Source organism: Coregonus lavaretus (genome assembly GCF_964263955.1).
Source record: "Coregonus lavaretus genome assembly, chromosome: 15".
Classification (NCBI taxonomy): Eukaryota; Metazoa; Chordata; class Actinopteri; order Salmoniformes; family Salmonidae; genus Coregonus; species Coregonus lavaretus.
This window is the reverse complement of record NC_140002.1, coordinates 41563481-41707659: the sequence shown is the minus strand read 5'-3', so window position 1 is coordinate 41707659 and position 144179 is coordinate 41563481. Positions and strand designations below refer to the sequence as shown.

At 42.2% G+C, this 144179-nt stretch overlaps 2 protein-coding genes and 2 pseudogenes across 5 annotated transcripts in view; 1 reads left to right on the top strand and 3 right to left on the bottom strand.

Moving 5' to 3' along the window:
* Positions 1–17691: 17691 nt before the first annotated feature.
* On the top strand, positions 17692–35100 carry LOC311142839 (ADP/ATP translocase 2-like; annotated as a pseudogene). Its single transcript has 4 exons — positions 17692–17802; positions 29140–29623; positions 29721–29856; positions 34943–35100. The product of its transcript is annotated as an ADP/ATP translocase 2-like (transcript).
* A 9713-nt stretch (positions 35101–44813) lies between these two features.
* LOC311143156 (U3 small nucleolar RNA-associated protein 14 homolog A-like) lies at positions 44814–59864 on the bottom strand (annotated as a pseudogene). Its single transcript, XR_014615544.1, has 14 exons — positions 59807–59864; positions 59508–59550; positions 50773–50837; positions 50435–50584; positions 50193–50348; positions 49991–50110; positions 49654–49746; positions 47217–47340; positions 47002–47079; positions 46402–46795; positions 45796–46236; positions 45415–45599; positions 45187–45286; positions 44814–45098 (listed from the first exon to the last, which is right to left on the bottom strand). The product of XR_014615544.1 is annotated as a U3 small nucleolar RNA-associated protein 14 homolog A-like (transcript).
* Positions 59865–85734: 25870 nt separating this feature from the next.
* On the bottom strand, positions 85735–119719 carry LOC311142787 (zinc finger and BTB domain-containing protein 20-like). Its single transcript, XM_084178462.1, has 5 exons — positions 119530–119719; positions 116175–116281; positions 92262–92441; positions 88695–90233; positions 85735–87422 (listed from the first exon to the last, which is right to left on the bottom strand). The coding sequence occupies exons 4-5, from the start codon at positions 90211–90213 to the stop codon at positions 86893–86895; spliced, it is 2049 nt and encodes a 682-aa protein (XP_084034588.1). The 5' UTR covers positions 90214–90233; positions 92262–92441; positions 116175–116281; positions 119530–119719; the 3' UTR covers positions 85735–86892.
* A 20712-nt stretch (positions 119720–140431) lies between these two features.
* LOC311142759 (rho GTPase-activating protein 31-like) overlaps positions 140432–144179 on the bottom strand; it is an 18990-nt gene continuing 15242 nt past the window's right edge. For both annotated transcript variants that reach the window (XM_084178430.1, XM_084178431.1), the window contains exons 11-12: positions 144051–144179; positions 140432–143938 (exon numbers count right to left, since the gene is read on the bottom strand). The exon at positions 144051–144179 is cut by the window's right edge and continues 47 nt beyond it. In XM_084178430.1, the coding sequence (XP_084034556.1) occupies positions 141809–143938; positions 144051–144179 (2259 nt within the window). In that variant the 3' untranslated portion in view covers positions 140432–141808. The remainder of the gene's footprint in view (positions 143939–144050) is intronic.

The following is a 144179-nucleotide window of genomic DNA, read 5'->3' as shown; positions in this document are numbered from 1 at the left end:
ATAACAGGCGTCTGCTTACCTTTAAGTAATTAGTTGCGTAGCACAGTAGGTCGATGCTCACTCCAATGACGGGTAGTCACTCACTCCTGGCAAGCTCGCCAAAATGTAGAGGGTTCATGCACAGTGCTGATTTTCTCTTATTCTTAAACAAACTAAACTTTAGAAAATGACACAGACAGCGGCTTCTGAGTATATGTAAAATATCTTAAGTTATGCAATTGCAGCTATTTTCAGATCTCTCCAGAGATGTTCGATCGGGTTCAAGTCTGGGCTCTGGCTGGGCCACTCAAGGACATTCAGAGCCTTGTCCCGAAGCCACTCCTGCGCTGTCTTGGCTGTGTGCTTAGGGTCATTGTCCTGTTGGAAGGTGAACCTTCGCCCCAGTCTGTCCTGAGCGCTCTGGAGCAGGTTTTCATCAATGATCTCTCTGTACTTTGCTCCGTTCATATTTTCCTCGATCCTGACTAGTCTCCTAGTCCCTGCCGCTGAAAAACATCCCTACAGCATGTTGCTGCCACCACCTTGCTTCACCGTAGGGATGTCATGTGCCTTTTACTGAGGAGTGGCTTCTGTCTGGCCACTCTACCATAAAGGCCTAATTAGTCTGCTGCAGAGATGGTTGTCCTTCTAGGAGATTCTCCCATCTCCACAGAGGAACTCTAGAGCTCTATCAGAGTGACCATCAGGTTCTTGGTCACCTCCCTGGCCAAGGCCCTTCTCCCCCGATTGCTCTGTTTAGCCGGGCAGCCAGCTCTAGGAAGAGTCTTGGTGGTTACAAACTTCTTAAGTGTAAAGGGGAATGGAAACACTACGATATAGAACGCCAGCTAACTGTAACTGTAAATCGCCATATTGGCATTGTTGCATCACTGGCGGGAGAGAAAACGTTGGAACTCCCATAAATGGCTGAATTTACAGAGTGGCTCCAAGTCTGAGAATGAGTTTATTACAGAGAATTAAATAATGTTAGTTAGGGAGCCAATAAACCTACTGAAGCCGTTCATGTTTGAGCCAATCGTTGCCCCAGATCAGTGAGTTCGTTCTCGTAGCAGTAACAACACAGATATGCTGCCTGAAACACCTCAGCTAGAGGGTCGGCGTAGCGGTGACACAAACTGGTGTGAGTCCGGATGCTGCCAGATAATTGCTAGAGTATGAGTGTGTGTGTTGTAGAGAGATGGTGGCAATACAGCACAAAATCCCAGCAGATTGTGGCTGTATTACATCCAGTTAGAAGTTCCTGTCAAGTCTGTCTGGATGGCGATGTATTTATTGGACGTGTCACTAATCCTTATGAAGGACTTCCTGGCAGAAGAGGTTACTCGACCAGTCAGCAGCCGATATGCCAGTGAAATGATTGCTGAAATTTTGCTTGATTATGAATTGTTTAAAGTTAATATCAGTAGTGGGTAGGTGCTCAATATATACAGTGAGGGAAAAAGTATTTGATCCCCTGCTGATTTTGTATGCTTGCCCACTGACAAAGACATGATCAGTCTATAATTTTAATGGTAGGTTTATTTGAACTGTGAGAGACAGAATAACAACAAAAAAATCCAGAAAAACGCATGTAAAAAAAGGTTATAAATTGATTTGCATTTTAATGAGGGAAATAAGTATTTGACCCCTCTGCAAAACATGACTTAGTACTTAGGGAAAAACCCTTGTTGGCAATCACAGAGGTCAGACGTTTCTTGTAGTTGGCCACCAGGCTTGCACACATCTCAGGAGGGATTTTGTCCCACTCCTCTTTGTAGATCTTCTCCAAGTCATTAAGGTTTCGAGCCTGACGTTTGGCAACTCGAACCTTCAGCTCCCTCCACAGATTTTCTATGGGATTAAGGTCTGGAGACTGGCTAGGCCACTCCAGGACCTTAATGTGCTTCTTCTTAAGCCACTCATTTGTTGCCTTGGCCGTGTGTTTTGGGTCATTGTCATGCTGGAATACCCATCCACGACCCATTTTCAATGCCATGGCTGAGGGAAGGAGGTTCTCACCCAAGATTTGACTGTACATGGCGCCGTCCATCGTCCCTTTGATGCGGTGAAGTTGTCCTGTCCCCTTAGCAGAAAAACACCCCCAAAGCATAATGTTTTCACCTCCATGTTTGACGGTGGGGATGGTGTTCTTGGGGTCATAGGCAGCATTCCTCCTCCTCCAAACACGGCGAGTTGAGTTGATGCCAAAGAGCTCCATTTTGGTCTCATCTGACCACAACACTTTCACCCAGTTCTCCTCTGAATCATTCAGATGTTCATTGGCAAACTTCAGACGGGCCTGTATATGTGCTTTCTTGAGCAGGGGGACCTTGCAGGCACTGCAGGATTTCAGTCCTTCACGGCGTAGTGTGTTACCAATTGTTTTCTTGGTGACTATGGTCCCAGCTGCCTTGAGATCATTGACAAGATCCTCCTGTGTAGTTCTGGGCTGATTCCTCACCGTTCTCATGATCATTGCAACTCCACGAGGTGAGATCTTGCATGGAGCCCCAGGCCGAGGGAGATTGACAGTTATTTTGTGTTTCTTCCATTTGCGAATAATCGCACCAACTGTTGTCACCTTCTCACCAAGCTGCTTGGCGATGGTCTTGTAGCCCATTCCAGCCTTGTGTAGGTCTACAATCTTGTCCCTGACATCCCTGGAGTGCTCTTTGGTCTTGGCCATGGTGGAGAGTTTGGAATCTGATTGATTGATTGCTCCCTTTAAGAGTGTGCTCCTAATCTCAGTTACCTGTATAAAAATCTTTCTGATTGAGGGGGTCAAATACTTATTTCCCTCATTAAAATGCAAATCAATTTATAACTTTTTTGACATGCGTTTTTCTGGATTTTGTTGTTGTTATTCTGTCTCTCACTGTTCAAATAAACCTACCATTAAAATTATAGACTGATCATTTCTTTGTCAGTGGGCAAACGTACAAAATCAGCAGGGGATCAAATACTTTTTTCCCCTCACTGTACCTAATAACAGGGGTACAAGGAGAAACTGTGTTGCAATTTTAGTTGCAGTTAAGTTGCTTGGTAATGTTACTTGCTGGGGGGTGTTACACAAAACACTTCAGACGCAATTAGCTAGTTACCTTCAACTGGAGTTGCAACAAAGTTGTCCAGTGTCTAATGCTAGCCTAGTCAACAACAGTCATGACCGGTTAACGTTACCGCTCAGGCTCCATTGCATTGACTCGTGTCACATCCTCCGTTCAGTCTGGCTTTTGCTCGACTCCGAACTCAGCGATGTTGATGATGGGCGGTCGGTAACCCCTAGACTATAACCCTCGAAATCTAAAATGTAGGCGCAAGCAGAGGGCTTCAATGTAGGCCTATGACTCCTTTCCATTTGGAAACTCCCGGTTGCCGCATCGAAAGTGCCCTTCATCGCGAAGTCTGCCTCCGCGAAGTGCTGTCTGCAGAACCTGCTAGCTCGAGCTGGCACGTTCTTCCTCTTCAGGACATGGAGCCACTTCTTCAAAAGTTGTGGGTCCTTGGGCAGCCGATGGTAGCTTACTGAGTGATGTTTTGGGAGCCAATTCATACAGCCTGTCGCTATACAGTTCATGTTTTAATTACTACTTGTTGTTACCATCTTCGTTGTCCGCACCTAACCTCAGTCTTCGATTCACTCTCCGCGCGAAAACTCAATACCACAGACAATTTGATGATTGCTGCCAGTGACGCACTGGCGTCAGTCGTTACTATAGCAATTTAAAAAGGCGCTGACCATGGCTCAAATAAACCTTGTCGACGATCCAAATACTAAATATAGAGATGTTTTTATGTTAAATGTACGTTTAGTATTAGTGGATTGAATCTCTCTTTGCTTAGATTTACTTCCTAAAGTGTTTCCATTCCCCTTTAAGAATCATGGAGGCCACTGTGTTCTTGGGGACCTTCAATGCTGCAGAAATTTTTTGGTACCCTTCCCCAGATCTGTGCCTCGACACAATGCTGTCTCGGAGCTCTACAGACAATTCCTTCGACCTCATGGCTTGCTCTGATATGCACTGTCAACTGTGAGTCACTTAGAAATGTCCTTGTTTTCCATGAAAATATATATTAAATGAGTTTTAATAGGAAATATATCAAAATGCATAGGAAATGTAGTCATTGACAAGGTTAGAAATAATGATTTTTAATTGAAATTATAATTGTATCCTGCAAACTTTGCTTTTGTCAAAGAATCCTCAATTTGCAGCAATTACAGCCTTGCAGACCTTTGGCATTCTAGTTGTCAATTTGTTGAGGTAATCTGAAGAGATTTGACCCCATGCTTCCTGAAGCACCTCCCACAAGTTGGATTGGCTTGATGGGCACTTCTTACGTACCATACGGTCAAGCTGCTCCCACAACAGCTCAATAGGGTTGAGATCCAGTGACTGTGCTGGCCACTCCATTAAAGACAGAATACCAGCTGACTGCTTCTTCTCTAAATAGTTCTTGCATAGTTTGGAGCTGTGCTTTGGGTCATTGTCCTGTTGTAGGAGGAAATTGGCTCCAATCAAGCGCCGTCCACAGGGTATGGCATGGCATTGCAAAATGGAGTGATAGCCTTCCTTCTTCAAGATCCCTTTTACCCTGTACAAATATCACACTTTACCACCAAAGCACCCCCAGACCATCACATTGCCTCCACCAAGTTTGACAGATGGCATCAAGCACTCCTCCAACATCTTTTCAGTTGGTCTGCGTCTCACAAATGTTCTTCTTTGTGATCCGAACACCTCAAACTTCGATTTGTCTGTCCATAACACTTTTTTCTAATCTTCATATGTCCAGTGTCTGTGTTCTTTTGCCCATCTTAATCTTTTATTTTTATTGGACAGTCTGAGATATGGCTTTTTCTTTGCAACTCTGCCTAGAAGGTCAGCATCCCAGAGTCGCCTCTTCACTGTTGACGTTGAGACTGGTGTTTTGCGGGTACTATTTAATGAAGCTGCCAGTTGAGGACCTGTGAGTCCTTTGTTTCTCAAACTAGACACTAATGTATTTGTCCTCTTGCTCAGTTGTGCACCGGGGCCTCCCACTCCTCTTTCTATTCTGGTAAGAGCCAGTTTGTGCTGTTCTTTGAAGGGAGTTGTACACAGCGTTGTACGAGATCTTCAGTTTCTTGGCAATTTCTCGCATGGAATAGTCTTCATTTCTCAGAACAAGAATAGACTGACGAGTTTCAGATGAAAGTTATTTGTTTCTGGCCATTTTGATCCTGTAATCGAACCCACAATTGCTGATGCTCCAGATACTCAACTAGTCTCAAGAAGGCCAGTTTTATTGCTTATTTAATCAGCACAACAGTTTTCAGCTGCGCTAACATAATTGCAAAAGGGTTTTCTAATGATCAATTAGCCTTTTAAAATGATAAACTTGGATTAGCAAACACAACGTGCTGATGGACTGATGGTTGCTGATAATGGGCCTCTGTACGCCTATGTAGATATTCCGTTAAAAATCAGCTGTTTCCAGCTACATTAGCCATTTACAACATTAACAATGTCTACACTGTATTTCTGATCAATTTGATGTTATTTTAATGGACAAAAAAATTGCTTTTCTTTTGAAAACAAGGAGATTTCTAAGTGACCCCAAACTTTTGAACGGTAGTGTATATAGACAGGTGTATACCTTTCCAAATCATGTCCAATCAATTGAATTTACCACAGGTGGACTCAAATCAAATCACATTTTATTTGCCACATGCGCCGAATACAACAGGTACAACAGGACCTTACAGTGAAATGCTTACAAGCCCTTAACCAACAAAGCAGTTTTAAGAAAAATAAGTGTTAAGTAAAAAAATTGAGAAGTAAAAAATAATTAAAGAGCAGCAGTAAAATAAAATAACAGTAGGGAGGCTATATACAGGGGGTACATGTACAGAGTCAATCAAGTTTTAGAAACATCTCAAGGATTATCAATGGAAACAGGATGCACCTGAGCTCAATTTCGAATCTCATAGAAAAGGGTCTGAATACTTATGTAAATAAGGTATTTCTGTTTAGCAAAAATGTCTAAAAAACTATTTTCGCTTCATAATTATGGGTTATTGTGTGTAGATTGCTGAGGAAAAAAATTATATTTTATTAATTTTAGAATAAGGCTGTTAACATAACAATATTTGGAAAAATCAAGGGGTCTGAATACTATCCGAAGGCACTGTAAACAAAAGATATGAGCAACACATGGAATCTAACCTGGAATGCTGTCTAGCAGCACCATCAACTCCTCCTTTACCTCAGTTTCCTCCTTCAGGACTTTCTGCCAGTGCTAAAACATGAAAGTGAACATACATTACATGTAGTCCCCTGTAGCTCAGTTGGTAGAGCATGGCGCTTGCAACGCCAGGGTTGTGGGTTCGTTTCCAACGGGGGGCCAGTATGAAAATGTATGCACTCACTAACTGTAAGTCGCTCTGGATAAGAGCGTCTGCTAAATGACTAATTATATATTTTTTTAATTCAAAGATAGTTTAAAATACATTGCCGTTTCATTGTGTGCAAAATGATGGGATATCAACACAATCCTGAACAATGGGCCATCTCAATAACTGATTTCCAGTTATAAATTCCTACCTTGCCTTGACCCTGGCTGCGTAATAGAGGAGGGCATCAGTGAGGGTGTCAACACGACGAGATGTGTCATCAGCAAGCCCGCTACCAGTCACATACCTGGTACCATCGGTGACCTGAAATGTAAAGTACAATCAGAAACCATAATGAGCTTTACAATGGGCAATGATGATTCATTAAGGAACTAGGACAGATTACAACTAGCTGTTTTTGAATACTGTTAAGGCAACAGTCTGCAACTATACAAAGAAGCAGTGTTTAACAGAAGAAATTATGAAGAAAAAAGTATTCATTATCTGCCAGTCAGCATCATGAGCATAAACATGAAAGGCTGGCACTGCAAATGTAGTGTCCACCATCAGATCGGGACTGTTTTTGCAAATGTCAAAACAATTCAGTGTAAAGAGCAGTTATTTTGTACATTGTTGTGTAAAACATTACTTCAAAGTGGGTATGGAGAAATCTGTATCAAGCCATTCATAAATCTGTATCAAGCCATTCATGAATGTCTCACTAAAGGGTGGTTAAATATTCTATAAATGATCTAATGTATCATTATAGCTAACATACAGTGAGCTCCAAAAGTATTGGGACAGTGACACATGTTTTGTTGTTTTGGCTCTGTACTCCAGTACTTCATTTGAAATGATACAATTCAAGTGCAGACTGTCAGCTTTCATTTGAGGGTATTTTCATCCATATCGGGTGAACTGTTTAGAAATTACATCACTTTTTTTATATAGTCCCCCCATTTTAGAGGACTAAAAGTATTGGGACAAATTCACCTACAGTGGGGAGAACAAGTATTTGATACACTGCCAATTTTGCAGGTTTTCCTACTTACAAAGCATGTAGAGGTCTGTCATTTTTATTATAGGTACACTTCAACTGTGAGAGACGGAATATAAAACAAAAATCCAGAAGATCACATTGTATGATTTTTAAGTAATTCATTTGCATTTTATTGCATGACATAAGTATTTGATCACCTACCAACCAGTAAGAATTCCAGCTCTCACAGACCTGTTAGTTTTTCTTTAAGAAGCCCTCCTGTTCTCCACTCATTACCTGTATTAACTGCACCTGTTTGAACTCGTTACCTGTATAAAAGACACCTGTCCACACACTCAATCAAACAGACTCCAACCTCTCCACAATAGCCAAGACTAGAGAGCTGTGTAAGGACATCAGGGTTAAAATTGTAGACCTGCACAAGGATGGGATGGGCTACAGGACAATAGGGAAGCAGCTTGGTGAGAAGGCAACAACTGTTGGCGCAATTATTAGAAAATGGAAGAAGTTCAAGATGACGGTCAATCACCCTCGGTCTGGGGCTCCATGCAAGATCTCACCTCGTGGGGCATCAATGATCATGAGGAAGGTGAGGGATCAGCCCAGAACTACACGGCAGGACCTGGTCAATGACCTGAAGAGAGCTGGGACCACAGTCTCAAAGAAAACCATCAGTAACACACTACGGCGTCATGGATTAAAATCCTGCAGCGCACGCATGGTCCCCCTGCTCAAGCCAGCGCATGTCCAGGCCCATCTGAAGTTTGCCAATGACCATCTGGATCATCCAGAGGAGGAATGGGAGAAGGTCATGTGGTCTGATGAGACAAAAATAGAGCTTTTTGGTCTAAACTCCACTCGCCGTGTTTGGAGGAAGAAGAAGGATGACTACAACCCCAAGAACACCATCCCAACCGTGAAGCATGGAGGTGGAAACATCATTCTTTGGGGATGCTTTTCTGCAAAAGGGACAGGACGACTGCACCGTATTGCGGGGAGGATGGATGGGGTCATGTATCGCCAGATCTTGGCCAACAACCTCCTTCCCTCAGTAAGAGCATTGAAGATGGGTCGTGGCTGGGTCTTCCAGCATGACAACGACCGAAAACACACAGCCAGGGCAACTAAGGAGTGGCTCCGTAAGAAGCATCTCAAGGTCCTGGAGTGGCCTAGCCAGTCTCCAGACCTGAACCCAATAGAACATACTTGGAGGAAGCTGAAAGTCTGTATTGCCCAGCGACAACCCCGAAACCTGAAGGATCTGGAGAAGGTCTGTATGGAGGAGTGGGCCAAAATCCCTGCTGCAGTGTGTGCAAACCTGGTCAAGACCTACAGGAAACGTATGATCTCTGTAATTGCAAACAAAGGTTTCTGTACCAAATATTAAGTTCTGCTTTTCTGATGTATCAAATACTTATGTCATGCAATAAAATGCAAATGAATTAATTAAAAATCATACAATGTGATTTTCTGGATTTTTGTTTTAGATTCCGTCTCTCACAGTTGAAGTGTACCTATGATAACAATTACAGACCTCTACATGCTTTGTAAGTAGGAAAACCTGCAAAATCGGCAGTGTGTCAAATACTTGTTCTCCCCACTGTATATGTGTATTAAAGTGTTTAAAAACATATATTCTTATTTACAATAAAAGTGACTCCAAAATTATACAATACATTATCTACAATAAATTTATATTGGGCACAAATCTGAAACAACCAAAGCAAATGGAAAATGCATCCAACAAGTTTGTCGAGTCGCAAGCTTGATGTAATCATTGCGTGCAAGGAATATGGGACCAAATACTAAACTTGACTACTTTAATACACAAGTGAATTTGTGCCAATACTTTTGGTCTCCTAAAATGGGGTGACTATGTACAAAAAGTGCTGTAATTTCTCAACGGTTCACCTGATATGGATGAAAATACACTCAAATTAAAGCTGAGAGTCTGCACTTTAACTTCATAGTCATTGTACCATTTCAAATACAAAGTGCTGAAGTACAGAGACAAAACAACAAAACATTTGTGACTGTCCCAATACTTTTGGAACTCACTGTAGATTGACGTATCAATTTTTCCTGTAAATGAGGCTTCAGCTTGCAAGCATTGTCATAATGAAGAAACATTGTGATGTTTAGTCATTGTTTTTAGGTCCCCCAGCAGGAACACAGCATTTGCAAGCCTGGAATGACAGTTCAACATCAGTCATCGTAGCCAATGTTATATACACTGCTCAAAAAAATAAAGGGAACACTTAAACAACACAATGTAACTCCAAGTCAATCACACTTCTGTGAAATCAAACTGTCCACTTAGGAAGCAACACTGATTGACAATACATTTCACATGCTTTTGTGCAAATGGAATAGACAACAGGTGGAAATTATAGGCAATTAGCAAGACACCCCCAATAAAGCACTGGTTCTGCAGGTGGTGACCACAGACCACTTCTCAGTTCCAATGCTTCCTGGCTGATGTTTTGGTCACTTTTGAATGCTGGCAGTGCTTTCACTCTAGTGGTAGCATGAAACGGAGTCTACAACCCACACAATTGGCTCAGGTAGTGCAGCTCATCCAGGATGGCACATCAATGCGAGCTGTGGCAAGAAGGTTTGCTGTGTCTGTCAGCGTAGTGTCCAGAGCATTGAGGCGCTACCAGGAGACAGGCCAGTACATCAGGAGACGTGGAGGAGGCCGTAGGAGGGCAACAACCCAGCAGCAGGACCGCTACCTCCGCCTTTGTGCAAGGAGGAGCAGGAGGAGCACTGCCAGAGCCCTGCAAAATGACCTCCAGCAGGCCACAAATGTGCATGTGTCTGCTCAAACGGTCAGAAACAGACTCCATGAGGGTGGTATGAGGGCCCGACGTCCACAGGTGGGGGTTGTGCTTACAGCCCAACACCGTGCAGGACGTTTGGCATTTGCCAGAGAACACCAAGATTAGCAAATTCGCCACTGGCGCCCTGTGCTCTTCACAGATGAAAGCAGGTTCACACTGAGCACGTGACAGACGTGACAGAGTCTGGAGACGCTGTGGAGAACGCTCTGCTGCCTGCAACATCCTCCAGCATGACCGGTTTGGCGGTGGGTCAGTCATGGTGTGGGGCGGCATTTCTTTGTGGGGCCGCACAGCCCTCCATGTGCTCGCCAGAGGTAGCCTGACTGCCATTACGTACCGAGATGAGATCCTCAGACTCCTTGTGAGACCATATGCTGGTGCGGTTGGCCCTGGATTCCTCCTAATGCAAGACAATGCTAGACCTCATGTGGCTGGAGTGTGTCAGCAGTTCCTGCAAGAGGAAGGCATTGATGCTATGGACTGGCCTGCCCGTTCCCCAGACCTGAATCCAATTGAGCACATCTGGGACATCATGTCTCGCTCCATCCACCAACGCCATGTTGCACCACAGACTGTCCAGGAGTTGGCGGATGCTTTAGTCCAGGTCTGGGAGGAGATCCCTCAGGAGACCATCCGCCACCTCATCAGGAGCATGCCCAGGCATTGTAGGGAGGTCATACAGGCACGTGGAGGCCACACACACTACTGAGCCTCATTTTGACTTGTTTTAAGGACATTACATCAAAGTTGGATCAGCCTGTAGTGTGGTTTTCCACTTTAATTTTGAGTGTGACTCCAAATCCAGACCTCCATGGGTTGATACATTTGATTTCCATTGATAATTTTTGTGTGATTTTGTTGTCAGCACATTCAACTATGTAAAGAAAAAATTATTTAATAAGATTATTTAATTCATTCAGATCTAGGATGTGTTATTTTAGTGTTCCCTTAATTTTTTTTAGCAGTGTATAACTAAAATGGCCTGCACGCCATTCCAAACACACAAGTTAAGTCCAGTTACTGAGTTTGGACCACAGCGCATCCCCAGCATGGAACATCTGGCACCCCTGTAAAATGAAGTGAATACGCATGAGTGAAAAGTCCTCCATATTCACAAAAGTGTTTAAGGACAGGATGGTCCAATGCTACAGTCCCATCATCAAGGATAAATGGCTTTTCCTTAATTCAATCAAATCGTTTTACTTCTCCAGCATAAGCCAGCTGTTGGTTATACACAAAAACAGATGTCACACAGAAGTAGGTCAGTGAAACAAACAGATTATGAGATACATCCCATTGTTCAAAATTCAGTATACCTCAGTTGGTGCCTGGTGCTCCTCCTACAAAGCAGTTGACTTTGTCCTGGTCACAAAAGAACCGCCCACATGTTTGGGAACCTCAATGCTGGTCCCAGACAATCTTTTCCTGGCGAGCCCAACAGCTGCAATAATTTGATGACCGTTTTCCTTTCAAACAAAAATGCAAATAATTAATTATACAAAATAATGTGTGATACAGTGTCTGGCAATCCAGTACATGACCTGTTTCCGCCTCCCAGGTCATGGACGAGGGGTTGGATTTTTGAGCGGCTTGTATTGAAGCATAAAATTACAACTGTTTGGCAAGGCAATGATATAAGATAGATAAAAAAGCCAACAAACTACTTTGAGGGAAAATGACTACGACTTACTATGACTGTGATATGTGGTTGTCTCACCTGGCTATCTTAAAGGGACATCATCAGTGTGCATCGTGTGATTTTGACCAATTGTGAGTAGGCATTGCCTACTAATTGGTTGATGATGTCATTGGAAAAGCTTATCTTTATATTTTTAACTACAAAACATAGAAACACATCATTTTCACATACGCTGATGTTGGGGTGGTGCTGGAGATGATGAATATGAAGTAGACCTTTTTTGAAATGTCCATTTAAGATGAAAGCACTAATTGTAAGTCGCACTGGATGAGAGACTGTCGCTAAATGACTAAATATTTTCCCTTATCAATTGTGAACAACATTGAATTCATAATATTTTAGGACAAATAAGAATCTTAGCTTACTGAGACTTTATACACTGACTGTACAAAACATTAGGAACACCTGCTCTTTCCATGACATCAACTGACCAGGTGAAAGCTATGATCCCTTATTGATGTCACTTGTTCAATCCACTTCAATCAGTGTAGATGAAGGGGAGCAGACAGGTTAAAGAGGATGCAATTGTGATTCTCCCTTTATTCCATCAGAGGTCTGTGGTACCAACTTCCTGACAGTCTCTCGTTCAAACTGCAAGTGTTTGAACTCCTCAAATGAATCATTTGTGAGCTTCCTGTAGAGCTCAACTGTCTGGAGAATGAAAAACTACTCCTCATAGAAAACACTTACATTGTATATGGTTTGATTTCCAATTTAAAATACAAGAACTGCCTTCCAGCATGAATTGGCTTTGTGGAAAGCTACGGTAATCCCCCTGAAAGACACCCCACACTCCATCTGCAGGGCTGCAAACTGGCGCAGGAGGTCCACTGAAACTTCCGTTTGCAGCTGATGGGGGGTGGCAGGCCAGAGTCTGTGGCGGATCAGGGTGACAGGTTCCAGCTCAAAGCTGCAGAACTGCAGCCCGACGTCCTGAGCTCTTCCTGAAATGAGGACATTCCATTTCTTATCTTGCATTGCTAAACAATACATCCAATGTTAGTGAGATGCATGTCTCATCATAACAAAGTGAACAGGTTTACAGTAAACTAGATCAAATGAAATCAAAATCAAAAGTTGTCATTTGTGCAGGAATACAGTGTAGTGTGCAATAAGAAATAAGTAGATAACTACACTATATTAAGTACAGTGCAGTAAGTACCATAGCAGCATAGAGTCATGTGTAATCTATTCAACAGTCTAAACGCAAATGTATGCTTGATCTGAAAATGTGATCGGAGGCTACGTATGGAGGGTGTGACACAGTTGCAGAGCCTCCGGAGGCGTGCAGAGGCCAAATCATGCTCCATACCGCATTGGCGTGTGACTCTCAAATTTTGCAACAATGCAGAGGGCGCCGTATAGTTCCGCATTGACATGATTGGTTGACGGTAGGATGGGGCGGTACGTCTTGTATAAACACAAACTCACTTCCTTGACAACTTCCTTCACAATAGCTCTGCTAAGCGCAAGAAGTATGAAAGCCCTGACGTCTGTAGAGGCTGCATCGCAGTAAATGCTGTACGGCCACTTCAGACGTCCGATTGACCATGTAGAACCTTTCATGGCTTGACAGTAGAAACTGTCTCTGAGCATGGTGGTGCTACAGTTGAGTCTCCTATAAAGGAGCAGGCATCTTATGCCGCGTTCACATCATGTCCGGAACTCATAAATACGACCTTCCTACTGGGAAAAATGCATGTGAACACCCCAACTCGTAATTACAACTAGGAAACTCGGGTATGATCTCTGGACCCACATTCTGAACTCTGACGTTACGCACCACTGCAAATGGCAACAAACATGGCCGCGATTTCGGCTGTCAATGGTGAGAATGGTGCTTGTATTCCTTCCGAGCACTCCAAGTTGTTCCTCAGATCAATCCGACATGACGTGAACGCGGCATTAGTTTCCAATTGTAATATAAGGCCTACTTCTAAAGCCAGGCGGACACTACACATTTCTAACCCGATCTATGGGCTCTTGATCAGCTCCTGGCGTATTTCAGAGGAAGTCAGAGGAAATTGGAGCAAACCCGGAGTAAAATGCAACGCCGCAGCTCGTAAAGTGTAAGCACATACTGATTTTCGGTTGATGGCTTTCAAGGGCACTTGCGGTGTCCTGATCATTTTCAAACAGGTTGACTAGAGTCAGTTCCACCTCACAGCTGCAGAACTGCAGCCACCCTAATCTAGCACACCTGATTCTAATAATTAGCTGGTTGATAAGCTGAATCAGGTTAGTTACAACTGGGGTTGGAGCGAAGACCTACAGAAGGGTACCGCTCCAGGAACAAGTTTGGAGAGCCCTGTCCTAGAGAGTAGTGACAACTGTTACTGAGTGGACTATAGAGTACCACAGTATGAGTCATAATACCCATAAAACCTAGAGGTCAAACAGGGAAATGGTTCCAATAATCGTTTTTCCACCATTCATTTTTCCCATAGGGGATTTTAGAAACACTTAAAATAAGGGCAGTGTTTCGTGTAGGCTTACCCTAGCGTGACGTTTTGATAACTGTGTAAATCTCTCTAGGACAAGCTGACTTATCAATATATTCGCCTGTATTTACCCCCCCCCCCCCCCCCAAATGAAATGCTAATTAGCTGCTAATTTGGCTATCATAAAGAACTACAAATGCCGTGATGATCTGGAAGAGACTGCTGAATCGAGGCAAAGGTAAGAATCTCTGGATTACCTATCTAATGTTAGCTAAATGTAGTAATGAATAAATAGGATACATTTCTTTAAATGGACAATGAACTGTCTTGTGCAAGTTTTAAATGGACACAATACCTGTTAGCAAAGGTATCAGCTAGAGATGATATGCAGGAGCTTGCAGGAATTTGTAGTTTTGCATGATGTCTACTTTGATACCAATTAGCATTTTTGAATCTGAGAGTAAATAGAGCCGAATATATTGATAAAAGTCACCTTGTCCGAGAGAGATTTACATGGTTATCAAAACGTCAGGCCAGGGTAAGCCTACATGAAACACAGCCCTTATTTTAAAGCTACAACATGTAACTTTTTGGGCGACCCCACCAAATTCACATAGAAATGTGAGTTATAGATCTTTCATTCCTGTTGAAAGCAAGTCTAAGAAGCGGTAGATCCGTTCTGTGTGTGCTATTTCTATGCTTCCCGTTTTGAAGTTTCGTTTTTGCGTCTTTTACTTTCGTTTTTTTACACCAGCTTCAAACAGCTGAATAAACAATCTTTTTGGTTATGGAAAATATATTTCACAGCAGTTTAGATTGTGTGACAAAACAAGCAGTCATTGTACAAACTGAAATTAGACGAACTATTAGAATTTTAGCAACCAGGAAATGGTGGAGCGATTTCTGCATAGTGCATCTTTAAGTGTCTCTAAAATCCCCTATGGGAAAAATGAATGGTGGAAAAACGATTGGAACGATTTCCTTGTTTGACAGCTGGGTTTTATGAAACCTCCACTGTAGAACTCGATTCTGGTTAAATTAAGTTGAACAGAATTGAAATGAGCAACTTTTTCACAGATCCAAGTTGATGGCAGGGGTGTACGCGCTTTCACAACTCTAGTCAGGTCTCTGTAAACCAGCGTGGCTTGTTTTCTTCTAAAAGAGGGCATCTGTAAAGGAAAAACAAGACAATGACAACTAAATTTGACTTATTCTTAATGCAGATAATATTAATTACATTTAAATTAACTGATACATAGGACACAATTATCCATCATAATGCGTGACTAGCGGAGGTACATTGCTTACACTCTCAAATGTTTTCTTATAGGGAATCTGTTATGGGTAGATGGTTGTGCTTCACATAGACATAAGTAGTCTGATATGGCTTCAGAGACAGGTGATGACATCTTTGGCCTTCAAGTATTGGACAGGAATATATTAGGCAATGGCTTTGTTTGTGTTCCTTTCATCTGAACTGTCATTTAATTTGATTGGTGTAAACAAGGGATGGGGGATTTTCCACCATAATGCGCATACCAGTCATTTTATTTAAGATTAATTAAGATGAGTGCTCAAGAGACATAAGCTGCATCCTGATTCAGAAGTGTGCATATGCACACTCCTTGTCATGGATTTAAAAAGTATAGAAATGGTGTAAGCGTTGACTAGAGTGAGTTTAAATCCATGGGAGAAGGTGTACTAGTGCACACTTTGGGAGAAGCATGGATAATTAAGATGCAGCCAGAGAATGGAGAAAGACAGAGAAAGAGAAATGAGATGCTGCCTAGCACCCAAAACAGGAAATGACAAAATGCCAAAAATATCGACTGACTAGTTCTGTATGGGATGACCTGAAGAGATACTTTGAGGCAAGCTCACTGTGTTGATGCTTTGCCTCCAGTCATTGCTGACGTCCCTACTAGAGGTCTCCACGGACCCCGATGGGGCTTTCCCACCCAGACCCGACTAATTTTTAAAATATAGAGGCCTGTTCCAAACGGATCCAAGAACCACTAGACCCGTTCCGTATAGAGCGAGTGACACAGTGAGCAGGGAGGAAAGGGGATGAACAGGGAGGAGGGAGAGACGGCAAACAACCAAGCCGACTCGCGCTATAGTAGACTGTCTGCAATAGTACCTTTCGAGTGCATCAAACCAGGAGAAGCTAGTCAGCGTTAGGTAGCTAGGGTAATTGAGGTTGCAGTGCATGCGCTTTCTCATCCTACAGTTTCAAAAAACAACTCTATTCAGAATATTAAGTAGCAGCCTACCTGTTAGCTCTTGGTCGTTGTAGCCTATCTTTCTCCTTGAACTTTTAATTCTGTCATTTTTAATCCCATCTACCATTTATTAGATACGGAAGCTCTGACTGTAACTGCTTTGACGATTTATGATTGGCCAACAACAACAAGCTAGCTCTTGAGAAAAACGAGCAGCAGCACAAATGATAAAATGTCTCTCCCTCTCTCTTTACTGCAGCAGTTGCGTTCGGATCTGTACAGGCCCTTCCGGAAAAGTCAGTGAAAATGAAACATACCCATGACAATCATATCAGATCTGACCCAGACCCGTGACATTATTTAGAATTCTGGATTTGGACCCTCTCGGGTACAGGTGGATCCATGAAGCGCTCTAGTCCCTAACCTTAACCCCTACCCTAACCTTAACCCTTACCTTAACCCTTACCTAACCGGATAGCCCGGACCTTTAATTTACCCGCAGCCATGACAAATGGCCTTCTTTGTTGGACATGCGCAAGCAGATTGTCGTGTAACAATAACAAAACATAATATCCACCCCTATTTCGATAAAAATCTGAGGGATGGGGCTGGAAAAATGTAATGCTCTCAAATTTACACACAAAGTAATGGATGCAAGGACTGACCATCCATGACATCAAAAGTATAGTTCTAACCATGTTCTGAGGCTATATAGTGTTTGTTTACATTTACTTTGTTTACAAACATTGGAGTAAAACAAGCTTATATTTTGGGTTATGATGGGGTAGGCCTACGACAGTTGAACTAAGCTCATGTGGCATTTATAAGTTATCAGTGGGTGCATATCATTCAATTATGTTATAAAAATTGATGTAGCAACTGCAGATTACCCCTTTAACAGGTTGTGTCTGCAGATTGCCCCTTTAACAGGTTGTGCCAGGAAAGTCGGCGCATGTTATACCTGCCATCCGCTGTTGGAGGGCAGTTGGGATAACTGGGTGTTCCGTCTGCAAGTCAACTTACATTTACATGTTTTACATTTTAGTCATTTAGCAGACGCTCTTATCCAGAGCGACTTACAGTTAGTGAGTGCATACATTTTTCATACTCACAACATAATTACAACATCTCACAATGAATGAGACCGCAGTTTCATTCGCAAAGGATTTCTTGGCTGGTGGAATCTCCGCTGCCATCGCCGAAACGGCGGTTGCGCCCATCGAGAGAGTCAAGCTTCTCCTTCAGGTAGCTATGGTTCCGTAGTAGCTTTGAGACGCAACATCCGGAGTATGTGTATTGGCTGAGCTGTGCATCGTTCTGGCGACGGAAAAAAAAACAACCTCAATATAGCCGGTTTCACAAAAAAAAACGTATAATCTCTAGGAACTCTATTTACCAGATGTAAAGTGAAATGTGTCCCTGACTATCAATTAAACATCTAAATCCAACTTTTGTCCCAACCGCACCATATTCCTGCTGTGTATAAAGTGGTAGGAAGTCTCGTATGACTGTGATCGAATGGCAGCCCGATGTCTCAGCAGGAATATGGTAGGTTTGGACAAAAGTTGGATTCGGACATTTGTTTGAAAGCAAGCAGGGATGGCTCCAGGCATAGGCGAAATAAGCAGGCACTTAGGGCACCAGGCCGCTTATTTGTTGTAAATACCAAAAGGGATTTACAACAATTAATTAAATGAACACCCAGTGGGGGGAAAAAACAACCTGTCAATATTTAAGATTGAAATATGAAAAAGTTGTTTTTTGTGGAACAGGTGTGTCATGAACTTGATGATTTTATTTAATATACCCACATGGCAGTTATAGACTGAAATACATGAGTATAGGCTAACATCAACACAAACAATAAAATACAATTTAGTTGAGAAAACCGAAGTATGAATGACAAGTAAAGTACATATGAGAAGGGGCAGTCTTGGCAGAAGTAGGGTATGGGTGTTTTATTTATTTATTTTTATCTCAGTTCTGGCATGTGGGATAGAGAAGAGGTGGGTGCTACAGGTGGTTCTGCCAGTCACTTTTCCTCGACAGGCAGCCAGTCTTAGAAGGTGGACTTGAAGAGGGAGACTGTAAAGTCCAGGCACAGCTGTTCTCTTTGCTCTTGGAGTGTTGGCAGTGCTAGTGTATGTAGTGCATCTGTGTATCTCACTGTGCCCAGGATGGTATGTCAAGCACAGGTCCTTAGCAGATTAGATGAAACCACATGACATTAACAGTAGCTGTAGATAATGTAATGAAAAGTGGGATCTTGGAGGGTGATTGATCATGGAGGACATCAGGTGGATCCAGGTCTGGGGAAGGGATACGGAAGGCATCTCAGAGCATGGCAGAACCCTAGATCCTGAAGAACAGGAGCAGAGTAAAAGGAACAGAGACCGAGGCATAGAAGGATGCAGAAAGAAAACACACATTTTACAGGTAGACCCTAGACCCACTCCAATTCGCATACCGCCCCAACAGATCCACAGATGACGCAATCTCAATCGCACTCCACACTGCCCTTTCCCACCTGGACATGTGTAACTCTGTGTTGTTTTTATCGCACTGCTTTGCTTTATCTTGGCCAGGTCGCAGTTGTAAATGAGAACTTGTTCTCAACTGGCCTACCTGGTTAAATAAAGGTTAAATAAAAAACACCTATGTGAGAATGCTATTCATTGACTACAGCTCAGCGTTCAACACCATAGTGCCCACAAAGCTCATCACTATGCTAAGGACCCTGGGACTAAACACCTCCCTCTGCAACTGGATCCTGGACTTCCTGACGACAATGAGACAGCCTTTAGGGAGGAGGTCAGAGACCTGGAAGTGTGGTGCCAGGACAACGACCTCTCCTTCAATGTGAGCAAGACAAAGGAGCTGATTGTGGACTACAGGAAAAGGAGGGCTGAACAGGCCCCCATTAACATCGACAGGGCTGTAGTGTAGCAGGTTGAGAGCTTCAAGTTCCTTGGTGTCCACATCACCAACAAACTATCATGGTCCAAACACACCAAGACCGTCATGAAGAGGGCATGACAACACCTTCTCCCCCTCAGGAGACTGAAAAGATTTGGCATGGGTCCCCAGGGCCAGGTTGGCACATAGAGTTGACCAGGCTGTTGACTGTGGCCTGTGGAATGTTGTCCCACTCCTCTTCAATGGCTGTGAGAAGTTGCTGGATATTGGCAGGAACTGGAACACACTGTTGTACACGTCGATCCAGAGCATCCCAAACATGCTCAATGGGTGGCATGTCTGGTGAGTAGCAGGCCATGGAAGAACTGGGACATTTTCAGCTTCCAGGGATTGTGTACAGATCCTTGCGACGTGGGGCCGTGCATTATCATGCTGAAAATGAAGTGATGGTAGTGGATGAATGGCACGACAATGGGCCTCGATCTCATCACGGTATCTCTGTGCATTCAAATTGGCATTGATAAAATGCAATTGTGTTCATTGTCTGTAGCTTATGCCTGCCCATACCAGAAGGCTACCATGGTGCACTTTGTTCACAACGTTGACATCAGCAAACTGCTCGCCCACACACGTGGTCTGCGGTTGTGAGGCAAGTTGGACATACTGCCAAATTCTCAAAAACCACACTCCCTCAACTTGAGACATCTGTGGCATTGTGTTGTGTGACACAACTGCACATTTAGTGGCCTTTTATTGTCCCCAGCACAAGGTGCACCTGTGTAATGATCATGCTGTTTAATCCGCTCCTTGACATGCCAAACCTGTCAGGTGGATGGATTATCTTGGCAAAGGAGAATTGCTCAATAAAAGGGATCAACACAATCATCTCCTTTGTCTTGATCACATTGAGGGAGAGGTTGTTATCCTGGCACCACACGGCCAGGTCTCTGACCTCCTCCCTACAGGCTGTCTCATCGTTGTCGGTGATCAGGCCTACCACTGTCGCGTCGTCTGCAAACTTAATGATGGTGTTGGAGTCGTGCCTGGCCATGCAGTCATGGGTGAACAGGGAGTACAGGAGGGGACTGAGCACGCACTCAGTCCCCCTGAGGGGCCCCGGTGTTGAGGATCAGCGTGCCAGATGTGTTGTTACCTACCCTTACCACCTGGGGGCGGCATGTCAGGAAGTCCAGGATCCAGTTGCAGAGGGAGGTGTTTAGTCCCAGGGTCCTTAGCTTAGTGATGAGCTTTGAGGGCACTATGGTGTTGAACGCTGAGCTGTAGTTAATGAATAGCATTCTCACGTAGGTGTTCCTTTTGTCCAGGTGGGAAAGGGCAGTGTGGAGTGCAGTAGAGATTGCATGATCTGTTGGGGCAGTATGCAAATTGGAGTGGGTCTAGGGTTTCTGGGATAATGGTGTTGATGTGAGCCATGACCAGCCTTTCAAAGCACTTCATGGCTACAGACGTCAGTGCTACGGGTCTGTAGTCATTTAGGCAATGTAATTGAAGACACTTGCCAGTTGGTCAGCGCATACTCTGAGTACCCGTCCTGGTAATCCGTCTGGCGCTGCAGGCTTGTGAATGTTGACCTGTTTAAAGGTTTTACTCACATCGGCTACGGAGAGCGTGATCACACAGTCGTCGAACAGCTGATGCTCTCGTGCATGCTTCAATGTTGCTTGCCTCGAAGCGACCATAGAAGTGATTTAGCTCGTCTGGTAAGCTTGTGTCACTGGGCAGCTCGCGTCTGTGCTTCCCTTTGTAGTCTGTAATAGTTTGCAAGCCCTGCCATATCCGACGAGCGTCAGAGCCGGTGTACTACAATTCAATCTCAGTCCTGTATTGACGCTTTGCCTGTTTGATGGTTCATCGGAGGGCATAGCGGGATTTCTTATAAGCGTCCGGGTTAGAGACCCGCTCCTTTAAAGCGGCAGCTCTACCCTTTAGCTCAGTGCGGATGTTGCCTGTAATCCATGGCTTCTGGTTGGGGTATGTACGTACAGTCACTGTGGGGACGACGTCATCGACGCACTTATTGATGAACCCAGTGACTGATGTGGTGTACTCCTCAATGCCATCGGAAGAATCCCGGAACATATTCCAGTCTGTGCTAGCAAAAACAGTTCTATAGCTTAGCACAACTCATGAACTTGTCTTAACAATTTACGTTACTCAGCTAACTATACTGAGAAAAAATATAAATGCAACATGTAAAGTGTTGATCCCATGTTTCATGAGCTGAAATAAAAGATCCCAGAAATGTTTCATTTGCAGAAGAAGCTTATTTCTCTCAAATTTTGTGCACAAATTTGTTTACATCGCTGTTAGTGAGCATTTCTCATTTGCCAAGATAATCCATCCACCTGACAGGTGGCATATCAAGAAGCTGATTAAACAGCATGATCATTACACAGGTGCACCTTGTGCTGGGGACAATAAAATGCAAATTTGCAGTTTTGTCTTACAACACAATGTCACAGATGCCTCAAGTTTTGAGGGCGTGTACAATTGGCATGCTGACTGCAGGAATGTCCACCAGAGCTGTTGCCAGATAATTTAATGTTCATTTCTCTACCATAAGCCACCTCCCAACATCGTTTTAGAGAATTTGGCGATACGTCCAACCGGCCTCACAACCGTAGACCACAATTAACCACGCCAGCCCAGGACCTCTACATCCGGCTTCTTCACCTGCGGGATTGTTTCAGACCAGCCACCTAGACAGCTGATGAATCTGTGGGTTTGCACAAATGAAGAATTTCAGCACAAACTGTCAGAAACTGTTTCAGGGAAGCTTATCTGTGTGCTCGTCGTCCTCACCAGGGTCTTGACCTGACTGCAGTTCGGCGTCGTAACTAACTTCAGTGTGCAAATGCTCACCTTCAATGGCCACTGGCAGGCTGTAGAATTGTGCTCTTCACGGATGAATCCCAGTTTCAACTGTACCGGGCAAATGGCAGACAGCGGGAATGGCGTCGTGTGGGCGAGCAGTTTGCTGATGTCACCATTGAACAGAGTGCACCATGGTGGCGGTGGGGTTATGGTATGGGCAGGAATAAGCTACGGACAACAAACACAATTGCATTTTATCAATGGCAATTTTAATGCACAGAGATACCGTGATGAGATCCTGTGGACCATTGTTGTGCCATTCATCCACCGCAATCACCTTATGTTTCAGCATGATAATGCACGGCCCCATGTCGCAAGGATCTATACACAATTCCTGGAAGCTGAAAATGTCCAAGTTCTTCCATGGCCTGCATACTCACCAGACATGCCACCCATTGAGCATGTTTGGGATGCTCTGGATCGACGCGTACGACAGTGTGTACCAGTTCCCGCCAATATCCAGCAACTTCGCACAGCCATTGAAGTGTGGGACAACATTCCACAGGCTACAATCAACAGACTGATCAACTCTATGCGAAGGAGATGTGTCACATTGCATGAGGCCAGTGTTGCCATGTTCGCAGTTTTCTAGCCAAATTGGGCTACTTTGTAAACGATTTTGCGGGTGAAACTGCATTGGTCGCGGATGGCGGGTATTGGGCAACTTCTAAATTGCACTGCGGCTGCCATGGCATTTCTCTTAAAAATACATATTTCACTGTGAACTGCTGCTACTGACTATCAGGCAGTGAGCAGGCTGTTACTGAGTTAGTGAATTGTGGAGAGGGGGAGGGCCGGAGGGGTGTGTGTGAGTTGAGAGAGTGCTGTAGCTGAGACGGTGACGCTCGCACATCGTGACCAGTTGTAGGTAGGCTATTTAGATTGGTCATTATGGAGACACCCTTTTTCCATGAAACATATTAATGCGCTACAACTGATATAACGGCGATAAAGCATTGGAAAATGACTTTAGGCACACTAGAGCTCTTTAGATAAATTCTCTTAGAGGTGGTTTAAGTAAACTGCATTCAAATGTCGACTTGTCTTATGGATAACAGAATAAAGCGAAGGACTTTACTCATGCTCAGTTCTAGGGTCTGGAGCGTTGCATGAGTGGACATTTGAAATGGAAGTTATGGAACTCCCTCGCGTGCTTGTGTTATGGGGAAAAAGTCCACAATGAAAATGACATAAAAAAATGTGGCCAATGATTGGCTACATTTGCATCTGTTGGCCATCAAGTAGGCTATTCATGTCTATGCCATTGCAGACTACTGTAGCCTACCATTTGATACAATACAAATATTGAAATGACTATCACTGGAATTATTGCAAATCAATTTGTGCCACTTGTGTAGCCTACCTGGAGCTGGCAAAATGATTTAATAAATAGCCTATAACTCTGTTTTCTTGTTGTAGCCTTGTGTTATTATGCAACTATTAATGGCCATATTTAGTTAATTGGAAGTTATCAATTGTGATCATGGTCACAGCCCTATCGCAAATGTACAGTGCATTTGGGAAGTATTCAGACCCCTTGACTTTTTCCACATTTTGTTATGTTACAGCCGGATTCAAAAATGTATTAAATTGTTTTTCCCCCTCATCAATCTACACACAATACCCCATAATGACTAAGCAAAAACAAGGTTTAAAAAACATCACATTACATAAGTATTCAGACCCTTTACCCAGTACTTTGTTGAAGGACCTTTGGCAGCGATTACAGCCTCGTCTTCTTGGGTATGACTCTACAAGCTGGGCGCACCTGTATTTGGCGAGTTTCTCCCATTCTTCTCTGCAGATCCTCTCAAGCTCTGTCAGGTTGGATGGCGAGCGTCTCTGCACAGCTATTTTCAGGTCTCTCCAGAGATGTTCAAGTCCAGGCTCTGGCTGGGCCACTCAAGGACATTCAGATACTTGTCTCGAAGCCACTCCTTCATTGTCTTGGCTGTGTGCTTATGGTCGTTGTCCTGTTGGAAAGTGAACCTTCACCCCAATCTGAGGTCCTGAGTGCTCTGGAGCAGGTTTTCATCAAGGATCTCTCTGTACTTTGCTCTGTTCATCTTTCCCTCGATCCTGACCAGTTTCCCAGTCCCTGCCGCTGAAAAACATCCACACAGCATGATGCTGCCACCACCATGCTTCACCGTAGGGATGGTGCCTGGTTTCCTCCAGACATGACACTTGGCATTCAAGCCAAATAATTAAATATTGGTTTCATCAGACCAGATAATCTTATTTCTCATAGTCTGAGTCCTTTAGGTGCCTTTTGGCAAACTCCAAGCGGGCTGTCATGTGCCTTTTACTGAGGAGTGGCTTCCGTCTGGGCACTCTACAATAAAGGCCTGATTGATGGAGTGCTGCAGAGATTGTTGTCCTTCTGGAAGGTTCTCCCATCTCCACAGAGGAACTCTAGAGCTTGGTCAGAGTGACCATCGGGTTCTTGGTCACCTCCCTGACCAAGGCCCATCTCCCCTGATTGCTCAGTTTGGCTGGTCGGACAGCTTTAGGAAGATTCTTGGTGGTTCCAAACTTCTATCTAAGAAGCATGGAGGCCACTGTGTTCTTGGGGAACTTCAATGCAGCAGACATTTTTTGGTACCCTTCCCCAGATCTGTGCCTCGACACAATCCTGTCTTGGAGCTCTACGGACAATTCCTTCGACCTCATGGCTTGGTTTTTGCTCTGACATGCACTGTCAACTGTGGGACCTTTATATAGACAGGTCTGTGCCTTTCCAAATCATGTCCAATCAATTGAATGTACCACAGGTGGACTCCAAGTTGTAGAAACATCTCAAGGATGATCAATGGAAAGGAATCACCTGAGCTCAATTTCGAGTCTCATAGCAAAGGGTCTGAGTACTTATGTAAATAAGGTATTTCTTTGATTTTTTATAAATGTGCAAAATTTTCTAAACCTGTTTTTTCTTTGTCATTATGGGGTATGTGTGTGTGTGTGTGTGTGTGTGTGTGTGTGTGTGTGTGTGTGTGTGTGGATTGACATTTTATTTTTAATCCATTTTAGAATAAGGCTGTAACGTAACAAAATGCGGAAAAAGGGAAGGGGTCTGAATACTTTCCCAATGCACTGTATCATTCTCCACATTTAATGTCAATTTCATTGTGGACTTTCCCTCAAATTAGATGTTGGCATATTGGCTTGTCAGGGCCTATAGGCTACCTGCATCTAGCTCAGCAAACCATGTCAAAGTTGAATTGCAATTATAAACCCAGATTTTAGTCAGTAGCCTATGCCTATTGAAATAACAGATCAATTTTGCAAATAGGCCATTTATAACAGTTATTAGTCTTAATATCTGGCACATAATAATGGCAAAATTGCCAGAAAATAGCCCAACATTCGTTTTTTTGAGATCCTCTGTCCAACTTTCATCACTCAAACTCTCCTGTCCGATGTATCTATAGTTATGCACATGCGCAAACAGGATTTATTTACAATTATAAACTGGGTGGTATGAGCCCTGAATGCTGATTGGTTGAAGGCCATGGTATATCAGACATGTACCACTGGCATGACAAAAATCTACTTTTTAATTAACTAATTACGTTGGTAACCCGTTTATAATAGCAATAAGGCACCTCAGGGGTTTGTGGTATATGGCCAATTTTATTTTACCTTTTATTTAACTAGGCAAGTCCGTTAAGAACCAACTCTTATTTACAATGACGGCCTACACCGGCCAAACCCAGACGACGCTGGGCCAATTGTGCGCTGCCCTATGGGACTCCCAATCACGGCCGGTTGTGATACAGCCTGGAATCCTAAGAACAGCCCTTAGCTGTGGTATAATGGCAATACTCCACACCTCCTCTGGCCTTATTGCTTAATCATAGCAGTCAAAACAAGTTAAATCGACATCCATTGATGGAAAGTTATCTGGAGAGTTTAAGGACTATCTTTTCTCGTGACATTCTTAAATTCACAATAATTATTTTGATGGAAAACCGAATTTTGCTTCTCAGCCTACTTAGTTAAAATTACGTTGACATTCCTTAATTCGCTCGACAACGTTATGAAAAAAGGGTTTATTGGATAAATGTGGCACTCCTCTCTTGCTGCGAAAAATTATTTGGGGGGCTAGTTTTCAGGCCTTGTGGGTTGGTTTTCAGAGGTCATTGGGCTAGACATGTTAGCTAGACCTGGTAACCCTGTATGAGGCAAATGGTGGTCACACCAGATACTGACTAGTTTTCTGATCCACGCCCCTACCTTTTTTTTAAGGTATATGTGACCAACGGATGCATATGTGTATTCCCAGTCATGTGAAATCAGAGGTGGAAAAAGTACTCAATTGTCATACTTGAGTAAAAGTAAAGAGACCTTTTTAATAGAAAATGACTCAAGTAAAAGTGAAAGTCACCCAGTAAATTGAAATACCCATTATCACAAATGTAATAGCCAATTAAGCTAGCGAACAGTTAGCCACATTGGTGGAACCAATGTTGTGTTCGAGACCGATTCAAGACTAAGACCGGAGCAAATCGAGTCCAAATCAAGACCAAGACCGGTGGGGGGACAAGGGGTCCGAGAGAGTCAAAACCGAGACCAGAAAAATGCGAGTCCAATTCAAGACCATGATTGTAATTTTGTAAAATCACCACCACAATAAGATTTAAAATTGTCCAGTATTTCTGTGTTCATATTTCAGGACAACATATAGATACTTTAGACATTCAAAATAGTGACAATAATGCATGCTGAGGGGAAAATGGAGCCACTCTACAAATGACTAACAAACACAGTGGGGAACAATGAGCCTTCTACAGCTTCAGAGAAGGGCTAAGGATTTATAAAATAATGATTCATTATATTATTTTCAATGATGTTCTGATTTTAATCTAGTCAGTTTTTGTTGGAAAGGAAAGGGTTAACACTGAAGAGAAAAAAAGATCCAATCAGGATTTTTCTTTGCTGGTCTCTGGGGAGATGCATCTAGCTAGCTAAGTCAGCCATTGGCTAGGTTTTCAGAAGCTAGATAAAGGCATCTGCCATTCAACTGTATTAGGGCAACATTTTGGAGTGACAGTGGAATCAACCAATCACATTTTGACTTAATGGGTGGGACCGTTTTTACAAAAGGTATGGAAACTTCTGCTTTGAAATCCAACAGGTCACTGCTTAATTATCACTATTATAGTGAGCAGTAGTTTTTCCCATGGTCTAGCTAGCTTGCTTTTGTTGTCGGCTAGTTTACAGCGGCTGCAGCAGGCGTTATCAAAGAGGATGTTGTTGCTAATTTGTTAGCTTCTCCCTTTTCAAGAATAACTTTCAACAAGAAGTTAAGTTTCAAATTATCATCTGGTGAGTGGAACTGTATTTTTTTTATTGCAGCGCGCTTGCTGTTAGCCATCTCTTTCAAAATAAGTTATGTGTGTGAAACATTGTTACATTTAAAGTGGAACTGGCAGCATTTTAGCAACATGACATCTTATTCAAATATGTTCATATACACCCCCAGGAATAATCAGACACTTTTTAAAAACATTTTCTGACACGCGACCACTTGGATATGGTCATTTTCATAAATTCTTAGAATGTAGGAATAATTATTGGCATTTGTGAAAATTCTATAGCAATATAGAGTGGGAAAGCGGCTGTGTGTTTGGACAATTAATAGACACTGCAGTAAATTAAACCGAATAAAAGCATCTGTCTTGTCCAGGACTGGAGTCCACACAGACCGGTGCGCTATAGCCAATCAGAGCTACAGTAGTCCTTTATACAAACAAACCATTTGCCACATGGGCCTGCCATCATTCACTTTGAACTGGACTGTGTCTTTACAGGCAGTTGCAACTTTAGATCATTAGAACGCATTCGCCAAAAGCCACAAAATACACCGGAATGGATTTCTGCAAATATGTCAATACCATGGGAGTCCTCTTACATTTGGGAACTTTACAGTTCTATTGATCAAACAACCATGAAAAGGTAGGCTCTCTCTCCCCCAGTTATGCACATCAACAACTAATGATAGCCAGAGCAAGTGCCAGGATAACAACCTCTCCCTCAACGTGATCAAAACAAAGGAGTTGATTGTGGACTACAGGAAAAAAAAGAGGACCGCACGCCCCCATTCTCATCGACGGGGCTGTAGTGGAACAGGTTGAGAGCTTCACCAACAAACTATCATGGTCCAAACACACCAAGACAGTCGTGAAGAGGGCACGACAAAGCCTATTCCCCCTCAGGAGACTGAAAAGATTTGGCATGGGTCCTCAGATCCTCAAAGTTCAGTGGTATATCCCATCCCTGCATTGAGATGTTTTCGACCATTATCTCCCGCCGGTTCCACGTTGTCTTAATGTAACCATGATTGCGTTCCGACCCCAGCACTTACAAAAAAATAGAAGTTTTGAAACTGCAGTAAAAGTGCAGTAACTGCAGTCGACTGTGGTATTTTGGACGCAGTAATTGCAGAATAACTGCAGTGTACTGCGTTACAGTTATACTGCACTCTAACTGCAGTTACACTGCAAAATTACTGCAGTAAAAAAAAAAAATTTGGACACAGTATTGGCAGCATACTGCAGTTATACTGCAGTGTACTGCAGTTATAATGCACTCTGACTGCAATTTTCTTTCGTAAGGGACGGCAGCTCAAGCGTAAAGGTAGGGTCGGTATCTTCTGGCAAGCTGCGGAGCCTAGAACTTCAGAGCTATACCATCTTGCCATGTTAGGGGTTGTATAATTCATTAACTGATATAAATGTTATTACATGGTTTTCTCCTACTCTTTAACAGGTCCAACATGCCAGCAAGCGGATCACGAAAGAGACACAGTACAAGGGTATCGTCGATTGCATTACCCGCATTCCCAAGGAAGAGGGCTTCCTTGCCTTCTGGAGAGGTAACCTGGCCAATGTCATCAGAGCCTTTCCCTCCCAGGCCCTCAACTTCGCCTTCAAAGACAAGTACAAGAGTTTCTTCCTTGACGGCGTAGACAAGTCCAAGCAGTTCTGGAGGTACTTCGCTGGCAACCTGGCCTCCGGTGGCGCTGCAGGAGCCACCTCCCTTTGCTTAGTTTACCCTCTTGATTTCACAAGAACTCGTCTGGGAGCTGACGTCGGAAAGGGTGGAATGAGGGAGTACAATGGTCTAGCAGACTGCTTGGTGAAGACGTTTAGGTGTGACGGTCTGAGGGGTCTGTACCAGGGTTTCACAGTGTCTGTACAAGGCATCATCATCTACAGAGGTTCCTACTTCGGCATGTATGACACAGCTAAAGGTATATAACACTAACATTTTTACAGAAAGCTATTGGTGTCTGGACATTTATAGATATGCATGTGGATATGAATATGTACTATTCTGTGTGCTTGCAGGTATGTTGCCAGATCCCAAGAACACTTCAATTTTAGTGAGCTGGGCAATTGCTCAGTCTGTAACTGCTGTGGCCGGCCTGACCGCCTACCCCTTCGACACCGTCCGTCGTCGTATGATGATGCAGTCATAAAGGCGGTGAGTTTCCCTGTCACCCAAACCATTTAAGCCCCGTTTGCATTGGCACTTTGAAGTCAACCCAGGTTGGGCTGGCCTTGGTGGGCTAGCTCAAATTGCATTTCCACTGCCTCCAGAAATTATAAATTATGTAATGTTGCTAGGTAGCCAATGTGTGACTGCAGCTGGCTTCACTAATGTTGCTAGCTAGCAAGATGTTAGAGTTTAATTTATCCTCACCATTTTTTTTATTTAACCTTTATTTAACCAGGTAAGCCAAGATGTTCTCATTTACAACGGCGACCTGGCCAAGATAAAGCAAAGCAGTGCGATAAAAACAACAACACAGAGTTACATATGAGGTCAAACAAAACTAAAAAAGAAAATATATATACAGTGTGTGCAAATGTAGCAAGTTAAGGAGGTAAGGCAATAAATAGGCTATAGTGCAAAATAATTACAATTAGTATTAACACTGGAATGATAGATGTGCAAGAGATTATGTGCAAATAGGTGCAAATGAGCAAAATAAATAACAATATAGGGATGAGGTAGTTGGGTGGGCTAATTTCAGATGGGCTGTGTACAGGTGCAGTGATCGGTAAGGTGCTCTGACAACTGATGCTTAAAGTTAGTGAGGGAGATAAGAGTCTCCAGCTTCAGAGATTTTTGCAATTCGTTCCAGTCATTGGCAGCAGAGAACTGGAAGGAATGGCGGCCAAAGGAGGTGTTGGCTTTGGGGATGACCAGTGAAATATACCTGCTGGAGCGCATACTACGGGTGGGTGTTGCTATGGTGACCAATGAGCTAAGATAAGGCGGGGATTTGCCTAGCAGTGATTTATAGATGGCCTGGAGCCAGTGGGTCTGACGACGAACATGTAATGAGGACCAGCCAACGAGCGTACAGGTCACAGTGGTGGGTAGTGTATGGGGCTTTGGAGACAAAACTGATGGCACTGTGATAGACTACATCCAATTTGCTGAGTAGAGTGTTGGAGGCTATTTTGTAAATGACATCGCCGAAGTCAAGGATCGGTAGGATAGTCAGTTTTACGAGGGCATGTTTGGCAGCATGAGTGAAGGAGGCTTTGTTGCGAAATAGGAAGCTGATTCTGGATTTAACTTTGGATTGGAGATTCTTAATGTGAGTCTGGAAGGAGAGTTTACAGTCTAACCAGACACCTAGGTATTTGTAGTTGTCCACATACTCTAGGTCAGACCCGTCGAGAGTAGTGATTCTGGGCGGGTGCCAGCAGCGTTCGATTGAAGAGCATGCATTTAGTTTTACTAGTGTTTAAGAGCAGTTGGAGGCTACTGAAGGAGTGTTGTATGGCATTGAAGCTTGTTTGGAGGTTTGTTAACACAGTGTCCAATGAAGGGCCAGATGTATACAAAATGGTGTCGTCTGCGTAGAGGTGGATCTGAGAGTCACCAGAAGCAAGAGCGACATCATTGATATACACAGAGAAAAGAGTCGGCCCAAGAATTGAACCCTGTGGCACCCCCATAGAGACTGCCATAGGTCCAGACAATAGGCCCTCTGATTTGACACATTGAACTCTATCTGAGAAGTAGTTGGTGAACCAGGCGAGGCAGTCATTTGAGAAACCAAGGCTATTTAGTCTGCCAATAAGAATGCGGTGGTTGACAGAGTCGAAAGCCTTGGCCAGGTCGATGAAGACGGCTGCACAGTACTGTCTATTATCGATCGCGGTTATAATATCGTTTAGGACCTTGAGCGTGGCTGAAGTGCACCCATGACCAGCTCGGAAACCGGATTGCATTGCGGAGAAGGTACGGTGGGATTCGAAATGGTTGGTGATCTGTTTGTTAACTTGGCTTTCAAAAACTTTCGAAAGGCAGGGCAGGATAGATATAGGTCTGTAACAGTTTGGATCTAGAGTGTCACCCCCTTTGAAGAGGGGGATGACCGCGGCAGCTTTCCAATCTCTGGGGATCTCAGACATTATGAAAGAGAGGTTGAACAGGCTAGTAATAGGGGTTGCGACAATTTCGTCGGTTAGTTTTAGAAAGAAAGGGTCCAGATTGTCTAGCCCAGCTGATTTGTAGGGGTCCAGATTGTGCAGCTCTTTCAGAACATCAGCTGTCTGAATTTGTGTGAAGGAGAAGCGGGGGGGGGCATGGGCAAGTTGCAGCGGAGGGTGCAGAGCTCGTGGCCGGGGTAGTGGTAGCCAGGTGGAACGCATGGCCAGCCGTAGCAAAATGCTTGTTGAAATTCTCGATTATTGTAGATTTATCGGTGGTGATAGTGTTTCCTAGCCTCAGTGCAGTGGGCAGCTGGGAGGTAGTGCTCTTATTCTCCATGGACTTTACAGTGTCCCAAAACTTTTTGGAGTCTGTTTGAAAAAGTTAGCCTTTGCTTTCCTAACTGCTTGTGTATATTGGTTCCTAACTTCCCTGAAAAGTTGCATATCGCGGGGGCTATTTGATGCTAATGCAGTATGCCACAGGATGTTTTTGTGCTGGTAAAGGGCAGTCAAGTCTGAGGAGAACCAGGGGCTATATCTGTTCTTAGTTCTGTATTTTTTTGATTGGGGCATGTTTATTTAAGATTGAGAGGAAATTACTTTTAAAGAACAACCAGGCATCCTCTACTGACGGAATGAGATCTATATCCATCCAGGATACCTGGGCCAGGTCAAGTAGGAAGGCCTGCTCGCTAAAGTGTTTTAGGGAGCATTTGACAGTGATGAGGGGTGGTCGTTTGACCGCGGACCCGTTAAGGACGCAGGCAATAAGGCAGTGATCGCTGAGATCCTGGTTGAAGACAGCGGAGGTGTATTTAGAGGGTAAGTTAGTCAGGATGATATCTATGAGGGTACCCATGTTTATGGATTTAGGGTTGTACCTGGTAGGTTCGTTGATAATTTGTGTGAGATTGAGGGCATCTAGTTTGGATTGTAGGATGGCCGGGGTGTTAAGCATATCCCAATTTAGGTCACCAAGCGGTACGAACTCTGAGGATAAATGGGGGGCAATCAATTCACATATGGTGTCCAGGGCACAGCTGGGGGCTGAGGGGGGGTCTGTAGCAAGCGGCAACAGTGAGAGACTTATTTCTGGAAAGGTGGATTTTTTAGAAGTAGAAGCTCAAACTGTTTGGGCACAGACCTGGATAGTATGATAGAGCTCTGCAGGCTATCTCTACAGTAGATTGCAACTCCACCCCCTTTGGCAGTTCTATCTAGACGGAAAATGTTATAGTTGGGGATGGAAATTTCAGAATTTTTGGTGGCCTTCCTAAGCCAGGATTCAGACACTGCTAGAACATCAGGGTTGGCGGAGTGTGCTAACGCAGTGATTAACTCAAATTTAGGAAGGAGACTTCTGATATTAACATGCAAGAAACCAAGGCTTTTACGGTTACAGAAGTCAACAAATGATAGCGCCTGGGGAGTAGGAGTGATACTGGGGGCTGCAGGGCCTGGGTTAGCCTCTACATCACCAGAGGAACAGAGGAGGACTAGAATAAGGATACGGCTAAAGGCTTTAAGAACTGGTCTTCTAGTGCGTTGGATACAGAGAATAAAGGGGGCAGATTTCCGGGCGTTGTAGAAAAGATTCAGGGCATTATGTACAGACAAGGATATGGAAGGATATGAGTACAGTGGAGGTAAACCTAAGCGTTGGGTAACAATGAAAGAGATAGCATCACTGGAGGCACCGATTTGAGTCGGTCTCCGCGTGTATGGGGGGTGGGACAAAGGAGCTATCTAAGGCAGGTTTAGCTGGGCTGGGGGATCTACAGTGAAATAGTACAATAAGAAATAACCGAAACAGCAATAAGCAAACCATATTGACATGGGAGAGAGGCATAAAGCAATCACAGGTGTAATTTGAGAGAGCTAAGACAACAGCTGGTAATGGCGACACAGTTTGGGCTGAGGCTAAACATAAACAGGATGCGGTACCGTAAAAAGGAACAGTCCAGCAGGCATCAGCTGTATAGCTGAGTTATCATAAGGTCCGGTGAACAGCAATAGGATAGTTCGAAGGTAGTTCGGGGGCTGCTAAAGCACTAGCGAGCAAGAGGCCTCGGCTAGCGTGTGCTAGCGGGCCGGGGCTAGCAGATGGAATCTTCGTGGTCGACGTCGTAACGGGAAGCCTGTTGTAACCACATCAGACGATTTCGTCGGCAGACCAGTCGTGTTGGATCGGCGGGGCTCCGTGTCAACACTAGGTGGTCCCGTCCGGTTGACAGAGAGGTAGATAGCCGGGAGATGGGCCTGGCTCATCTCATGGGCCTGGCTCAAAGCTAGCTCAGGCTGATTAGCCAAACCACAACGGCAATTTTGTTGCAGCTAGCTGGTAGCGATGAATCCGGTGTTAAAGGTCCAGCGATCCAGTGATTCCGGCAGAAAAACCGATATGTTCTGGGTCGATAACGCGCTGTGCAGACAGTACAGACTGGCCGAATAATAGTCCAGGCTAGAGCTGGCTGGTAGGTGGTGCAGGCCACGGACAATGGTGAAAAACCGCTAACGGTAGCTGTAACTAACGTTACCCCATACTCCTGCCAGTGCCAGCCAGACTCAGAGCCATGTAATTAGCTTGCTGACATTAGCTAGCTTAATTCCTACCTTGCTTGCCATGGTATGGGCTATTAGCTAGCTATCTAATCAAGCAAACCAGACGACCTGGCCAGCTAAAATTCCTGCTAGCTCACGTTAGCTAGCTAGGTAGCTTGTTTCAACTGATTGACTGTTCTCATAAAAGTTTATTGTGTAGTGCAAAAATGTATGAAGGATCCAGCTATGGTGGTAATTCGTGTAATGTCTGTACTGCAGTACTGCTTGTCCATGTGCTAGCTAACAGCAACAAGGCCAAACGAGCTAGTTAACGTTGTAAGCATCCAGCAGTGATCAGCTTGGTGGTTGTATAGTAACGGCGTCACCAGCCCGAATTCTAATCGAGCTGGCACCAGTTGTGAAACTGGCCTGCATTGGCCCGGGTTTCCCTCGACCCTGCTCGAATTTGAGAATTCCATTTGAACCATCTTGAATTTGACTAGAAGCAACATGCTATTCCAAATACTACTTAATTGGCATAACATTCTAACTTGTGTCACCTTAAATTTTTTCAGCTGATATCATGTATAATGGGACCATTGACTGCTGGAAGAGGATTGCTCATGATGAGGGTGGCAAGGCCTTCTTCAAGGGATCCTGGGCCAACATTCTCAGAGGCACGGGTAGTGCCTTTGTGCTGGTCTTTTATGATGAGCTCAATAAAGTCCTCTAAATTAATTTTTTTCAACATCACTGGCTAAATGTAATACAACTTTTCATGCCTATGGACTGCATTCTGCCTTATTTATTTGAACCCTGCCTTCCTACAAGCTCTGGGTAGTGATTATGCTCCGGCCTCAATTAGATAAAAGGGGACCGCCTTAAAGCTAAGCCAAAGGTTTACAAACTACAGGCCATTAAGTACACTGATTTTAAATGAAGATATGGATTTCTCACCATTCCTGTAGGGTCTTAGTGGTCCCTTTGATTACATTTAGTGGACATATTGCCCTATTGCTATGTGTTACGTGTGACGTGTTTTTCTTTCTCCCCATTTTCCTTTGTAGTGTGTTTGTGTGTTCTGGGCATTACAGGTGTACTGAGTGGCGGTTGACAATGGTGGGCGTGGCTTCGGTCTGGAATCCTGGCAGCTGTAGCTGATTGACAAGAGTATAAACTGTTTGCCGTGTGAGCTCGAAGAGGGGGGGGGGGGGGGGGGGAGGACACTTGTTGTTTGGCTATTTTAATGTATCTTTGTGTCCTCCTGATGTACTCCACCCTACCTAGGTCCGGGAGAAGGGAAAAGGTAGATCTGCCCATGGGTGTACATTCACACGTAGATAACCCATTGTTTTACACACTAGGTTAGCCGGGCGGGTGTCACCCCTGTATTTTTGGTAACAGGTAGGAAAGTGGGTTAGGGCTTAGAGTGTGTTAGGAAGGATTAGGTTTGTAGAAGAGGAGGGACCTTTTTGTTTATTTTCATTACTTGGACCCCGTTCCCAAACATTCCCTTCTCTTACCTTCCTTGGTTTGTTTGATTGGTTTTTGTTTTATTACTGTTTCTTAATGGGTGTTGTATATTTATTTTTGGCTTAATTACCTTACTAAACGTCCCCGAGGGCTATCATTGAGTTCTGGTTGTTGTCTGGTTATTTCAGTTCATTACACCCCACATTTCTTCCCCATCCATCTAGTTTACCTTGTGTGCGCAGGCACGGGCATTTACTTCTCCTCCTCTGACGAACTACACCTGAAGGGAGAACGTAACACTATGTTTTGACTACTGTGGTCCATGTTTGCTGCCATCTAGAGTGCTATAAAATGTGTGGCTCTCCTACTTTCACAATTTTTCCCACTCAAGGCTATAACTCATTTGTCTTTTCTAATACTTCTAACATGGATAAAAATTTAAAAACTCTAAAGCCTTTTGGCTGCCTGAAATATATATGTTATGCATTTTGATTACATATCTATTTCAATTTTCTGCAAAATCATTCACAAGGAGATTCCTGCAAAAATATTATTTGAAGATGGAGGGAGTGGTTAAAGAATAGTTAGCCGTCTTCAAATAATATTTTAAAAGTTAAAGGACACCAATAATAAGAAGAGACTTGCTTGGGCCAAAAAACACGAGCAATGGACATTAGACCGGTGGAAATCTGTTCTTTGGTCTGATGAGTCCAAATTAGAGATTTTTGGTTCCAACCGGATGATCTCTGCATGTGTGCTTCCCACCGTGAAGCATGGAGGTGGTGTGGGGGTGCTTTGCTGGTGACACTGACAGTGATTTATTTAGAATTCAAGGCACACTTAACCAGCATAGCTACCACAGCATTCTGCAGCAATACGCCATCCCATCTGGTTTGTGCTTAGTGGGACTATCATTTGTTTTTCAACAGGACAATGACCCAAAACACACCTCCAGGCTGTGTTAGGGCTATTTGACCAAGGAGAGTGATGGAGTGCTGCATCAGATGACCTGGCCTCCACAATCACCCGACCTCAACTCAATTGGGATGAGTTGGACAGCAGAGTGAAGGAAAAGCAGCCAACAAGTGCTCAGCATATGTGGGAACTCCTTCAAGACTGTTGGAAAAGCATTCCTCGTGAAGCTGGTTGAAAGAATGCCAAGAGTGTGCAATGCTGTGATCAAGGCAAAGGGTGGCAACTTTGAAGAATCTCAAATATAACATATATTTAGATTTAACACTTTTTTTGGTTATTACATGATTCCATATGTGTTATTTCATAGTTTTGATGTCTTCACTATAATTCTACAATGTAGAAAATAGTAAAAATAAAGAAAAACCCTTGAATGAGTAGGTGTGTCCAAACTTTTGACTGGTACTGTACCTGAAGGAATTTGGAATCTGTAGGAGGAAGTTGCCAACTTCCTAAAGCATTAGTGCTGGCTGCCGATCGGGCTGCCAAAAGCATTCCTCTGTAGTTTGGTCCAGTTATGGTCACTTATTGGGGAATACACCAACTGATTGGGAATTTAGCCAGGACACTGGGGTTAACACCCCTACTCTTATAAGTGCCATGGGATCTTTAGTGACCACAGAGAGTCAAGACACCTGTTTAAGGTCCCATCCAAAAGATGGAATGGTAACACAGTAAATGTAAGCCCTGTCTCACCCACTGAAAAAGGTCTAGCTGTGACCACTGTCATTGGCCTGCCTAATGCCAGCCACTATGAATTTATAACTTTTTTTTTTTCATTTAGCAGACGCTCTTATCCAGAGCGACTTACAGGAGCAATTAGGGTTAAGTGCCTTGCTCAAGGGCACATCGACAGATTTTTCACCTAGTCTGCTCGGGGATTAGAACCAGCGACCTTTTGGTTACTGGCACAACGCTCTTAACCACTAAGCTGTATTTTTAAGACCCATTCTCTCATTTGTGAACTATTTGTTAGGGTTATTTCATAATGTTACTACCCACAAGCAGACAAGTGTTAGGGGAAGAGTGGGGTAAGTTGAGCCATTTTTTACATTCCACGTCACTCCAAGAGAAATATAGTATTCTTTCTAACAAAGATATCTACATATGTTTCAGGATGTTGTGTATCCCTGGAAATAATCAGAATTCATATAAACATTCATTTTGAAAACCTAGATTGTCCAAAAAAAGTGGTTTCTTGGTAAGTTGAGACAGGGTAAGTTAAGCCGCCTACACATTTCTGTACTGAATGAAATATTACCACTACCTTCTTTATTTCCCAAACTTAATTCAACACAATCACAATAACTTTTTTGTCTTTTAATAATTTTAAGCATATTTTAACACAGGCTTAACACCTAACAAACACTTGTAATTTCATGCTTTTAACATAGGCCAGGCCCTGTTACCTCATATCCCAGCGATAATGCCTTGCATTACGCCTGTGAAGAAAACACTTCAATTTGTTGAACTTGCCATTGGCTCAACTTACCCCAAGGCAAACATTTTGACTATATTAGCCCACACAGCTAGAAGGATGCACTTTGATGCTAGGTAAAAAAAATATACAAACTTGAAACTTTAGGACCTCCTATTGAAGCTTCTAGAGACCCCAACGAAAAATGTATGCACTCACTAAAACTGTAAGTTGCTCTGGATAAGAGTGTCTGCTAAATGACTAAAATGTAAATGTAACTGATGTATAGAATAATCTTAAAATGATCTACTTTGGTTTAGATACAAGCATCATGAAACCTCTAACACAAATTAATTTGACTTGGTGAAAAACATTTTTGGGGATCTAACTTGCTTAAACAAACTTTTTCCATTTGGTTTCTGTAATGATGTCAGGTCATAGTATTGTGTGGACCAGGGAAGAGTTACTAGATAAGTGGTTAGGGGCCACAGAGTCTACATTCCATTATGTCAAAGGAGATTACTGATGTTTATGATAGCATGATGGATGGACAGGATATACTGACTTGGGGTAAAGAGTAATAACATCAGAGAAAGGGAGTGCCCATGGAGGGTTACCAGATGTAGGTTAAGGAATGATAACCAAGGGTATATAAGGGAGAGTGGATCTTTGTAAGAGTCAGTTGGAAACTGTAAGAGGCAAAGCTCTGCCCTTGTTGTATCTTACCCGGTACCGACTAATAAAACATTTGCATTAATATTCTTACATCCTTGATAACCGAGAAACTCATCATAACAGTTTCTTCCTTCACAGACTCCATGAAATGATCTCTCCCTAAATATTTGGTCAAATGATTAATTGTGTGTATGGTTTCAGAGAAACAAGGTTGGCTCAACTTACCCCTTTGGCTCAACTTACCCCACTCTCCCCTACTAGTCTGATCAAGTCAGAAATCACATCTGGTTCCTTGGAAATTTCCAACATCTTACCTGTAAAGGGGCTGGCTAGTCTGAAGAGTGCTGGTCAGGATTGTGCTGGGGTGGGCTGTGTCTGCACCCCAGAGTGGCGAGGGACCTTGTCCTCACAGGTACCATTGGGAAAGCCAAAGCAGCTAGAGAGCGCTGGTAGAACGACCAAACCAAACATCAACAGCTCTATTAGTTCAGGTTAGGTCAAAATATTCCGGCACTAGGGCCTCCCGAGTGGCGCAGCAGTCTAAGGCACTGCATTTCAGTGTTGCGGCGTCACTAGAGCCTGGGGTTCGATCCCAAAACCGGCCGTGACCGGGAGTCCCGGCGCACAATTGGCCCAGCGTGGTCCGGGTTAGGGGAGGGTTTGGCCGGGGGGGCTTTACTTGGCTCATCGCACTCTAGCGACTCCTTGTGGCGGGCCGGGTGCCTGCAGGCTGACTTCGGTTGTCAGTTGAACAGTGTTTCCTCCGACACATTGGTGTGGCTGGCTTCCGGGTTAAGCAGGCGGGTGTTAAGAAGCGTGGCTTGGCGGGTCATGTTTCGGAGGACGCATGACTCGACCTTCGCCTCTCCTGAGCCTGTTGGGGAGTTGCAGCGATGAGACAGATCATAATCACGAAATTGGGGAGAAAAAGGGGGTAAAAATTACACAAAAAAATATATATACAGTGGGGAGAACAAGTATTTGATACACTGCCGATTTTGCAGGTTTTCCTACTTACAAAGCATATAGAGGTCTGTAATTTTTATCATAGGTACACTTCAACTGTGAGAGACGGAATCCAGAAAATCACATTGTATGATTTTTAAGTAATTAATTTGCATTTTATTGCATGACATAAGTATTTGATCACCTACCAACCAGTAAGAATTCCGGCTCTCACAGACCTGTTAGTTTTTCTTTAAGAAGCCCTCCTGTTCTCCACTCATTACCTGTATTAACTGCACCTGTTTGAACTCATTACCTGTATAAAATACACCTGTCCACACACTCAATCAAACAGACTCCAACCTCTCCACAATGGCCAAGACCAGAGAGCTGTGTAAGGACATCAGGGATAAAATTGTAGACCTGCACAAGGCTGGGATGGGCTACAGGACAATAGGCAAGCAGCTTGGTGAGAAGGCAACAACTGTTGGCGCAATTATTAGAAAATGGAAGAAGTTCAAGATGACGGTCAATCACCCTCGGTCTGGGGCTCCATGCAAGATCTCACCTCGTGGGGCATCAATGATCATGAGGAAGGTGAGGGATCAGCCCAGAACTACACGGCAGGACCTGGTCAATGACCTGAAGAGAGCTGGGACCACAGTCTCAAAGAAAACCATTAGTAACACACTACGCCGTCATGGATTCAAATCCTGCAGCGCACGCAAGGTCCCCCTGCTCAAACCAGCGCATGTCCAGGCCCGTCTGAAGTTTGCCAATGACCATCTGGATGATCCAGAGGAGGAATGGGAGAAGGTCATGTGGTCTGATGAGACAAAAATAGAGCTTTTTGGTCTAAACTCCACTCGCCGTGTTTGGAGGAAGAAGAAGGATGAGTACAACCCCAAGAACACCATCCCAACCGTGAAGCATGGAGGTGGAAACATCATTTTTTGGGGATGCTTTTCTGCAAAGGGGACAGGACGACTGCACCGTATTGAGGGGAGGATGGATGGGGCCATGTATCGCAAGATCTTGGCCAACAACCTCCTTCCCTCAGTAAGAGCATTGAAGATAGGTCGTGGCTGGGTCTTCCAGCATGACAACGACCCGAAACACACAGCCAGGGCAACTAAGGAGTGGCTCCGTAAGAAGCATCTCAAGGTCCTGGAGTGGCCTAGCCAGTCTCCAGACCTGAACCCAATAGAAAATCTTTGGAGGGAGCTGAAAGTCCGTATTGCCCAGCGAAACCTGAAGGATCTGGAGAAGGTCTGTATGGAGTGGGCCAAAATCCCTGCTGCAGTGTGTGCAAACCTGGTCAAGACCTACAGGAAACGTATGATCTCTGTAATTGCAAACAAAGGTTTCTGTACCAAATATTAAGTTCTGCTTTTCTGATGTATCAAATACTTATGTCATGCAATAAAATGCAAATTCATTACTTAAAAATCATACAATGTGATTTTCTGGATTTTTGTTTTAGATTCCGTCTCTCACAGTTGAAGTGTACCTATGATAAAAATTACAGACCTCTACATGCTTTGTAAGTAGGAAAACCTGCAAAATCGGCAGTGTATCAAATACTTGTTCTCCCCACTGTATATAATAATCCGGCACTATGTACAAAGACGGCAGGTGGAGGAAGAGTGAATTGGGAGCCTTGAATCAAGAGATGGTCTTTTGAAGCAGATTACTGCTGAGTCACTCATCCACATGCTTGTGCACCAACAAGGGTGTCATGTGCAATGGCGATTTTAGCATGTCAATCTTGGTGGGGTAAACTCAACAATTATTTTTTAGATGCATGCCAGCAAAGCCACAACACTAAACAATACATTAATTGCACTATAACGGTGACAAACGGTGCCCACAAACTATTAGGTCCTACATAAAGCTGTCCCGATAGCCAGCATTCCTTTCAGCACCATGTAGTGAGTGAATCCTTACCACTGCTACACCTGGCTATCAGCGGAGCCTCGTCTGGCAGCGAAACAGTTCATTCAGCCTCATTTACTGCCTTTTTAAAAACCAAAGTTGATATGGCTGACTTGCTTAAATAAGTATGGTTACTACTGACTCCTTGTGGATGTGTAACTCCATAAGAACCGCATTCTCCTTCAATAATAATGAATGCCGACATGAGTTTTGACTTTTGAACCATACACAAACATTATTACATTTATGTTCAGTAGATTCATAATGTTTGTTCTTATATCATTAACACGGAGCTCTAAGTATAAGCTAGTGCAAGCAAACGAGCTATGACAAGGTAGGCCTTAATTCAGAATGGACTTCACTTTCAAAATGGACACTGACAGAAATTCAGATAGACGTTAGTTCAGATATATTCAGCAGTATGTTGAGGCCTTAACTTATACTCTTCTTTAAGTCACCACATTATATGTATAATTTTTTAGCTAAACAGGTGGGGCTATGCCCCAATGTCCCTGAATGACGGGTCACCACTGGTCAGGTGAACCCTTGACATGAGCAAGAGCAACAGTCCCGTTCGATTTCCAAATAAATAGTTTATCCTATTCCCTTTAGATGGCAAAAGAAAAGTAGTCACATTTTCTGAACCGCAATGGAAAGTGAAGGGCTGTGCAATGTGAGGGGTTGTGCAATGTTTCATCTTACATTTTACATTTACAATTTAGTCATTTAGCAGAGGCTCTTATCCAGAGCGACTTACAGTTAGTGAGTGCATACATTTTCATACTGGCCCCCAGTGGGAATCAAACCCACAACCCTGGCGTTGCAAACGCCATGCTCTACCAACAGCAAGCATTTACACCATGATGAAGAAAAGCTCTAATCTATGGATTACTGACCATTGCTCTGATGTAGAGCAATATTTCTCAACAATCAACTCTTATCAACAAAAGCACTCCAGGTAACAAATTATGTTATATATACCAGTAAAAAAAGAAAACAGCACTTCATACAGAATAGTCCTAGAAGGGCCAGCCAGTGAAGTTTATTGACAGCAGTGACTAGATCTGTTACATGAGTGGTGTTTTATTAAAGGGGCAATCAGTAGTTGCTACATCCATTTTTGGAATTCTAAATGAATGATACACCCATTGATTCTTGAAGAATATAACATATATATATGCCTCATGAGCTTAGTTCAGCTGTTGTTCCCCATCAGAACCTAAAATATAAGCTTGTTTTACTAAAATGTTTGTAAACAAAGTAATCGTAAACAAACACTCGCCTCAAAACATGGTTAAAACATATCATGGATGGTCAGTCCTTGCATCCATATCTCAGTCTATGAATTTGAGAGTGGTTTAATTTCTCTAACCCCATCCCTCAGCTTTTTATCAAAACGGGCTGTTATTGTTTCCACTGCTGATTGCCTCTTTATGCACTTTAACCTAGAGTCGATTGACGCACCCCATCAATTCTGAGTAACATAAAAATATCAAAATCCATCAGTTTAAAACTAGAGATATCAATTTTTTTGCATTGGATGTGTCTCATTCACTGCAGTCGCACTTCCACACCTACAGTGAAAGGTGGCCGAGCTACAGCGGTGTTTGTCAGACCATGAGACATCCCGACAATCGGTCTTCTCACAAAAACCTACAAAACTATACTCAACAAAAATATAAACGCAACATTTTTGTCCCGGGTAGCTCAGTTGGTAGAGCATGGCGTTTGCAACGCCAGGGTTGTGGGTTCGTTTCCCATGGGGCACTAGTATGAAAAAAGTATGAAAATGTATGTGTCGCTCTGGATAAGAGCGTCTCCTAAAATGTAAATGTAAAACATGCAACAATTTTACATAGTTACAGTTCATATAATGAAATCAGTAAATTTAAATAAATTAATTAGGCCCTACTCTATGGATTTCACAACTGGGCAGTGGTACAGCCATGGGTGGGTATAGGCCCATCCACTGGGGAGCCAGGTCCAGCCAATCAGAATGAGTTTTTCCCCACAAAAAGGTATTTATTACAGACAGAAATACTCCTCAGTTTCACATCAACTGTCCGGGTGGCTGGTCTCAGATGATCCCGCAGGTGAAGAAGCCAGATGTGGAGGTCCTGGGCTGGTGTGGTTACACGTTGTCTGCGGTTGTGAGGCTGGTTGGACGTACTGCCAAATGTTATAAAACGACATTGATGGCGGCTTATGGTAGAGAAATTAACATTCAATTATCTGGCAACAGCTCTGATGGACATTCATGTAGTCAGCATGCCAATTACAGACTCTGTTACATCTGTGGCATTGTGTTGTGTGACAGAACTGAACATTTTAGAGTGGCCTTTTATTGTCCCCAGGACAAGGTGCACCTGTGTAATGATCATGCTGTTTAATCAGCTTCTTGATATGCCACACCTGAGGTGGATGGAGAAATACTAACAGGGATGTAAACACATTTGTGCACATAGTTTGAGAGAAATAAGCTTTTTGTGCATATGGAATATTTCTGGGATCTTATATTTCAGCTCATGAAACCAACATTTTACATGTTGCCTTTATATTTTTGTTCAGTATATTATGATCACTCTATGGAAAGGGGAGACTCACGAACACGATGGTGTTGCTCTCCGACCCCCACAAGTGTCACGGGACACGTCTGAAGGTAACCGGTACCGGTTTTAAATAATTAATGGAAGCATGAAGGTAGTTTTGTGCACACCCAAAACAAGGGGTTAAATATGTGTAATATATATTTCCTGATATTTTTTATATCTCCTAGATATAGGACAGACACTTCAAAACCTTATTTCCTGTCTTTTTTTGCCATTTATAAATGTGTTATTCAATGCGTTTCTATGGGCTATAGTAGTAAAGGCCAAATTCAATATTTTTCTGAATCAGTCACTAAAATAAACTGGCAACCAGAAGACACAGAACCCTCAACACTGAAATACAACCTTAACCTAATGGAACAGAATGAGTTCTTATCAACAGTCTCATAGACATTTAAGTGATGACAATCAGTAGGACCATCACTTATTTTTGTGTTTCTTCTTTTGCTGCAAGCGTCTTTTCACCTGAGGGCCTTTGTCTGACTCCAGGTGTATATTGGGCCCTTTCCCTGTGACTGCCTGCCTTTTGTCCTTTGTTAAGTCCTGCCGAGCAATTGGCTCAAGGATGGCGCCTAACTGGGTGACGACCTTTGGCGCTGTGATCTTCTGCACTGCATTTTGGGTGTTCCAGGTGAGGCCAACAGGAGAACGAATGGTGCGCTCAACCTGTGTGGGGTTCTCAAATGGGAACGGTAACTGACTCACCTACAACAGAAAGAAAGTAGAGGTCAGAGACCATAACACAAAGTCATATTTGTACTAAAATAGTATGCACGTCACTGAGCTAGGTCACCTGGTGTGCAGCAATGGAGGAATCCCGCTTCTCTGAGATGATGATGTTAGGGAGCTTTTGGTCTTGCCTTGGTGGAGGTGGTGCAACTTTTACCCGGAATCTTCAGTAGACAAAAAAGCAAACCATGTTAGGGGGACAAACTCAGAAATACCTCCACTAAACCTGCATAATGCTACTTAGAGCAGTTTGTCAAATTACCACAATTATATGCCATTGCCATCTACTTACCTCTTGCGTTTGCTACGAGAGGGTTGGAGACAGAGGCCCTCCCACTCTCCCCATCCAGGCAACGTCAGGTCGATAACCTTCGGCCTTCCTGCCTCCTCCCGTTTCCTTTTGTCCTTCAGGAAGTCAGAGATTACATCGTCCCCTGCAAAGGCCTCTTTAATGATGACCCTCTGTTCATCCTTGTCCTGAGATGGAAAGACATTACATGGCAGAAAAGTCAGGGTTTATTTTTCTCATAACAGCATAGGATAGATAAAGATATTTTTGCAGGCAGGTGCACTGATTGGTGCATTGAAGCCTCATGCAGATCAAAGGGCCCTCATTTTAGATGCACCTTGAAAATGACATGTACTGTATTTGTCTTTATACTGTGTCCCTTACCTCAACATCCTCGACAGCTGTTGGAGCCAATGGCACTTTGATGACCTTCGCCTCCTTGGTCAAAACCTCATTGGGATCAATCATTTTCTTTCTCTTTTTGTCTGCCTGTTGAGTTGCAGACTGAGGGTCTGTTTCATCTGTGCTCGGGGTCTGAGTGGTCGGAGGCGCTGGGTCACTGGCAGAGATGTCCTGACTAAGCAGCTCCACATCCTCCAGGATCCTAACCCGAACCGGGCCCTCCTCCAGCAGGGCAGGGCTCTCCCCCTGGCCTACACCTGGCCCTGCCTTGGGCTGCTCAGCTGGCGGCTCCACGTGGTTCTTCACTAGCCCATGGAACAGGCTGGTGAACTCAGAGCCCAGCTTCCTCCTCCTCATCGTCCGAGATCGCTACAGCCTCCTCTTCATCATCTGAAATCTCTACAGTCTCAGCTTTCTTCCCATCTCGTGTTTCTGTTGAGAGGAAAAGGAGTTGTACTTTGTGAGACACAAAACATTGAAACTTTCCCAAGACAATGACGTTTTACTCCCGATCATGTTATTAGAGTGAAACTAATCTGCGAAGACATGACCCTACATTGTGACACTATATCAGTCACTTGATCTTACCCTCATTCTCCTCCATAGACATGGGTGGAACCTAATCTTCAGTTTGACGCAATTTCCGCCTCTCCTCAAACCCTCTTAAAAGCGCTTCTTCTTCGGTTTCCTCCATCTGCTCCTCATCTTGGTCGTCCCGTCCTTCCCCTGGTTTTCCAACTTCTCTGGGCCCCACAACAGGAGGCTCCATACCATTGCTTTCTTCCTGCACCGTAGGCTCTGTGGAAAGCTTGCACCTCATCCATGGATTCACCTGGTCCAGTATGGGCTCTGCGTCATTCATAAAGTCTGGCAAGGCGTCTGCCGACTCTTCTTCATCCTCCTCGTCTTCATCAGCAGGGATTACCAACTTCTGGGTCAGATCTTTGTTCACTTCCAGCTGCTGCTGCATGGCTTTGCGAGCCTAGGGACAAAAAGGAAACAAATTAGGAGTCTCAGTCAATTTATTTCAGGCATGGGGTCTCATGATACCATTCTCTTTTCTGAAAACACTGGTTCTCTCAAACTGCCAGGCCAATACAATATTTTTGCACATAAAATATTGCAACTGGTAGCGTAATAGCCTATAAACAAACAAAATACATCTAAAACGGTTTAAAAGCACATTACCCCATCATCATATTTTGCCATGATGGCCTTTGACTTGGCCCATTTGCCACTGTTCTGGTGCTTCAGAGACATTCGTTCCTGTGTGAGTAGAGATGAAACAGAGCAAATGAAGCAGGTTTAATGCAATGAATAAATTAATAATCAGAATTTATTCTTAGGTTATTTTAAGTTGTTTCCATCAATCTCTCCTTTCTTGTAAAGGTTTCAAAGTTTACCTTCATTCTTGACAGTTCCATCTTCTTCTGTTCCTCCAAGACAGCAGCAGGGTCTGTCTTAACCATTTCATCAAACTGTTTCAGATACTCCTTACGCATTACTTTCTTCTGTACTCTGTGGTATCTGGGGAAGAAATCGGAACGTTATTTATCATGTATTGCCTCTGATGTTTCCTTGCAGTGATGTTACACCATTCATATGCCACCTTCCTACAAATCAACCTCCTCCTAGATAATTGGATTTCCTTTTACTTTGCATTAGAGGTCTTCACAGGTCAACAAAAGTTGGACCCGTTCTGAAATGGACCTGGGACTTTTCCACCGGGACCCGATATGCATAAATTAATTTAAGAAATATAGAGACCAGTTCCGAACGGACCCGAGGACCACTAGACCTGTTCCCGTATAGATAGACCTAGTCGGATCCAGACCCGGTCCGATCCGAGTGATGGAAGCAACTTTATCAACCAGAGCTGATACAGCGCGAGAGGAGGGAGGTAAAGGTACCGCTCTAGCGGGTGGGGGAGGGGCCATACTGTGAGCGACACAGGAAGCAGGGAGGGAGAGACGAGACACAGCAAACAACCAAGCCGATTCACGCTATAGTAGATAAATAATCTAGCAATGGCAGCTATTAATCATCCAATATGATTAGGTAGAACCTGTCTTGACTGCATCAAACCAGGAGAAGCTAGTTAAGCTAGCTAACGTTAGCTAGCTAGGCTAATTGAGGCTCCGCACCACGTGCTCTCACCACTGGTGTCCCCCAGGGCCCAGTTCTAGGCCCTCTCCTATTCTCCCTATACACCAAGTCACTTGGCTCTGTCATATCCTCACATGGCCTCTCCTATCATTGCTACGCTGACGACACACAACTAATCTTCTCCTTTCCCCCTTCTGATAACCAGGTGGCGAATCGCATCTCTGCATGTCTGGCAGACATATCAGTATGGATGACGGATCACCACCTCAAGCTGAACCTTGGCAAGACAGAGCTGCTCTTCCTCCCGGGGAAGGACTGCCTGTTCCATGATCTCGCCATCACGGTTGACAACTCCGTTGTGTCCTCCTCCCAGAGTGCGAAGAGCCTTGGCGTGACCCTGGACAACACCCTGTCGTTCTCCGCTAACATCAAGGCGGTGACCCGATCCTGTAGGTTCATGCTCTACAACATTCGGAGAGTACGACCCTGCCTTACACAGGAAGCGGCACAGGTCCTAATCCAGGCACTTGTCATCTCCCGTCTGGATTACTGCAACTCACTGTTGGCTGGGCTCCCTGCCTGTGCCATTAAACCCCTACAACTCATCCAGAATGCCGCAGCCCGTCTGGTGTTCAACCTTCCCAAGTTCTCTCTCGTCACCCCGCTCCTCCGCACACTCCACTGGCTTCCAGTTGAAGCTCGCATCTGCTACAAGACCATGGTGCTTGCCTACGGAGCTGTGAGGGGAACGGCACCTCCGTACCTTCAGGCTCTGATCAGTCCCTACACCCAAACGAGGGCATTGCGTTCATCCACCTCTGGCCTGCTGGCTCCCCTACCTCTGCGGAAGCATAGTTCCCGCTCAGCCCAGTCAAAACTGTTCGCTGCTCTGGCACCCCAATGGTGGAACAAGCTCCCTCACGACACCAGGACAGCGGAGTCACTCACCACCTTCCGGAGACATTTAAAACCCCACCTCTTTAAGGAATACCTGGGATAGGATAAAGTAATCCTTCTACCCCCCCCTTACCCCAACCCCAACCCAAAAACATTGTAAAGTGGTGATCCCACTGGCTATAAGGTGAATGCACCTATTTGTAAGTCGCTCTGGATAAGAGCGTCTGCTAAATGACGTAAATGTAAATGTAAAATAATATTAAGTAGCAGCCTACCTGTTAGCTCTTGGTCATTGTAGCCTATCCTTCTCCTTGAACTTTTAATTCCATCGATTATATATCTCCTAACTTTTGTCACTCACGGAGGCTCTATGACTGTAGCCCATTGCCGCTTTGATTACTTATGATTGGCCAACAACAAGCTACATGCGCCACGCTCCACTTGCCAAAAGCAAGAGCAGCAGCATAAATGTTCTAATGTCTCTCCCTCTAGCTTTACCGCAGCAGTCGCGGTCGGATGTGTACGGGCCCTTCCGGACAAGTCAGTTGAAATTACACATACCTGATGAGACCGTGACAATCAAATCAGATCCGACCCAGACCCGTGACAACATTTAGAATTCTGGGTCCGGATCAGGTCTCGGGTACAGGTGAAGACCTCTACTTTGTATTACTCATCCTCCAGCAGAGCTTATACATAAGTTAGGAATTTATTTTCACAGCACACTTTAGGAAAATCAATAAAACAGTACATTTTGGTTTACGCTACCGAAATAGTGTAAAATCCTCCTACATACAGGGAACTACAGTATGTTGTAAGAATATGTCAAACACTCACTTTTTGCTTTTGCTTTTTCTTTCCCTTTTGGCTTTCGCTTCATAATAAGACTGTAGAGCTCTGGCTTTTTGGAGTTCTGCGACGGATCTTAGCCTGACAAAAAAAACAACTAATATATATATATATATATATTGTTTGTAGAGACAATCAATAACAATCTAGAAAAACTCCACAATTTGTGCATTGTTGTTTATCCAGTACATTGTCATTTTAGTGTGCATACACTAGTCAATGGCAGTAGTGTGTGCAGGTCTTTGCCCTTGCCCAGCACTAACACACCAGATGTAGCATATCTTATGCATATGACCACATGCTGGATGTTTGAGGTGGGACTCACTTCCTCCAGACTCATGGCCCTCAGACAGGCCTCCTCAGTGGGTGTCAGGACAGGGTCATGGAGAGGCTGCTTGTTCATGTGCAGGAGGCTGAATAGCTCTTGTTCTAGGGGGGTTTGGGCCTGGAGCATATAATATTTGAAATTAGTTTACCATCATGAAACACAAGCAGAAAAAAAACTAAAAGGAACGTTTTACACCCACCTTCCATCCAGCCACCACCTTCTCCATGCGTTTAGGTCCAGAGGGCTCCTGGTTCAGTGGGAATACCAGCTGCTCTGCCTTCTGGTTCTGTAGGACCACACTCTGCCAGCGGGACACCTCTTTTGATGTTTTCTCAAACGCCACTTCTCTTTGGATCTGTAAAAGGATATTGTTTACATCTCAGAGTATTTAACAAGAGGCCTGCACTCAAGACTAGACATTCTACCCGTTGATGTTCTTACCCTTTCTGTCTCCTCCTTAGTCAGGGGTGTCTCCAGGGTGCTCTGGTTGTGTTGAAGGTTCTTCAGCTGCTTCTTCGTCTTCATTAATGCACTGGGGGTCTTATCCAAGGTTCCAATGAGGTCAGACAAATTGATTTAGGTCTCCTTCACCTGTCAGTTATGACACACAGACAGACATACAGTTCAGACTGTAAAATCACATTTTGGATTTCTATCACTGTTCCTAGATCTTGTCAGACATTTAGCTACACGTTTCACTAATAAACTGCCAAACTATCTTGATAAAAGCACAAGGGATTTTGAAAAAAAGTAAATTGGGTACATTTAGTTTCATTTACCTTCGGCATTGACTGTGAATTCTGACACCTGAATGCTTGCTTCAGACCGTTCAGTAAGCTTCTTCCTGATAGTATGAATAATGCACATTGACAAAAAAAACGTATCAAACATACATGACTACAAAAGCAACACAAGTAAAAATGTTACATTAAATACTAAATACTGGTGATTTAATTAAATTGGTGGGCCAAGTCCTCCGGTCTGCATTTCTCTTCTATGTGACGACCCTCCCACTCTGTCTGCCGTATTCTCTCTTTGCTCTTGTTTCCTTATTAGGATGCCGGTGGGCGGAGTTGGGAGGGTCGTCAGCTACATGGGAAACACCTGGGCCGGGTGTGTCCCAGCATAAATGGACCTCTTCCACATTAATTGGAGACTCTCTCCAGGCAGATACTTTGACTTTGGTTGTGGTATTTTTGTGGCTTTTTGGTTGTTGCTTTGGCACCTCTCAACACCTTTCCATATTACATTTATGCATGCAAACACTCACTTACACTACTGATTACACACACCATTGTTATTTGATTTAGTTTACTTTAGTTAATAAATATATACTTTGAGTATTCCTTGTCTCCACGTGTCTCCCTTTTGTTACGAACTTGAGCCGGTTCGTGACAAGTGGGGGGTCGTCCGGGATCTTGAACTGGTTGTGTTTGGGAGAACGTGGAGTTAATGTCCAATTCTGTAGGGTCTTTCTTTGTAAATTTTGTTAGTTTGTTTGAGTTTGATAGGCCCAGTATTGGTTGCCTTTGGGTTGTGTACTGCGTTGGAGAGAGACATTGGTTAGTTTCCAGGCCCTGCTCTACTCGCTGTTGGGACATCGGTTGGAGGTGAGTACAATCGGCTGTGTACCTCAGTGGGAGATTGGATAGGGTAGTGACATTTGCTACCCGGAGCTATAGCTTTTTCCCCTGATAGGCTTAGTGAGATAGGCGTGTTTTGTTTTGGGATACGTTGGGCATGGTTAAATGTTTGTTATTTTTGTGTGGTGTCTGTGGACTGAGCAGTTGTCTCGGGGGCACATCCGTGGCTTGGTGGAATCTACCAGTGTGCTGGGGGGTTTAATTCCTTGCCAGCGGGCTACAGTGCGTAATTACCCACCGCGAATCTGCACGAAGACTAGGGTTGAGTTATTGTAGGTTTTGGGGAAGCTCCATATCCCATCTCTCTTCTGTGGTGCTCGGTGTGATTGTCATTTCTCTTGTGTCTGGTGTGCTCAGCAGAGGGGTTGAGCAAGATTATTATGATATATATATAAAAAAATGTTTTCCTGATTATGGCGTCTAATGTAGACGAGTTCATTCGCTTTCCATCAGAAGAACTGTTAGAATTATGTACTAAAGAACAGCTGTTGAAGGTTGCTGAACACTACAAGGTTGAAATTAGTGATAAACGCCTAAAAAATTCTATTAGGTTAATATTGAAGGCCAATTTGATTGAGAGTGGTATTCTTGAAGTTACCACTGGGGCAGCCTCTGCTGAGGACTCGTCGTCTCCCCGATATGTTACAATGACCGCTCCATCGGTTAGTCATAGTAGTCTTCTTTTTGAACAGCAGAAAGAACTGCTTCTGTTACAGCTAGAGCATGGACAAGCTAAAATGGAGCATGATCGTGTCAAATATGAAAGGGAATTGGAATTTAAACAGGATATGGAGCGTGCTAAAATCAAGCTGCAACAAGAGCGACTAGAGTTGGTTAGGGAAGGAAAGCTCTCAGGGGAGAGTTTGCTCTGGGAAGGTGATCCAGAGTTACTTAGGGGTCGTTCCTCTTTTGGTCGTAATCCAGACACATTTGATATTGTTGGGAATTTACGGTTGTTGCCCCAGTTTAATGAAAAGGACCCGGAGACATTCTTTTCGTTGTTTGAGTGTGTTGCTAACGCTAGGAGTTGGCCTGATTCTGATCGCACTTTGATGTTGCAGTGTGTGCTGACTGGTAAAGCGCAAGAAGCATATTCAGCTCTTAGTGTAGCCGACAGTGTTAGTTATGATAAGGTTAAAACGGCTGTGTTACAGAGTTATGAATTGGTCCCTGAGGCTTACCGCCAACGATTTAGAACTTTAAAAAGGGATGATCAGCAGACTCATGTTGAGTTTGCGCGAATATTATCTTCACAGTTTAATCGCTGGTGTTCCGCCTCTGCAGTTATGACTTTCCAAGGGCTGTGTGATCTGATTATGGTAGAACAATTTAAGGACACAATCCCTGATCGTATAGCGACGTACATTAACGAACGAAAAATAAAGACTGTCGCTGAATCTGCGGTTTTGGCAGATGAATATGTGTTGACTCACAAAAATGTTTTTGCAGAACCCCGTATTCGGAGTGAGTGGGGGCGTTCGCAGAGATTTGGGCCTCGCTCGCCGAGATACTTCGGTTCCCGGGCAGAGTTTCATTCAACTAGGGTTGAGCCTGATACCTGTGGTAAAACTGACTTTGGTCAAGAGTGTCACTACTGTCAAGAATTAGGTCATTGGAAAAATGAATGTCCGATTCTTAGGTCTAGGGGTAAATTCAGTACAGGTGCTTATGGTAAATCGAGGCCTACAGCGTTAGCAGCGCCTGTTCCACATCAGTTCACTCCTGACGCATTGTCTCATGCCCAGAGCCATGTGAAAGGCTATATTGATCCCGACTATTTACCTTTTGTTACGGAGGGTTTTGTGTCTATGTTAGGAAGTAAGAACCTAGTGCCAGTAAAGATCCTAAGAGACACAGGTGCCTCTGAATCATTTGTGTTGGAATCTGTGTTACCCTACTCTGCGGAGACTGATTCGGGGAATAGTGTTCTAATTAGGGGAATAGGTTTGAACACTGTCAGTTCCATTGCATAAACTGATGTTGGATTGTGGACTGGTGAAAGGTGAGGTTGTTGTGGGGGTGCGTCCTTCATTGCCTATTGAGGGTATTGACGTGATTATTGGAAATAACTTGGCTGGGGAGCGTGTGGCCTATCGTGTTTCCATCTTTAGTGGTTTCCACTAAGCCTTCAATTGTAGGGATTCCTGATGAGAGTGCGCAGAATTTCCCAGAGGTGTTCTCTGCGTGTGCAGTGACGCGTTCTATGATCCATGACGACCTGGTCACGGAACTGGCTAACGAGAATACCACAAAGAAGTCTGTTACTGTTTTCCCTGTTATCCCGTTATCTGTATCCCGCTCCGATTTAATCGAGGCGCAACGGACTGACCCTACATTAGAAGAGTTGCGGGACCAAATTGTGCCTGTGGAACAGTTGGGAGATGTCGCACAGGGCTATTTTCTCCAAGAGGAGGTCCTGATGAGAAAGTGGATGTCTCATGGTAGTTGTTTTCTGGGGGAGGCGATTAGTCAGGTTGTGGTACCAGTTAAGCTTCGTGAGTTGGTGCTGACAACTTCTCACAATGATGTTGCTGGGCATATGGGTGTGAGAAAAACCTACAATCGTATATTACGACATTTCTTTTGGCCAAGATTAAAGAGGGATGTTTCTGATTTCATCAAAACTTGTCACACCTGTCAATTAACTGGTAAACCTAATCAAGCTATTAAGCCGGTACCACTGTTCCCTATTCCTGTACTCAGTAAACCTTTTGAGTATCTGATTATTGACTGTGTTGGTCCTCTGCCTTGTTCTAGAAAGGGTAGTAATTATTTGTTGACTGTGATGTGTCAGACCACTAGGTTTCCTGCTGCCTATCCTCTCCGGTCTATCACGACTAAGTCTGTGTTAAAAGCTTTGACTCAGTTTCTCTCACTGTTTGGAATCCCTAAGGTCATTCAAAGTGATCAAGGATCTAATTTCACCTCTAATCTCTTTGGTCAGGTTCTCCAACAACTCCATATTAAACACAACTTGTCTAGCGCCTTTCATGCCCAAAGTCAAGGAGCACTGGAACGTTTCCATCAAACACTTAAGTCTTTGTTGAGAGCTTATTGTACTGAGATGGAAAAGGATTGGGAGGAGGGGTTGCCTTGGTTACTGTTAGCTGCTAGGGAGGTTTCACAGGAGAGCACGGGTTTTAGCCCAAATGACCTAGTGTTTGGACATAGGGTGCGTGGGCTTTTATCTGTTCTCCAGGATGACTGGAAGTCTCCCGAGCCTCCTCAGTCGCTGTTATCATATGTGTGTGATTTTCGGCGACGCTTGTATGCCGCTGGTGAAATGGCTAAAGAGAAGCTATCATCTTCACAGGACAGGATGAAGAGCATATATGATCGCCGAGCTGAGCCTCGTCACTTTAGTCCAGGTGATCAGATTCTGGCTCTGCTGCCAATTGTTGGTTCTCCTTTTCAAGCCAAGTTTCAAGGTCCATATACAGTGGTGCGCCAGTACACTGAGCAAAATTATCTAGTTGCCACTCCAGAACGGAGGAAAGCACACCAACTGTGCCATGTAAATTTGTTAAAACCCTATTATGCACATTCCTCTGAGACTGAACAGGGGGGGTCTACAGAGGACGGTAAGGCTGTTCTTTTGGCTGATACTGTTTATTCCCTGGGTTCTGGTCATGCTAGGTCTGTGCAGGAGCAGGAAGATGTTTCTGGACCCGACGATTGCATACTGCAGGGTAGATTGAAAAATTCAGAGACACTGGAGATTTTAGATAGCCTTCTTACTTATCGACCTGTTGATGGGCAGAAAGAGATGGTTGGTTTGATTCGGAGATTTCCAGGGTTGTTTTCTGATACACCTACACGTACAAACTTAATAGAACATGATATTGACATTGGAGATGCTGACCCCATTCGTCAACAGTTCTATAGAGTTTCTTCAGAGAAACTGCGTTGTCTGGATGCTGAGGTCAGGTACATGCTGGAGAGTAAAATAGCAGAGCCTTCTTTCTCCAGTTGGGCTTCTCCCTGTATCTTGGTCAGTAAATCGGATGGAACAAACAGATTTTGTACGGACTACTGTAAGGTAAACGATGTCACTAAGCCGGATTCATTTCCTCTTCCTCGGATGGAGGACTGCGTTGATCAAGTCGGCGCAGCTAAGTTTGTGAGCAAATTTCACCTGTTAAAGGGCTATTGGCAGGTGCCACTGACGAGTAGGGCACGTGAGAAATCTGCCTTTATTACACCTTTTGGTCTGTACTCGTATTCGGTTATGAGTTTCGGACTGCGTAATGCGCCTGCCACTTTTCAGCGACTTATGAACAGGGTTGTCTCTGGTCTGGCCGGGTGCGCTGTTTATCTGGACGATGTAGTGATATATGCAGATACTTGGGAGGAACATCTGTCCCGTATTCAAGCCTTGTTCGGACGTCTGGCTGCGGGTCGCCTCACGATAAATTTGGCTAAATGGGAGTTTGCTCAGGCGACTGTTACATACCTTGGAAAGGTAGTTGGGCAGGGTGAAGTGCGTCCTGTTCGGGCTAAAGTGGTAGCTATTGATGCTTTTCCACTACCAACTACTAAAAAGGAACTGATGCGTTTCTTGGGAATGATTGGGTATTATCGTGGTTTTTGTAGGAACTTCTCTACTGTGGTCGCTCCCTTGACAGATTTGCTGAAAGCTAAGGCTGTTTACGTATGGTCTTCTCGTTGTCAACAGGCTTTCGAACTTGAGCCGGTTTGTGACATGTATAACTCCAGAAGCCCCACTTATCTAGGAAGGTACCATTAAAACATGATCAGTTCTGACCTTTTCTTCCCCCTAAGCGAGCTAATCGCCTTTCCTCTCGTCATCACTGCCTCCCTGTCTCAGACAAGACACACCGTACCAAAGTTGACCGAATAATCCATAATTGATGTGCTTTTTTGGTTACTACATGATTCCATGTGTGTTATTTCATAGTTTTGATGTCTTCACTATTATTCTACAATGTCGAAAATAGTCAAAATAAAGAAAAACCCTTGAATGAGTAGGTGTGTCCAAACGTTTGACTGGTACTGAATTTTGCAGGTTTTCCTACTTACAAAGCATGTAGAGGTCTGTAATTTTTATCATAGGTACACTTCAACTGTGAGAGACGGAATCTAAAACATTGTATTATTGTTAAGTAATTAATTTGCATTTTATTGCATGACATAAGTATTTGATACATCAGAAAAGCAGAACTTAATATTTGGTACAGAAACCTTTGTTTGCAATTACAGAGATCATACGTTTCCTGTAGGTCTTGACCAGGTTTGCACACACTGCAGCAGGGATTTTGGCCCACTCCTCCATACAGACCTTCTCCATATCCTTCAGGTTTCGGGGCTGTCGCTGGGCAATACGGATTTCAGCTCCCTCCAAAGATTTTCTATTGGGTTCAGGTCTGGAGACTGGCTAGGCCACTCCAGGACCTTGAGATGCTTCTTACGGAGCCACTCCTTAGTTGCCCTGGCTGTGTGTTTCGGGTCGTTGTCATGCTGGAAGAACCAGCCATGACCCATCTTCAATGCTCTTACTGAGGGAAGGAGGTTGTTGGCCAAGATCTTGCGATACATGGCCCCATCCATCCTCCCCTCAATACCGTGCAGTCGTCCTGTCCCCTTTGCAGAAAAGCATCTCCAAAGAATGATGTTTCCACCTCCATGCTTCACGGTTGGGATGGTGTTCTTGGGGTTGTACTCATCCTTCTTCTTCCTCCAAACATGGCAAGTGGAGTTTAGACCAAAAAGCTCTATTTATGTCTCATCAGACCACATGACTGTCTCCCATTCCTCCTCTGGATCATCCAGATGGTCATTGGCAAACTTCAGACGGGCCTGGACATGCGCTAGCTTGAGCAGGGGGACCTTGCGTGCGCTGCAGGATTTGAATCCATGACGGCGTAGTGTGTTACTAATGGTTTTTCTTTGAGACTGTGGTCCCAGCTCTCTTCAGGTCATTGACCAGGTCCTGCCGGGTAGTTCTGGGCTGATCCCTCACCTTCCTCATGATCATTGATGCCCCACGAGGTGAGATCTTGCATGGAGCCCCAGACCCAGGGTGATTGACCGTCATCTTGAACTTCTTCCATTTTCTAATAATTGCGCCAACAGTTGTTGCCTTCTCACCAAGCTGCTTGCCTATTGTCCTGTAGCCCATCCCAGGCTTGTGCAGGTCTACAATTTTATCCCTGATGTCCTTACACAGCTCTCTGGTCTTGGCCATTGTGGAGAGGTTGGAGTCTGTTTGATTGAGTGTGTGGACAGGTGTATTTTATACAGGTAATGAGTTCAAACAGGTGCAGTTAATACAGGTAATGAGTGGAGAACAGGAGGGCTTCTTAAAGAAAAACTAACAGGTCTGTGAGAGCCGGAATTCTTACTGGTTGGTAGGTGATCAAATACTTATGTCATGCAATAAAATTCAAATTAATTACTTAAAAATCATACAATGTGATTTTCTGGATTTTAGATTCCGTCTCTCACAGTTGAAGTGTACCTATGATAAAAATTACAGACCTCTACATGCTTTGTAAGTAGGAAAACCTGCAAAATCGGCGCAAAGTACAGAGAGATCCTTGATGAAAACCTGCTCCAGAACGCTCAGGACCTCAGACTGGGGCGAAGGTTCACCTTCCAACCTTCCAACACGACCCTAAGCACACAGCCAAGACTACGCAGGAGTGGCTTCGGGACAAGTCTCTGAATGTCCTTGAGTGGCCCAGCCAGAGCCCGGACTTGAACGCGATCGAACATCTCTAGAGACCTGAAAATAGCTGTGCAGCGACGCTCCCCATCCAACCTGACAGAGCTTGAGAGGATCTGCAGAGAAGAATTTTATATTATTAATACATTTGCTAAAATTTCTAAAAACCTGTTTTTGCTTTGTCATTATGGGGTATTATTGTGTGTAGATTGATGAGGGAAAAAACTAATTTTATCAATTTTAGAATAAGGCTGTAACATAACAAAATGTGAAAAAAGTAAAGGTGTCCGAATACTTTCTGAATGCACTGTAGGTGTTGCTATTAGTTGGCAGGAGTTCTTACTTCAACATTATTTAGGGTGTCCAATCAAAAACGCCTATTTTGACCAATGGGCAAAATAATATGTTAATTGTGTAGATAATCCCCTAAAATACTGGCTATCATAATCCGTTCAAAAATTAATGGAGTTGTTACCCTTGTAGGATGGCCAAAATTAGGGTGACTAAATCAATGGAGGCCACAGAAAAAAGTGGTCAAAAATAAGGAAAATTGCACAGCATCGCGTCAGCCTGGCTGGATGCTGTGCGAGAATGAAGGCTACCTGACAGGATTCACTTTCCCGATCTTTCTAATCGAATCCGCAGGACATAAAACAATATAGAGGTAAGGTAGCTATCGATTTTGAGACATGACATGTAGTATTTGCATATTTAGTATACGCTTTTAATACTATTGCGAAATTCCTGTTCTTTTACAAAGATTTCTCACAAAAACAAGCGCATCTCTGTGAAATGTCAACAGTGTCGGAGCACTGTGTGTACCGGAAGTTTTTTTATTTTCAATGCCTTTTACACTTAATTCCGCTCGTCATGCGAATTTTGCCTTTTGTGATCCGCGGAAATAACTTTGAAGACGACCACCACAACATGTAAAATCAAGTTGCTACGAGAAAGCTGCACCGCTCTGTCAACAGAGCTCAGTGCTTACTATTGGATGTATTAGATTACGAATTCCGACCTTTTGAATAGTGTTAATTAAAATGTTAGATAAAGTCCCCACTGAATGATTCAGAAGAATTAGAACCATATTTGTCTTGGTCAAATGTATTTTTATAACATAAGGAAGTGAAATTCATCAGAGTGGGTGGACATCCTAAATTATTGTGTTTTGATGCATTTCCAGTACCTTAAGACTTTCTGGTAGATGTTGTCCAAGACCTCTTTTCCATCTGTTTGAACAGAAATGAAAGACTTCGCTTATTACTAATTTTAAGGAGGGAAACTGGTTATAACATGTATATACATGCCTTAATTTCTAAAAAATATAGACTCTTAGCTTTCATTTGACATGCTCAGAACTTTACATGTTGGTGCTTACGGGTCCTTTCAGATGGAAATGCCCATATGCTACCGTTTTATTTTCTCAAGATAATTACTGTGTGTGTGTGTGTGTGTGTGTGTGTGTATCTCCCATCTCATCCTCACTGGCACTAATGATGTCATCTGCTAGTGCTTGATGAAGTTCCTCTTCATCGTCAACCATCGTTGCACTGGAGTGAGGGACAACAATCATTACGCATGTTGCACCTCGCTTGTTGTTATTGTATCATCAATATCTGATTTACCTAACACAGATCGTCATCATTAGCCCTGGAGTTATGTGTAATGTTACAGTGTGTATCTAGTTAGTTAGCCAACGGTCTTCCATAAAGACAAGGGGAAATTGTCATGATGGCCAGGTAGTTACAACGCTAAAATGAGCTAGCTAGCTAGCGTAATTTAGTGCCTCTGGCAACATCAGTGGTTCTCGACCTTTCATTTAAACTAACCAGTAGCACACCAAAAAAGTAACAGTAACAACCCGAGTTAATTGAAAAGGCCAGAGTTCATTGCACAAACCTTGTCATCTTCATAGTTTTTCCACCGTTTAGTGCATTCAGTGGTGCATTCTTCTTATTCTTCGTCAGTGGGGTTTATCGGCGGTTGGCATCCAACGTTATGGTGCATTACCGCCACCTACTGTACTGGAGTGTGGGACAGAGACAGGGAGAAACTAAATCCTACCAGCCCCTTTGCTCTTAAAAAAGAGAACTAAATATTTGAGACTATATCTACACCTTTTAGTAAAGTTTTTGACTAGCTAGACTCACATGTGCAACGTAAATTCCGTGTAGGAGTCATATGTCGTGCATTGTCGTAAAAACGCGTGCTCCACAGCTGGCGTGTTCGAGGACATCAATGCCGCTTATCTATATTGACAAGATAGTTGGCTGACTGCTCTAACGATGGAAATACATGTCCGCAAAGGCGAAAGCCGGGCGGGAATATTCTAGCCCAGGGCTCCCCAACCCTCTTCTTGGAGAGCTAGGTTTTTGCTCCAACCCCATTTGTAACTAACCTGATTCAGTTTATCATCCAGCTAATTATTGGAATCAGGTGTTCTAAATTAGGGTTGGAGAGAATGATAGTTCTCCAGGAATAGTGTTGGCGAGCTCTGTTCTAGCCAATGATCTTTTGTAGAAAACATATCAATAACCTCCTAGCAACCTTAGCATGGCGATATTGAGTCGTTTCATCTTACTGTCCGAAGGGACTGCATGCATCCGGCTATACATACATTCTCCATTCAGGCCACAAAGGTGTCGATGTTCTCCTTAACTCAATTTAATGGTGAGAATGTGGAATTTGGGGGGAAAACATGCGTACTTTCTTTATGACACCATTTTCCACCACCATGCTAGAGTACCTAAATGCTAATCTCAAATGTTGCGTATCGCGTTCAGCCAATCAGGTAGCAGCAGTCTGTTGTTTACCCTTGGTCTGAATGTTGTATGCAATTTAGAAAGTTGCATTAGCCAGTATAGCATGGTGGTGTAAAATTGTGTTTTATAAAGAAAACTGAAATGTTTTCCCAGTTTTTTTCTGCCTACTCGACATTAAATCAAGATGAGGAAATCGACGCCTTTGCAGCCTGAATGGAGAATATTTTATGTATGAACCGGTCCACGAGGGATACATGTGTACAGCCAGCTGCACGCATTCCATTTGGACGGTAAGATGAAACGACTCAATATCGCCACCTGATGGTCTTTGGGCTATAACAACCTAAGCATTATGCAACTTCTATTCGATCAAATAATCCTCCGCTTTCAAAATAGCAATTAACTTTTATCTTGACCAAATTAGACACTCTCAGTGCCCCCCCATACAAAAACTCATAATTTGGTCTGCTCAATCTGCACAGACAGATTTTGTGCGGAGTCGACCCTCTCACTTCGCCTCTTCCTCTCTGCCCAGATCTGATGAAATCGACGCCTTGCCCTGCTCTAACAGCCTCTTTAGAAAAATCTATTCTATCTATCATTCTATTATATTCTAATCTTTCTTGTAGGCTACTTGACCTCACATGATTATTCAGATCCAGCTGTAGGCCTAGGCTATTGGAGGGGAGATAGTTCAAAGAATTTTGCTAATTCAAAACATGTAGTTTTTGTTTTCATATGTATTTTTCTACATAGTTTGTGTGACCAAAATATTGTACACCCATGTGATGGCTTTGAATAAATTAACAAGATCATTTCATTCTGGAGCGGCATGTAGCTCCCTAAGCAGATAGGTAGCCTACTAGAACTTATGCTAATGAAGCCGTTATTTGAAGTGTTTCTATGGGAAAAATGAATGGTGGAATAACGATTGGAACCATTTCCCTTTTTGACCGCTAGGTTATATGGGTATTATGACTCATACTGTGGATCTCTATATGACCCCTCTGTGGAAAGGTGAGCCTCTCTCACAAGCAGGTACTGTACAGTCATTGTCAAAGTCCCTCTTTGCCATGAAAATGAACTTAATCCCCAAAAAACTTTTCCACTGCATTTCAGCCCTGCCACAAAAGGACCGGCTGACATCATGTCAGTGATTCCCTCGTTAACACAGGTGAGAGTGTTGACGAGGAGAAGGCTGGAGATCACTCTGTCATGCTGATTGAGTTAGAAAAACAGACTGGAAGCTTTAAAAGGAGGGTGGTGCTTGAAATCATTGTTCTTCCTCTGTTAACCATGGTTACCTGCAAGGAAACATGTGCCGTCATCATTGCTTTGCACAAAAAGGACTTCACAGGCAAGGATATTGCTTCTAGTAAGATTGCACCTAAATCAACCATTTATCGGATCATCAAGAACTTCAAGGAGAGAGGTTCAATTGTTGTGAAGAAGGCTTCAGGGCGCCCAAGAAAGTCCAGCAAGTGCCAGGACCGTCTCCTAAAGTTGATTCAGCTGCAGGATCGGGGCACCACCAGTGCAGCGCTTGCTCAGGAATGGCAGCAGGCAGGTGTGAGTGCATCTGCACACACAGTGAGGCGAAGACTTTTGGAGGATGGCCTGGTGTCAAGAAGGGCAGCGAGGAAGCCACTTCTCTCCAGGAAAAACATCAGGGACAGTCTGATATTCTGCAAAAGGTACAGGGATTGGACTGCTGAGGACTGGGGTAAAGTCATTTTCTCTGATGAATCCCCTATCCGATTGTTTGGGGCATCCAGAAAAAAGCTTGTCCGGAGAAGACAAGGTGAGCGCTACCATCAGCCCTGTGTCATGCCAACAGTAAAGCATCCTGAGACCATTCATGTGTGGGGTTGCTTCTTAGCCAAGGGAGTGGGCTTACTCACAATTTGCCTAAGAACACAGCCATGCATGAAGAGTGGTACCAACACATCCTCTGAGAGCAACTTCTCCCAACCATCCAAGAACAGTTTGATGACGAACAATGCCTTTTCCAGTATGATGGAGCACCTTGCTATAAAGCAAAAGTGATAACTAAGTGGCTTGTGGAACAAAACATCGACATTTTGGGTCCATGGCCAGGAAACTCCCCAGACCTTAATCCCATTGAGAACTTGTGGTCAATCCTCAAGAGGCGGGTGGACAAACAAAAACCCACAAATTCTGACAAACTCCAAACATTGATTATGCAAGAATGGGCTGCCATCAGTCAGGATGTGGCCCAGAAGTTAATTGACAGCATGCCAGGGCGGATTGCAGAGGTCTTGAAAAAGAAGGGTCAACACTGCAAATATTGACTCTTTGCATAAACTTAATGTAATTGTCAATAAAAGCCTTTGACACTTATGGAATGCTTGTAATTATACTTCAGCATACCATAGTAACATCTGACAAAAACATCTAAAAACACTGAAGCAGCAAACTTTGTGAAGACCAATACTTGTGTCATTCTCAAAACTTTTGACCACGACTGTATATGTCGGTTGTTTTGCTCTAGGACGCCCACAGGCTTCACAAGACTTGTCTGACGGTCCCCTGGTACCAGTTGAAAAAATGAATGGAAGTATATATGGAGACTGTTTAGTGCCAAAAATAAGGGGTTAAATACGTGTTAAAAAATATATATACGGTACCAGTGAAAAGTTTGGACACACCTACTCATTCCAGGGTTTTTCTTTATTTTTACTATTTTCTACATTGTAGAATAATACTGAAGACATCAAAACTATGAAATAACACATATGGAATCATGTAGTAACCAAAAAGGTGTTAAACAAATCAAAATATATTTTATATTTCAGATTCTTCAAAGTAGCCACCCTTTGCCTTGATGACAGCTTTGCACACTCTTGGCATTCTCTCAACCAGCATCATGAGGTAGTCACCTGGAATGCATTTCAATTAACAGGTGTGCCTTGTTAAATGCTAATTTGTGGAATGTCTTTACTTCTTAATGCGTTTGAGCCAATCAGTTGTGTTGTGACAAGGTAGGGGTGGTATACAGAAGATAGCCCTCTTTGGTAAAAGACCAAGTCCATATTATGGCAAGAACAGCAGCTCAAATAAGCAAAGAGAAACGACAGTCCATCATTACTTTAAGACATGAAAATCAGTCAATCTGGAAAATGTCAAGAACTTTGAAAGTTTATTCAAGTGCAGTCGCAAAAACCATCAAGCGCTATGATGAAACTGGCTCTCATGAGGACCGCCACAAGACCCAGAGTTACCTCCTTCTGCAGAGGATAAGTTCATTAGAGTTAACTGCACCTCAGATTGCAGCCCAAATAAATGCTTCACACAGTTCAAGTAACAGACACATCTTAATATCAACAAAGAAACCACTACTAAAGGACACCAATAAGAAGAAGAGACTTGCTTGGGCCATGAAACACGAGCAATGCACATTAGACCGGTGGAAATCTGTCCTTTGGTCTGATGAGTCCAAATGTGAGATTTTTGGTTCCAACCGCCGTGTCTTTGTTAGACGCAGAGTAGGTGAATGGATGATCTCCACATGTGTGGTTCCCACCATGAAGCATGGAGGAGGAGTTGTGATGGTGTTGGGGTGCTTTGCTGGTGACACTGTCAGTGATGTATTTAGAATTCAAGGCACACTTAACCAGCATGGTTACCACAGCATTCTGCAGCGATATGCCATCCCATCTGTTTTTTGCTTAGTGTGACTATCATTTGTTTTTCATCAGGACAATGACCCAACACACCTCCATGCTGTGTAAGGGATATTTTACCAAGAAGGAGAGTGATGGAGTGCTGCATCAGATGACCTGGCCTCCACAATCACCCGACCTCAACCCAATTGAGATGGTTTGGGATGAGTTGGACCGCAGAGTGAAGGAAAAGCAGCCAACAAGTGCTCAGCATATGTGGGAACTCCTTCAAGACTGTTGGAAAAGCATTCCAGGTGAAGCTGGTTGAGAGAATGCCAAGAGTGTTACTTTGAAGAATCCAAAATGTAAAATATATTATTATTTGTTTAACACTTTTTTGATTACTACATGATTCCATATGTGTTATTTCATAGTTTTGAGGTCTTCACTATTATTCTACAATGTAGAAAATAGTAAAAATAAAGAAAAACCCTTGAATGAGTAGGTGTGTCCTAACTTTTGATTGGTACTGTATAAAATAATAATTTCCTGATTTGTTTCTTATATCTCTCACATATAGGACAGATACTTCAGAACAAACTTCCTTTTGCTTTTTTGGGGGTGCTATCTGTTGTTGCATGTAGTGAATAGTAGTCACCGTTAGCGTCTTCATCATTGTCCGTGGCCTACACTATCCACCAGCCAGCTCTAGCTAGCCTGGACAATTCGTCGGCCAGTCTGCACAGCGTGCTATCGACCCAGCGTGCTATCGACCCATAGCTTATTGGACTTTCTGCCGGAATCACTGGACCCTAGCGCCGGATCATCACAACCAGCTAGCTAGCTGCAACCTGTTGCTGGCTGATACCATTGCCATATAGCAAGCACCAGTTAGCCTTGAGCTAGCCTGCTAGCTGTGCTGAAGCACCAATTTGAACTGCTCTCGGACTCACATATTGCTGTTCACTGGACCTTATGATCACTCAGCTGCACAGCTGATGCCTGCTGGACTGTTCCTTTACACGGTACTCTGTCCTGTTTATTCTGTTTAGTCTTAGCCCAAACGTTATCGCTATTTCCAGTTGTGTCTTAGCTCTCTCTAATAACACGTGACTGCTTTATGCCTCTCTCCCATGTCAATTATGCCTTGCCTATTGCTGTTTGGGTTAGTTCTTATTATACAATTTCAATGTAGAACCCCTAGTCCCTCTCAAACTGTCTCATATAGTTCCTTTGTTCCCCCCCCCATACACGCCGAGACCGGCTCAATCGATGCCTCCAATGATGCTATCTCTTTCATTGTTACCCAACACTTAGGATTACCTGAACTGTACTCATATCCTTCCATATCCTTTTCTGTACATAATGCCCTGAATCTTTTCTACAACGCCCGGAGAACTGCCCCCTTTATTCTATGTACCCAACGCACTAGAAGACCAGTTCTTAAAGCCTTTAGTCGTATCCTTATTCTACTCCTCCTCTGTTCCTCTGGTGATGTAGAGGCTAACCCAGGCCCTGCAGCCCCCAGTATCACTCCTACTCCCCAAGAGCTATCATTTATTGACTTCTGTAACCGTAAAAGTCTTGGTTTTCTGCACATAAATATCAGAAGCCTCCTTCCTAAGTTTGAGTTATTCACTGCGTTAGCACACTCCGCCAACCCTGATGTTCTAGCAGTGTCTGAATCCTGGTTTAGGAAGGCCACCAAAAATTCTGAAATTTCCATCCCCAACTATAACATTTTCCGTCTAGATAGAACTGCCAAAGGGGGTGGAGTTGCAATCTACTGTAGAGATAGCCTGCAGAGCTCCATCATACTATCCAGGTCTGTGCCCAAACAGTTTGAGCTTTTAGTTCTAAAAATCCACCTTTCCAGAAATAAATCTCTCACTGTTACCGCTTGCTACAGACCCCCCTCAGCCCCCAGCTGTGCCCTGGACACCATATGTGAATTGATTGCCCCCCATCTATCCTCAGAGTTCGTACTGCTTGGTGACCTAAATTGGGATATGCTTAATACCCCAGCCATCCTACAATCCAAGCTAGATGCCCTCAACCTCACGCAAATTATCAACGAACCTACCAGGTACAACCCTAAATCCGTAAACATGGGTACCCTCATAGATATCATCCTGACTAACTTACCCTCTAAATACACCTCCGCTGTCTTCAACCAGGATCTCAGCGATCACTGCCTTATTGCCTGCGTCCGTAACGGGTCCGCGGTCAAACGACCACCCCTCATCACTGTCAAACGCTCCCAAAAACACTTCAGCGAGCAGGCCTTCCTAATTGACCTGGCCCAGGTATCCTGGATGGATATAGATCTCATTCCGTCAGTAGAGGATGCCTGGTTGTTCTTTAAAAGTAATTTCCTCTCAATCTTAAATAGACATGCCCCATTCAAAAAATACAGAACTAAGAACAGATATAGCCCCTGGTTCTCCTCAGACTTGACTGCCCTTGACCAGCACAAAAACATCCTGTGGCGTACTGCATTAGCATCAAATAGCCCCCGTGATATGCAACTTTTCAGGGAAGTTAGGAACCAATATACACAAGCAGTTAGGAAAGCAAAGGCTAACTTTTTCAAACAGAAATTTGCATCCTGTAGCACTAACTCCAAAAAGTTTTGGGACACTGTAAAGTCCATGGAAAATAAGAGCACTTCCTCCCAGCTGCCCACTGCACTGAGGCTAGGAAACACTATCACCACCGATAAATCTACAATAATCGAGAATTTCAACAAGCATTTTGCTACGGCTGGCCATGCTTTCCACCTGGCTACCACTACCCCGGCCACCAGCTCTGCACCCTCCGCTGCAACTTGCCCATGCCCCCCCCGCTTCTCCTTCACACAAATCCAGACAGCTGATGTTCTAAAAGAGCTGCAAAATCTGGACCCCTACAAATCATCTGGACTAGACAATCTGGACCCTTTCTTTCTAAAACTAGCCGCCGAAATTGTCGCAACCCCTATTACTAGCCTGTTCAACCTCTCTTTCGTAACGTCTGAGATCCCCAGAGATTGGAAAGCTGCCGCGGTCATCCCCCTCTTCAAAGGGGGTGACACTCTAGATCCAAACTGTTACAGACCCATATCCATCCTGCCCTGCCTTTCAAAAGTTTTTGAAAGCCAAGTCAACAAACAGATCACCAACCATTTCGAATCCCACCGTACCTTCTCCGCTATGCAATCCGGTTTCCGAGCTGGTCATGGGTGCACTTCAGCCACGCTCAAGGTCCTAAATGATATTATAACCGCGATCGATAATAGACAGTACTGTGCAGCCGTTTTCATTGACCTGGCCAAGGCTTTCGACTCTGTCAACCACCGCATTCTTATTGGCAGACTAAATAGCCTTGGTTTCTCAAATGACTGCCTCGCCTGGTTCACCAACTACTTCTCAGATAGAGTTCAATGTGTCAAATCGGAGGGCCTGTTGTCTGGACCTATGGCAGTCTCTATGGGGGTGCCACAGGGTTCAATTCTTGGGCCAACTCTTTTCTCTGTGTATATCAATGACGTCGCTCTTGCTGCTGGTGACTCTCAGATCCACCTCTACGCAGACGACACCATTTTGTATACATCTGGCCCTTCATTGGACACTGTGTTAACAAACCTCCAAACGAGCTTCAATTCCATACAACACTCCTTCAGTAGCCTCCAACTGCTCTTAAACACTAGTAAAACAAAATGCATGCTCTTCAACCGAACGCTGCTTGCACCCGCCCACCCGACTAGAATCACTACTCTAGACGGGTCTGACCTAGAGTACGTGGACAACTACAAATATCTAGGTGTCTGGTTAGACTGTAAACTCTCCTTCCAGACTCACATTAAGAATCTCCAATCCAAAGTTAAATCTAGAATCGGTTTCCTATTTCGCAACAAAGCCTCCTTCACTCATGCTGCCAAACATGCCCTCGTAAAACTGACTATCCTACCGATCCTTGACTTCGGCGATGTCATTTACAAAATAGCCTCCAACACTCTACTCAGCAAATTGGATGTTGTCTATCACAGTGCCATCCGTTTTGTCTCCAAAGCCCCATATAATACCCACCACTGTGACCTGTACGCTCTTGTTGGCTGGTCCTCACTACATATTCGTCGCCAAACCCACTGGCTCCAGGCCATCTATAAATCACTGCTAGGCAAATCCCCACCTTATCTTAGCTCATTGGTCACCATAGCAACACCCACCCGTAGTCTGCGCTCCAGCGGGTATATCTCACTGGTCATCCCCAAAGCCAACACCTCCTTTGGCCGCAATTCCTTCCAGTTCTCTGCTGCCAATGACTGGAACAAATTGCAAAAATCTCTGAAGCTGGAGACACTTATCTCCCTCACTAACTTTAAGCATCAGTTGTCAGAGCACCTTACCGATCACTGCACCTGTACACAGCCCATCTGAAATTAGCCCGCCCAACTACCTCATCCCTATATTGTTATTTATTTTGCTCATCTGTACCCCAGTATCTCTATTTGCACATCATCTCTTGCACATCATTCCAGTGTTAATACTAAATTGTAATTATTTTGCACTATAGCCTATTTTATTGCCTTACCTCCATAACTTGCTAAATTTGCACACTGTATATTAATTGTATTTCTGTTGTATTTTTTTGATTTTTGTTTTGTTTTACCCCATATGTAACTCTGTGTTGTTATTTTTATCGCACTGCTTTGCTTTATCTTGGCCAGGTCGCAGTTGTAAATGAGAACTTGTTCTCAACTGGTTTACCTGGTTAAATAAAGGTGAAATAAAAAAAATAAAAATAAAAATCTGTTATTAAACGTGTTTGTTTGGGCTAATAGCAGTATGGCCAAATGACAATTTTAATTAAAAAATATAAAAAAAATATTTTTTTGAATCAAATTCTAAATCAAATAGCTAAATGATCCTTGGTATGACATTCTTAAAACAATTGCATATAGCTTAGTAGAACCCCCCAGACAGGGCTTAGAATGTAGAGGGTTAAATATAAACTCTGAATTAAGATTCAGAGAGGTCTGAAGAAAGAATGGGGTGTCAACTATGATATGACACCTTGACTTTCAAAAAATCTTTATTGGTTATTGAAGTACAGTAAATTTAGTGGATTAACACCCAGTAACAGAATGATGGTAACAAAATGACATCATGGGTACCTGATCTGTACTCTACAACAATGCATAGTTATGAATGTCATTCTCTTCATGAAAAGGTACACAAAGGTAGAAATATGTAATATCCTCCTTTGCATGTTTGGGTATTATTCTACACACTGGCTATTATTTTAATGAGCTCTAACCCCCAAACAAGACCAAATTTGGTTGGTTCGAACTAAATCTTTACCAATCAAAGACATCCATGTTTCACAGGTTTGGACATCACAGTACAGCACAGTAGGGTTATTCCTCACAAAACCAGGACAAAAAAAAAAACATGATTTTGGGGATTTTCAAGAGGAAGGATTGTTGACATATATTTGACATTTTATCTTAACACATAATTAAGAAATAATGATACAAGTTGATATATTTATGACATTTTGGCCTTACGCAGGCCTCCTTTAAGACTCCATAATGCTTCATCTATAGGGGCTACAAAGAAAACATTGGTCAAATGAAGCTTTACCGCTTTCTCTGTAATGAGTAGTAATTTGATTTCAATACACATTTTCTTGCATTCATTTATGAATATAGAAAAATATAGACATGAATGATGAAAATATACAATTTTTGTTTTGGCAAATTTTTCTATATATTGTTGAACATAGTATACTCTACAAGCAAATCAAAGTTCTAGAGTATGCTAATGGCCTCATGGGTAGGTGTCAGTATCTTAAAGATATGCGGGTTTATGGTAACAAGACATTAGGCAATATTTCTTAAACTTACAGAAGGCAAAATATAAATGATGATATTAGTTGGCAGGGGTCTTTACTTCAACATTATTGTGTTTTTATGTATAATCTAATACCTTTTAAGACTTTTTCTGCTAGATGTTTTCTAAGACCCCTTTTCCATCTGTTTGACCTGAAAACAAAGCCTGCTTATTCCAAATTTTTAGGACGTAAAATGGTTGACAAATTAAAAAATATAGACTCTTAGGTTTCATTTGACACCAAATTGGATGTGCTCCTATGAACTTTACATGTTAGTGATCATGGGGCCTTTACATAGAAATGCCCTAATGCAGTCAACAATAACAAATGTCTTGAATTGTAAACATTCTATTTATTCTCAAACTAAAGAATTTAACTTCTATGGTCTTTGGATGATCTTTTAAATATTATCAGAACCACACTGCATAGACCGACCATCAGAGTATATGTCACTAGTTGAAATGGTTTGGAAATCTGTGGCTGTAATGTAGTATGAAGCAACAGGTAGCAACATATGTCTGGTCTACTAGGCAAATCCTTTAATGAAATAAAAACACACAACATTACTTTCTGTGAAGTACAGGAAAGTACTAGTTTTTATTCCTTCATAATCAAACTTCACAAACAGCGTGAACTTGTACAATACCTCAGAGAGTGAAAATTACAAAAAAAGTGCTGGTAACATTTACAAAAAATCATCCTTACTTAGCAACAATCAGTTTATTCTTCCACACTTTTTTTAGTATTTTGTATTAAGGCTTAATACTTCTGTATAAAGTATATGCAAGATAAGTCTTCACAGTTTTTCGAAAAAAGTCACAATATTATGTAACATAATGAAGCTTTACGGCTATTTTTCTTTTATAATAACAAATACACATCACTGGTAAATATACGTGAAATACAGGGCTTACTGTAAAATGGCAGGTAATGATACTGTTTGCTGAAATAACTTGCTTTCACACATTGATAGGAAAGGTTTGACATACCATTGTGATAACTGAAGGAGGAAGAAATAAAAAATGATAAGCATAAGCACTCGGGAGATTGCCTCCTAACTTTGGCACATCCCTTTAAACATTTTCACAAAATATATAAGATTTATTTTGGAAATCATATGCACGGAAGAATATTAAAACTGGCATAAAGTGAAAACATGCTGTGTAGTAAGGTGCTAAATCAGAGATATACAATAGCCAGCCTTTCCACTCAGACTGAATTGAATAAGGTGCATTTGTAAGACTCAAAGCATGTAGGTATTTCTCTTAGATTTCAACTGACTAAAATAACTTAGAAACACAAACTTTCAAAAACAACCAAAATAAAGTTGACCAAGTCTCGAAGTAGCCTCTTGTACTCATGCATCCCCATGGATTGAGAGAAATGGTTGAATATCTCTTACTACAGTAATGCAGCTGTTCAAATGTGGCATATGACAATAAAAAGGAGAGCTGTATTTTATTTGTTATGTTATTTGCTTATCTTTAAGAGTATGGATATTCCACAGAGGCTATTTAATGTGGAACATGCGTCTGAGAAATTAGAAGAGTAATGAATGAGATGGAATCAAAAGCTGAGATATATTCAGGGTATTCCCTAAGCTGCACTAGTTAACAGATCAACAGATGGGCGCTCTAGAATTGACCAATTTCACCCTCATGCATACTGTACGGTTAAAGTGATGCAACAAGCTTGCTTAAATAGCCTACATCACAAAAGCAATTTGGTTTTAGTGCAAACACTATTGGCTGGCTTCAGCTTCTCAATAATAACAAGCTCACCAAGGAGATTACAAGAAGGCACATACTTATGCTTCCTCTAACACGCAACATATTTAGACAAACTGCAACATCTTTCAACAACACCACAAAGCGGTAATAACAGGAAAGCTACTATTTCCAGATACCAAAAATCATAATTATCATGATTGCTATCATAAATGATTGATGGTTTATAATTATCAATAGAGAACATTTTGACTTCAACAATATTTCACCCTACTACTCTTGATGTATATTTCCTTATGGATAATTATGAATTATAATATATTTGGGTGGACTTTGAATATTTGGATGACTAAACTGATGTTAAAATTGACAAGGAAAGATGCATTTCCCATCCATCAGTGTTTTTCTATAGAAATGTTGTAGTCTTTTTTTCATTTTCAATACTGTTATCAATAATGTCCCAGAAAAATGTACTCACTCAGACCTGACCTCGGATCTTTACAGATCATATGAGTGTTTTAAAACAAAAATAAGTAAATCAGTGAAGAAATTGTATGTTTTAACATGGAGGAAGTTTAATGTGTTATGTTGGCATCATTTGCAAGAAAATATTGTCTACATAACATAAACCTTTATTACCTTTTGTTCAGTTACCACCATCTTTTTCTGATGAGGACATTTTACAATGAGTGCATGTTTATGGGACATCTTGTGACTCTCAACTCCTTCCTGTCCCTCACTTAGAGCAGTTTCATTTTGTCCAAAAACAATCACACGAGGAAACAGAACGTCTGATTGGTCAAACATGTCAACTCTAAACAACAAAATGTGCGTGTCCAAGTTCATAATATGTGTATCAAAGACAACAGGTTTCCATTCTGTACCTTTTAAACAAACATTTAAAAAAACTAACTTTTCAAATATCACCTTTTACACAGTGTTACACCTGAACACAGACAGCGCTCTTATTTCAAATACTGTGGCTTGAAGAATGTGTCAAATGTTCTGTGTTGTATTGCTTTCCATCAACGAAGACCAAAATATGTTTAGTGCAAATCTCTTTTCTGGTTTGATAAGTGGTAGTTGGCTCTGCAAAACACTTTGACATTAAGACAACATATACCGAGTGGTTTCTTTTGATTATTGAATTGCTATTAAGTGGTATCCCTTTTGATATTTTAGCATATACTTATTAGAACAGTCTTTCATTAGAAGAGAGAATTTAGAAATTGTTATTGTATAATAATGACAGACAGATTTTATAATGCAAATGCAACAATTTAGCAGATATATTCAGCACCTTATTGAACTTAATTAAAATGGTGCAAATATATTGATCAATTTCCATTTAAAAAAATGTCACTATTCCTTCTCCAGCAGGATGGACCCGCTCCATCTGTCAGGTAATGGGTGTGATAAGGCTTTATTCTGTGCAGTCGGTTCATGTCTCTCATATAATAGCTCTCAACTTGGTAATGTTGGAAAACTCAGTCCAGTCCAGTGTTTGACAAGTCAAAGTATAAAACTTCCTTGTACATACATAAAAAAAAAAATACGTATCACCTATTTCAAAACAGCAGTCATACAATTCAAACAAGGTTGTTTCATAACAGTAATAAAAATACAAACCAACTTGGAGCACACATAAAAGAAAACAAACATTACTGCAGCATATAAATCAGGGTTGCTTAATTGTAATGTTAACTACCTTTCCTACAACAGCTCCACTTCTGCCAAGTTCATTACTGTAATATATAAGGATTATTTGATCAGGAAGATAATGAAATCGCAAGCCAAAGCAGGCAACAAAACCTAACAAAATATTCTTAACTAAATACATGTGTATATATAAGTGAACCTCATATTTCACTGCAGGTACTTTGTTTTTTATAAACACCTATAAGATATGGCACCAAAAAGCTTGACAGTCTGATTAAAAACCTAAGCATACAGCTACACTTCGAGAGAACAATGAATTTCTGATTTATCACTGAGTGGATCTTACAATTTCCAAGGGAGACACTGACTTTATGACACTACCACACTAAAGAAGCACGACACAAATTACTAATCATATTTCAAACATCCAGCTTGAAAAAAGCTTCAAAGGTCTTACCTCATCAATTAGTGAAATATTTCCAATACACATTTTCCAAGGGGTTACATTCTTCTTTGATATGAACAAGTAATATTACAAATAATATATAATGTAGTAATCAACATCATGTATGCCACCAATTGATAAGAAATTTGGTCCACATCATCGAGATGTTAATACAACTCAATTAATAGGAATATTACTACACTGTTTTGTTGTTTTTACAGTAATTATTCATCAAATGTCTGCTGGCTATTGGGTTTAATGCTCTCTGGGGAAAATGTATCTGTAGCAGGCTCTAGGGTAGCCATCAAAATTTAATAATATCGTATTGTGGGATAAAAAAAAATTACCCTTAAAGTAGATTTAGGCCTCTTTGTGTTACTTGGATTGGTTGTTATGGGCAGTGGCAAGTTTAATGTTCCTACTCTTTTACTCAATGGCATCAACACATTGCAAAACCAATAAACAAATATGTGCAAAAGCAACTAGCATCTTGGTCCATCTCTAAGTATGAAAAAACAGTATAAATTCGGTATGGATCTTCCACTATATGTTTGAATAACATTTTGAGACAGGTGTCTTTTGAATATTAGTCAGGCAAATAGATAAATTGTGCATGGCACGTCAGTTTAGTATCAGTTTTCCACCAATCCAGTGCATTTTGTTTATCAGAGAATAAAAGCTTTGAAATCAACAATACGGCAGGAAGAAATCAACTACTGAAAACTGGAATAGCAGACGAACGGCTCAAACAAAGACAAACAGATGAATCAAATCAAATGCGTATTGGAAAGGCCTAAATCAATTAGCTAAGAGTACGTAGAGAAAATAACTCATGGATATTGAGTATTACTTTTAAGCAGAGGAACAATGCAACATTTACAATCTTATTAATGTAATAACATGCTATAGTTTTACATCCCAGCTACTATGTGTCAGGTTTATTTTTTGTTTTGCTGAATTTCTTTAGAAAAGCTATTTTGGTCTACAGTAGGCACATTAACACAACTATTCAACTACAGTCTACCAATAGTGATCAGAGTATAAATCGCAGTGACGCATTTTCATAAGCACCCTGTCTTGAGTATCAAAAGAAAATATAACTTTAGCCATCTAGCCAGATTTGAACACATACAAATTTATAGGAACGTACATCTTGGTAGTCTTGGTTATCGCTTACACAACAGATTATGTTCTTTCTGCTTGAAACTCAAACACTGTGATATTCTTATCATTCTTTGGTGTTTACAGAAAAAAACATGTCATCCAACATATTCAATAGCCCCCTAATGGTTAGCTTGGATCCATATCACAACAGACAAACATAATGACAACTACCGACACCTTCAACAACAACACAAAGCAACATATTGTAATGGAAGTTCTGCATGTTCAAACGAATTATATATGATTGCATGCTGATTGAGACCACAAGTATGGGGGGAACACAGCAGAAAGTGGACAGAAAAGTGTTAACCGAACCTATTTGGTGAAAGAGGGACCAATTTAGAAAAACATATGGGTAACATAGTGCAGTGCATGTTGCTTAATCTCACCATATACATTTATCTTTTGGACATGTGAGAAGTTCAAGAGACCCGCTGAAAGCCCCAAGACATCCAAGGTGCTAAGCAAGCTACTGTTCAGGCTCTTTTATTCAGCACCTTTCAAACTCCACAGCTTCTGGATGACTCAGTATTCTCTGTAACTAAGAGACAACATTTAAGGGGGAGTTTGAGATATTGCATATGAAACACAATCAGATAGGCACCAGAGCACACCATGGTAGCAAGCAGACCATTGTTGTGTATACAGGGGCATATTCTGCACTATGGTTAGAAGCTATATCAAATACAATGATAGGATCATCAATGCAAGAGATGCTAAGCAGTGCTTTTCTGAGACTGACCTGTAATCATCTACAGTTTAGCAAGACAGTGACATTAAATTAAACATCAATATGAGGGTGATTATTGCGAAGATTAAACTAAACATAAACCAATTTAGAGGGGAAAATGTCCCATGACAAAATAACCAACAGAGGAGATCAGCGAATAGTGAAAATAAAGTAATTGATTTAGTGTCCTAGTAAGGCTGTTGGGGTCACGTCATTTGTTACCGAGTCTGAGAAAATCGACAACATAGTCACGTAAAGTGATACCAGACTAGTTAGGAATGTTCTGGACATTACAGGAATGTGGATATTTCAAATATGTGGTGGGTATTGGGGTCCTGACAATATATGACACTAACTTTCCCTATCAATTCAAGTTAGAGATACACAAAAAAGATGACTATTGATCTCCAAATCATATTCTAGAGTAGAATGCTGAAGATAGGCTAATAGTGGGGCAGCTGTCTGAATCTGGTTTACAAGGACACTTTTAATTACAGTTAACATTCAGACAAAGGCTTGCTACTCTTCAAGTAAAACTTGTTTGCACTTCTAACTGGTATTGCTGTGGTGTTGTAGACTGGAGTAGCTGAATCAAATATAGTACTGCACTTGTGTCACTGATCATGTACAGTCATTTACGTGCACATGTAGCTAGGTGCAGGGACAGAGAAGCATAATTGATTGCTAGGTCAGAAACAGATTTCGACTGCCTATCATCGCCCAACCAGCACAAAGACACAAGTATACACGCAATCCATATGAACTACAACCAGACAACAAACTCACAGTATGTGCTCAACTGACTGGGATGTCTGAAGTGAGATGGTAATCACTGTATTCTGAGAAAACAGCTAGGCTATGTCTAAGGACAACATTTGATTGTGGTAGGGATTTTGCATCAAAACAAAAGGTAAGACAATAAGTGTTTTAGTGACTACTATTTAGATGTTTTAGAAGAGCAAAAATCCCCAAATGTAGTTATGGACGTTCAGTATGGCAGAACAATGATAGCTAGTGCTGATAAGCCAAAAGTCATGACAATTTAGGTGTGCTTACAAACCTGGGCAAACTCTTTCAGATTACATAGTTTTAGACAAACAAAACAATGCTGTGTGTGTGTAATGGCAAATATGAAAATAGGTACCAGCTACTATATCATATTACTGTACATGCTTACTCATTGTCGTAATGAAGAAGAGTTGGGAGAATGCCTCATGGCTATGACCCTTACTGTATTACAGTAAATTAACTCCAGTTGTTTATAATAGCTGTTTTCTCTTATGTATTAGTTACAAAACTATGTATGACAGCAGGAAATAAAAACACAAATCTATCTTATATAAATAGAAGATTTGAGGCAGATAAAGACATTTTAAAGGGCTTTCTTAGGATGTTATGACTATGACCAACATTATAGTAGTATAAATATTGTTATCATTTGTGTATAGATTATCATGTGTATATACTGTATATATTTGTAAAATGTACTGTAGGAGAGCAAAACTACTTTATGAAGATTTAGTATAGTAATGTACAAATAGGCACTTGATAGATAGGCATACTCCTTATATCCCTCAAAGCATATTCATTTAGCTGCAGTTCTGTCTGTATCTCAAAAAGGTTATATTATACGTGTTAAAGTTGTTGATGAAGAAGATATTGATTTTTAAAAAACGTGTATGTACTGTATATCCATTAGATTCAACTGATATCATGTAGTTGGAATTGATCTATATAATGTATGACAGCAGGTTTACTGTCAGGGTAACTGTTCGTTACTATCTGAGTTACTAAGTGTGCGAATAAAATGAATGTGAGGACACTGAAGTAAAGTAATCAGGAGCTGTTAGACAAATAGCATGAGTATTTCTAAGCCTGCTAGAACTAGAACTACACTCAGAAAAAAAGGTTCCAAAAGGGTTCTTCAGCTGTCCCCATAGGAGAACTCTTTTTTCGCTCCAGGTAGAACCCTTTTTGGTTCCAGGCAGAACCCTTTTGGGTTCCATATAGAACCCTCTGTAGAAAGGGTTCTACCTGGAACCAAAAAGGGTTCTTCAAATTGTTCTCCTATGTGGACAGCTGACGAACCCTTTTCGGTTCTACATAGCACCTTTTTTTCTAAGAGTGTATACTAGTAATCGATTACATCACGTGCTGTGGCATTCAAGCAGGATATCTCTGTGACATTCAATTGAATATGAGAGGCATTCTATCTATCATCCCTAGCTAACACATGACTAGTTTTATCACTACTTTTGTTCTTATATTTTCCCAAAATGTTTTCCACTGAACGTATCTCTCATTTGAAAAGAGGTTTGTGTCCAACCAGAAGATATGCGCTTCTGGCTAGCTGTCATGTCTTCAATGGCTGTCTATCCTTTGCCCACTAACTAAAAACAAATTACAAATCCACCGGTACACAATGGTTGCAAGACAAAAGGGCAAAGTAAAGCCCTGAAACACACAAGCACACAGATGATTCAAACACTGCAAAACTGACAACAAAGCAGATCCTGTGTCTGTACACTAAAGTAAAAACGTGAAACATAAGAAAATGCCCGTTAAAACACCAAATGGAAAGCTGTAGGCTTAATTCTACGTAATTCTATACCTGTGAATATATTGTATAGCTGAAAAATACTTTATGTTATAGCAATCTTACAAACATAAATTTCAAACACTTTCTTGGACAATGATGACAGGGGTGTATTTCAGGGTTGCATTGCATGTTTTCACAACTTGCTGACTATTAACTGAACACAATAATGGGACATCAGCCACTGGTACAATAAGTGAATAAAACACAAGAGAGCTATTATAAGTAAGGCCAGGGAGGAGTACCGAAAAAACATGGCGCTGTTGGAAAACAAATCCTGGGTAGTTCTTAAGTCATGTCAATTTATAGTATCATAAGATGATACTAATGCTAAACCTCTGCTTGTAAGTCAAGTTTGCCATAAAACACACGTATGAGTGAGGTCAACCATCTATGGGGAACCAACAGGCCTATGCCTCAGTATTGTCAATATAATTTCATGTTTCCATTGAACCTCTTATGAGCTGTGTGATAATATGGATGATTTATAGCCCAAATCCACTCTCGAAATACTGTATCTCAAAACCAACATCTACATTGCTATTATCTTTTTACACAACCTATGACAACGAGAAAATGACGTACTTTAGAATAACATCTACAGTCAATAGTGCATTTGATTCATTTATTACATAAATATCATTTAGGCTGACTGTAAGAGACTGCAAAGTGGTCAAAATAATGCTAGATTATCTCACTGATAATACATTTGGAAGCAACTATTGTCTGGTCTTGGTTTCATTATAGATAAGTGACGGTTCCTTTGCTTTCATAGAGTGTGTTTGTTATGCATTAATGATTCTGTTTTCTGAAACTGAAGGTTGGACTTACTTTCATAGTGCATGGTTCTTACTGTGTTTACTGGGGCTAACTGTGTGACTGTACTGCTCTGCCTAGCTGGTTGACCATTTCTATACTATTCCATAGAGCAGACAACAACACCACCAGGGATGTAACTACATAGTAGGACACAGAGGTAAAAAAAAAAATAGAACGATTATATATATATATATGGAACTCAGTCAGGGTCTAAACTTACTGTTGAGAGTTAGAATAGTAGAATACACAAGGTGCAATTTCGAAACTTAGTTGTGCATCAGCAGTTTTCCTGTTGTTATAGGTCACTCACTGACAGTCACTCAATTAGCCCATTGCAGTAAAACATTTTTAGATTGGTAAATTAGTCTAGTTAGTCAGCTATCTAAACTTGTAGTAATCATGGCCGAATTACCGACTGGGCAAGCATGGCACTCTAGGGGGCCACAATTGATTTTGTTAGTCACTCTCACTCAGATATCATTAACATGGAATTAGTCATGGCAAAATATGGGGAATTGCAGGAAATTAGCTGTAAAACTGCAAAAACAATTGTTCTGTAAAGCAAACTCATTTGTTTACTTTTTGTTAATGAGATACCTTTTCTGCCAACAGATCCCTCTGTACGTATTAAATTATAGTTTTTAATCCTGATTCTGAGTTCATGTGTAGCGGCTAATTGTATAGCTAATAGGCTATGTGTTTGTAGATCGACTGAGGTGAATGAAGCTACAGCAACCAATTTGATAATTGCTGGGGTCACTTTTTCTGTTCTCCAAATAGCATTTTAAAGTTTTTAAATTGTATCGAAATGCAGTAAATGAGCTTCAACTTTCTTAAAACAGTCCGGACCTCACTAAAACTCAGACCCTGGTTACGACCCTGAACATTACCACCAACAACAACTGTATGCCAGAGCAATAAAATGTGATTAAAATAGATCTCAGCAGTTCCTTACATACGGTAGACCTCTGTTAAGGACTTTGCCTCCTCAAACATAAGACTACAGAGAGTGCTGCAAGAATAGAGACAAAGTTAACATTGTACGCAGCCATACAGTGTCCCTTGTCTTAGTGTAGCAATAGAAGCTACAGAGTAGAAGCATGTATAGGCTTATGTTCCCCGTAGAGACCTCAGCAGCAGAGGATAACAAACTGCTGGCCAATCACAAGTCACCTACAGTTGAAGTCGGAAGTTTACATACACCTTAGCCAAATACATTTCAATTCCTGACATTTAATCCTAGTACAAATTCCCTGTCTTAGGTCAGTTAGGATCACCACTTTATTTTAAGAATGTGAAATGTCAGAATAATAGTAGAGAGAATTATTTATTTCAGCTTTTATTTCTTTCATTACATTCCCAGTGGGTCAGAAGTTTACATACACTCAATTAGTATTTGGTAGCATTGCCTTTAAAATTGTTTAACTTGGGTCAAACGTTTCGGGTAGCCTTCCACAAGCTTCCCACAATAAGTTGGGGGAATTTTGGCCCATTCCTCCTGACAGAGCTGGTGTAACTGAGTCAGGTTTGTAGGCCTCCTTGCTCACCCACGCTTTTTCAGTTCTGCCCACATATTTTCTATAGAATTGAGGTCAGGGCTTTGTGATGGCCACTCCAATACCTTGACTTTGTTGTCCTTAAGCCATTTTGCCACAACTTTGGAAGTATGCTTGGGGTCATTGTCCATTTGGAAGACCCATTTGCGACCAAGATGTAACTTTCTGACTGATCTCTTGAGATGTTGCTTCAATATATCCACATAATTGTCCTTCCTCATGATGCCATCTATTTTGTGAAGAGCACCAGTCCCTCCTGCAGCAAAGCATCCCCACAGCATGATGCTGCCACACCCGTGCTTCACGGTTGGGATGGTGTTCTTCGGCTTGCAAGGTACCCCCTTTTTCCTCCAAACATAACGATGGTCATTATGGCCAAACAGTTCTATTTTTGATTCATCAGACCAGAGGACATTTCTCCAAAAAGTATGATCTTTGTCCCCATGTGCAGTTGCAAACCGTAGTCTGGCTTTTTTATGGCGGTTTTGGAGCAGTGGCCTCTTCCTTGCTGAGCGGCCTTTCAGGTTATGTCGATATAGGACTCGTTTTACTGTGGATATAGATACATTTGTACCTGTTTCCTCCAGCATCTTCACAATGTCCTTTGCTGTTGTTCTGGGATTGATTTGCACTTTTCGCACCAAAGTACATTCATCTCTAGGAGACAGAATGCGTCTCCTTCCTGAGCGGTATGACGGCTGCGTGGTCCCATGGTGTTTATCCTTGCGTACTATTGTTTGTACAGATGAACATGGTACCTTCAGGCATTTGGAAATTGCTCCCAAGGATGAACCAGACTTGTGGAGGTCTACAATAATTCTTCTGAGGTCTTGGCTGATTTCTTTTGATTTTCCCATGATGTCAAGCAAAGAGGCACTGAGTTTGAAGGTAGGCCTTGAAATACATCCACAGGTACACCTCCAATTGACTCAAATTATGTCAATTAGCCTATCAGAAGCTTCTAAAGCCATGACATCATTTTCTGGAATTTCCCAAGCTGTTTCAAGGCACAGTCAACTTAGTGTATGTAAACTTCTGACCCACTGGAATTGTGATACAGTGAATTATAAGTGAAATAATCTGTCTATAAACAATTGTTGGAAAAATTACTTGTGTTATGCACAAAGTAGATGTCCTAACCGACTTGCCAAAACTATAGTTTGTTAACAAGAAATTTGTGGAGTGTAAACTTCCGACTTCAACTGTACATATTTATTTGGACAGTGAAGCTAAAACGTTTAATATTGGATTTGAGATCAAATGTCACCTTTTAATTGAAAGTATTTTCATACAGTACATATCTGTTTTACCGTTTAGAAACTAAAGCACTTTATATATCTAGTCCCCCCATTTGAAGGTGACATAAGTATTGGACAAATTCACTTATGGAGTCACTTTTATTGTAAATAAAAAAATAATATGTTTCTGAACACTTCTACATTAATGTACAGATGCACAAATATCCCCCAAAACATGCTAACCTCTCACCATTACCAATAGGTAAAAAACTTTTTGGGGGGGTATGATATTTATGTCTCTAACTTTATCACTCATCATTATTCACGATTCATTCATAATTATCCATAATCATGGTAGCATCCACCTTAATTTATAAGTGTTCAGAAATATTATATTCTAATTTACAATAAAAGTGACTCCAATATGACACCATACATTATGTACCATTAATTTCTATTGGGCACAACATAATCCAAAACACAAACCAATTCAAACTGCAAATTCATCCAACAAGTTTGTAGTCACAAGCTTGATGTACTCATTGCGTGCTAGGAATATGGGACCAAATACAAAACTTTTGACTAAATGTAACACACTGGGCTCCCGAGTGGCGCAGCGGTCTAAGGCACTGCATCTCAGTGCTGGAGGCGTCACTACAGACCCCTGGTTCGATTCCAGGCTGTATCACAACCGGCCGTGATTGGGAGTCCCATAGAGCGGTGCACAATTGGCCCAGCGTCGTCCGGGTTTGGCCGGTGTAGGCCGTCATTGTAAATAAGAATTTGTTCTTAACTGACTTGCCTAGTTAAATAAAGGAAAAATAAAATAAAAATAAGTGACTTTGTCCAAATACTTATGACACCTTCCAATGGCATGTTGTGTTTGCTAATCTAAGTTTATCATTTTAAAAGGCGAATTGATCATTAGAAAACCATTTTGCAATTATATTAGCACATCTGAAAACTGTTGTGCTGATTAGCAAACACAACGTGCCATTGGAACAAAGGACTGATGGTTGCTGATAATGGGCCTCTGTCCGCCTATGTAGATATTCCATAACAAATCTGCCGTTTCCAGCTACAATAGCCATTTACAACATTAACAATGTCTACACTGTATTTCTGATCAATTTGATGTTATTTTAATGGACAAAAAAATTGCTTTTCTTTAGTAAACAAGGACATTTCTGTGACCCCAAACCTTTGAATGGTAGTGTACATAAAGTGCTTTAATTTCTAAACGGTAAAACAGATATGTATGAAAATATGCTGGGGTATAGAGACAAATTAAACACGTAGGGGAGTGTATATTGTTTCCTTCGCTTGACAACCACATGCTATTTCAGTGACCAGATGGAAACTCTATAACATAATATGAAGACCCCTTTCTGATGCATACAGTAGGTACGTTGTTTCTGATATGAGGAAATCCTAACTTTGGGATTTATGTTAATAACAGTCCTCATCACTTCCTTGTTTTTCCATTTGAAAGAGACAAAGATAGAACACAGTGAAGCTGGTAGAAGAGTATTTTCAGGTACGCCTTGCCTATTCAATTAGCAACCAGCTGACGGTAACTAAAGCACTAGGCACAAAATGCCATGTACTTCTTCCAATAGGGGCAACGTGTTTACCAGTATCAACATTTGATCAATAGATGTCTTCGTAAATGTGCATAACAAATGTGTGTATTAGCCCGAGAGGGTTAGCAAAAGCTGCGTCTCATAGTACCTGCACTGCATATTGCAAAGGAAGCCCTACAGTTCAGGTATTACACCCCCACTTGGGACACCAACAGTTTGATTATATAACACACACAAACACTCACACAGACATACAAACACAAGAGACACACACTTGTGTACACTTTACATATAGCAAATAAGTTGCGTACAATCTCCCACCCACCCTCTTATTCCCAAATAAACTTCTAAAACACGCACATGATTTATGTGTATCATTTATGTCCACGCACATTATAAAATATTGTTTTTGTTTTTTGGGGGATTTCATTTGGCATGAATGCTTTTGTATGAAAATTCAGCATCTGTTCTAATGTATGCAATGCGTTAACTGCTTTTAGAGGGGATTCACTCCTGAAAATAATACATTAAAAGGGTAAAAACAGAGAGAAGCTCACACGATGGTTCGGATTTAAATCAAAATAAATGCTTGCGAAAACACAGCACAAGTAAATACATATAATAGCAAGCAATAACAAAAGCCAAGAAACGTTGAATTACCTTATCAAAAAATGGAACAAAGCTATTCTAACACGTGAATTCTACAACCAAACATTCAATAAAAAAGGATTATTATTCTCTAAAACTATAATATCTCTGGTAACAGTAGTGCACTTATCGGTTTAAGCAGTGCAACATATATGCAAGAAAATAATGCAGTCCTCTTATCAAGCTTTAAAGAAATATTTTTTCCTTTAGAAAATGAAAAAATGAAAATCATAGAATTTAATTTCTTAAGTAAAACAATTCAATATTAAGCACAGGCATTTGAAGAAAATGTGCAAAGTAGCACTTTGTTTTTATCTACAACATATTGTTTTCAGACTGTACTGTGATTGTGGTTAGTTACTATCTCGTCATTGTAACTAAAAAGGTGTGTCTACTCAAAGAAATTAGCAAAATCTTTATATTGCAGTTGCAGGCAGACGTGTTTGTCTTATTTTGGATAAAATGCAAGCACAACAAGACAAATATCAGAGCAGAGCCTTTGAGTGATGTGACACTTGAATGGCATCCCCTCTCCCCTCTCCCTACTCCCAAATCTATTCTGTACACACTGTGTCTAGGTATCCGTGAAAACAGGAATGTATCTTATTGTCTGGAAAGTCCATCTGCAAGTTGTGGTATATTATGAATTAGGCTAATTTTTGACCGGGTATATGTTATCGTTAATTATTTTGCCCCGTGTCTCTATTGTCTGTGTTTTATGTCCGAACATGACATGCCATTTGTGCCACCAGGTGGAGCTAAGATTTCAGGAGTAGTGCATTTTAATTTCTCCACCTGCTCAAATAGCTGGGTCATGTTCTTAGGAACATGGTATACTGAGTTTTAGGTCATAGGTTGATATTTCTGTCCAATGCAAGTTTATAGAATCATTCTCAATTCACCGGTAATCCTTTTGACAGCTGTCTTAAACTTCCTTGGTAAACCATTCCATGATCAAATAATATATCTTTTTTTAGTAATTTGAATGATAATAGTAATAATGAAGAATCATGTTGTAATCTACATCTGATAACAGTCTGGTGCAAATTGAGGAGTAGCAATCATGATAAGTCTTGTAGCATGCTCAAGCCTGCCACAACTGCACATGTAAATTCCTCTTCATTGAACTAAACAATTATTTAGAAACAGATGAAGTCAAGAAGAACCTTCTTCTGTCTTCTGTTATCTCACATGTTTTAAATGGAAGGGGTCTAATAACTATAGCCTTAACAGTCTTCTAAGATATTAGTGGCAGTGTATGCAAATGAAATAAACTCCTAACAATATTACATTTTTGCTCAAATACTGTCTTATCAACAACCCTAATTTCGTAAACTTAACCTGAACCATCAAAATGCATGGACAATAAAACATTTACTAAATAACCATTCCTATACCCACTCACAGGAAGCTACATTTCAGTACAATTATTAAAATCAACTTGTACCTCCACAACTGCTGCATTTTAATCCTGCGATACCATAATAATAAATAAAAGCCCAGTGTCAAATTAATTACTCTCCTTTTCTTATCCGACATAAGAAGGCAAACTTGTGACCAACAATATATTTTTTAGAGGGAATCTTTAGCCCAAGCCAGATATTTTTTTGTTTATTTGAAAATTATACCACAGTAAGCTTGGACGCCTATAGTGCCCAAAACGGTCAATATGGGATCACATTTACCATATTAGAAATTCCATGGCAATGTTTGCACACGCACACACACACAAACAGTCACGCACACATTCAAATACACAAGCACAAGTACACACATACACACATGAACACATACACTCATACAAACATATATCTATACTGTATATAGGTGTGTGAGTTTGAATTTGTGTATGTGTGTGTGTTTCTTTCGTAGGCCTTTCGGTAGTGTTCAACACATAAATCAGTATTTTAGGAAAGCATACATTTAGAGGCCTGTAGTAAGGATCCATCCAGTGGATCAATATCAAACTACAAAGCCTTAAGGCCACCATCTTGTTTTTCTTTTAGAATAACAAAACAAAACAAATTTCTGGGAAACTTAATGTGCCAGTGTCTATACTAATTACTACTCTTCATGACCCAAAATAAAAAAATCTAGTGCCATTTTTCTTTTTCATAATTTTTTTAAAGAAGTGCATCTATTTGTACTTATCCATCGGAGACGTGCATTCGCATGTGGTCATTGAAGTGCTCAATTTGGTCGAACTTGGCAGGGCAGACGGAGCACACATAGGTGGTCCCTTCTTGGCAGCTTGCTTCCGCAGCCACACCCACTCCTGTTCCGACCCCACCCCCTATTCCGGCGCCTCCGCTGACGGGCATGGCGAGGGCCACAACTCCGGCGCCGGGTTCGGGCACGGCCATGGGAATGGAGACAGGGCCACCGGCGCCTGCTGCTCCCGACAGCCCCGTGATGGCGCCCACTGTGCTGTGCAGAGCCATATGTCTCTCCAGCAGGGTCTTGTGAGAGAACTTCTTCTTGCAGATGTAGCACTCGTAGGACTTCTCTCCACGGTGCAGCCGCATGTGGACGTTGAGGGAGCTCTTTTGGGTGAAGCGTTTGTTACAGATGCTGCACTGGTAGGCACGTACCCCTGTGTGAGTGACCATGTGTTTGATTAGGTAATCCTTCAGGGAGAACGAGCGCCAGCAGATGCTGCACTGATGTGGTTTCTCACCTGAATATACACAGAAGTCACAGTCATTAGGATGAAAAATGGGAGGCAAAAACGGACAAAACCCTGCTAAACAACGAAGGACATTGACAGCGCAACTCAATTCTTCCAATGTAGCCTTGAAAATGTAGTTTTGCAAATTAACGTGGTTTGTGCCCGTCACAAAACAAGTTAAACCCAATGCCCTAAGAAAGTTTGACCTCACTGCCAAGCAGCCATTGTTGATGGGCACACTCGTCCTCCATCAGTTTATGAATAGGTATCTCAGCTTGAATATATTTTCGAAACTATTTAAAATACCATGTGCATCATTCATTGCTGTTTCATTCTGCTCTTAACTGGAATATGAAGAGCCCAATTATGGGTTCTGGGAGAATTTGAACCCCTTCCAACGTCCTGCTCAGTGGTAGTTGCCGTCCCTTTATTTACCTTGCAATATTTATGCACCAACCACCACCCACTGATAAAACTCTAAATTACAAATAGTAATCAATGTGTCATATTTTACAGTACTAGCTTAATTGACAGGACATTAAATATCACTCACTGTATTAATCAAATACAGAATATCAGCTATGATGCAGGCAGCCACAGTTCATTTTTCAATGTGACAGAGCCTTTTAACTAATTTGTACACTCAGCTGAATCAAAATCAGGGATTGACATTAAGGTAGCCTAAAACAGGTCTTTCTGGTTCATCTCCATTGTTTAAGTGAAATACAATTCGTGGCATTTCTGTGTGTAAACAGCTAGGGCCATAAAATGCCAGAAATGGTTTGTCTTTCACTTAAACAATGGGGAGGAACCAAAAATATACATTTTAGGCTACTGGAATTATTTGCAGTTTGGTTGTTTTCAGTTTTAAAAAATCGACCTGACCAATGGGGAAACCACAGAGCAGACTCAACTTGCCCGACTGCCATGAATTCAATGAGGGGAGAAACCAGAAAGTTCACTTGGTTGGTCAGTAGGGGAACCCTTAATGTCAATCCCTAAAATTAATACTTCTTTCATGCACAGAAAACCTGTGTAATTTTCATTATGCTAGTAAAATAGTTGTTTTGTTTTTAGCCATCCATCAAGAAATAGCCTAAATATGTCAAGCCATTTAACAAAAGACACATTTATCCATTGCTACATCTAAACTTAAAGAACCATTCTTTGCATTTGTGTATTTTATGTTTGCAAATGTATAAGGAAATTATTTCAACCCCAAACCACTCATGGCAAGTGGTTTGTTACATGCAAAATGGTAAAAGGAGCCAGTGTACTCACCAGTGTGCACAAACATGTGTTTGACATAGTTCTGTTTAGCAGTAAAGGTTTTAGTGCAGAGAGTGCACTCATAGGGCTTCTTCTCCCCCTGCCCCATCTGGGCCGCCTGCTGCTGTTCCCGCGCTGCATGCTGCTGTACCATCAACTGCTGAGGGAATGGGGGCATACTAGGGGGCGGCACGGCCACAAACTGGGGCTGCTGGCCTCCCATGGACTGTGGCAGGCTGAAGAGGAAGGGCTTGTTGTTGCTGGCCGACTGTGTGGCAAAGAGGTTGGGCAGGTAGGAGTTGCCGGCTGTGCCCATTACCTGGGTGTTGCTGGTCATGGTGAGCGGCATCCTCAGGTTGCTGGTGTGAGTTTCGGCCTGACACATGTAGAGTGGGGCACTTGGCAGGGACTGGGCCATGATTGGGTTGGGCAGGGGCTGCAACATGTTACTGTCGCTAGTGTTGTGGGATGTGCCCCTGTCATCCATCTCATGCATCTGCTCTGGGGAGGAGTCATTGACCTCGATCTGCACTGGGGTCCCCTCGCACTGTTGCCCCTCTCCACCCCCTTCCCTCCCAAAGCCAACCAGGTACTGCTGCTGATCCACGGAGTCTGGCTCAGTACCGATGGAGGAGCTTACCCCTGAGTCAAAGCTTTCACCCTTCGGTTCACTCTCCACACCCTCAACGTGGTCAGTGTCTTCTGTGCACTCATCCATACCATAGCTGCTGTACTCGTCCTCTGCCTCCTGCTTTATGTGAATACCTCCTGTCTGTATGCGTACCGGCCGGGGCTGCTTGCGGCAGTGGGTGGTCTCAGGAGTGGATAGGAAGCGTTCCATCTGCTGTGATCTCTCATGGATGCGGGTGATCCATGGCGGGTCATGCTGGTCCTTCTGCGTGCTGAGGGCTGGGTCGTAGCTTGTTGTCATACTGGTTACGTAGTGGGAGCGCTCACGGGTTCCATTCTGCAATGAAAGGCCAGAGTAGGAGTACAGCGATGTGTAGGCACGCTCAAGGCTCTGCTGGGACGTGGCCTGCATGTACCCTGACTCTGCATCGCTGCTGGGCCCAGAGGTGCCTGACTCAGGCGTGCCCCGGGGCGTCTCCTGCCCAGAGTCCCCTGGGTTGACAGGGAACCCCCCTGGCCCGGCCAGGCCCACATTCTGGGACACGATGCGGGTGCACTCATCGATGACCGTCTTGATCTGCAGGATGCTGGCAGCAGTGAGGATCTGGAGAGCTTCCGATTGGGACACCCGCAGGACCCCGCTGTACATGAAGTCTATCAGCTTCTGGATGGACTGCACCGAGACTACAGAGGGGACCTCAATGTCACTGTAGCCGAGGAGCAGCTTGTCCTGAAAGAAGGGGCTCCCAGCGGCCAGCACGCACCGGTGGGCTCGCAGCATGCTTCCATGGATCCGAACAGTCACGTCACAGAAGTGCCCGCGGTTGCGCTGCTCATTGAGGGTCTCAAGTACAGAATTGCTGAAGTTGTGGAGATTGATGTTATGAATGCACTCGGTCATCCCCTTGCAACTGATGTCACCTGGAAACAGAAGAAGAAAACACTAAACATTTTAAATGTCACCTGGACACAGAAGAAGAAAACACTAAACGTTTTAAATGTCACCTGGACACAGAAGAAGAAAACACTAAATGTGTTAAATAATGAATCAATCTTTAGAAATGTGGGCCACACGATGAGCTACATCTAATTTGAAAAAAATTATATTGATTATCAAATACATTTTGAGAAGCAACACAGCTGCACTGCTGTAGGGACATAATCAGGATATTTAGCACAGATATGCCCAATTTAATCCACTTCAACATATGACCTTTTCCATCCACCCCATGTGCTTTCCTCACATTTCAGTGATCATCTTATTTTCATAAGATGTTGGCATTTGATATTGAAACAATCATATCATTCAAGGTAAACTAGCTGGTTAGTAGTTGGATGAATGTCTGCACAAAACTGCACGACAAAGGATCTGTAGCGCAATCGAGAGAACGAAACAACCAAGATGGTTCCCATCCAATTAGTTTTGTTCCTGTCTTACAAGTCTGCTGATATATTTTCTATGAGACTCCAAACCCCCAGTAGGTGGCGCTGTGGGTTTAGACTATTAGGCCTCGTTTATCAGCCTTCAGCGTGCACTGTGACGTGCTTCCTAACTACCACACCCCCGAATTTCAGGATGTTACACAGCTAGGCTTAAGCAGTGTTTAAGTTTGTATTTGCGCCCGACTCCTTTGCTAAAATGTGTCTGGCAATGTTTAAGCCAAACTCACAAATGGAGTAGTGACTGCCCTGAACACAAATTGTAAATAATAAACTCATATCTACAAATTGGCTCAGCTAGGCTTCATGATATTTCAAGCATTACAGTATTACTCTCAATTCATGCGTTGTTGAAGCTCTTCTTGGATATCTACATGTAGTATTAACAAATTGCTACAAAAACAATACTCAACTGACTTGTTGAATGTTTTACTTTTATCACTGACATTTGTAGATCAGTTTAACAAGAATGGATATGACAATGACATTCAATGGCATCCAATAGCTTTGTCACTCCACACATGGAAGCTAGATTCATTGAATGGTTTAAATGTGGTGTTCTACCATTTTACCATTACATCTCATCTCAATATAACATCATAGATTTTATTAACCAATCTGTATCAAATCACTAAATATTATTTTGCATTAGCCCTCCAGCAAATAGCCTCATTATACTATCCTCAAAAAACATGAATGGCTTCTCTTTAAGACTGAACACCTGTTCATACAATCTGTATACGTTTTACATAATTTCATTCATCCACATAACCCACACCCGGAGAACAAGGGTTCTTAAAACCACTGCTATTATACAGCACCTCTCGCTTTACTCTCTGGATACATACTGTACATCACACACACACGTTTATTCATATAGCTCCTGACCCCTCTTCACTACTAGCACCCTTGTAATTAGCATATGCTTAGCAGTAAAACTACAATGAAATTAGGCTACTTTACTATGCAACCATGGTGACAGAAAAACAAACACCTCCCCTTGATGTTAAACACGATCATCAAGATCTATCTAGATAATGTATATTCATGGCCCATGCCTTGCTTTTAGGTCAACAAAAGGAGAGCTCCCAAGTGATTACATTTGACCACCTGTCAGTGAATATGAAAGCCTTGAATCTATGTGTCTATTTACTATAATGTTTTATCGAAGACATTCTATCAAAACCAAGGGAAGGACTAATGAACACCATTTACTATTATTAACTCTTGGGAAACCAAATGACCGTAAAATATATAAATAAATAAAATGGAAAAACAAATTAAAATAATGAGAACAAACATCCTCAAATTATAGCCATCATGCTTAATACAATCAGAAACAGAAAATGTTGATGATTGCAACATGCAGGACAGCTTTGGTATATATTAATAAAACCATACTGAATGTCTGTTAATAAATGAGAAACACACCCATGCTGCTGGAGATACAGTGGCCAGTGTAGCCTAACTATGAGTGCACTGACCGACTGACCACAGAAATATACTCACACAGTCAGATGACGCTTGGTTGGGAAGATGTGTGTGAGGCTGGTGATGAGGCACGGGACACACTGCTACAGGTTCCTGGAGGAGGTGGCTGAGGAAAGACCAGTGCTAGGCAATACCTTCCGTCCTCTCTGCTGCCTCTATCATAGGTCGCTCTGCCACAGTGGTCTCTTCAATACCACCCTAGGGGAACAAGAGAGAATTCCTAAATCAACATGCTCATTCTGAGAAAGAAGTATCTAACCTTGATACGTCGAGACCGAAGCAAGCAAATGTATTCGTAACTTACAAAAGACAAGTGGGAAACTTTGAATCGGTGACGTGGATGCAATGCAATGGATGTGTTATAATCTCCAACGTAAAGAGTGAGTGGACCTTCTAGACTAATTTGAAGGCAGTTTACTCTAGTGGACATTTGACCGCCAATTATATGTCAAGGTTGGAAATCATAAGGTCACAAAGCCAATCTCTTTTGAGCCGTTATCTAAACTACTGGTCAGTGAACCACACACTGCCAAAGGAGATCTATCCACCTTTCAGTCTGATTTACTCACAATGATATATCTCCTCATATCATATTTTTCAGTTCTGAATAAAAGGTCAAAGGCTATAGACATACCGTTATGCACACAACCTGATAGAGTTATCAGAAAAGCATTTAGAGAGACCAGAAATGTCTACAGCATGCCTTGAAAGGACCTACAGAGGACACAGGAGCTAGAATCAATTTAATAAGAGGTTGCAACAATGGCAAAAGGATTGTTCTCCAATACAAAAGTCTCCAACTGGATGGTGTGTGTGTGTGTGTGTGTGTGTGTGTGTGTGTGTGTGTGTGTACCAAGGCAGTACTGAACGTGATTTCAAATCCATGTTTTACCCAGTCCCTATGTATCTATAACTCACTGTGCTGTTATATATATATATACACACAAAAGTATGTGGACACCCCTTCAAATTAGTAGATTCGGCCATTTCAGCCACACCCGTTGCTGACAGGTGTATAAAATCGAGCACATAGCCATGCAATCTCCATAGACAAACATTGGCAGTAGAATGGCCTTACTGAAGAGCTCAGTGACTTTTAACGTGGCACTGCCATAGGATGTCACCTTTCCAACACGTCAGTTCGTCAAATTCCTGCCCTGCTAGAGCTGCCCTGGTCAACTGTAAGTGCTGTTATTGTAAAGTGGAAACGTCTAGGAGCAACAATGGCTCAGCCACAAAGTGGTAGGCCACACAAGCTCACAGAACAGAGCGCTCCTAGGTTGCAACACTCACTACCGAGTTCCAAACTGCCTCTCGAATTTTTTATTTTTTTTTATTTTTTTTAGGTCATTTAGCAGACGCTCTTATCCAGAGCGACTTACAGGAGCAATAAGGTTAAGTGCCTTGCTCAAGGGCACATCGACAGATTTTTCACCTAGTCGGCTCGGGGATTAGAACCAGCGACCTTTCGGTTACTGGCACAACGCTCTTAACCACTAAGCTACCTGCCGCCCCACTCGAAGCAACGTCAGAACAAGAACTGTTAATTGGGAGCTTCATGAAATGGGTTTCCATGGCTGAGCAGCTGCACACAAGCCTAAGATCACCATGCGCAATGCCAAGCATCGGCTGGAGTGGGGTAAAGCTCGCCGCCATTGGACTCTGGAGCAGTGGAAACGCGTTCTCTGGAGTGTTGAATCATGCTTCACCATCTGGCAGTCCGACGGACAAATCAGGGTTTGGCGGATGCCAGGAAAAAGCTACCTCCCCAATGCACAGTGCCAACTGTAAAATTTGGTGGAGGAGGAATAATGGTCTGGGGCTGTTTTTCATGGTTCAGGCTAGGCCCCCTAGTTCCAGTGAAGGAAAATCTTAATGCTACAGCATACAATGACATTCTAGATGATTCTGTGCTTCCAACTTTGTGGCAACAGTTTGGGGAAGGCCCTTTCCTGTTTCAGCATGACAATGCCCCTGTGGCACAAAGTGAGGTCCATACAGAAATGGTTTGTTGAGATCGGTGTGGAAGAACTTGACTGGCCTGCACAGAGCCCTGACCTCAACCCCATCGAACACCTTTGGGATTAATTGGAACGCAAACTGCGAGCCAGGCCTAATCGCCCAACATTAGTGCCCGACCTCACTAATGCTTGTGGCTGAATGGAAGCAAGTCCCCGCAGCAATGTTCCAACATCTAGTGGAAAGCCTTCCCAGAAGAGTGGAGGCTGTTATAGCAACAAAGGGCGGGACCAACTCCATATTAATGCCTCTGATTTTGGAATGAGATGTTCGACAAGCAGGTGTACACATACTTTTGGTCATGTAGTGTGTCTATATATATATATATATATATATATATATATATATATATATATACTTAAATAGCAAACATTTTGTTACTATGGCGTACCATATTAAGAGCTTATGATCAGTAACAGTCAAATGATATATACCATAACACATAGGCATTCATGGAGAAACACAAAAAGGCATTCAGCTACACCCAGCATGTGATTCTCAGGTTTACAGAGACTCTAAGCCGCACAGGTATACAGTGGGGTCCGAAAGTATTGACACCCTTGATAAAGATGAGCAAAAATGACTGTAGAAAATAAATAATTGAAATACTGAGCTATATTGTATGCAAAAAAAAATATATAATTATTTATATTAATACAATTGCTCAGAAATATATTTTGTTTAACCCTTTACACTAGTCCCTGTATACGGGTTGAAAATAGCATGGTCACTGATAAACGCCTAAATTGGAATGCAGTGGCTGTACAGTAACATGCTATACATGACGTCAGAGCTCTCTGCTTCACAGCAATGTATGGGTTTGAATGACAGCTGTTCTGAACTTGAGCATTGCGCGTGACAAAAAGTTGCCCCCATCCCTCCCTTGCACATTTTTTATTGAGCGGGGGGAAATGCTTTAAATTAAGATGACTTGATGTATGTTTGAAAGATTAGACGTTGAGGATTAAAAATAAATAGCGCATTGATGTCATCCTAGCAAGTCCAAATGTGCGCTTCACATTTCCATATCATAAAACTCATGTCATATACAGTGTCAACGTTAATGATTACTATGTTTGATGTACAGTTACAGGATGGCATGGTATTATACCGTGGGTTATTCTGAACAGAATTAGCGTATGTTTGTCTATTGTGAAGAAAATTTGCAGCGGCACACGCAAATGAATGCACTCATGACTCCTTTCTATGCACACCAAAATCTGTTCCCCTGAATTGCATTGTGAAAGCTTAAGACTGAAATATTGTATTGTATAACTTAGCTAGCATGTTGGCAATAGAACAAGCTTTCAAATGATGCCCACCTGACCCAGATTGCGATTTATAATGGACCGTTTTTGGATTGTGTAAACAACAACAGTAATTGTGTGATGGTGGAAATGCAGGGCTGTGTTCCAAACAAAACAACTACAAGTGTCCTTGCTCTAGTTCCTCAACGGCACAGCTAGGGGAGCTCAAAAAAGCACCTTATAGTTGAAGACTCTTTTTTTAGATTACTTAGGAAATGTGCACACTTTGGAGAGGTGTGTGGCCATTTGGAGACACCAGTTAGTCCTCTCACTCAAACTCTTGCAATTATTTTGTCTTATATTGCACATACAACACATTTTTCAGGAATGTTCTTACCATGTTACTGAATGTATCCAGAGTATTTTCAGATTTCATTTTCAACAAATGCGTCAAAAAGTACAGTAAATGTAAAATGCACATAAAATCAACAGTGTAATGTTTCGATTCAGTCTTGTGTCAGGTGAACTGTTGTGTCTTCACCTTTGGTCTAATCATTCCCATAATCTCCAAACTGTTCCCTTTCAATTGCTACCATGGTTATACATTTCATATTTCTTCTGTAAGAAACATTTTAATTTTGCCCTATCCATATAGGTCAATTCCGATGAGTTAACAAGTAATAAGAAAAAGGTACTAAAAGGTAGGGGTCAAAATGATTGACACCCCTGTTTTCCATACCTTTCAATAGCTCACCTTGCGAGGATAACGACACTGAGCCTTTTTCTCAAATGGAGAACACATTGGTCACATTGGGAGGGATCTTAAGACTATTCCTCCATACAGAATCTTTCAAGATCCTTGATATCCTTCGTCTGCACTTATGGACTGCCCTCTTCAATTCAAACCACAGGTTTTCAATGGGTTTCAAATCCGGAGACTAAAATGTAAATTGCAAAATGTCGATTTTGTGGCCAATTAAGGATTTCTTTGTCGATCCACTTGCGGCCAAGTTTCAGCCTCCTGGCAGAGGCAACCAGGTTTTTGGCTATAATGACCACATACTGGGTAAAGTTCATGATGCCATTGACCTTAACAAGGGCTCCAGGAACAGTGGAAGCAAAATAGCCCTATAACACCAAAGATCCACCACCATATTTTACAGTAGGTATGGGGTTATTTCTGCTCATGTATTCTCATTTGGATGCCAAACCCACCACTGGTGTTAGTGGCCAAAGAGCTCTATTTTCATGTCATCTGACCAAAGCACCGGTTCCAATCCAAGTGCCAATGCCATTTAGCTAACTCGAGGCATTTACATTTGTTGGGTGACATGAAAAAATATATGACCCCTACTGTTTTAAGAACTTTTTTTATTACTTGTTAAACAACATCTTTCTCTGAGCAATTGTATTAGTAGAAAAACATTTGAGCATACAATATAGCTCAGTATTTTAATTATTTATTTTATACAGTCATTTTTGCTCATCTTTATCAAGGGTGTCAATAATAATGTGCATGACCACAAACTGTAAGAGGCCAACTATGGACAATTTATGCATCCTCAGGTTTGTACTGTTCACAGAATGGAGGAAATGTCCATATCTCAAACTCAAATAAACCTAATCATATCATGAAGTTTGCCAAAGGATAAATAAATACCCATATTTGCTTTGAACCATTCTGTTGTGGTTTTCTCATGTAGATGCTGTGACTGATAGGACAATACTTATAGTACAACACAAACAAATGTACAGTGGCTTGCGAAAGTATTCACCCCCTTGGAATTTTTATTATTTTGTTGCCTTACAACCTGGAATTAAAATTGATTTTTGGGGGGTTTGTATCATTTGATTTACACAACATGCCTACCACTTTGAAGATGCAAAATATTTTTTGGGGTGAAAAAAAAGAAAAAAAAGAAAACTTGAGCGTTCATAACCTTCTTCCATATGTTTGGGGAGTCTCCCACATGCCTTTTGGCGAACACCAAACGTGTTTGCTTATTTTTTTCTTTAAGCAATGGCTTTTTTCTGGCCACTCTTCCGTAAAGTTCAGCTCTGTGGAGTGTACGGCTTAAAGTGGTCTTATGGACAGATACTCCAATCTCCGCTGTGGAGCTTTGCAGCTCCATCAGGGTTATCTTTGGTCTCTTTGTTGCCTCTCTGACTAATGCCCTCCTTGCCCGGTCCGTGAGTTTTGGTAGGCGGCCCTCTCTTGGCAGGTTTGTTGTGGTGCCATATTCTTTCCATTTTTTAATAATGGATTTAATGGTGCTCCGTGGGATGTTCAAGGTTTCTGATATTTTTTTATAACCCAACCCTGATCTGTACTTCTCCACAACTTTGTCCTTGACCTGTTTGGAGAGCTCCTTGGTCTTCATGGTGCCGCTTGCTTTGTGGTGCCTCTTGCTTAGTGGTGTTGCAGACTCTGGGGCCTTTCAGAACAGGTGTATATATACTGAGATCATGTGACACTTAGATGTCACACATGTGGACTTTATTTAACTAATTATGTGACTTCTGAAGGTAATTGGTTGCACCAGATCTTATTTAGGGGCTTCATAGCAAAGGGGGTGAATACATATGCACGCACCAGTTTTCTGTTATTTATTTGTTCAAATTCTTTGAAACAAGTTGTTTTTTTTCCATTTCACTTCACCAATTTGGACTATTTTGTGTATGTCCATTACATGAAATCCAAATAAAAATCAATTTAAATGACATGTTGTAATGCAACAAAATAGGAAAAACGCCATGGGGGATGAATACTTTTGCAAGGCACTGTATTCTCATCAACTCAGCCAAATGTGTTAATGTCTTCCCATTAAAAAAATGTAATAGTATTTCTGTCCATATCTATTACAATCTATTTGCTGAATGGTCTTCATGAATATGATCATTCAGTATACAGTAGGAATATCATGTTAAGCCCAGAGCTTGATTAAACCTTAAACTTTAGTAGAGGGGTATTGGGGTAACCAACAACAGTTTTAATATTTCTAAGGAGCCAAAAATCCTTACAAATATTTGACTGGGAAAATGTACTGGCATCAAGTTACACAACTTGTATTACATTAAGTTCATGACTGCAACAGAAAAAAAGACATAACATGTGACGACAATGAATACAGAATTGTCTCCATAAATACTTTATGTAATTTATCTTTTCATCAGATTTATTTTCTGTTTTTGGTTATCTTGCCCAGTCTGCTCTGAGCTGAGATATTTATTTTTCTAAAAAGGGCTTTATTTATCCTTGCATACTTTCCATTGTATTAGTAGGCCTATGCCCCTGGCAGACCAGCCAGATTAACATAATTAAACACTGATTTGTAGATGCACAGCAGCAGTCAAAGACAACCTTTGGAAAAACAATGAAATTGACATACAGTAAAATATCATAAACTAAGAGAACACAATGTAATGCCTGACTAGTTACACGAAAAAAGGTTTTAAAAAGGCTTCTTCGGTTGTCCCCATAGGAGAACCCGTTTTGGTTCCAGGTATAACTTTTTTGGGTTCCATGTAGAACCTTCTGTGTAAAGGGTTCTACATGGAACCCAAAAGGGTTCTTCCTGAAACCAAAAGGGTTCTACCTGGAACCAAAACGGGTTCTTCAAAGGGCTATCCTGTTATCCTATGGGAACAGCTGAAGAACCCTTTCAGGTCCTAGATAGCACCTTTTTTTCAGAAGAGAGTCATTTTTGATCATTTTTGTATATTGGTGAGATAGTAAGCTTCATTTCCTTGAAAAGATTACTTCACTGAATACATGTGGACCTCATTAACCTGTTTCCTAACAACCAAATACCTGTGGTGGTTACACTACATAAGATTGACATACAGCATCACGTGACACAACATGAATGATGTTTATCTCCATTGTCTTACTGAATTATAGTTTGTGGCACAGTAAATAAAGCTGTGAGCATGTGTTGTTTGTTTTCTATGTTGGACAAAATGGCACCATGGTTCCATAACAAGCCATTGCTTTGTACCAAATCTCAGGGTTTTAGGTCAAACAGCTCAAAGGAAACAATCTTTGGTTAGCCTCGCCAACTAAGCCACCTAGAAATGACATCACAGTTCAATTGCTCACAGACACATTATGGCCATTGTTGTGTTAAAATCACAGCTAAGATGTTGATGATTCTCTCATGGCATCCATACTATTTTGATAAAGGGACTGCAAAACTTAGCAAAATACCTTCCAATGATGCCATGAACCAATTCTGAAGCCATGAATCAAGTCTGAAGCCATGAATCAAGTCTGAAGCCATTGCTATGCAGCTGAAAAGATTTTGAGTGATACATGGCAACAGCTGAAACACACCAATACCAATAGGACACCCTCAATTGTCTAGTAACCCCTAATAATCCATACAACACAATAAGGTCCCAGCAGCTACACTTGCAGACCCCTGATAAAGTTTCATGTGTAAGCACACTTGCCAGGACAGTAGTCATTGTTTGCCCTCTCAAATTGCCTATACAGTACACCCATTGCCCAACACCGACTAAACGTCAGACCTTCCTATTCCTACTATGAGATACTTTTGTGGTAAATATCTCCCTATGAATTTGAATTCAAGTACACTACTACATTATATGTTAAGGAGTGTCATGCAATGTACATATCATCACGCACGCAAGCACACACATACACACAGTATACACTCACTCTCTCACTCAATCATTCTCTCAATCACTCACTTTTAACTTGAGGAAAACATTTGAAAGCACATAAAGGGGCCTTTTTCTATTCTCACCATAGTGCTTTTGAAAAGTGTCACAAATCAAGAGGGAAATTACACTAGTTTACAATAAGCCAGCCAATGCAGGTGTAATAGTGTGGTTAGTGACATTCTATGGTGACCTGATGACAAAGGCCCCTGCATGGCTAGATTTAGACAACACAAGCATATACATTTCCTCCCTGGCTTCAGTTGCAATCTAGACATGTAAAGCCACCTGCCTGAGGGGTGAAGTGAGGTGAATACTGGCAACAAAGGAGCAGACTGATGGAAGCAGGCTTCAGCTGCCCAGACTGTCACTCACAACAGTGATTCCATTTTAGCTGTGACACGGTGGGTGAGCAGCAGCCAGCTTCTACCTGCAGTGAATGCTAATCAGTCCAGGGGTCTGTATCTCTCCCTCCTTCCCTCCTCCCTCCCCTGCCTTGGACGAAAGGGGCTGATGATCCTTCAAAATTAATTAGATCCTTTTTGGAGGCAGCCATTTTCTTTCACTCCTTATGCCTCTGCCAAAATCTGTAGCATTTTTCTTTTCGTCCCCGTTCAGAGGGAATCAAACTATACTTGGGAAATATTATGTTCTTTCTTAAAAACAAAAATGCATTTATTTGTCTGAGATTGATCTTCCCCAAGCCTTTCCACAGCTCTCCCTTTCTCTATATCGCTCTCCCTGCACTGCACTGTGTCTCTCTCTGTAGAGTTAGCTGTCAATAAGTCCCCAGAGGTCAGTTCGTCTGCTAGAAATCAGACACAATGCTCCAGACTGCCAGTGCCATGCCCTGCTGCCACAACAAAGACCACAGGAAGAAAAGGCAGAGAGAAGGGAAGAGAGCAGCATCACCAGTCTGACTTCAGGTTCATCAGAGCTGCCTTAATTAGTTGGCAACCTCATGAAGAATACTGCGCCGAATTTGGAAATCAGTTTAATCTAGGGGGAAAATTAAAAGGTGGGGGTGGGGGATGGGGTTGAGGACAGAGATGAGAGGCGGGTTTGTGAAAGGAAACGATGTCAGACGTGAATAATATACATCTTGAATATGCAAATTTACTTCAATACACACAACAAGCATATATTTTCTCCTTGATACATTTGAGCCTAGAGGGGGGCGGGGCGAGGGATTTTAATGGAAATGAACCAACCCATTTGTTTCCTTGGGTGATGAATAATCTGTGATGTGGATTATGTTGCGCATACTGTACATACTGTACCATTCAGAAGGATATTCAGACCTATTCTGATTCTATTTACTGTTAATAGCAAACAGCCATTAATGCAGCATGCAGTGTTTTGCTTCCTTTTGTTGTTGCACCTGAATACTATCAATCTGGTTCAACCATTTCATCACGATGTAATTCATACTGCCGAAAATAAAGCATAAGGAAATGGGTCGGCTTTCAACAATTGTATGGTATTTGCACACTGAGGAAATTGCAAAAAAAAATAATTTTGACCAGATTAAATAATTATAGGCACAAATGTCATGAGTGGCAAACTTCAATAACCAAATACACAAAAGTCACATCAATTAATTCACTGTAAGGAGCTACATTGCACATACATTCACCAAAATGTATACCACATCTGGACTCACTGCATAAAAAACCGAAGGTAAACGGAACAATACTGCAAATGCCACTCTGATCTGAATAAATTATTGGGCAATTGATTGTTCAGTTCTCTCCCAACAACATTCTGTTGGGTAATTAAATTAATGAGCAATATACAGTACTACATCTCTTATTACAGTTGTTTCAAAATCAAACCCTTGTGCTTTCAAGTATAAACATGAAAATTATGCAAAATGCACAAACACTCTTTAGTAGAATGACTGGAAGATCAATCTCAGGTTTTAATAGATTTACCTTTAGTCTGCTTATGAACTCTGTTGGCAGAAAATCCATCACGTTTGAAAACAACATTAACAAAACACCTACACACTGCTACAAATATATACAAATCCCTCCAAAAAAGGTCACATTATCATGATGTGATGTGCTGAGTTATCTACATTCCTTACTAGTTTTTCCTCAAAACATGTGTTGGACTTAACGAAGCTGAAACATACACGATGGGCATGTTTATAAAGGTACAGTAATTGGTATGTGCAGATACTACAGGCAAAGCAATACCATCACTCAACACATGAGAATGAGTTGATCAATTATAAATGAGATGATAAACATTGCCCTCCCAACAAAAACAGGATTCTTCAGGGTTAGGCAATGTTCTAATCTAAATTCTCTCCATTGTTAATGTTTTGAGGTAATTTGAGTCTTTGCCAACAATGTATAGCTTCAAAAATGGTCTACAATTATCATTAATACTGTCAGTCCTTGAATCCATATCTATGAATTTGACAGTGGTTACATTTCCCTAGTCCATCCCTCAGATTAACAAACGAAGTGTCAGGGTCAGGCTGTTGAAATTACTAATTGTGGTTCCAGTATATTTACAACAAAATGTTAGGTTAGGAACTGTAGAACGCTATTGCCATACCATCTCAGAAATGTTATGAAAGCACTACTGAGAACGTTACGCAACAATCTATAACAAATACATTAGAGTGGATGTTGCCATAAAGTTCCCATTTGGTTGTGACATAACTGTAGCCTGCATTGCTAAACATTTTTTCTCCAGAATGAGCTGGAAATATAATGGGAACATTTTATGATAGGTAGAATGGTTGAATGGACTACAACTTACACTGTGTGACTAAGGTTGCACTTAAAATAAATGCTTATTTGCAAGTAGCCTACACACAGTGTGCTGTAGTCCATTCAACCATTGTCCTTAAGTTTATTGAAAAATGTTCAACATGACAAAACATGGTTCTGTATATATGCCTTCTTTGTGAACCTTCTGAGACTTGCTGAGTTATGTAAGTATGCAAGGTAGCCAAATAGGGTGTAAACTGCATTGTTGGTTTAGGGCTTGTAAGTAAGCATTTCACTGTAAGGTCTACACCTGTTGTATTCGGCGCATGTGACAAATAACATTTGATTTGAAACCAATAGACTCCACTCATTAGCATTAGCCGTAATGAGAAAAACTGTTGCATTGTGGTATACCAGGAGATCAGCAGCGGGGCGGGGGATGGTGGGTGAGCTCATAGAGCTAGTCCTTCGATCAAACATTGCCAAACATTTAGATAGGGTTTGTCATATTCCAATACCATCGTTGTGAGGAAAGTAACATTTTCAGCGCGGGGGGAACCCCTGTGCACATACGCAGATGCTTTGCTAAGGCTGTTTTTCTTTGTCGATTGCATTATTGTAGCTATCTGGACATGTTTTCCTATGGGAAATGCTAACAGTCCAGCGTCTTAGTAATGAGTGTGACTTCGACGTAGACACACAAGACGTTTCTTGAGATTACGAGAACTGTATGATGTGACCAGAACATGACACAGTTTCCCGTGATCTTGAGATAACAAAAGTAAAGACTAGTTTGTTTCAATGGCCTCAAAAGACTTCTGTAGTGACGTAACACTTGAAGTCCCACCAGGGGGCAGTGTAGCCAATGTGACTTGCTACTCAAACTCAAAGTGGACGTAAGTTCCCGAGTGGCGCAGCGGTCTAAGGCACTGCATCTCAGTGCTTGAGGCGTCACTACAGACCCCCTGGTTCAATTCCAGGCAACATCACAACCGGCCGTGATTGGGAGTCCCATAGGGCGGCGCACAATTGGCCCAGCGTCATCTGGGTTTGGCCGGTGTAGGCCGTCATTGTAAATAAGAATTTGTTCTTAACTGACTTGCCTAGTTAAATAAAGGTAAAATAAAAAGCGTTCTTCCTATGATCAACTTGTACCTTTGCATACCCCACTATTGGATCCGACTAATTCTAATTCCCTGCACAAAGACTATTAGACCTAGCTACATGAGGTAAGTGAACAGGGCTGCTGTACATTACGTTTGAATGTTTTTACTTGCGATGGATATATTGCTGCATTCAAGTGCTATTGGAATTATCAAAAATACCAGTCTGACATTGAAAAACTGTTCACGTGAGTTTCCAAGCCGGAAATACAAGTGGGAGACTCTGGTATCATCTTTGTGCCCCAAGTTTACCAGTTGTGACATTTTATGGTAACTAGCCAATTCATTAACCAACTTCAGCTAGATAGCGCTAACTCACAGTTATTGCCAATCTCATTGATCCAGAATCGTTCAGACATCAAAATCACTTGAACACAACCAAGTCGTATGAACGACTTCATAACTTTAAATTTCACCCTGAAGCAGATAAGTCTGCATTGCTTAATAATTTTCTGTAATTACAGTTTAACCATACACAGTAATGGTGGATTGGACAATCTGTTTTTTTTCCAACAGTGACCAATGTAAATGTTACCTCTTTGCAAGAAATACAAGATGAAAGTACAGACCTGATGGAAAATATTGAAAATACTAAAATGATTACGTAATATATTGTAGCAAACTCTCCCTTTAAAAGCACATAGATTCGGTCTGAGTTTTACCAAAACCATGGAAACACCATGGAAATCTTCTATACAAGGTCTTATTCTCTTAAACAATGCAATCAAGGGCTACCTGAAAACACGCAATGACATAACAATCATGAGTGACGCAAGCATAAGCATGTCTAACTAACTACAGAAAAAAACAATTGCTGAACAACTTGCTCACCTAAATCATTGCATGTCATGAACTCCCAGCCAACAACCTTTCTACTTAATTCCTAGCATGATTTACTTTGCCTTCATGAGGTTTATCATAAATACTTACAGATGTAGGATCTTAATTTGATCACCCTGTTGCAGGAGAACAATTTCAAACTTGTAATGGATTTGAGGTTTAAAAAGGCTTCTGAAGAAATTTTAGACGGGATTTTCCCTTATGAAAAATGTATCAACACCTACAAATATGTCCATTAATTATAATCCACATACTAATTCACATTTCTGGTTGCTGCCAGATTATGTTCCTGCTGTAGCAAACTGGCTCAAATTAAGATCCTACATCTGTACAAATAACTCAAGTATCTTGAATATCTTAACATTAATCAAGACAGGAACTCAAAACAAAGTTGAGGATCAACCATCAATTATTCTCAAACCATTGATCAAGTTCATCTTGCAGTAGGCCTACAAACAGTACTTGTAAAAGCAGTCAATATCAGGATGCTGTATGAATCTCATGGTTGGTTGCCTTTTGATATGCATTTTAGTGTGTTTCGTGTTCAGATAATGAACCATTTGACCACTCATGTGACCGTCTTTAAAATGCTTTAACCCTGAAGCAGATATTTGCACAATTGCAGTCTTATTATTTTGGCACGGCAGGTGTCCATGGCAACTGCCAAATTTGGAAGGAGAAAAAAAGGAAGAAAAATATATAATTCAAGAGAAACAGTATAATCACTTGTACTATAGGATGTAATAAAGAATCTTTGAAAAACCAGTCATAGATTTTACATACAAAGCATTCTGTCATTGCTTTACACCATACCACACTCCAAAGCCAAACCCAACACAGACTTCTGAAGACGGGTATGTTGTATAAAAGAGTTACAATATGACTGTATCTTGTTAGCGCTTATAACCTTTGACCTCTTAATAATATATATGCTGGCAGATGGAAACTCAATTTACTTCGGTGCCAATGGCCTGCTGGCCAGCTTCTCATCCAGCTTCTGTAACTAGCTACAAAAGCTTACACATTGCATCAGAGATAGAGAAAATGTGAAACACACTCACACACACACTTATACGAAGTATTTATAAAGTATTTGTCATTCAGGAAACAAAGGTTTTGTTTGTTGTTAATCCAGAAGGGGTAGACGCAAACTGCCAACCTGAAAATATAAGGTCTTTATAAACTTGACCCATAGATTAATAACAGTGAACTAGTTAAGAAAGCCAGCCATTTCACAAGAATGAAGCAACAAGCCAGAAGCTCGTTGTTTTTTTTCTGTTTCAGAAAATAATAGCAACGTGATTTAGGCTAATAGCAAGAGTGAACCGTGATGACTACGGTGTTGTATTAAAAGTTTAGTAAACCATAAACCATAAACCATTTGGCGTTGTCTCAATATTTCAATTTATAATGACAGAGGGACTCTTAAATTTTACAAAAGGTATGTAAGCTAATCGTGATTACAAATATTTTGTTGTTGCTCAACAGAAACTTTGTCAAGAAAAGTGCAACAACCAAATTATGAAATAGCTAAAGCCTGCTATCATCTTCACAAGATGACATATAAAATATATTTCTTAAATCAATACATTTAATGACAATACATTTGAGTGAACTACATCATCTTTGTGACTTCATAATTTAGGCTAGATAGGACAAAACAATAATTTGCACAACTATTGGATCCTGTGTAAGGCTGTTGCAGACCCACATAGTCAGAGGACAAATAAAACCTTGACCGGCGATGTTGCTATAATGTACATGTCATTCTACCAAATATTTCCTTGGCCAAAATGTAATTGTGACACCTTGATAATTGTCCTTTAGAATGTAAAAAGTCCTACAGTAGGCCACCAAAGCTTGCGTGAACATAGGCTACAGCCATATATTATCCCACACAGTATAACAATCGAACAGAGCTTAAACAACACGTAAGACAAGCTACTTTTACTATGCTTGACATGCAAGCTGCTACAACATGTAAAGGCAAGTAGAGACGGGAAATTCTTGAAAGAAGAACAACAGTGTGTCTGGATCACTAGGTCATATCCCCATTGTGACCTGTTTTCTCTTACCCCTACAAGAAAGCACACTTGTCACAATCTCCCTAAAAGGTTAGCTACCTAGACGTCTGAATCAGTCAGCACACCTTCTAAAAATAATACTGAGAAGCTAGATTATATAAAGAGTATATTATCAGCATCATTTGATAATCCTGATCCATTTCATGCAAGTGTTCGGCTAGAGAAATAATGTTTCTTCAGTGGATATTCATTAAGCAAAGATAGATTTGTTTGTGCATAAACCAAAAGGATTTCATAATAGAAATAGGCCTAACTGTTTCATGGGTAAAGCAAAACATCTAAAGATATGACTGCCAGCTATTTCCTAAAAACGAATTGCTACCCTTTTAATAAAAAGTAACAACGAGGTGTGGAAAGTCCTAATAGCCTTTACTTTTGTGGGTCAACTCAGGTTTTATAACACATATGCCATTGTGCAGATAATACGTCTCTGGTTTTTCCATTACACACCAATGTCACTGTGCGTTTTTTAATGGGATGTAGTCCATTTTACAGTTTTGTCCACAAGTGTTGTTCACTAGCATGGGGTCTAAAAGGCTTTTCAGGAGGCCTAGGTGTAAACAAGTAGAATATAGGTCTAAACCTACTCTGGCATTATCCACAAACTTTACTGAAGAGTCTATTTTATTTTATTTTCTAAAACCATCCCCAGATACTTTCCCTTTTGAATACACAGTGATCTCACCATGACTTTTAGAAAACCATATGGTTGGCGGGGTTAGCCGAGGACACACATGCACCTTGGCAAACATACAACTTCCCTATTAGAATCCAAGATACATTTCTCACATCAGTGAAATGCCCGAGCTCTCGTGGATGTGTTTAAAGAGTAAGACGGAGAAGAAAGTAATTACATGCCCCTGTCTTTTGCCTAAATCAAAAATGTTTTAAAGGAATTCAAGAACAGCGCAACAAGAACGTACAGACAATACCGTAAAGGCTAAAAGAGATTCTAAAACAATAAACTACTGTTGGTTACAAAGTCCTTAGATCTTCACATGAGATCAAGAGCAATCTATCATAAAGTTCACTAAATATTTTAACAAGTGTTAGTGCTACATTTTCTACTCTATCATTCCCCACTGAGGTATTTTCTTTTGAGTGTGCTGAGAAAATGCATGGTTTGAATAATAATGGGTTTGTTTTATTTTATTTAACTCAAACATTGTCTAATAAATCCCAAAACATAAACATGGGAACAATGTTATTTTCCATGGTGCGGCGTGGCTGCAGTGTGGGTTTGATTAAATTCAGCCTTACTTTCTGACGATCAAGCTGATTCGCTATACATTGTAAGAAGCAGTCACGTTAGATCTGGCACAGAAAACTGACTTACAGTGTACTGTCAAAGAAATAAACCTAGGCAAGAGAGAGAATATAGGCCTACTACCTGACACCATATAGAAAGTCCTTCCAACAAAGTCTCCTATTGGACTTTTGGTTCTTTTTTTATTACTGCAATCTAAACATTGGAAAGGGAGTGGCAATCTAATCCCACGGTTCATGACTATTACAGGTAGGCCTATAGGCATACACTGTGTACCTTTGTGCTAAAACATAGCCCTGATGAACCAGTTGGTTTTTGCCATCTCAAGCATTATTTGAGTTATATGCCATTTAGTAGACACTCTTATCTGACTTACAGTTAGTGAGTGCATACATTTTTCATACTGCCCCCCCGTGGGAAACGAACCCACAACCCTGGCGTTGCAAGCACCATGCTCTACCAACTGAGCTACAGACAACTTTGTGTGATAATAGGGTAACTTAAGGTTACTTGCGTAACCCATGTTCTCTGATACTACAATCACTGCTAAGTGGATTCTCTTTTAATTATTAGTTTCAACATCTCATTCGTGGGATTCACCAGAATCTCCTAAGTAACTTGAAGAACTAATGGTACACAGTGCATTCGGAAAGTATTCAGACCCCTTGACTTTTTCCACATTTTGTTACGTTTCAGCCTTATTCTAAAATTGATTAAATCGTTTTTCTCCCCCTCATCAATCTACACACACTACCCCATAATGACAAAGCAAAAACAGGTTTTTAGATTTCTTTTTAGAAATGTATTAAACATTTAAAAAACTGAAATATCACATTTACGTAAGTATTCAAAACATTTACTCAGTACTTTGTTGAAGCACATTTGGCAGCGATTACAGCCTCAAGTCTTCTTGGGTATGATGCTACAAGCTTGGCACACCTGTATTTGGGGAGTTTCTCCCATTCTTCTCTGCAGATCCTCTCAAGCTCTGTCAGGTTGGATGGGGAGTGTCGCTGCACAGCTATTTTCAGGTCTCTCCAGACATGTTCGATCGGGTTCAAGTCCGGGCTCTGGCTGGACCACTCAAGGATATTCAGAGACTTGTCCGGAAGGGTCGTTGTCCTGTTGTAAGGTTAATATTCACCCCAGTCTGAGGTCCTGAGCGCTCTGGAGCAGGTTTTCATCAAGGATCTGTCTGTACTTTGCTCTGTTCATCTTTGCCTTGATCCTGACTAGCATGATGCTGCCACCACCATGCTTCACCGTAGGTATGGTGCCAGGTTTCCTCCAGACGTTACGCTTGGCATTCAGGCCAAAGAGTTCAATCTTGGTTTCATCAGACCAGAGAATCTTGTTTCTCATGGTCTGAGAGTCCTTTAGGTGCCTTTTGGCAAACTCCAAGCGGGCTGTCATGTGCCTTTTACTGAGGAGTGGCTTCCATCTGGCCACTCTACCATAAAGGCCTGATTGGTGGAGTGCTGCAGAGATGGTTGTCCTTCTGGAAGGAATTGCTGTAGAGCTCAGAGACAGGATTGTGTCGAGGTACATATCTGGGGAAGGGTACCAAACAATTTCTACAGCATTGAAGGTCCCCAAGAACACATTCTTAAATGGAAGAAGTTTGGAACCACCAAGACTCTTCCTAGAGCTGGCCGCCCGGCCAAACTGAGCAATCGGGGGAGAAGGGCTTTGGTCAGGGAGGTGACCAAGAACCCGATGGTGACTCTAACAGAGCTCCAGAGTTCCTCTGTGGGGATGTTTTTCAGCGGCAGGGACTGGGAGACTAGTCAGGATCAAGGGAAAGATGAACGGAGCAAAGTACAGAGAGATACTTGATGAAAACCTGCTCCAGAGCGCTCAGGACCTTAGACTGGGGCGAAGGGTCACCTTCCAACAGGACCACGACCCTAAGCACACAGCCAAGACAACGCAGGAGTGGCTTCGGGACAAGTCTCTGAATGTCCTTGAGTGGCCCAGCCAGAGCCCAGACTTGAACCCGATCAAACATCTCTGGAGAGACCTGAAAATAGCTGTTCAGCATCTCTCCCCATCCAACCTGACAGAGCTTGAGAGGATCTGCAGAGAAGAATGGGAGAAACTCCCCAAATACAGGTGTGCCAAGCTTGTAGCGTCATACCCAAGAAGACTCGATGCTGTAATCACTGCCAAAGTTGCTTCAACAAAGTACTGAATATAGGGTCTGAATACTTATGTAAACGTGATATTTCCGATTTTTATTTTTAATACATTTGCAAAAATGTCTAAAACCTGTTTTTGCTTTGTCATTATGGGGTATTGTGTGTAGACTGATGAGGATTTTTTATTTTTTTTAATCCATTGTAGAATAAGGCTGTAACGTAACAAAAAGTGGAAAAGTGAAGGGGTCTGAATACTTTCCAAATGCACTGTACGCATGTAACCTTAAGTTCTCTTAGAATTATTCGTTTTGACATCTCACTAGAGGGATATGGCTAACTCCTGTATCGCACATGCTCTCCGAAGCAAGGCAGTCTCACATATCAACCCTTAGATGCCCCGACAATGAGGACAGTATGCACCAAAGAAGGCGCAGTGACATCTAGTCGGTAGAACCTCATAAAAGTACGAGGGGATGCCCAACAAGCCGCTTCACAAATCTCCTGTAATATAATAGCTTATAATAATAGCTTCCACAATCCAATATAATACCTTCCACAATCCAATGTGACAACCGTTGGCGAGAAATGGGCCTCCCCTTGCAGGGAGGTACCCAGGACACAAAGAGTTGGTCGCTCTAGCCCTATCCAAGTATATGCGCAACGCACATACTGGACACAAACAGTGTAGCTGCTCCTCTTCCATATAAGGGAAAGGCGGCTGGTGGAGGGCCACAAGCTTCAATGCGAGACAATTGTAATTGCCACTACTCTTAGGGATAAAGGTGGGGTTGGGCCACAAGGTAACCTTGGAAAAACCCCAGGCAAACAGTAGGCACAAATGGTGAACTGACAGTGCGTGTAGCTCACTCACTGGTTTTGCGACCAGTAAAGGGCGACCAGTAAAGTGGTCTTAAAGGAGAGATATTTCATCTCCATGATTTCCAGTGGCTCAAAATGGTCCTGTGAAATAGCCTCAAGCACAATAGACAAATCCCATGATGGGACTAAAGGCTTCGGAACTGGACATAAGCGATGCGCAACCTTCATGAAATGACTTAACAGGGGGGGTTTTCCCACCGTGTTCTTGTCAAAGCCTATATGACAGACTGAGATAAACAACCTTCCCTCTGTCCAAAAGGTCCTGCAGGAAGCATAAAACCTTGGAAACAGAGCATTGGTAAGGAATTATCTGTTTTTGGTCACACCATGTGTAGAAGGGGCCCTAGCACTCTGGATAGTCTCAATGACCCAGAGAGGCAGGCTTGTCCCATCCAGATTTAACCTCTCATGGGCCATGGCTTCCGGTGAGGGTGGAAAATCTCTCTGTTCGCTTAGGTCAGCAGATCTCTGTGTAACGGGAGTTGCCAAGGGTCTTCATATAGCAGGAGAATGATCTCCGCTATCTAGATCTTGCCTTGCCATCGAAGGGCTACCAAGATGAGGGATAAGCCTTCTTCCCTCACTGTGGCCAGAGTGGGGAGTATGAGGCAGAGGGGAGGAAAAGCGTAAAGCAACACCCTTGGCCAAGGGTGTGCCAGCATGTCCACCCCAGTACAATGGGCAGTGCACGTTTTCTTGTGATGTGAAGAGATCTACGGATGCTTGACCGTATGTCTTCCAGATCTGTTTCACCACTTGGGGAAGGAGTCTCCAGTTCCTTTGATGGGGATCCCTTCTGGACAATAAGTCCACTCCTACGTTCAGTACGCCCGGGACATGAGTTGCGCGTAGGTACAGTAGGTGTGCCCTGCTCCACAGAAGAATCCTGATGGATAGTCTGTGTAAGCACAGGGAGCAAGTGCCACCCTGGCGGTTGATGTATGCCACTACAGTTGTATTGTACATTCTGAACAAAACGTGACAATTCCGAATGGAGGGTATAAAGTGTTTCAGTAAAACAAGCACTGTCAGCAATTCTAGGTTATTTATGTGAGCAATACAGAGCTGTGGGGTCCATACTCTGTTTATTGCATTTCCCTTGTGAACTGCACCCCAGCCCGTGAGTGACGCATCTGTTGTCACCACTTTACTCATTGCCACTACCCCTAGGGGAGTGAGGAATGAAGATTGAGGGGTTCTTCCAGTGACAGAGAGTCGAGAGACATGCGGAAGTCACCTTTATCTGGCGATTAAGGTGACGATTGATGTACACAGATGTTGGGCAAACACCCAGCGCTGGAAGTCCCTCATCCTAGACTATTGAGATGGTGAACGGCAAAAAACCCAGCACTCAGAGACACATCTTGAATGGGAGAGGCACTGTCGGAACGACGCAATGTGGTCTTCCGAGAGTCTTGCCTGATAAGAGAGAGAATCCAGCATTACGCCTAGGTATTCTATTCTGTGTTGGCACCAAACAGTTATTTTTCTGATTGATCTTGAATTCTAGCTCGGAGAGGTGGGTTACAAGGGAAGTTGTGTCTCGTACCGCTTGTTCCCGGGATGGGGAGCAAAGCAGGTAATGGTCTATGTAGGCAGAGATTCTCACCCCTTTGTTTCTCATGGGTGTGAGAGCTGCCTCTATACACTTGCTGAACATTTGGGGAGCTAGCGCTAGTCCGAATGAAACAGAGTGATATTCGTAGGTTGTGCCTTGATAAGCAAACCTCAGAAACCTGTGTGCTGTCAGGATGCTTATGTGAAAATAAGCGTCCTGCAGGTCGACTGAGGTGAACCAGTCGCCTCAATAAACAGAGCGAGATAGCACATTGAACGTAAGCATATGGAACGTGAACTTCGTCAGGTAGCTGTTGATGACCTGTAGGTCTACAATTGGGCGAACCACTCCCCTTTTTTGGTTAACCAGGATGTACCGGGAGTAGAAGCCTAGGTGGCTCTCTGCAGCTGGTATCGCCCTGATAGCCCCTTTTCTTAATAGAGAGGAGATTTCCTGCTCTAGTATGCACGCCTAGTCGCCAGTTGCTGCTGAACCCAAAATTATATTGAAAACGGGTGGTCTCAGAGCAAGCTACAGTCTGTAGCCCTACGTAACTGTGGACCAGACCCAGGGCTGGACTGAGCATGCGTGCCGGTTCCCTGCTCTGTTGTCGAGTAGCCCACAGGTCAGTAGACTCTCGCTCACCAGAGCGCCCTCTGGTGGTGATGGAACGAGTCTCCTTTTCATTGTATTTAGTTCTGTGTCCTTGGCATGACGCATGTTTACAGCAGAGGCTTTTTTATTGACAAGGGCAGTGTTGACACACATCTTATCCAAAGGTCTGGGTTAGGCTTGCCATTCGATAGGAGATTAGGCATCTCTAGCATCAAATCGGCTTTGTAAGCTAGTAGGAGGGACGTAACGTTCAACACTGTATGGAATGTGCGGAAGACACGTAGACCTTTTGGTAGATCGACGCAGAGAAGCGGTCCGTCTTACCAGCGAGAGAAGTTGACCAGTGACGGCTCGACCACCGGTGGCTTGTCGAGGCCCAGTTCCTCCATGTCCTTGACATTCATGCGGGCAAAAAGTCTGGTTTGGACTTGCCGTTCAATGTTTTGTCCCAATTGTCTTTGACTTCCACCACGTAAGCTGGGATAGCTGGAAGGAGTTGTTTGCCTAGGACAGTGCGAGAGGGGAGTTTCCTCCCGTTGTACCAGTCCCTCTCTGTGCTGCCACCCCCCACGGGTTCGGGCCCTTCAATACTGAGTCTGGTCGCTGCCCGTTTGCAGATATCAATGAACGAATATCTGTCATCAGCCATTGGGTTAAACTAAACGAGAGAGCGAACTAGTAATTCTACCATTCTAGGTATAAAACCTAGTCGGTAGGATAGCTAGCCTTGCGGTGAGATAGCAGGTTAGCTAAGCCGTGCAGCTAAGCTAGTCAAGTCTCCGTAGATGGCTGTGTGACACTAGCTACAACAGGAGATGAAGGAAGAAAAGCGGTGAAGCTAATTCTTACCCGAAGAGAAAACTATCCTTTCGGGAACGTCAACCAGGACAAAAGACGAGCGCTGATAACACTGCACAACCTTGACTGCACACCGGTGAACAGTTAAGCAGGAAAACAGAACAAGTTGTGCTGAGGAAAACTAAGTAGAAGTCTTCTGTGAGGAAGAGAGGTGTGAATGATCAAAGGGCAGGCGAGTGGCTCGTTAGTATGAGGGGAGGGGCTCCTTCATTCGCCACTCGACCTGTCTATCTCTGACAGACGTGTATGATTGGTTCTTCGAGTTACTTAGGAGATTCTGGTGAATACCACGAATGAGATGTCAAAACGAATAATTAAAAGAGAACCCATTTTGCAGTGATTATAGTACACTTAGCAATAGAAGGCACACTGCACTCTACCCCTCCTCAACGTCCTTTCCATGGCCTCACTACTTCCTTGGCCTACTAGGCATATGTCCTTGGCAGTAGTCAATGAATGTTTGCTAATGGCTAGGTCGCTACAATACGCAAAGTAAGGTTGAAGTAAGTTAAACAGCAAATACTAAACTATGAATTTCCAAATAATTACAACTCATATCAACAATCCACAAACTCATATGTAGCAGTGTGGCCACATTTCTGCATGTAGGCTCGGCCTTAAAAGGATACTTCGAGGTTTTGGCAATGATGAACTCGTGGATACCATTTTTATGTCTCTGTGTCCAGTATGAAGGAAGTTAGAGGTAGTTTTGCGAACCAATGCTAACTAGTGTTAGCACAATGACTGGAAGTCTATGGGTATCTGCTAGCTCTAACTTCCTTCATACTGGACACAGAGCCATACAAATGCTATCAATGATTTCATCTGACTCCGGGGAAATAAATAAAGCGCCTCATTGACAAAATCCCGAAGTATCTCTTTCAAAGCTGTAAGAGAAATATGTCACACAATTTGGCCACAATAGCACTATTAATCTTAAATCATGTTACATATATGCTCAATTACTACTGAACATCTTATGCTCACTTCCCCCCCTCTGTTCATATACCAAAGGGCTTTGAAACGGAAATAAGTATCATGTAGACTAGAGGACATGATATGGTAATGTGAACTCTTCTTCACATTTTCAGGATATATTTCAGGGCTAAAAGGATCTATTTGCAGCAGGACATCTTACAGCGTGCTCCTGAAAGGCCTATAATAGGCTTTCAAAAAATGCACAATATTGTCATCTGTGCCCCAGATAACACACCAATATACGTTTCTTAGTTGAGTATAGCCTAATGCTCAAATATCATTACATAATGTGTTGGGGAGCCTTAGTTTGCCACTTATTGATTTATTCAGCAAACGAGTACAACACAGCTGTTGCTTAGCTAACGGTTTTCTACGTCTTCAGTTTAAAAGCTTGCTGTGTTGAAGAGAAGGGGAGGCCCCAGCGTTCTGTGGAGGGGATGCACAATAAGAGGGGGTCCTCCATTTACAAATGTCTCAATATGTCAATATTTTAGTGACCATTTGCCAGAGAGCTGACAGCTGGGCTTGCTAACACTGTAGAACACACTAGCTGCATAGGGGGCAGCTTTGATTGAACATCAGGCCTAAGTTGGTTGGAAGCTGGAACTACGAAAACTGAGAGGCTGAAACCATTCTACTATGTGCTTGAGCAAAAGAGGACAGGAAGCAATATTAGAACGGCAAATACAATTTTTTCCTCTGGCTTTGTAATAGTTACAATCCTTTAAAAAATGTATATCTAAATAAGATTTGGTACCCATGATTATGGAATTAACAACACAAAAAAATCAGGTGGTACCTTTGAGAGCCGAAGGGTATACCATTACATTTTCATCAAACTTTTGTTCTGTGAGCACAAATAGGCACATGGCTTACCTTTCAATTTAAACTGGACACCTCCAAAACCTCCCCACCTTGCAATGACATCACAGATCACATTTGATGTCCTGGCAGTGTCTTCGTGAGTCAATCCAGATGTATCGCTATGGACAAAGTACTGAATCAATTATCATGAATCAAAACTTTACATCTTGCATTTAAAATATTTGTTTTGCGATTGCTCATATGAAGAGTTATTGTAAAACATAGTTAGCAAACAAACTCCTTCAACTCTGCTAGCTCCTCTGAATTGTGGCCTGAATAACCAGTGAGTTTTTTCTTCACAAACTGAAAATTAGTTGTAGTAGTTGTAGGTACTATGTAACAATGTGCATGTAGTTACACTGTTATTGTGATTACAATGAAAATGTGACAATTATGGACAACTGGGCCTGTTTACTATGTGTTGTAAGAAAATCGGATTGAACTGAAACCGAAGACCAGAGAAGGCTGTTGGATGCCAAACTCTCTCTCTAAAGAGTAGGCCTAAATGTTCCACCAACAGGTTTCAATTGCAATACTTCATGTGTGATACTGGCACTTATTACAATCATTATCATTTCATCCATCATAGCATAGGCCCACTCTGCATACACCCTCAATCACTACAATGGTGGATGAGTTCAATTAAAACTTTCCATATCAAACCAGTATACTTAACATACAACTGCATATCTCCATCTCATCATCAAAAGGAAAATGGAGCAGGAAATAGATACCAACAATTGGAGGGAACATACTTGTAGGCTATAAACTTTATAATGTACATTTCAGTTGTGAGTTTTATCTTAGCTCAAGATGTGTATTGGGGCGGCAGGTAGCTTAGTGGTTAAGAGCATTGTGCCAGTAACCGAAAGGTCGCTGGTTCTAATCCCCGAGGCGACTAGGTGAAAAATCTGTCGATGTGCCCTTGAGCAAGGCACTTAACCCTAATTGCTCCTGTAAGTCGCTCTGGATAAGAGCGTCTGCTAAATGACTAAAATGTAAAATGTATTGATCCGTAAATGTAGGCTACTTGTCAACATGCATTTGAAACAATTAATACCTCAATGCATGTTTGCTATCCTACAGTTCAACACTATTCTTCATTATGTATACAGCCTATGATTCACATCATAATTTAGTGAAGATCTATAGCCATATGTATGGATATACCAATTTTAGGATTTTGTGAAGGGTAATTGTTATCCAAAGTTTGCAGGACTTAGGCCTACAACACAGTATAGGCCCAATAATGAGACATGATGGCATCAATCCAAAGAAAGGCTGTGAATTCATTTTGAATACGTTTTCACTTCATAAAGGCCTGTGTAAGACATAGACATGCTTTCTTCACACCTCACTGAAAGCACGGACCCCACAAAAGCAATTTATGGCACCCTCAATTAAACATCGATAGTGATACACTATTTCTGGGCCAAATAATTTTTCAAATATCTCCAAAATATCTGATGCCAATCTACCTTTAATTAATTGGGTGTAGTAAATGACGTCACACGAACAAACAAATTACATTTGCAGACATTTAGGAGAAGATGCGCAACTCAACACACTCATGTAAGCAGCAGCCAGTGCACATGTGCGTCACAAACTTGTGGCTGGTTATCCATTGCAACTCACAGTGCCAAGCAAAGTTTCTGTTGTGGAGTTACCGGTATATTCAATCTATATATAGTAAGCCTATTCTATATAGGGCATATAAGCCTCAACAGTAGTCTATGACCATTAGAAGACTGTTATAAGGGGGTGAATGGGAAACAAGCCAAACCGAAACAGTTCTATTTAAAAATGCAATTAAACGAAAAGGACATTGTGAACAATCTCTGACTGATTCAATAAAGTTTGTTATTCACCCAAAAATCCCTCCAACCTGCAACAGTTGTAACAATTTTTGATTCTAATAGACTATATAGGCCGCGGCTACTCCTAACCTTGTTGACCAAGTCTTGTCCTGACATCCAACATGCGGCGCAGAGGCAATAGTCTCAACAACTTTGAGAGATGGATAGGACGTTTTGCCCCACTGACCAACTGTCAAATCAACCGTCACTAAAATGGTTAAAACTAATAAAACTGTTTGTGTTTTCGAAGGAAGTTGGAGAAGCCAACATCTTGATGAGCGAATTCCCTGCCTCAAGCACCCCTGTGCTGTCATTTATCATACGAACCGGACTGTCTCCCATAGGACTATAGACCTATGCCTAATGATATCCTATTTCTAGATTACAATATTTTTTAAATGGTCCCTCTTCTAATTTCCAATATGGTCATGTACGTTAATATAGCTGGAATTGCGCAACACGGATCGTGACCATAAAAGAGGGCATTCATTTTGTAAAACATGGCACCAAAATCCAGAGCAGATGGACAGTTTTCATTCTATCGGTGAAACTAAATCCGCAGTGTCTTTCATACTTTTAGCTGAGGATATTGGCTGAATATGTAGGCTACCTTTCTGTGTCAGGCAGATGTTCATGTATAATTTAATTTGACAAACGACTGACACCTTGCATCCTCATGTTAATTTAGGTACAACATGTGCCAAACTAAAATATTGTAGGGCTTTATTGCAATTTGACTTATATTTCGCCCATTGTTCGGTCCAACAAGTGTTGACTTGGTAAACGTTGGACAAATTTGGACATAGTCCGAGAAAACAGCCAACAGACGGAGTTACAACATAGTGGTTTTAAGTTGTATGCCCGCTCCTTCTCATTCCCAAATGATTGACCCTTATAAATGTGTTTATTCCGCTTTACGCACCACACCGCCTGCACTAGACTCCAGATGTTTCATGTAAATTATCCTTATTTTGTCTAATTTGTCTCATACAGTCTTAACCATGGAGTCCCATTCATAATGACGTGACAGTCCGAAGTAGAACAGTTAACACAATTCATATCTCTGTCAAAAATCGGTAGGAGTAAAACTAAGGAAATAAGCATTGATGTTGAGAATAATGACAGATGGGCACACTAGGACGTCATGAAAGTGAGCAGCGCGTCTTTTTTTGTCGGGTGTAACATAAACGGACTATTGTAAATCCATACTGTCTGCAATCACATAGACCCCACAATATCATATATCATTCTGCATTTAAGTTCTAATTCAATTAGGCTCTGGAATGCTGGAATGAAATAAAGTTTTTGTTTCTGCTGTAAATCTGGTTGGGAAATCCAGAAATGGAGGCAATGGAACTCAGCGTAAAATTGTCTGTATGTTCTAAGCTTCACTTACTATTAAGTTGAGTATATATCATATATAGGGAATAACTGTAATTTCTCTTCTTATAAATAGCCTAACATAGACAGTATTAACACCAGCCCCTTCCCTCACTTTTCCTATTTCTTACCTGCTGTCCTAAGCTTTTTCTCCAGTGGCGACAGCGATTCACAGCTTCCCCGGTTTTTCCCCGGCAAGGCTTCGAATTGTTTAATATTTTCCCTTACTTTGTTTCATTTCTCACTTCCATCTTCTTTCATCTCATCAATAAACACACGCTGCAGCCTACCTTCATAAAGGACTTCAACGAGTTCAAGTGTGCCCTCCCATTTTTTAACTATACGTTGAATATTTTGGACAGGCACGCCTTTTCACTTACGATTGGAACAGAGAGCCCTCTCTTGAGCGATGTAGGTTGGAATATAAATCGGTCAGCGTGGTTTTGCCCCAATCATTGAGCCGTACACCCTCTCTACAGAGCGCAGTGGGCCGGTGAAACTGTCTCCATGGCATTGTGGCTCTGAAATAGTAAATGTTCCTCTTAGCAGACAGAGAAGTTGTTTGATCCAATATGAACAACCGAAGACCGTAGTTTCTTAATGAAATTCCACTCTCTGGGTCTTCAAACGTTCATCCATGCAGAATGTCTGTCTTCTTCGCAGAATGTTCTTTAGGGAAATCATTTTCATTCAGGTCATCAAGGGTTCATTTCGTCTTACACGCTTTTATAAAAAATATATATAATTAAATAGGCCTATATTGGAATCATGACGCTTGGTTTATAATTTAAAGAGAATAACTCTTCCAAGTCTCAATATTCCATTGATCAAAAGGGCAGTCAATTGAAGAATTATGTCTATCATGTGTCTGTACTTTGCATTGGATAAAGTTGTTGTCAGTAACTGCTACCGATTGGTTTGCAGCTTCATATTGGATGACGTAGCTGCCTATCATTTTTAGTACCAACAAGCTAGATTGCCTGCCGTGTCTTTTACTTTCTACGCATTTCTATTTTCTCATTTATTTATTTTTTAACGTCCCTAGCTAACCTCAAGCCAAGAGAAAAAAATGCTGACGGTTTAGCTGGCCAATCAGATTGCGTAAAGCAATATTACATTGTTTTGTTCTCCAATGCGTTCACAGATATGTTCTGACTGGCATGAAATAAAGCAATAGTGGATCGCGCAAGTTCCCCCCACCCCCCTCCTGCCTTCATGCCCCCTCCTGTCTAGACAGTGACAGGTGTGTGTGTGTGCGAGCGAGCTTGTCTGATGTCTAGACTGGAATAATTAGCCTTAATTAAAGCTGAAGTTAATGTTTATTGTATATTCTAAACATCATGGGCTATTCGTTGCGGGCAACACCATGAGATGTCGAACATATATGCAGAATCCCAAGTAGGCTATCACGTTCTCACATGGAATGATGCTTATCAGGAGGTTCTGTTTCATTAATAATGCTCTGTTGTAGGATAATTAGGTGTGACTCATAGCCTGATAATAAATCATACGCGTGCTTCGGCCTACTATGATATTAGACTACGAAAGACAACATGACGAGAACCATTGACCAAACGTAGCCCATTAACATTAAATACGCGTATTTTCTCTTTTGCTTAGTAAAGCAAGACACATCTCATAATTACTCAAACAATCGCCATTTCTCATGGTAAACGTTCATCCCGAATTGTAGATTTCCGGATTTGGTGAGACATGTGCTTTTAGTTGATTATGAGCGCCATCTAGCGGATATTCTTTATGTAATTTTTTGCGGGTTAAGGGGAGGACACCCTCGGTGTGAGAACAATGAGCCAGATACATCACCAGATGTGTAAGCGTGAAGCATTCGTTTGGCGTTTCCACTCACTACCAAATCCGGTGATGAGAGGAAGCGCAGTGGCCGGCAGTGGGAGAAGATGGAGCGAAATGGATTTTGGCCGACATTATGCAAATATTCTCATAGAGTAAACATTTGATCTCAATACAGTTTTCTGTTTCCAAAACTAGAATCTGTTATGAACAGAGTGGACAAAGTTATGTAGATTTTACCCTTTGCCAAAGTTTTTAAAAAATTGCGTTGTTTAGGAGTGCAAGGGCGAATTGGGTTACTGCACACGCGCACTTCATAGAATAGGCGTTCCCTAACGCAAATACGCAAATAGATGCTACAACTAGCCAATAGGATCTCGCTAGCTCGTGCTTGGCTCTTCCCCCCCTCCTTCCTTGTTCTGCCCACTATGACTCATTTGTTCCCATTGGAAACGACAGGCTGTGGTGTATCTTGGGTTAGTTATACAAATCTTTGGGGTAGCTGGATCCCAATATGGCAATGGGAGTATGGGCGAGTGGGTGTGTCGAAAGGAAAGTAGTGGGCGTGTGGAAAACAGTGGGTGAGTCGAAAGCTCTCTGCTATAGGTTAGACGGTTTTGATTGAGCAGTGTTTTTTTTTCTCAGTTTCTTACCGTGCAACTACAATACCTTGAGCTTCCGTACAGTGAGAGTTTGGACTTATTTTTTTAAGCCAGAGGATGAGTCTGAGTCGTATTTCACTGTTCGTTTTACACAATTAATTGTACATTTTAAGTTATAAAACGGACAATTGTTTATTTTTGATTAAAAGTATTGATGACGGGTGTACTTCATGCATTGTATGTGTGTGCAGCTGATATTGGCTACTAGGTACCTACTTCCCAAGGGCCAGACAGTAGTGCTTGTCAAGCAGAGTGAAGGGCACTGTGTCCCGTTGTTGTTGCCGTTCATGCCCTCCCCATTGAGTAGTAAACTGTATACAGTGAGGGAAAAAAATATTTGATCCCCTGCTGATTTTGTATGTTTGCCCACTGACAAAGAAATGATCCGTCTATAATTTTAATGGTAGGTTTATTTGAACAGTGAGAGACAGAATAATAACAAAAAAATCCAGAAAAATGCATGTCAAAAATGTTATAAATTGATTTGAATTTTAATGAGGGAAATAAGTGTTTGACCCCTCTGACTTAGTACTTCGTGGCAAAACCCTTGTTGGCAATCACAGAGGTCAGACGTTTCTTGTAGTTGGCGGTTCTCACCCAAGATTTGACGGTACATGGCCCCGTCCATCGTCCCTTTGATGCGGTGAAGTTGTCCTGTCCCCTTAGCAGAAAAACACCCCCAAAGCATAATGTTTCCACCTCCATGTTTGACGGTGGGGATGGTGTTCTTGGGGTCATAGGCAGCATTCCTCCTCCTCCAAACATGGCGAGTTGAGTTGATGCCAAAGAGCTCCATTTTGGTCTCATCTGACCACAACACTTTCACCCAGTTATCCTCTGAATCATTCAGATGTTCATTGGCAAACTTCAGACGGGCCTGTATATGTGCTTTCTTGAGCAGGGGGACCTTGCGGGCGCTGCAGGATTTCAGTCCTTCACGGCGTAGTGTGTTAACAATTGTTTTCTTGGTGACTATGGTCCCAGCTGCCTTGAGATCATTGACAAGATCCTCCCGTGTAGTTCTGGGCTGATTCCTCACCGTTCTCATGATCATTGTAACTCCACGAGGTGAGATCTTGCATGGAGCCCCAGGCCGAGGGAGATTGACAGTTCTTTTGTGTTTCTTCCATTTGCAAATAATCGCACCAACTGTTGTCACCTTCTCACCAAGCTGCTTGGCGATGGTCTTGTAGCCCATTCCAGCCTTGTGTAGGTCTACAATCTTGTCCCTGACATCCTTGGAGAGCTCTTTAGTCTTGGCCATGGTGGAGAGTTTGGAATCTGATTGATTGATTGCTTCTGTGGATAGGTGTCTTTTATACAGGTAACAAGCTGAGATTAGGAGCACTCCCTTTAAGAGTGTGCTCCTAATCTCAGCTCGTTACCTGTATAAAAGACACCTGGGAGCCAGAAATCTTTCTGATTGAGAGGGGGTCAAATACTTATTTCCCTCATTAAAATGCAAATCAATTTATAACATTTTTGACATGCGTTTTTCTGGAGTTTTTTTGTTGTTATTCTGCCTCTCACTGTTCAAATAAACCTACCATTAAAATTATAGACTGATCATTTCTTTGTCATTGGGCAAACGTACAAAATCAGCAGGGGATCAAATACTTTTTTCCCTCACTGTATGTGTATCAAGGTGACATCTAGATGGTTATCAATATTAGTTATTTCTTGTGTAGGCTGCTATCCTACATAAAATCATGTGAGAGAAAAATTGCCACATTAGCTACCACCAGCGACCGGACCGTGAAACCGAGTAGGAAGCACTTCAAGTCGGCAGACACGTAGATTCACTGGTCGGCGGCTTATCGACTTGTTGTGCAGTCCAATCAGCCACGCAAAACGGTCTTGAGTGGCAACAAATCTGCCCAATTAGCTGATTCGATTTCCATAAACCCACTCCTTTCGATACACCCACTCACCCATACTCCGGTCGCCATGTTGGGCTGCAGTTACCCATACTTGCTCGGTGTCGAGAAGAGTGCAATTACGGCCTGCAAGTTGTGGAGTTCCTGCATGTGGACATTCCTGCATTTGCAGGAACCCCTCTTTATACTTCTATTGGTCACTTTTTAAGTTAGAACAGGCAGGAGGCAGTGACACTCCAGAACAGTAGGTGACATTAATGCACAATAACGTTGGATGTCAGCCGCTGATAAACCCCACAGAGCATGCTAGCTAGCACACACATGGCTTTCCGTTCTGTACCATCCAACATGAACCCATATGAGTGCTCTTTAAAATACATGGACAGCCATAACATTCTTCGAATCTTTCAGGTGAGAAAAGCACCTTACTTCTGAGGTGAAACAAAAGTTGGTGATCATGAAACATGGGCATGCAGTGTTTGCAGTCTGATGATCTTTTTGTGTGATCTTTCTACAGGAGATGACTGAAAACCAGTTTTTTGACAGGCCAGAGGAGCCACTTCAGTTCATGTTAGAACAGGTTAGATGACTCCTTTATATTTTTAGATATAGGCATAGAGACCATACAGGTACAATAACTAGGCCTATTGCATGTTTTGCATAGCTTCTTGGCAACAAGGCAGCAATACTGTCATGGCAATCTGAACCTTCTTGAGTCCTTTCATCACTCTTTTTTTACCCTGTGTGTATTGCCACAAACAGTGCATTCGGAAAGTATTCACCCTTGACTTTTTCCACGTTTTGTATTGTTACGTTACAGCCTTATTCTAAAATTGATTAGATCGTTTTTTTCCCCTCATCAATCTAAACACAATACCCCATAATGACAAAGCAAAAACAGGTTTGTAGAAACTTTAGAACATTTATTAAGTAAAACGTACATATCACATTTACATAAGTATTCAGACCCTTTACTCAGTACTTTGTTGAAGCACCTTTGGCAGTGATTACAGCCTCAAGTCTTCTTTGGTATGACGCTACAAGCTTGGCACACCTTTTTCTCCCATTCTTCTCTGTAGATCCTCTCAAGCTCTGTCAGGTTGGATGGGGAGCGTCGCTGCACAGCTATTTTCAGGTCTCTCCAGAGATGTTCGATCGGGTTCAAGTCCAGGCTCTGGCTGGGCCACTCAAGGACATTCAGAGACTTGCTGTGTTCTTAGTCGTTGTCCTCTGGAGCAGGTTTTCATCAAGGATCTCTCTGTACTTTGTTCCACTCATCTTTCCCTCGATCCTGACTAGTCTCCCAGTCCCTGCCGCTGAAAAACATCCCCACAGCATGATGCTGCCACCACCATGCTTCACCGTAGGTTAGGTGCCAGGTTTCCTCCAGACGTGACGCTTGGCATTCAGGCCAAAGAGTTCAATCTTGGTTTCATCAGACCAGAGAATCTTGTTTCGTGCTTCTACATCTGCATTGCTTGCTGTTTGGGGTTTTAGGCCGGGTTTCTGTATTGCACTTTGTGACATCTGCTGATGTAAAAAGGGCTTCATAAATACAATTTGAGGGATTGATGGTCTGAGAGTCTTTAGGTGCCTTTTGGCAAACTCCAAGCGGGCTGTCATGTGCCTTTTACTGAGGAGTGGCTTCCGTCTGGCCACTCTACCATAAAGGCCTGATTAATGGAGTGCTGCAGAGATGGTTGTCCTTCTGGAAGGTTCTCCCATCTTCACAGAGAAACTCTGGAGCTCTGTTAGAGTGACCATCGGGTTCTTGGTCACCTCCCTGACCAAGGCCCTTCTCCCCCGATTGCTCAGTTTGGCCGAGCGGCTAGCTCTAGGAAGAGTCTTGGTGGTTCCAAACTTCTTCCATTTAAGAATGATGGAGGCCACTGTGTTCTTGGGGACCTTCAATGCTGTAGAAATGTTTTGGTACCCTTGTCCTCTGTAGCTCAGCTGGTAGAGCACGGCGCTTGTAACGCCAGGGTAGTGGGTTCGATCCCTGGGACCACCCATACACAACAAAATGTATGCAGGCATGACTGTAAGTCGCTTTGGATAAAAGCGTCTGCTAAATGGCATATTATTATTATTATTATTATTATAATCCTGTCTCGGAGCTCTACGGACAATTCCTTCGACCTCATGGCTTGGTTTCTGCTCTGACATGCATTGTCAACTGTGGGACCTTATGTGCCTTTCCAAATCATGTCCAATCAATTTAATTTACCACAGGTGGACTCCAATCAAGTTGTAGAAACATCTCTAGGATGATCAATGGAAACAGGATGCAACTGAGCTCAATTTCGAGTCTCATAGCAAAGGGGTTTTCTTTATTTTTACTATTTTCTACATTGTAGAATAATAGTGAAGATATCTAAACTATGAAATAACACATATGGAATCATGTAGTAACCAAAAAAGTGTTAAACAAATCAAAATATATTTTATATTTCAGATTCTTCAAATAGCCACCCTTTGCCTTGGTGACAGCTTTGCACACTCTTGACATTCTCTCAACCAGCTTCATGAGGTAGTCACCTGGAATGCATTTCAATTAACAGGTGTGCCTTCTGAAAAGTTAATGTATGGAATTTCTTTCCTTCTTAATGCGTTTCAGCCAATCAGTTGTGTTGTGACAAGGTGGGGGGGGGGGGGGGGGGGGGGGGGGGGGGGGGGGGGGGGGGTATACAGAAGATAGCCCTATTTAGTAAAAGACCAAGTCCGTATTATGGCAAGAACAGCTCAAATAAGCAAAGAGAAACGACAGTCCATCATTACTTTGAGACATGAAGGTCAGTCAATACGGTACATTTCAAGAACGTTGAACGTTTCTTCAAGTGCAGTCGCAAAAAACATCAAGAGCTATGATGAAACTGGCTTTCATGAGGACTGCCACAGGAATGTAAGACCTAGAGTTAACTCTGCTGCAGAGGATAATATCATTAGAGTTACAAGCCTCAGAAATTGCAGCCCAAATAAATGCTTCACAGAGTTCAAGTAACAGACACATCTCAACATCAACTGTTCAGAGGGGACTGTGTGAATCATGCCTTCATGGTCGAATTGCTGGAAAGAAACCACTACTAAAGGACACCAATAAGAAGAAGAGACCTGCTTGGGCCAAGAAACACGAGCAATGGACATTAGACCGGTGGAAATGTGTCCTTTGGTCTGGAATACAAATTGGAGATTTTTGTGGGTGAACGGATGATCTCCGCATGTGTATTTCCCACCGTAAAGCATGGAGGAGGAGGTGTTATGGTGTGGGGGTGCTTTGCTGGTGACACTGTCTGTGATTTATTTAGAATTCAAGGCACATTAACCAGCATGGCTACCACAGCATTCTACAGCGATACACCATCCCATCTGGTTTGGGCTTAGTGGGACTTAGAATTGCAATTGCAAACTTGCTGAGGTATAACCAACCACCTTCCAGATCAAAAATCAAGCTAATTGGCTTTCATCTGTGATCAATTGTAGTGACTTTGATTAGTTCAGAATAAAAGCAGTTGTTTGAGGACTCCACTGCTTATTAGTGCAATTCAAAGCAAAGAATCCACTATGGGCGGAAAGGTACTTTCAAAAGATCTACGAGATAAAGTTGTGGAAAGGCACAAGTCAGGGGATGGATATAAAAATATTTCAAAGGCTTTGTCTATTCCTCGGAGCACAGTTAAGACCATTATTAAGAAGTGGAAGGCGTATGGCATCACCCAGACCCTGCGTAGATTAGGCCGTCCCTCTAAACTGGATGACCGGGCAAGGAGGAGACTGATCAGAGAGGCTACCAAGAAGCCAATGGTGACTTTGAAGGAGCTTCAGGCCTTTATGGCAAAGACTGGTCAATGTGTGCATGTGATCACAATATCACAAGCGCTCCACAAATCTTGCCTCTGGGAGGGTGGCAAGAAAAAAAAACACTCCTCAAAAAAGGGAGCATCAAGTCTCGTTTGAGCTTTGCCAAAAAGCACATTGTAGATTCCGAGGCCAAGTGGCAAAAGGTGCTGTGGGCAGATGAGACCAAAATTGAACTTTTTGGCCTGAACGCAAAACGATATGTCTGGCGAAAACCCAATACATCTTTCCACCCAAAGAACACCATTGTCACACCCTGGCTCTGGGACTCTATATGTTGAGCCAGGGTGTGTTCATTCTATGTGTTCTGTTTCTATGTTGGGAGTTCTAGTTTGTTTATTTCTATGTTGGCCTGAGTGACTCCCAATCAGAGGCAACGAGTGTCAGCTTGGCTGGTTGTCTCTGATTGGGAGCCATATTTAAACTGTCGGTTTTCCCTTAGTGTTTGTGGGATCTTGTTCCGTGTTGGTCTATGTTACCTAGGACGTCACGGTATCGTTTGTTGTTTTGTTATTCGTGTGTGCACTTTAATTAAATAAAGTATGTTCGCTCAACACGCTGCGCCTTGGTCTACTCGATACGACGATCGTGACAGAAGATCCCACCATACAAGGACCAAGCAGCATGTCCAGGAGCAGGCAGACTGGACATGGGAGGAAGCGCCGGGTAAGGAGATGGAGAGGTTGGCGATGGCCCAGGTGGGCAAATCGTGGTCCTGGGAGGACATGCTCGGGGGAAAAGGGCCATGGGCTAGGATTAAGGCCCTGGCGAGAGAGGAGCAACGGCGTCAACAGTGTCGTCGTCGGACGGACGAGAGGCAACCCCAAAAAATTTTTAGGGGGGGGGCACACGGCATGGGCGACTGGGCAGCAGGAGGCTGCCACAGGGCGATTTGGAGAGGAGGCCACCGGGTTTGGGGGGCCAGAAGGCAGGTTGGCGGAGCCTGGATGGAGAGCGGAACCAACTTCCCGTACTCAGGCATGGCAGCATGGGACGGGGCAGGCTCCGCGGTATGCGGAGCGGCGTACTGTGCCACGAGTGGTCCGGCATAGTCCGGTACGTCCTGTGCGAGCACCCCGCACGTGTCGTGCGAAGGTGGGTATGCAGCCAGGACGGAGTGTGCCGGCTCAACGCTCGTGGTCTCCAATGCCTCTCCGCGGTCCCGGATATCCTGCGCCAGTGTCACGTGCTGTTATGCCAGTACGGGTACACAGCCCTGTGCGTCCTGTGCGGATGCCTCACACCGAGTGTGTGAAGGTAGGCATTCAGCCAGGACGGGTTGTGGCCGCTCTTCACTCCAGGTCTCCTGTCCGTCTCCACAGCCCGGTCCGGCCTGTTCCTGCTCCTCGCACCAAGCCTATGGTGCGCATCGCCAGCCCGGCCCGGCCTGTTCCTGCCCCTCGCACCAAGCCTACGGTGCGCGTCGCCAGCCCGGCCCGGCCTGTTTCTGCCACTCGCACCAAGCCTACGGTGTGCGTCGCCAGCCCGGCCCGGCCTGTTCCTGCCACTCGCACCAAGCCAGGGGTGCGAGTCGTCACCCTGGTCCAGAACGTTCCTGCTACTCGCACCAAGCCAGGGGTGCGAGTCGTCAGCCTGGTCCAGAACGTTCCTGCTACTCGCACCAAGCCAGGGGTGCGAGTCGTCAGCCTGGTCCAGCCCGTTCCTGCTACTCGCACCAAGCCAGGGGTGCGAGTCGTCAGCCTGGTAAAGCCCGTTGCTGCTCCATGCACCAAGCCAGGGGTGCGAGTCGTCAGTCCGGTGAGGCCCGTTCCGGCTCCACGCACCAAGCCAGGGGTGCGCATCGTCAGCCCGGTCCGGCCCGTTGCTGCTCCACGCACCAAGCCAGGGGTGCGAGTCGTCAGCCTGGTAAGGCCCGTTCCTGCTCCACGCCCCAAGCCAGGGGTGCGTATCGTCAGCCCGGTCCGGCCCGTTGCTGCTCCACGCACCAAGCCAGGGGTGCGCATCGTCAGCCCGGTCCGGTCCGTTCCTGCCTCACGCACCAAGCCAGGGGTGCGCGTCGTCAGTCCGGCACAACCCGTGCCTGGGTCACCGGTGCCTAATCAGGTACCGGTCAACTGCTCCACAACGGAGCTGAAGCTAACCGCTCCTGCTACGTCCAGTTCAGCTCCAGCCAGCGGGGCCAGACCGGACCAGGGGCGCTATGGGGGGATTATTGGAGGGTGGTGGGCAAGCCCGGAGCCAGAACCGCCGCCGAGGAGGAATGCCCACCCAGCCCTCCCCTGTTTTGCTCTGGTTGAGGCGCGGTCGCAGTCCGCGCCTTTAGGGGGGGGTACTGTCACACCCTGGCTCTGGGACTCTATATGTTGAGCCAGGGTGTGTTCATTCTATGTGTTCTGTTTCTATGTTGGGAGTTCTAGTTTGTTTATTTCTATGTTGGCCTGAGTGACTCCCAATCAGAGGCAACGAGTGTCAGCTTGGCTGGTTGTCTCTGATTGGGAGCCATATTTAAACTGTCGGTTTTCCCTTAGTGTTTGTGGGATCTTGTTCCGTGTTGGTCTATGTTACCTAGGACGTCACGGTATCGTTTGTTGTTTTGTTATTCGTGTGTGCACTTTAATTAAATAAAGTATGTTCGCTCAACACGCTGCGCCTTGGTCTACTCGATACGACGATCGTGACAACCATGCCTACAGTAAAGCACGGCGCTGGCAGCATCCTGTTGTGGGGGTATTTCTTTTCAGCAGGGACTGGAGCACTTGTCAGGTAAAAAATGGACAGTGCAAAATACTGACAGATTCTTGAGGAGAACCTGCAACCCTCTGCCAGGAAGTTGAAAATGGGAAGATGGTTCACGTTTCAACATGACAGCGACCCAAAGCACACCGCCAAAGCAACTGTACAGTGGCTGAAGGACAAGAAGGTGAATGTCCTTGAATGGTCTACTCAGAGCCCCGAGCTAAATCAAATCAAATAAAAATGTATTTGCCACATGTACCGAATACAACAGGTGTAGACATTACAGTAAAATGCTTACTTACAAGCCCTTAACCAACAATGCAGTTTTTAAGAAAATAATTAAAAATAGCAAATAATTAAAGAGCAGCAGTAAAATAAAATCGACAATCTGTGGAATGACTTGAAGAGTGCAGTCCATGAGCGGTCACCATGCAATTTGACTGAGCTTGAACAATTCTGCAAGGAAGAATGGGTAGATATTGCACAGTCTAGGTGTGCAAAGTTAGTGGAGACGTATTCAAAGAGACTCATGGCTGTAATTCAAGCAAAAGGTGGTTCCACCAAGTATTAACTCAGGGGGGTGTTCACTTATCCAGATAGGGTATTTTACTGTTTTAATTTTAATACATTTTCAGAGTTTTGTAGATTTATTTTTTCACTTGGATATTGTGGGTTACTGTGTGTAAATAAAGCTGGAAAAAGTCTGATTTGATCTGTTTTCATTTCAGGCTGTAAGGCAACAAAAGGTGAACATTTTGAAAGGGGGTGGTGGCTTTCTATACCCACTGTATATGCCTAATATTAGATTTTTCCTCCACTTTTTAATTTAAGAAAGACTTACTGTACTCTGTGTGTGAAGGAGTGGCCACTACAGGCCCGTTCACCTCTATGTCTGCCACAGCTACACATTGACCCTGAAGCTCCTGATGTGTTTCATTTAATTTGAGTAGACCCCCACAGCACCACAGTGTTATAAATAATACGACTCTGGGAAACAGAAAGTCTTCATAATTTGAATTCTAAGTATTTTAACGATCCTTTATGAGCCGATGACTGATAATAGTACCATGGTAACTAGGCCTATATTAGCCAGCATAGCAAGAGCACTGAAGAAAATGCTGTGGTATGTCACCATGGAGACAGACCTTACCATATGTTGTTCACGTCGTCATAGATCAAGCGAAACAAACAGGCTATCTGATCTATACTTTTCAAGTTTCAAGCTGATTCTCCAATCATTTGAAAGCATTGTGTTGCGTCAGCAAGTCATGGCAGATCATGAAAACAGACAAACATAATGCTGTGGTTATAACGAGTGATCACCCAGTTATTACATATGCAGTGGTTAAACCTTCTACCAAGAACATGATGGTTATCCTTTAACGTTTCAGAATAGGCAGAGTCATACTCAGTTGGCAGAACTGTTATAAGTGAGTAGCCTACATAAAATGTAACAATAATGACAACATTAGCCTAAGTGTTGGTTTTGAGAAAATACAGTCATTAAAGTTTAGAATCAAAATTAAAATAACAGTCTGTTCCATGGTGGTATCTTGCGTGACTTTCGTTTGCAATGACTCAGGATTGTCTTGCTTTTTCAATAAACACTCAAAACTGATAGAGTTGATCATGCTGTTGATTGTGGCCTGTGGAATGTTGTTCCACTCCTCTTCAATGGCTGTGCGAAGTTGCTGGATATTGGTGGGAACTGAAACACGCTGTCATTCCAGGGCATCCCAAACATGCTCAATGAGGGACATGTCTGGTGAGTATAAAGGCCATGGAAGAACTGGGAAATTTTCAGCATCCAGGAATTGTGTACAGATCCTTGCAACATGGGGCCGTGCATTATCATGCTGAAACATGAGGTGATAGCAGTGGATGAATGGCACGACAATGGGCCTCAGGATCTGCGTTTAAATTGCCATCGATAAAATGCAATCGTGTTTGTTGTCCGTAGCTTATGCCTGCCCATACCATAACCCCAAACCGCTTGTCCACACTACGCCATGTATGTGGTCTGCGGTTGTGAGTCCGGTTGAACGTACTGCCAAATTCTCTAAAATGACGTTGGAGGTGGCTTATGGTGGACATTCCTGTAGTCAGCATGCCAATTGCACGCTCCCTCAAAACTTGAGACATCTGTGGCATTGTGTTGCATGACAAATCTGCACATTTTAGAGTGGCCTTTTATTGTCCCCAGCACAAGATGCATCTGTGTAATCTAGGCAGAGTTGCAAAGAAAAAGCCATATCTCAGACTGCCCATCTTAATCTTTTCTTTTTATTGGCCAGTCTGAGATATGGCTTTTTCTTTGCAACTCTGCCTAGAAGGTCAGCATTCCGGAGTCGCCTCTTCACTGTTGATGTTGAGACTGGTGTTTTGCGGGTACTATTTAATGAAGCTGCCAGTTGAGGACGTGTGAGGCGTCTGTTTCTCAAACTAGACACTCTAATGTATTTGTCCTCTTGCTCAGTTGTGCACCGGGGCCTCCCACTCCTCTTTCTACTCTGGTTAGAGCCAGTTTGCGCTGTTCTGTGAAAGCAGTACACAGCTTTGTACGAGATCTTCAGTTTCTTGGCAATTTCTCGCATGGAATAGCCTTCATTTCTCAGAACAAGAATAGACTGACGAGTTTCAGAAGAAAGTTATTTGTTTCTGGCCATTTTTAGCCTGTAATCGAACCCACAATTGCTGATGCTCCAGATACTCAACTAGTCTCAAGAAGGCCAGTTTTATTGCTTCTTTAATCAGCACAACAGTTTTCATCTGTGCTAACATAAAAAGGTTTTCTAATGATCAATTAGCCTTTTAAAATGATAAACTTGGATTAGCAAACACAACGTGCCATTGGAACACAGGACTGATGGTTGCTGATAATGGGCCTCTGTATGCCTATGTAGATATTCCATCAAAAATCAGCCGTTTCCAGCTACAATAGCCATTTACAACATTAACAATGTCTACACTGTATTACTAATCAATATGATGTTATTTTTAATGGACAAAAAAAATGATTTTCTTTCGAAGGCAAGGACATTTCTAAGTGACCCCAAACTTTTGAACGGTAGTATATGTCGTCAACAGGATAACAGAAACATGGAACCGGTTGATGATTGAGGTAGGCTTACTTGACTACTTTCTAGCCTCGTTTATAGCTGCCGCTAACATGCGTCCTTTGTCCTGATCTTGTCCACATTCTGATTGTGCCCACATGTTCAGAAATATGTCTACACATGGTACATTGCCTTCAGAAAGTATTCATACCTCTTGACTCATTCTACATTTTGTAGTGTTACAGCCTGTCACGCCTACTCCTGCTCCCTCCCTCCAGCGCTCGATGTCGCCGGTCTACTAACCACCGGTCCTGGCAACCGACATTGCGCTCCCCATCGTTAAGCACACCTGGACTGTTTTCGTGTCCAGATGCTTCTCTTGTTTTGCAACTCTCCATGTTTGTTATTATTAAACTCACCATCTGCACCTGCTTCCTGACTCCCTGCGTCTTCGTTACACAGCCTGGATTAAAAAAGATATATCTCTCAGGTTTTGAACACCTGGATGGTACAATATTTGCCCATTATTATTTTCAGAATTCTTCAAGCTCTGTAAAATTGGTTGTTGATCATTGCTAGACAACCATTTTCAAGTCTTGCCATAGATTTTGAAGCAGATTTAAGTTAAAACTGTATCTCGGCCACTCAGGAACATTCACTGTCTTCTTGATAAGCAACTCCAGTGTAGATTTGGCCTTGTGTTTTAGGTTATTGTCGCCTTGTGTTTTAGGATATTGTCCTGCTGAAAGGTGAATTCATCTCCCAGTGTTTGGTGGAAAGCAGACTGAACCAGGTTTTCCTCTAGGATTTTGCCTGTGCTTAGCTCCATTCTGTTTCTTTTTTATACTGAAACTCCCCAGTCCTTAACAATTTCAAGCATACCCATAACATGACTCAGTAATGTGTTGTATTGGATTTGCCCCAAACATAACACTTTGTATTCAGGACAAAAAGTTAATTGCTTTGCCACATTCTTTGCAGTATTACAGGATGCATGTTTTGAAATATTTTTATTTTGTACAGGCTTCCTTTTCACTCTGTCAATTAGGTTAGTATTGTGGATTAACTACAATGTCTGAAACTGTTTTAAAGTCACCATTGGCCTCATGGTGAATTCACTGAGCGGTTTCCTTCCTCTCTGGTAACTATCTTTGTAGTGACTGGGTGTATTGACACTATCCAAAGTATAATTAGTAACTTCACCATGCTTAAAGGGACATTCAACGTCTGCTTTTTTTTTTACCCATCTACCAATAGGTGCCCTTCTTTGCGAGGCATTGGAAAACCTCCCTGGTCTTTGTGGTTGAATCTGTGTTTGAAATTATTTAGGCTTGCCATAACAAAGGGGTTGAATACTTATTGACTCAAGACAAGCTCTTCATTTTGAATTCATTTGTAAAGATTTCGAAAAACATAATTCCGCTTTGACATTATAGGATATTGTGTGTAGGCCAGTGACAAAAAAATCTAAATGTAATCAATTTTACATTCTGGCTGTAACACAACAAAATATGGAAAAAGTCAAGGGGTGTGAATACTTTCTGAAGGCACTGTATTAAAACACGTCTCATATCCATCCACTGTGTCTGCATTGTGACCAGATTTCCTGGTCCCTCCCTGTATGCACATTATTTGACAGCTATTCTTTCAAAATAATATTTATTTATTTATTTGAAGACACATATTGATGCCATAAGTCAATGGTGCCACCTGTCAATTTTTTATTGAACCTCTATTTTATCAAGGAGTCATACTGAGATTGCGGGATAATGATGATTTAAATGGTTTCACTGTCCATATCCATCCACACTTGTCAGGAAAATCTGATCATGATCAGATCACAATGCATCTTTAATCATCTACACCTTTCAGAAAATGTGGGCACAATCAGAATGTGGACAAGATCAGGACAAAGGATGCATGTTAGAACCAGGTATAAACGAGTTGGGACTAGAGGCGGTACAGCAACAGAAGTGGCTTTTAGTAGCAGGTAAGGAGAGCATTTTAGCTAACACTTACCCTTTTCCTAACCTTAACCTAAATCTCCTAACCTGCCATGTTAATGATCTAACCTGCAGCATAAATTATCCCAACCTGCTACGGTCTTAGCTGTACCCTCTAGTCAGAACCGTATAAACTTTTGAATAAACTCTCTCTATTAACTGAAGTGTTTTAGTAACCAGAGTGCTTGTCACGATCGTTGAGAGACGGGTCAGACCAAGGTGTAGCGTGGTATGCGAACATGTTTATTAAACTCAATAAACATAGACAAAACAATAAACAACGTAACATGAAGTCCTCAGGCTATACCCATACAAGCCTAAACACGGAACAAGATCCCACAACTAAGGTAGGCAAACAGGCTACTTAAGTATGATCCCCAATCAGGACAACGAGCGACAGCTGCCTCTGATTGGGAATCACACCCAGCCAAACCTAGAAATACACATCTAGAATCTAAACATAGAAATAATAACATAGATCCTCGCCCTGACCAAACCAACTAAAGACAACCGGCCTCTCAAGGCCAGGGCGTGACAGTGCTCTTCTTGCAGTCTAAGTACTGTGGAGTGTACGGGCCAGAGGACTGGGTGAAGTATAAGTCCCACTTCAGGCTGCAGAACACTGATGCTGATTATCCTTGGCCCAGACAGTGCTGTCAGCAGGACACTATGGGAGCCATCAGCCATGTAGAGGCCTGCAAAATGGTGGTCAGCCCTTTCCTGCATGCACAGGTCATTTTCAAAGATGACTTTGTCCATGACCACACAGAAGTGTTCACCAACTCCTCATTCTTGCCCCACAAACCCCAAAACAAAAGACTATGGGAGGACAGCAAAAAAGGGCTAAGCCAAAGGTTTCCCTAGTTAACTAACTTAACTAACTACTAGCTAGCTTAATTAACTACTAGTTAACTAGCAAAGGCGTCATGCCCATTTTGCTCTACGACCCCCACGAGTGTCACAGGACTCATCTGAAGATAACCCATACAAACGAATGAAAGTAGGGAGGTAGTTTTGTGCCAACACAAATAAGTGGTTAAATATGTGTCCAAAAAAACACAAATATTTCCTGACCTTTGTAATATTTCTTAGATATAGGACCTTATTCCTTATTATTTATTTTTTGACTGCCTTTTTTGCCATTTATGAATATGTTATTCAATGCGTTTCTATGGGCTATAGTAGTAAATGTAAAATTCCATATTTAATAAAATAATTTTGAAATATATTTTTTGATACCTAAAGGGGTCTTAAAATTCCAAATAAAATAGCTAAATGATCCATGGTATGGCCATCTTAAAACAATCCCATATGTTAGCTTAGTAGAACCCCCCCCCCCCCCCCAGCCATCCTCACGTACTTAGTGCTCCCTTTAGATTTTTGGGGTGCAAGATGCCCCTGAAGTAGCAAGCTGTCTAGCAATAGCTAGCTAAATACTAGCAATGCTAGCTAGCTAACTTTGGATTGCTAGAGTGATAGATAATTTCAAGCCGTGAAAATACATATCTAATTTCTCATTAAACACATCAGAAGTAATATTGTTAGAAATAGAAAGTGACTTACCGAGATTGTTGGTACATTGGCTTGTGGACTTGCATGTTCGCATATGACGTCATTTTTTGTCTATACTGCTTGAAAATACTGCATTTTCTATCGCAAAAATGTTGCGTGCGCAGCTCACCTGCTTTTTAATAACCTTTTTGTCACTCCAAGAGAACCTTCATAATACTTCTGATTTATTGGTGAATAGTTATTCCAGGAATCCCAACGGACACTGAAGAACCACTGAACCATTGAAGAACCTTTATTTTTTGCACTGTTTTCCAGCTTAGATCTGACTGATGTGTGGTAAAATTATGGAAGTGTCTAGAGGGGTTCTGTTGCATGAAACAGTACAGTGCTCTAATATAAAATGTCATCTTTCTTTTAGGGTTGGTATGATTACATTGCTGGTCCTTTGATCAGACTGCTCTGGAGTCTTCTGGTTTGGATTCACCATATTGTGTTGGACAGTGAGTATAGAATGCATTGCATCAACTTATTGATACGTATAGTATTCAAACAAATCTTCACTGCAGAAGAAATGTACAGTGCCTTCAGAAAGTATTCACACCCCTTTACTTTATCCACATTTTATTGTGTTACAGCCTGAATTTAACATTGTGTCACTGATCTACACACAATACCCCATAATGTCAAAGTGGAATTTTCTTTGTAGAAAATGTGAGAAATTAATAAAACATTTACAACTGAAACGTCTTGAGTCAATAAGTATTCAACCCTTTGTTATGGCAAGCATAAATAAGTTCAGGAGTAAAAATGTGCTTAACAAATCACCTAATAAGTTGCATGGACTCTCTCCCTCTCTCCCTCCCATCCCGGAGGACCTGAGCCCATGCCTCAGGACTACCTGGCCTGATGACTCCTTGCTGTCCCCAGTCCACCTGGTCGTGCTGCTGCTCCAGTTTCCACTCTTCTGCCTGCGGCTATGGAACCCTGACCTGTTCACCGGACGTGCTACCTTGTCCCAGACCTGCTGTTTTCAACTCTCTCTCTTCCCGCACCTGCTATTTCAACCTCTATGAAAAGCCAAGTGACATTTACTCCTGATGTAATGACCTGTTGCAACCTCACAACCACTATGATTATTATTTGACCCTGCTGGTCATCTATGAACATTTGAACATCTTGGCCTTAATGGCCATGAACTGTTATAATCTCCACCCGGCACAGCCAGATGGGGACTGGCCACCCCTCAGAGCCTGGTTCCTCTCTAGGTTTCTTCCTAGGTTTCTGCCTTTCTAGGGAGTTTTTCCTAGCCACCGTGCTTCTACATCTGCATTGCTTGCTGTTTGGGGTTTTAGGCTGGGTTTCTGTATTGCACTTTGTGACATCTGCTGATGTAAAAAGGGCTTTATAAATAAAAACATTTGATTGATTGATTGATTCCGTGTTCAATAATAGTGGTTAACATGATTTTTGAATAACTACCCCATCTCTGTACCCCACAAATACAAATTATCTGTAAGGTCCCTCAATCAAGTAGTGAATTTCAACCACAAAGACCAGGGAGATTATTCAATGTCTTGCAAAGAAGGGCACAGAGAGGTAGATGTGTAAAAATAAATAAATCCCATTGAGCATGGTGAAGTTATTAATTAGGCTTTGGATGGTGTATCAATACACCCAGTCACTACAAAGATACAGGTGTCCTTCCAAACTCAGTTGCCGGGGAGGAAGGAAACTGCTCAGGGATTTCATCATGAGGCCAATGGTGATTTTAATACAGTTAAAGAGTTTATTGGTTGTGATAGGAGAAAACTGAGGATGGATCAACAACACTGTAGTTACTCCACAATACTAACATAAATGACAGAGTGAAAAGAAGGAAGCCGGTACAGAATAAAAATATTCCAAAACATGCATCCTGTTTGCAGCAAGGCAAGTAATACTGCAAAAACATTTTGTCCTGAATACAAAGCGTTATGTTTGGGGCAAATCCAACATAACACATCACTGAGTACCACTCTTCATATTTTCAAGCATGGTGGTGGTTGCATCATGTTATGGGTATGCTTGTCATCGGCAAGGACTTGGGAGTTTTTTAGGATAAAAAGAAAGAGAATACACCTGTAAGCACAGGAAAATCCTAGAGGGAAAACCTGGTTCAGTCTGCTTTCCAACAGACACTGGGAGACAAATTCACCTTTCAGCAGGACAATAACCTAAAACACAAGGCAAAATCTATACTGGAGTTGTTTACCAAGACAACATTGAATGTTCCTGAGTGGCCTAGTTACAGTTTTGACTTAAATCGGTTGATAATCTATGGAAAGACTTGAAAATGGCTGTCTAGCAATGATCAACAATAAACTTGACAGGGCATGAAGAATTTAAAAAACAATAATGGGCAAATATTGTACAATCCAGGTGTGCAAAGCTCTTAGAGACACCCAAAAAGACTCACAACGGTAATTGCCGCCAAAGTTGCTTCCACAAAGTTTTGACTCAGGGTGTGAATACTTATGTAAAAAATATATTTCATCCCTTTTGAATTCAGGCTGTAACACAAAATGTGTAATAAGTCAAGGGATATGAATACTTTCTGAAGGCACTGTAGTTGCTCTTGCATCGAGACAATGTATGCATTAATCAAAATTAGTTTCATTTCACCAAATAGGCCCAAATATTGTAAAATGGTATTACTTAAAATGCCACTTAAATGTGGGGAGGAAAAGCTGAAAATAGCAACATGGAGAATTAGATCAATGATTTTCTTTGTTTTTCTGCAGTTCTTTGTGATACTGGGAGTAATTTTCCATTGCACTCAGTCGGATTTCTGAGGATGACAAAGAATGCTTCAAATAAACTTCAGTGCAGAGCTACCAGTAAAGAAGTAATACAAATATTTAACTTTTTTGTTCAACAAATAACCTTCAATTCAATAAATTTTCATCTCTCCTATCAAAATTAAGAGAATCAATAAATACATTTACTCAATAAAATTGTATTTTTCAAATGACCTTTTTCAAAAAAGTTTGTATATTTTCCCGTACAGTAATCTGTATTCTTAATTTTTGTTTCCCAAAAAATACCACTGGGGTATATTATGTATCACACCAATTATACAATCAGTGGATGGTTCCTTGGTGAATTACAAGCATCCCTCATTATGATATGTAATTACTATATAATTATGCATCACAGTTATGCAATTATGCTGACCTCTATGGACCCCTACACAAGATGATGAGGGCAACGTACAGTGTACTATCAGAGATTTAGCCTGGTCCTCAACATTTGTAACCGACTCTAAGAGGAGAGAGTGACTGATATAAAGTATCTGAAATGTATCATTTAAGCCCTATGCTCATATGTTTTTTTTAATATGTTGTAAAAAATAAATCATTATAAACTGTAAGCTATAAAAATAGAGAAGGTGCAGTGATGCAGAAACGTTGGTGTTTTACCCAATAAATTACTGGGAGTTTATATATATAGAGTGTGCGACTCTATTTTTATTGCTTATTTTCGCAGTTAGTCAACACCTCTACACTAAATAATTTTCTCTGGGTGTACGCAAGCTCATGCTTTTTATTAAAATAAATCATTATGACAAATCATTCTATGAACAAATCCCTTGAAAATGTGTTAGGCCTATACATGTATTTTTTATTTCATAGCTTTCTGTGGCTATACACAATACATCCAATTTTGGTCAATACAGAATTGTACAGGTCACAAGTGTAGTATTATGTCAATACAGCTGCAAACAACCAGTATCCCTGTTCTCATATTCGTTTAACTCTTCACAACATTTAAAGCATAGTGTTTGAGTCCTCTCTTTTACATCTACACTTGTATCATACACAAATACAAGTGTCAGCACATCCATTTCTCTCACTTCCTTTTCATTATAACGCAAACATTTCTCATCAAAGCCTGTTTTTTAAGATAAAGTAATCACAACAGACACTTTACATTTGGTATTTTTGTCATCTGTCCTCCTCATCCTAAAAACATATCTGACTTTACCAAAACATTACTTTACAGACCAATTAAGGTAACACCAACTCTGTCAGTTCTGATAAATCCCTGGTAGCACATATCAGTATAACTATTGGTAACATTACACCATATAGAATGGTGAAGTAATGTCTGGCTACTACAATTGAAGCTAAATAAAAACAACAACAACAACAAAGAATTGGTCAAGTGTGTTAATGACTATCTATAGATTCATAATTGGATAAATAAATACCATTAGTGTCTGAAATACAATTACAACTAAAGTAGCCACTTTCTCCAGTTCTCGTTACTTAGAATGTTGGAAAAACACTATCCTGATACTATGTCAGGATAAAAGCTGATCACAGAAACAATAGCTGGACGTCAGTGGGTTCATACTGTATGAAGTCATTATTCAGTTCACAAAATATGTAAGAAATAAGGTATAAATAAAAACAAAGCAGCTATCACTGAAGGTACAACTCTCTTTGGCAAAAAGGCAATCTTGTGATTACCAATGATGACATGCAAACTAATAAAAGACCAATGGCAATATGGGTTGATGTAACATTTTCCTCTCTTTGGCTATCTATCCTGCACATTACAAATGTGTCTAACATTTGAATTAAAAAAGATAATTTGAATATTCATAGATCATTACTGAATATGATTTGGGACTAAAAGAAATACATACATCTTCGCCACTAGTCAAGAATATTTATTTTAGTGCAGGACAGAGAGGTGATTGTAGGAGCATTGGAAACAAAGAAACTGTTAATTTCCCAGAATAGTTTCATATCAAAGGTAGAATTATAAGCCCAATATGGCTAAAATCATTTACATAAGTCCAAGAACAGGGAGGATGAGCGGAAGGATGACCAGAGTAGTGTTATGAAACATAGTCCGAGGGGCATGTACATGACTGGTTAAACTGTCCATTGTCTCATTCAATCTGCCTGTGGCTCCTGTTGTCAAATATCATGGACCGCCTCTGTGGCTGATAAAAGCAGCTGGTTGAGGTCTCTAGCCTCTGTCCACTCTTGGGTATTGTCATTTTGTTCCGCAGGGTCACCCCCTCTGGGGTCCTGAGATTATCTGCCATCTCTTTAGAAAATACATCGAGTGCTGATGTTTCAGTTGGACTTCTGATGGGCGAGAGGAGGAGCTTGCCATCATCCCCTAGCGGTGGGTAATCCATGATGGGGAAGGGTGGACTGAACAAGATGAGGCTCTGTGGTCTCTGGCGGTTCCTAAAGGATGGTCTTTGTAGAACAGTAGACCGTTCAGGTCTTGGACAATCAGCAAAGGCCTCTGCATTGGAGGAGTGTTTCCTCCTCAGCACCGGTGGGTCTGAAATAGGTGTGGTTTTATTGGTCTCTGTAGATTTCTCTGCAATAGCCTGCCTTATTTGGGATTTGGGGGCTGGCTCCTTATTCTCCAACTCCTCCTTAAGATCCCTGATAGACGCAAGAAGAGGTACAGTATCTAGTTTCTCTCCCCTGGTTTTTGTGAGTTCTTTCTCTGGTTCCTTTCCTGCAACAGAGCCCTTATTGTGCGTGGGATGAGGTATGTGGCTGTACTGCACCTTTGGGGGGATGACAGGCACTGCTTTGGCCTGGCAAGTCTTTATCATGAAGGCCGTCCTGACAGATGACACACTGACAGGGGCGGAGTTCCGGCGCACAGGGGCCTGACGATCGCTCAGGAACAGTTCCAGTTCCTTTGACAGGCCGTTGGATTTGGTCCCAGACGGGGTCACTGCCCCTCTCTGAATGGAGGACAACTCAGCTGATTCAAGGTTTTGCTGATTGGAAATGTCTCTGATGCATCGAAGTCCTAAATCCCAATTGAGTGAGTAGGGCCTGTGTTTGGAAAAGCTGTTCTGCCCAGTTTTTTCTGAATAAGATGCTTCATAAGATGTCTGTCTGTGAAATCTCTGGGAGGAGGTGGTGTTTTGCTGTGCAGCTGTGCAGCTGTTCCCTCTGTGTGGTCGCATTGGGTCATCACTGACCAGGGTGGTTTTGGAGGGTAAGGGAAGTAGATGTGTGATTTTGGTCTCTGTTTTGCCGCTGCATGCTAGAGAGCTATTTTCTGGGAACACTTCTATGCTCCTAACGGGACATGATCCATTTGTTGGTTTGTCGTCTCTAGATTGAGGAGGAACATTGAGATCTTTGGAGCTCAAACCTTCTCCCACAGAACAAGATGATGACACATCTAGTTTTACAAACAAATCTGTAAATGTGGGTGAATGAAGAGGACTGGTTACCCACTGTTTGGTGGAGCTTAAGACCTCCTCCCAAGGTTCCTCCTCCAGGTCCTCCAATTCAGAGTGTCCTCCACATCCATCCTCATCGTCTTGGTGTGGTAGCCCCAAGGTGTGGGGCCTTTCCTCCAAACATATTGAAAGCCTCTCAATGCCTCCCATGACAACTGACAAAGCATTCTTTCCATCATCATGGGAAAACCCTTTGACCCCATCTTGACTTTTACTTTTCCACGATGGCTCTTTTCCTTTCTCTGCTACAGACATGCCTATGTCTGTTATGTCATCCCCTGGCTGCAAATGTTTTATGACCTGGCTTTGTTGAGTAAAATGTAAACTTGGCTCTGCAAGGTGAGGAACCACAAGTCGTGGCTTGATGCTGATGGGTTTATCTGTTTCTGTGAGCTTAGATTTGGGGGAAATGTGTGGTTTGTTTTCTGTTATATCTGTTGAATCAGCAGCATGTAGAGGTGTATTTTTCATATCTGTGCCAACCATGAAATTGAATGTTTTGTCAAATGGAAATAGTGTGTCTGAGGAGTTCTTTCCTGCTGAATGTGCTACAGTAGAAGCACTCTGATCAGTCAATGCAGGCTTGGCGGGCATCAAAGGCTGTCCCTTATACAATAACGAGTGAGTTGGAAGGCTGCTTCTTCTTTTTGCCTTAATATCCTCACGAGTGTTCTTGGTGGAACAAAAAACAGGCATAAACTCCTCTTCCATAATGTCAAGCTCAGGCTCAGTGATTTTCAGCTCAAGATGGAGTTCACACCATAGTTCTTCCTTGATAGGTAGAGATCCCATATCCTGCAAAACATTAATCACAAACGCCCTAATAAAGCGACAGCCATTGTCATTGTATTATTCTTGGTATATTATATGTGATGAAGCTCAGAGCTAAACTGGAGATTAAACATACCAGTTGTGTCAGTTCTTTTGGCTCATGCTGTGGTGCTGGCTGGTTGTCCAGTTGATTCCCAGGAGATTGCTGTTTCTCTTTATCTTCCTCTCTTGTGTTGGGAGTGGAAGACTGTCTCAGGTCAGATAC

Bases quoted from the DNA above. Each gene is read 5' to 3' on its own strand.
- LOC311142787 (XM_084178462.1), bottom strand. From the start codon at position 90,213: ATGACCGAGTGCATTCATAACATCAATCTCCACAACTTCAGCAATTCT. The intron at 87,423-88,694 runs GTGAGTACACTG...GTGTATATTCAG, and splicing joins ACACATGTTTGTGCACACTG to GTGAGAAACCACATCAGTGC.